The sequence below is a fragment of the Pristiophorus japonicus genome, chromosome 17 (genome assembly GCF_044704955.1).
Source record: "Pristiophorus japonicus isolate sPriJap1 chromosome 17, sPriJap1.hap1, whole genome shotgun sequence".
Lineage (NCBI taxonomy): Eukaryota > Metazoa > Chordata > Chondrichthyes > Pristiophoridae > Pristiophorus > Pristiophorus japonicus.
This window is the reverse complement of record NC_091993.1, coordinates 140,751-284,929: the sequence shown is the minus strand read 5'-3', so window position 1 is coordinate 284,929 and position 144,179 is coordinate 140,751. Positions and strand designations below refer to the sequence as shown.

The following is a 144,179-nucleotide window of genomic DNA, read 5'->3' as shown; positions in this document are numbered from 1 at the left end:
CCTTGACTCCGAGGGACTGCCTATGATGGTGAGCTCTGTACAGTGTACCTGATGACTGGGAATCGTTAGTGACTTCAGTCACTGAGAGTGGAAGAATGTAGCCATGCTGGCTCCGTGCAAACCGTTGTCTACAAAGTACAGCAACAATGTCGCCAGTTTCATGTTACTACCTGTATGGTACAAAGAACAGTATGGTGCAATTTACACCCGTATCAAAGGCTTGCAGATCATAACGTTTCAGTACAGTGCACTACTGTGTTGTATTTTCCGATGAGTAAGTTCCATACAAGTAATTAAAGGTGATTCTTGCAATCCAGAACATCATCAAGCTCCTATTGTAATGCTCTATGAAAATGAGTTACTTTGAGCTGCTCTGTTCTTGTTGAATCAACTTGAACCCAGTACTTTATATTTACCAAAGCATGTTGAAACTGATCCAGACAGACAGGCTGAGGCACAATAATCCTTCTCAGCTATTAAAGCATTGACTGATTCAGCCTTTATTGTAATTCAGGCTGTGACACCTAACACCGTAATCATCATAAGGTGCGATTTTGCCCAACTCCCTCAGACACATTTGTAAATGTTTATGTTATCTGCGGTATTACCAGTGATAATATGCTCATCTATGTCTGCAAACTGCTCCAGAGAGACACCAAAATTGGCTGCGTTATTTCTTCTAGTCACTATCCAACAGCTCTCCACTGCATGCATGTGTGTGTGTGTGTACGCACGTGTGTGCGGTCAGCGGGCAAGCACAGGATTAGGATTGAATGTGCAGGCCACTGTAGTTACACAGCTTATTGACACTCACTGCCAAGGATCGTGCTTGAATAATGGATCACCAGTGCCCAGGGTACCACAGCAAGGCATGAACACGTTCAGAATAGGATGCTCCACAGAACAATTCATGAACACGTTCAGAATAGGATGCTCCACAGAACAATTCATGAACACGTTCAGAATAGGATGCTCCACAGAGCAATTCACGAGAAGAATTAAAAAATGGATTCCCTGCTCCTTCTGTCGAAGTTTCAATGTGTTGTTTAGTGGAAAAATGAAGTATTTTATTTCAGAATGTTAACATCAGGGCAATCATTAAAATATACAATATTTAAGATCCTATGCATCATTAATTTTTTAAACCTAATATAATGCAGCTACCCAAGGTGAGTCAAGCTCGACAGGTTGAGAGGCAGCAGTGCTGGTATGGAAGCAAAGAACCACTGACACCAAGAGGCAGGAAGGAAAGCAGACAAATGGCTAACATCAATGCAAATTCTAATTGCAAATCGAGCTGCCAGTTTATATTGCTTGCATTGGAATGAGCACTAAATCAAGGGTGAAGGTAACGCACTGTGGCACTGATCACAAACCCGAGTTCAGAGGTCACATTTCAGGGTAATTCCAACCTGTTTATGCCACTACATCTAACAACAACTTAGATTTATATAGTACCTTTAACATAATAAAACGTTCCAAGGAGCATCACAGGAGTGTTATCAAAAAAATAAATCTACGTCATTAAATGGGGAGTGGGGTATGACAATGCAAACATACAAAAGCAGACAGAAAAAGAGCAGCTGGTCCATTTGGCCTGTCCCATACAGTTGTGATAGAATCATAGAAATTTACAGCACGGAAGGAGGCCATTGCGGCCCATCGTGTCCGTGCCGGCCGACCAAGAGCTATCCAGCCTCATCGCACTTTCCAGCTCTTGGTCCGTAGCCCTGTAGGTTACGGCACTTTAAGTGCACATCCAAGTACTTTTTATGCATCACATCAAAAGAGGCCCCTTAACCGCTAGATAACTTGTTCTACCCTGGGAGAGGCAACAAACCATGTCAAAATCACAAGGTCAGTTACACAGAATTACATTGTATTTACAGCACAGAAACAGGCCATTCGGCCCAACTGGTCTGTGCTGGTGTTTATGCTCCACACGAGCATAAACTTTAAACCTTATTTCATCCAACTCCACTAACATATCCTTCTATTCCTTTCTTCCCATGCACCCATCCAGCCCCCCTCCCCAAATGCATCCATGTCACTCACCCACACCACTCCACTCCAAGCGCCAAACCCCAATCACTCCCCGAGCAATGAAGCCTCTCCCGAACTCCCCACAAGACACAACAGCGGCCTTCCCACATTCATGGCCCCCAGTGCTGAACTCCCCACAGCGGAAACCTCCCATCTATGTCCAGCACACCGAACCCCATCACAATTCCAAGGGCCCCCACGAGGCCATCCCCCAGTCTTCTCTGCTCCAGAGAAAAGAAAGAAAGACTTGCATTTATATAGCGCCTTTCACGACCGATAGTTTATGGCAATGGCCTTTATATCATTCTAAGCTATAATTTCAATAAACAGTAAATTGTTAAATTACATTTAGGCAAATGATACCACCCAATACTACATTATTAATTGAATATGCTCACACTTTCCCAACATACAAAATTGACGGGCAGGAAAAGACCAGCTGGCCCATCAAGCCTTCCCCACACCAAGATGGCCAGACCATCAGGACTAAACACGCCTTTCCCCCCAACACCCCACCTCCATCACCCACTCTCCTATAGCACCACACCCCACCTCCCCCCCCGCCCCAGAGCCATCTAACCTCCTGGAAGAGACAAAAAAAAAGAACATACCCAGGGCTTAATAAGGGACAAAACGCTCTGAAAAAGTCCTCTCCGACCCCCCGCCTCAGGCAATCCAACCCAGTCCAGGAGATCACATGGCTCTGGTTGTGGTGGAGTGTAGAATGTTTCAGTGTAAGGGGTGTTGCAGTTGTGTGGGGCGGACTGGTTGGGCCGGATGCTCTTTACCTTTCCGCCATTATTCATTGTTCATAGGTTTATATGTAACCTTCAGGGCTGCTTACCGAGGGCCGTGCGGCTCTTTGTCAGCCGGTGCGGACACGATGGGCTGAAATGGCCTCCTTCTGCGTTGTAAATTTCTATGCTTCTATCACACCGACCAATGTGTCTGTAGCACAAAAAGTGTCAAATTGGCTCAAATGTTCCGGGAACCAAAGAAAAAATATCTAATTTCATACCTGGAATGCTCCTTCCCCTTCCCCCACACCCATTCTCCCTGAAAACTTATAATCAGAGTTTCCATTACCGTTCACTGACTGTGTGCAATGACAAAAAACATAAATTTGGTTCATTCAGCAGTAGGAGTCAGTGACTGGTCACACTGGATTGCCTGGGCAAAGTGAATATTGGAGAATTGGGCTGAGTGGAACACATGTCTTTAAGGGAATGTGCTTGAATTTTCCATCCATTTGCTTGAATGACAAGAACACATGGGCATGTCCCTGAAAAGGGGTATGCTCCAGTCCAGAAAATCTCCCGCAATATTTCACAGTAGGTTCATAGTACACAGGTTATTTCAGCTTCTTTTCATTCACTAAATTCTTCAGGACTGTTGTCCGAGGAAAATGTTGACAGTAGGCAACCTCCAAGATCCCATGGCATTATTTGAAGAAGAGCAGGGAGTTCTCTGGCTGTTCTGACTAACACTCTTCGATCAAACAACACCACCAAAATAGCTGCCATGTTTGCTCAACCATAACAGCACCTGAAGAATAATTCATTGTATGCGAAGTGCTTCTAGAGGCTTAAGAGACATGATCAGACGCCATGTAAACGCTATATATATTAACAATATACTTAAGTGTGTGTGGTGAGAATTATATGCCAATAACTGCAGTATCATTAGTATTGCCCCCAGCTTTCAACAACAACAGACTCCTGTAAGTTGCAGCCTGTGTCCTCAGTAGCTCAGACACATTTGTGAGAAAATCTGTCTCTAGATTTAGGCCTGCTGTGAAGTTTATGGTGTGGTGGAGTGGTGAAAATCCAGATTGCAATGCTGCTGCACAATTCCTGCTCGCATTACCACCGTTTATTTTGGCAGACAGTGAGACCACAAAGGAGCCGTGTTAATACCTGCTGCAGGCTGCATTGGAAACCATGCAAATTAGGCCAAGGCACACAATTCCGGTTAGACAGGATGGAGGGGGGTGGGGGGGGGAAAGAGAGAAATGGAGGCTTAAACATAGAGGTACAAAAATAATTGCATTCATATAGTGTCTTTTAAGTCCTTAAAGTGCTTTACAGCCAATAAATTACTTTTGAAATGTAATAATTGTTCTAATCTAGGTAAACAGGAGGCCGACTGGCGCACAGCAAGATCCAATAACAATAATCAAATAAGTGACCAGTTAATCTGTTGAGGGATAAATGTTGGACAGGAGTTCGGCGAGAATCCCCTGCTCTTCTTTAAATAGTGCCACGTGATATTTAATGTTTGCCTGAGGGGGCAGATGGGGCCTCGGTTTAACATCTCATCCAAAAGCCAGAACCTCTCTGATCCGGCACTCCCTTAGTACGCCCCCCGGCCTGCGAGCACCATCAGAGCAGGCCGGGGAGTGGAAGGAGCAGCGTGGCGGCCTACAACTCCAGGGAGCAGCACGTGCTGGAGCAGGAGAGCAACAGCAGTGAAAAGAGACATCACCAAGGTCCAGGTCGGTGATTGGAGCGTGGGCAGGAGCGGCGAGGCCGGGTGAAGGAGCGGTGAGAGATTGTAGAGGGACGTGATCGGGGCCCAGGAGAGGCGTGAGTTCGAGGCCCAGAAGAGGCGAGGGCCCAGGGACAGCATGGGCCAGCCCACAGTGCGATATATGTGCGCACTAGGTCTGTGCAGCAGAGCTGGTTTCCAATCGTCTTGGTTAATCCTTGCTACTGGGCCAAGACCTAAAGCTCTGTCAAGCCCGTGTGGTGGCTGGTGTGCATCGGCCACCACACGTTAAAAAAATCCGATCGCAGGCATCTTCCACCCTTCAAGATTTAGTTCGGACCTGGAATTTTAGGTCCTTCATTGAAACACCTGTGAACTTCTTGACATGGAAGTAAGTCATCCTCGATTCGAGGGACTGCCTATGATGATGAGTACGGCACTGAATTGGAGTAGGAAAGAGTGCAGAAAATGACACATGGATACACAAATAAAATGGCAAGAGATGGGTCGAGTGCAAGAGTCACAGAGTGTGCTAGCAAAGGCCAGACAGGCAGAGGAGAAAAAAGTGGTTGTGCAAATAAATATAAGAAAGGTAAATAAATGAAGGTATAAAGAATACTTCTGTAATGTTTGCACCTATGAGTATGTTTGCATTGTGAGTGGCTTAGCCAGTCATGTGATGTTCACAAGACTCAATAAAACCCCAGCCAGTTGGGTCTAGGTCATCCACGATGAGGTATGCAGTTGTGAGCCTAGTGGATGAACTGATAATGTGCAGTATGATTGTTAAACCTTTGTTAATAAACTAACTAGTTCTTAATAGCAATGTGTTGCTGTGAATTCTTAAGCAAAGATCTCATGAAGCAAATACATTACAATGACCACCTGCCCTATGCTAATTGCTACTAGAGATCACACAACAAAAAGTTTTGTACATCCATACTTGTGCATGTGATTACTACTTTGTTTTAAACTGATGGACACCATTTTAGGCAAAATGACACAAATGCTAAAATTCAGGTAGGTTCACACAGGGTTGGGAATGAGTGCTATTGATGTTAATAGAAGAGACTATTTTCCACAATTATCACACTTTTCTGCAGGTGGAAGCCAACATATAACTAATTGGAATGTTTTAATTTTAGGAAGCAGATAGCAGTCCAATATTATTTTTAAAAAGGACGCGTTTATTTATAACACCTACAGCTCTGATAGGGTCCCTTTGATGATGACCTGATTTCTGATTGGTCCCCTTGGAGGATAAGACACTGCTAGCAGTTTCTCTGAAATGTGTAACTGAAACCGCCCTGCCTAAATAATCAATGACTTTGCAAAGTGAAATTCGAGCCATTCTGACTGCCGACTCCAGACAGAACAGAGCTCACCTGGAACAGACAGGGTTCACCCTCGCAGGTTAAAACCTTCTCCTACCCCACCCCCCAAACAAATTCCAGCCCCCCCCAAGTAACTGATGGTCCACTCCAGCCCAAGTTTCTGACGTTCTCCCCACCCTCCAAGTTTCTGACATTCTTCCCAGCCCAAGTTTCTGACCTTCTCCCCCTGCCCAAGTCCCCCCGACAGATTCATGACCTTCTCTCCCCAACAAGTTCCTGAACTTTTGTCAAGGATTGTTAACATGTTTATTGGGTATGAAGTGAATAGTGACAGTGTCGTGACTTCTGGATTTTGTCCAGTCCAATTATGTCACTCGCCACACACGTGCCGAGCTTTCTGAGAAATCAACCAGGTCTAGGGGGAGGAGAGGGGGAAGGTGATGCGGGTATAAAGAGGGGGTTGGAAGAACGTAATCTGTCTTACCATCTGGATCACGCTCTCGCTCTCAACCCCCCCCCTCTTTTAGACCTGGATCACGCTCTTCCCCCATCCCACCCTGCTCTCCATGCTCATTACTCTCCCCCACCATGTTACTGATCTCTTCTCCCTGAGTGCCCTCTCTTTCTTTGCCTCCCCTTTCTCTGCTTCCTCCCAGTCTCTCTCTCCACCAGTCTCTCTCGCTCCCACTTTCTGCCTCCTCTCTCTCTCCACCCCCTCTCTCTCTGTCCTCTCGCTCTCTCTCTGTCCCCTCGCTCTCTCTCTGCCCCCTCGCTCCACCACTCACTCTCTCTGCCCCAGTCTCTCTCTCTCTCGCCCCCACTCTCTCTCTCTCTCCAGTCTCTCTCGCTCTCTCTGCCCCAGTCTCTCTCTTCCTAGTCCCTCTCTCTCTCCCCCACTCTCTCTCTCTCTCTGCCCCAGTCTTTCTCTCTCTGTCTCCCCGTCTCTCTCTCCCTCCAGTCTCTCTCTCCCCCCAGTCGCTCTCTCTTTCCCCCAGACTCTCTCCCAGTCTCTCTCTCCCCAGTCTCTCTCTCTCCCCAGTCTCTCTCTCTCTCTGCCCCAGTCTCTCTTTCTCTGTCTCCCCATCTCTCTCTCTCTCCACCAGTCTCTCTCTCTCTCCACCAGTTTCTCTCTCTCTCCCCCAGTCTATCTCTCTCTTCCCATCTCCCTTTTTGCCCCAGTCTCACTCTCTCCCCGGCACTGTGTACCAGCAGATGGCGCTTTCATCCAGCAGGGGGCACTGTCCGTCAGCACTGCATATCAAGTCAAACAAGGATTGTCCACGATTTTTGGAAAGTTGGATAATTAGCCCTCAACTCTCACCAGTTTGAAGTATCTATACAGTGATCACATCTGCTTTCCATGAATGAATTGGAGGAGTCTGGCCTGGATTAGCAAAGCCACTTGAATTCATTAAAACAGCAAACAAACATATGTGGTAAGCACTCTGCTATAAAAATAAAGTATTGACATATAGCATTAACATATTAATACAAAACATCACAACCCAAGATCCCCTCCAAATACTGACTTGGAAATATATCACCATTCCTTCATCGTTGCTGGATCAAAATCCTGGAACTCCCTCCCTAACAGCACTGTGGAACACCTTCACCACACGGACTGCAGCGGTTCAACAATGCGGCTCACCACCACCTTCTCAAGGACAACTAAGGATGGGCAATAAATGCCGGCCTTGCCAGCAATGATCAAATCCCACAAATTAATTTTTTTTATAAATGCTGCTTATAAAATAGAAAATAAATAAATTAGTAAGAAATAACTCATATTTATATAGCACCTTTCATGTTCTCAGAATGACCCATAGCTCTTCGCAACCAATGAAGTGTTTTCAAAGTGAAGTCACTGTTGTTCTGTAGGCAAATGTGGCAGCCATTTTGTGCATAGCAAAGATTCACAAACAGCAAATGAATGACCTGATATAAATCAAGTAAATGAAACATTTATAGTTAAGCTGTACAGATAAATAACAATTAAAACACAGCTGGCTCCCTATCTCCTCGTGGCTTGGGATATAAATGCACCAGAAAGTTCCCAAATTTATTCCCTGATACCAGTCAGGGCGGGGGTATCATCGCTCCGATCGGCCTCAATAGTGTTGGGGCAGAAACAAAGTCAGCCAGGGTTGCTGCTCCTGAATGCTGTTTGGTATTATATATGTAGGCACCTTGGTAATGACTCCACGAGGCAGAGGTATGGTGCTTAAACTGTGTAGACTGTAATCCTTTATTTGCAGCTCCTTGAGTGAGGATACCAAGCTGTGAGCTCCCTTTTATACTGGGTTACATGCAGTGTGCAGGTAACCTTTAGGTCTCCAGCAGCAGCACTCTCTGGTGTACAGGTAAGGTGTGTACAGTGTAAAGGTACATTCAGTGTCACAGACATCATATAACAATACAAGCATGCATACATAACATAAGGTGATCCCCAGTGGAAGTAGTTCTGTGTGAAAGTTATTATAACAAACAATCATAATACATAACTTGCATGGTTATACATAACAAAAGATATGGACTTATTTTGCCATATTTACAAATCAAGTTTAACCACTTGTTTTCTGTTTCGAAGAGGATACCTTCGCTCTTGAACAGAACCTTCCAAACAAAGTCAGTTGTGAAATGTCCCCCTGTCTCCCTCCCAGCCCGGCCCCCTCAAGATCAAATAGTCTTCCAACATTTACTCTCTTGGGTGATACATGAACATGGACACTGGGCAAGGTGCCAGAGGGCTCCTGCTTCGTACAGATCCGATATGTTTGCACTTTCAGGAACATAAAAACATAAGAAATCGGAGCAGGATTCGGCCATTTGGCCCCTCGAGCCTGCTCCGTCATTCAATAAGATCATGGCTGATCTGATCATGGACTCAGCTCCACTTCCCTGCCCGCTCCCCATAACCCTTGACTCCATTATCGCTCAAAAATCTGTCTAGAGAGGGCCATGAAATTGAAATGAGGAGCTCAATGCAAAAATTTGTTGAATTGCTCTAAATAATTTGGAAAAACTATCAATGTAGTGAATGAAAAGTCACAGAGACTTAAATCAGTGTTCATTGTGTGTCTCGTTTTGTTGTTGTGTTAAGGGCAAAGGTCTGGCTGCTGAAGAAAGGAATAATCACAGTCACATTCTCTGCCTGTTTGCACGTTCCTATTTTTAGAGCCAGGGTCAAGCCATACTGGGCTTGGAAATGTCACTGTTCCGTCATCTCAAGGGCTTCAACATTGGCAGCACTCCAGGTGGTCATTTCTCTTTCCAATTCAGGTCAATGATTCACCAGCAACTCGTAATACAAAACATGGGCATGGTACAATTCATATATAAAAAAATTTATATCACTCGGGCCCCAAAATTCCAGGGTCTCATCTTTGCCGCTGGACTCGGGCAGAGGAGGGCTGACTTGCACCAACAGGCAAAGCCACAGACTGTGGGCCAAATGGCTTGGCATGGGGTCTTTTCCATTGTCTGGGTGGGTGGCCCATGTCTATTCAGTTGCATTAGGTCTCTCCTCTTCTTCCTCTTGTGCAGTCCCCCGGAGTCGAGGATGACTTGCTTCCACACTAACATGAGTTCTCAAGTGACTGATGAGACCAATGTGGGACCTACAGACTCTGTCACAGGTGGGGCAGGTGGTGGTTGGAGGGACGGGTGGGTGGGGTGCTTGGGTTGCTGTACGCTCCTTCCGCTGTTTGTATTTGGCTTCTGCGTGCTCCCGGCGAAGAGACTCGGGGTGTTCAGCGCCTTCTCGAACGCTTCTCCTCCACTTTGAGTGGTCTTGGGCCAGAGATTCCCAAGAGTCGGTGGGGATGTAAAATTTTTTCAATGAGGCTTTGTTGTTGTCTTTGAAGCATTTTCTCTGCCCTCCTGGGACTGGCCTGCCACGTCGGAGCTCGGAGTAGAACGCTTGTTTCAAAAGTCTAGTGTCGGGCGTGCGGACAATGTGACCCTGCACTGTTGTGTTGGGTATCGGAGTGGCACCCAGCCACAGGGGACCCCTGGGATCCTGAGGCCCAGGAAGGACCAGTGATAACAGACAAAAAAAAATGCTTCAAAGGGAGCAAAGTGCCATAATTTTAAAAGGCAATTGATCCTCTCGGAGATATTACCATTGTTTTGGGGAGTCTGATAGCTTCCTGAAGCCCTGCTAATGGGACCTACATTAGGTAATGCAGATTGGGCTGGCCCTATGAGGGCGTGCTAGCCAGAATTCCCAGGATAGCCCAGGCCCCCACCACGCCCCCGTAGAAGGGGAGGGTGTGAAAGAATCGCTCACCCCTCCCCCCGCCACCCCCCCATCAACTGGCTGCAATATGGGACAGAACGGAAACCTGGCAGATTAAAGTTCCGCCCCAAATTTCTGCCCCTCTTCTGCGAGGAACTCACTTCATCGGCCCCCCCCCCCCCCCCAACGCAGGACTTGCAGCCTTAACAGTATCTGAACTAAACATCCTGGGTCCTTGCGAGGTTAATTTTAAAACAATGTTGGTGCAATATTTAAATTAACAGAATGCTAAAACAGGAGAGTATTCTAAGCTGAAGTGTTTGTATAAATGCAAATCTTTCTTCAACTATCCAAATATCGCCGGAGCATCTCCAGCAATAATTTCTATTCCTTCCCACATGCAACCATGATCTCTGGAGTTGCCTGCAACCCCAGGACCTATACTTGACCCCTCCTCTTCCTCATTTACATGAAGGCCCTCAGGAGAGTTGTGGTAAACTCCAGCATGTATGCTGACGACACCAAGCTCTACCTCACAACGCCTCTTCTGACCTCTCCACCACCTTTGTGTTGCCAGCCTGGTTGACATCCAGTCTTGGATCAGCTGTAATGTCCTCCAATTAAACATGGGGAAGACTGAAGTCATTATCTTCGGCCATATCCTAATTATTGATTCCATCCCCCTTCCCAGCCAATGTCCCAGCCTGAATTTGCTGCCAATCTGATATCCTCTTCATCACAAAGACTTCCATCGCTGTAACATCAATCATCTCTGCCCCTGCCTCAGCCCATTTATTACTGCAACAATTCCAACACGCTTCTGGCATAACCTCTGGCCATCTTTGGCTCCCTTTTACCCCCTTTCCCCATCTTATGTTTTTTTCTTCTCTTTTTTTCCCTCTTTGTCGCTAATGGCAGCTGGTCATTACTCTGCCATTCACACCCTATCCAACTTAACTTTTTTCTAACTTCTGTCATTACCATTTCAATTCGGTCCATCATCCCTTTTGTCTCTCTAATCTCTCCTGCCTTCCACAGACCTTCCTTTTTGTTCTTCCCCTCCCCCTTTTAGTGCTTAATAATGTGCTCTTTTCGAACATTCGGCAGTTTTGACGAAGGGTCGTCGATCTGAAACATTAACTCTGTTTCTCTCCACAGACGCTGCCTGACCTGCTGAGATTTCCAGCATTCTCTGTTTTTATTTCAGATTCCAGTATCCGCCATATTTTGCTTTTATATTGCTATTAAGAACCAGTTGGTTTATTAACAAAGGTTTAACAATCACACTGCACATTACAAGTTCACCCACCAGGCTCACAACCATCTACCTAACCATAGATCCCCCGAACCCAACTGGTTGGGGTTTTATTGAGTCTTGTGAACATCACTGGCTAAGCCACTCCCCTCCCCCACCCCTGCAACTCAACAGCTCCACTAACTTGCGAGCATACTTATAGTGGGGTGAAGGGAGGGGAGTGGATGCACAAAAGACAATAGTTAGAGCAATAGAGAATTTTGGATGGGTGGGTGATGGAGTTGTCAGGCTGGAGCAGGTTACAGAAAAATGGAGGAACGAGCATGTGAAGGATTTAAAGACAGGGATGAAATTTCAAAAGATGCAGGATTACATTCCTCCCCTTGGTCTCTCGCTGACATCACAGAGCACATCAGATACCCACACACATGGAAGACATCAGCGATCATGCCTTCCGGAACCTCAGAAGCCTGTTACTTGTGTCTGGAATTTTTTCAAATCTGCCTTCCTGTTTTCTGTTGGGTTACTCAGCAGAGCTTTGAACAACTCTTCTCACTGATGTAATTTTAACCTTCTGCAACTGTCAGACCGTGATACCACGGCCTTTCATTTCCTGGTCTGGGGGTAGGATTGCGTTCTAAACCCCTCCCAATTCCTCCTCGGTACAATTTGCATCCCTCCCACCCCACCCCCCTGCCCACCATATCAATCACCAGGTTCACTGCAAAATAAACAGAGATGAAATATTTCCACCAGGCTTAACTTTACACAAAGATTAAACAGTAATTAAAACCATTAGCCTTGGCTCTGGCTGTGTGCAATGACACTGAAGAAAACCTCACAAAATTAAATAATTAAAACAATTTGAGGCAGCTATAGGATTGGACCTCACGGAAGAACGTGAAGGTGGGTTTCCATCTACGGGGGCTAGCTGTTATAGGCTGGGAGCTTGTGATGATCCAGCACTGGGCTCTTTATATGGACACACCCACCCATTGGCTGCACCTTGTTGCCTACCTACTAGCTGCTGCTGCAGTGGCCCGTAAATCATATTGGAGGGTCCAGATATAAGTCTATGCACAAGGTTTCTCCAGGTGCCACTTTGCTGGAGCACCCTCGGTTAGGGTTGCTAACTCTGGTTGGATGTATATTCCCGAAGCTGTCATCACATGACCTTCTACCTCCAACTGCCCCGCCTCCACACTCCCGCCATTGGTCGCCCAACACATCCATCCTCGTGGAGTCCCGCCTTCCCACACCAATCAGAATGTGAACAGACTCTTTGTTACCCCATTGGATGATTCTTGACTGTCAGTCCAGCAGCGTTATTTCCCATATCTGATATTCTTATAACTATAGGTTCGACCTCTCTGGTCCGCCACCCTCGGGACCTGACTGGTGCCGGAACAGAAAATTTTCCGAACCATGGGAGGTCATGCTTACTGGTACCTGTCGACAGCACGCGGGCTCCTGTGTGTGTGTGCGCGTGCTGGCAGCCTGTGGGCAGCGCCCTTAGCAGCCACACACAGGCGCACTGACTGACAGCCGCTCCAACCAATCGGCGAACACACTCACTGACTGACAGCTGCTCCAACCAATCACCGAACACACACACTGACAGCCGCTCCAACCAATCACTGAACACACTCACTGACTGACAGCCGGTCTAGCCAATCGCCGAACACACTCACTGACTGACAGCCGCTCCAACCAATCGCCGAACACACTCACTGATTGACAGCTGCTCCAACCAATCGCCGAACACACTCACTGACTGACAGCAGCTCCAACCAATAGCCAAACACACTCACTGATTGACAGCTGCTCCAACCAATCGCCAAACACACTCACTTGACTGACAGCCGCTCCAACCAATCACCGAACGCACTCACTGACTGACAGCCATTCCAACCAATTGCCGAACACACTCACTGATTGACAGCTGCTCCAACCAATTGCCAAACACACTCACTGACTGACAGCCGCTCCAACCAATCGCCGAACACATTCACTGATTGACAGCCGCTCCAACCAATCGCCGAACACACTCACTGACTGACAGCCGCTCTAGCCAATCGCCAAACACACTCACTGACTGACAGCCGCTCTAGCCAATCGCCGAACACACTCACTGACTGACAGCCGCTCTAGCCAATCGCCGAACACAATCACTGACTGACAGCTCCAGCGGTGGTTAAAGCGCTGATTTGGTGCTCTTTTTTTACGTAGTGTTTTCAGACAACGACTAAATGCTCTGCAGTGGCTTTCTGCGCAGCGCATGCATGGAACACTTACGGGTTGTTGTCCACAACTGCGTATAAACCCTCCTCTCCCTCAGGCCCAACTAATGCCAAACCACGGATGTTTCCGGACCAGAGAGTCCTGGACCAGAGAGGTCCAATCTATAGTAAACAGAAGTGTTCAAATAATTTTTTTTTATTAGCACAACTTTTTAAGGGCCCCTATGATTTTTCTCCTGGGTTGATTACGGCAGTACCCTGGAAATTAATGTTTAATCCTTGTGGAGGACTGGAGAGTTGCAACCATTCATGGGTTGGGAGAATGGATACGGGAGGCCTGGCATAAAGGCTCTCGGCCTAGTTTTTCCCTTCACTGTGGAATATCGATCTCACAGCTGCAAGGAGGAAAATTCACCCCTTCGCGTTTAATGTATCAAACTCAAACCACCTGATCAATGTTTTCTGGTTTTCTTTCAAGGGAATGCACACGATAAAAGGCGTGTGCTAATTCTGCAAAAAAATTGCAGCAGAGCAGGTGTGAGCAATGTGATCAAAAGATGTGAATACTGCAGAACAGCACCAAGGAAGGAAGCTGCAAATGATTGCAGAACAGTCACTGCACTGCCTCACACACTGTTAGCTGCCCAAATACCGAGATACCGATCTTAGTCGTGGGAGGCTCCCAGCAGACACTGAGCACTTTACTCTTTTACACCGCTAGCTGGTTACAGACATAAAAAGAAAATGGGCAAAGGAAGCAACACGCTCCTTGTTGAGAACTAAACAGGCAACAGTGAACGGAACAGGTTTTCAAAATGCGAAGCCACTGTCAACCGTGGCTCAGTGGGTAGCACTCTCGCCTCTGAGTAAGAAGTTCATGGCTTCAAGTCACAGTCTGGAGACTTGATCACAGAAATCTAGGCTGACACTCCAATGCAGTGCTGAGGGAGTGCTGCGCTGTCGGAGGTGCCGTCTTTTGGATGAGACATTAAACTGAGGCCCTGTCTGCTCTCTCAGGTGGACATAAAAGATCCCATGGCACTATTGAAAAAAAACTGGGGAGTGCTGCCTGCTGTTCTGACCAATATTTATCCTCAACCAACAACATTAAAACAGATGATTTGGTCATTTATCTCATTGCTGTGCGCAAATTGGCTGCTGTGTTTCCTACATTACAACAGTGACTACACTCAAAAGTATTTCATTGGCTGTAAAGCACTTTGAGATGTCCTGAGATCGTGGAAGGCACTTTTTAAAGGCAAGTCTCCTTTTTACATGGGTAATCACGTAAAGAAATAAAGACATAATTTCCTGTATAAGATTCCGGGGGGTGGGGGTAATTGTCATTGCCCTGTTTTTCAGTGTGAATGGGGTTGTAGACAGATCAAAATTTTACCACGTGCCGCTCACTGGCCAATTGACTCAATTTTTGAGCAGGTCTCAAAATAGATAGCCAGCTGCATTCTGCTGTATGGGCCTGAGCGGTACAATTGTGAATCAACTCCACATGCTCCTAGACCATTCCACATCTGTGACTACCTCTTATGATGGGTTTTCTTGATTTTAACATCATGGACCCGGATTTTGAGGTGGGTAATGATGGTGAAACTGTCAGCGTTCACTGTTATTACCCCTCTGAAGGTGGCTGTAACTTCAGGATTTAGCACATGTGCAGCTAAACGCAGAAATTATGAAGTTGCGGTCAGTCATTCACTGCTCTGACACAGGCTGCGTTGTGGATTTTGCCCCCCCGCCATTCCCTTCCCCATATCTGGCAATCAGCACAATCAGTGAAATCAGCGAAATCAGTGAAACTGATGAAAACTCAAGCTTTAAATACTCCATTAAATGTTAAGCCTTGTTGGAATAGGCGTAACTTGGGTTTTAACAATGTATTGACTGCTAAACAACCATTTTAGCCCTGAAAAACTAATTTTATATTTGTGGAATATCAAACTTCTCCATTATTATAAAAATTACAAGATTTTAAAATATATATATATATTTTTAAGTATGTTCATAATATTTCAGCTTCTAATTTAACCCCATGTGTATGTCCCAATCTTTATTTCGCTCTCTGTATCATTTTTAAAAAGTGCAGATAATCAGTGCTTTTTATTTCCTGGTATGCTGCCTGTAAGAATTCTTCAATGTGATTGGCTACTTAGACAGCTTGATGATGTCACTGCTGCTCTTCGCTGGCATTCCGCTTTTGACAGCACTGCAATCAATTTCAGGTTGGGGAAGCTAAAGTCCTCGCGAGATCTCTTTGGGCAGCTTTCTTTGAGGTCAGCAGCAAACGCGATCGCTACGCTTCTGACCGCAAATTATGGGCCATTAAATTTGAAGAGTTTTACTTTAACAACTGGGAGTTATACCATTACCAGATTTGAATCCTAGAAGATATTATAAACTGGATAAGAGGGACTACCAGGAAGCGAGCTCCTCCAGCTGGAATATTGCTAGCATTCCAGCTCTTTCAAGATTGCAAAATCAGCGACTAATGCCCTTATTAATTGCCACCCTTACTTGAGTAGGATTGCAAATCAGGGACTGGCCAGTTAGGTGGGGGAAGGGATACAGCTTGAGCTCAGCACATATCGTGTATCTTTCACTTGATCTGTGTTGCAACTGATTTAAAAAGAGCTGATTGTCCTGCCAACTTTTTACGATCAGAACGAAGTTGAGTTGGAGTTTTGGAAGCAACATAAGTTTTAGAATCAAATAAACAAACTCAGAGGCATTGCCCTAGCTGCTATAGTGTGGGCCACGCAAACAAGATGATCCAAAGCAACCCCATGGAGATGATTTCATATATACCGCTGCGGCCAATATTGGGATGGTACCAGGGCACTATAGTCCACATTTAAGGCTAGCTGTATATAGCATTTCACAGTACCAGCCCCAATTGTGGAAATATACAGTAGTCACTAGCTATGACCAAAATTTCAGCCAGCAACTCGTTCTTTCCCCATATCACCTGCAATTGTTTGTGGGAGCCTGATTTAAATATGTTAATGAAGTGTCGCACCTCTTGATTGCAGGACACTCGCACTCAAAATCTGCCGCCGTAAAAATAGTAATGAATGCGTACACGGCGAGTTGGGGACATGTTTCCCGTTTAAAAATTTGTTTTACTATTCCCCAGCCCTCTCCCATCTGGAGGGGATTAATATCAGGGCTATTGTGTCCAGTGTAAGTGTTGTCTATCGCTGGTTCAGGGCTATTGTGTCCAGTGTAAGTGTTGTCCATCGCTGGTTCAGGTATTGTGTCCAGTGTAAGTGTTGTCCATCGCTGGTTCAGGTATTGTGTCCAGTGTAAGTGTTGTCCATCGCTGGTTCAGGTATTGTGTCCAGTGTAAGTGTTGTCCATCGCTGGTTCAGGTATTGTGTCCAGTGTAAGTGTTGTCCATCGCTGGTTCAGGTATTGTGTCCAGTGTAAGTGTTGTCCATCGCTGGTTCAGGTATTGTGTCCAGTGTAAGTGTTGTCCATCGCTGGTTCAGGTATTGTGTGCAGTGTAAGTGATGTCCATCGCTGGTTCAGGTATTGTGTCCAGTGTAAGTGTTGTCCATCGCTGGTTCAGGTATTGTGTCCAGTGTAAGTGTTGTCCATCGCTGGTTCAGGTATTGTGTCCAGTGTAAGTGTTGTCAATCGCTGGTTCAGGTATTGTGTCCAGTGTAAGTGTTGTCCATCGCTGGTTCAGGTATTGTGTCCAGTGTAAGTGTTGTCCATCGCTGGTTCAGGTATCATCATGTGTCTAAAATGAAAGACTTGCATTTATAAAGCGCCTTTCATGAACTCAGGATGTCCCAAAGCACTTTACAGCCAATGAAGTACTTTTGAAGTGTAGTCACTGATGTAATGTAGGAAACATGGTGCCAATTGCACACAGCAAGCTCCCACGAACAGCAATGTGATAATGACCAGATAATCTGTTTTAGTTATATCGATTGAGGGATAAATATTGGCCAGGACACCAGGGAGAACTTCCCTGCCCTTCTTTGAAATAGTGCCATGGGATCTTTTACATCCACCTGAGAGAGCAAATGGGGCTTCAGTTTAACATCTCATCCAAAAGACAGCACCTCAGACAGTGCAGAAGTCCCTCAGTACTGTATTGGAATATCAGCCTGGATTTTTGTGTTTAAGTCTCTGGAGTGGGTCTTGAACTCATAACCTTCTGAATCAAAGGCAAGAGTGCTACCCACTGAGCCACAGCTGACACACAAGGCAAGTATTTGTGTCCCACTTGATTGCTGTTTTTTAATTTTGAGGTAATCACAACTGAGCAGGCAGTAACAGCTGGTACATACATTTTCAAGGTTGACTAAACAACCAACCCAATTGGGTTGCCCCAGTGTCACCAAACGTGATTCAGTACAACAAGGGCCCCTTTTAGAGCATCTCTAATATAAGAAAGGAAGATATGGTCTGATCAAACAATCAACATAAACAAAGGGAACCATCACAACTAAATCATAATGTTGTTATCAGTGCCCAAACGTAGAATTTTCTCAGTACACAGCGAGATGCTTAAACACAATCGAGCAGTTTATTAGCTGCTTCAGAAGTTTTATGCGAGGATCGCTTCAGCTGCGCTCCCAGAGGCTGATTTTCCAGAGCGCGCCTAATGATTTTACATACCTACGAACATGCGACCAATGACGGACAGGTAAAGACCATCTGGTCCATCGAGCCTGTCCCACACAATCGCGATATCTTGTGTATCACAACATATACACTCCACCCCACCCCAAACCATGTGATCTCCTGGGAGAGGCCAAAAAAACAGATTAAAACCCAGGCCAATTTGGGAAAGAAAATCTGGGAGATTCTCTCCGACCCATCTAGGCAATCGAAACAAGTCCAGGAGATGACTGGCCATTAAATTCCCTGCAGTACCGGCCTTTTGCACCACACCTCACCACGCAGTATCAGCAAACCCAGCCACATCAACCACTTCCATTTCAATCCATTAGAAATCACTCCTGGCTGGCCTCACACGTTCTACCCTCCATAAACTTGAGCTCATCCAAAACTCTGCTGCCTGTGTCCTAACCGTTCACTCATCACCCCTGTGATCACTGTTCTACATTGGCTCCCGGTCCAGCAATGCCCCGATTTTAAAATTCTCATTCTTGTTTTCAGATCCCTCCATGGCCTCGCCCCTCCCTATCTCTGTAACCTCTTCCAGTCCTACAACCCCCCCGAGATATCTGCGCTCCTCTAATTCTGCCCTCTTGAGCATCCCTGATTTTAATTGCTCCACCATTGGTGGCCGTGCCTTCAGCTGCCTGGGCCCTAAGCTCTGGAATTCCCTCTCTAAACCTCTCTGCTTCCCTATGTCTCTTTCCTCCTTTCAGACACTCCTTAAAACCTACATCTTTGATCAAGCTTTTTGGTCATCTGCCCTAATATATACTTATGTGGCTTTCTGACAAATTTTGTTTGATAACGCTCCTGTGAAGCGCCTTGGGATGTTTTACTATGTTAAAGGCGCTACATAAATACAAGTTGTTGTTGATGTTTCAATACTACTGAGCTGCTGCAATAAATGGATAAACGATGCATTGCATTCTCAATGCTAAGATATTTAGACCTGCATTTCTGTATTGTTTTAGTAAAAACTCTGACCTTGGTGAAAGTGATTGATGCAGGAACAGTAAATCCTTAAACCCCGCAATTGGTCAAACAATATACAATTAATCTTTAACCCCTTCAACCCCACATCAGAGAATTTAATTGAAGATTTACTTTCACATCTTAAGGTTTATCGGGTGCTTAAAGTTCAGCTCATTAGAACTGTCTTACAGTCCAAAGTATATTAAGCGTTACGCAAACCAAACTAATCACAGTAGGAACACTGCAGACCATTGGGCTAACTAGTTAACATCCTCGTGTCGGTCATCAAGCTGAAGCCAGGCACAATGATATACGAAGTAATGTCACTGTATAAACAAACACATCAATATCACAATAAATACCATCATAAAATTAAGCCTAAAAGAGTACCTGAAGTATTTGAATAACAGAAAGAAAGACTTGCATTTTCTATAGCGCCTTTCACAACCTCAGGATATCCCAAAGCGCCTCACAATCAATTAAATAGTTTTGAAGTGAAGTCACTGTTGTAATGTAGGAAACGCGACAGTCAATTTGCGCACAGCAAGCTCCCATAAACAGCAATGAGATAATGACACATTTGTTATTAGTGACGTTGGTTGAAGGATTAATATTGGCTAGAACACTGGAGAGAACTCCCCTGATCTTTTTCGAAATAGTGTGTAGGATCTTTTACATCCACCTGAGAGAGCAGACGGAGCCTCGGTACCTGGTTTAAAGTCTCATCCGCAAGTTGACACCTTTGACAGAGCAGTGTTCCCTCAGTACTGAACTGAAGTGTCTGCCTGGATTACATGCTCAAGGCTCTGGAGTGGGACTTTAACCCGTGACCTTCTGACTCATAGCGTTACCACTGAGCCACAGCTGACACCTGAGACGGCTGAGTAGATTATGGCCCAGAAATCCCTGTTTCTCCTTCCCGCGGGCGTTCGACTGGATTGTACAAAAGAGATACGTACTTACCTGAAGCTGCTGGGCCCACGCGAGATTCCGGTCCTGAGGCCTCCACTGACTGCACGTCGCAGCGTGTGCACATCGAGTCATGCGCAGGGCTGGAGCTGCAGTCATATGGCTCTGGGCAGCCAATCAAGGTAAAGTTGGAGTTTCCATTAACCGTCCCCCCCCCCCCCCCCCCACAAACACACAAAACATTGGCCTGGAAATCTTGGCCTCCCTGGGTCCGTACGAAGTTCCTATGGACGCAGGAAGACATCGGAAAAGTCAGTTATCAGCATACAATGCGCATTTGCTGAAAACGGGCTTTTCCAATCTGTCAAGCTGGAGCTTGACAGATGATCCACAGATCGGGAGCGAGGACATTTGCTTGGGCAAGATTGCGGGATTTACGCATATCTTGCCCAGCAAATGTCCTCAAAATTCTTGCGCCTGGAAAAGCAGGCGCATAACCTACTATTACAGGCGCAAGTGTTTAAAAACACACATAAACATAATAAAATTAAATTAAATAAACACATTTTATTGTTAAAAACTCTGCCCACTAAAGTACATTTATTTTTAACCCGAATGACAAAACTTAAAAAAAAATCGGAAAAATATTGTTTTTTTTCTAAGGCATTTATTAACTTTAATTTCAATTAATTTTAATTATGTGAGATGTGTTTTTTATTTTTTATTAGTGTGTGTTTGTTTTTTTCCCCATTAATAGCAATGAGAACTGGTAGATACGGAGTTCCCATTGCTATTAATGGGAACGCTGTGGAATACTTTACCTGATTGGCTGAGCAGTCACGTGTGACTGCATCTTCTGCGTGGGAAGAGAAGGCCTCCCCAACGGAATCCAGGGCACCTCCGAGACCACCAGATAGATCCGTAAAAATTCTCCGGTCGAAGACTCCGACCGGAATTTCAGGGCCATTAATAAAAAAATTGAAAAGAAACACTACAAATTAAAGTTATTTATGTATTATTAAAAAAAAAATTGAATGTAGTGGGCAGGGTTTTTAAAAATAAAATGTGTTTTTAAAATTTTATTTTATTATGTTTTTGTGTATTTTATAACTCTTACACCTGTAAAAGTAGGCTATGCGCCTGTTTTTATCAGGCGCAAGAGTTTTCAGGACATCTGCTGGGCAAGATATGGGTAAATGCCGCAATCTTGCCCATGCAAATGTCCTCGCTCCCGAGATACAGAAGTTGACAGATCGGAAAAGTCGGTTTTCAGCACATGGGCATTGTGTGCTGAAAACCGACTTTTGCGATGCCTTCCCGGGTCAGTACGCACTCTGTACGGACCCGGGAGGCTGGAATTTCTGAGCCATTGTTAACTGATAGAATTTCAATTGTTACAGACTCTGATAAGGCTCAAGCATATTACAATAGCTCAGCTCCACTGGGCTCTGTGTAATACACAATAAGGTTACAATTCGTTGTCCAAGATTAGATCAGTCAGCAAGGCCGTTTTATGGTTAGATTTTCTGTAGCTGACAGATTAACAGTTTATAATAATGAGTATATCCAGGCACGTTTAAAGTCTATTCCAGCATACTGCTGACAAGCTGCCAGTTTTGATAGTATTATTTCTGGATTTGTACAGTCTCGTGCTTCAGTTATAGAGTTGGGCAGAGCTGCCTCCTTCCAGACTCTCGTGTTCTTCCCTGGTTTGTCTGCGGGGTTAATCTCCATCGATAGCTGTGGTATTCCTGCCTTCTTAGATTGTCTGCTTCTCTCCCTGGTGAATCCAATCTTGTCTTTGAGGTTTTAGCTGAATTCTAATCCATGTCTCTCCGTTCTTAGAGATTTAGGAGGAGAAATTTGTGTGGTTTGCACTGCCCGTTAGCACCACGAGATAGCGCTAAAACGCCGTTGAGAGCTTTAACGCCACTTGATGCCGGTTCCAGCGCCGCACGCCATGTTGGTGTTGTCGGTAGCATTGCAGTTGAACACGATCACCAGAGACTTCGCCACCACGGAGATCGTGATGTCAATGAGTGCACAACACTCACTTGACGCTCAATCTCCCAACTTCGTTACAGCCATTGAACTTACCGACTGGAGAAAGCAACGACAGCTTCAGGTGGCACGCAGCAGCAGGAAGCCGGCTCCAGCAATGCCATTTAAAGGGATCCTCACCAATCACTCGGACCTGACAGGACTTTTGAGGTTTGAGTGGCAGTGTGATACTTCCTGCTACTGGAAGAGTTTTTATTATTTTCAAGATTCTTTAGTATCAGGGAGTGTTGTGGCAAGTACAAAATTCCATAATTATTTTGGAAAAACTCCAACAAACAACACTTGCTAAAAGTCATGGTGGCTATACTGGGAGTGGACCTCACCCTCCAAGATCTACGGCGGAGGGAGCGGAGGCAGCGGGACAATGGGCTGTCCGTGACCGGCTCAGACTCCGATTCTCACGAATGAATCCCCAGATCCCCATAACTCACCACATCCCCATCATACAATGCCCGTATCACGCCATATCACAGCGTCCTCCTGGGTGAAAAGGTGAAATGAAAGAGGCCACAAACTATTCCAAACACAATTAATAACTTTATCTATAAACATATCATACATATCACATGAATTCTAATAACTGATGTCCCTTGTGCCTGCCATAGTTTAATGTGCAAAGCGTGAGATGTGGGTGTGAGTGTTGATCGGCAGAGATTATTGATGGCTGAGTGCTGGTGGTACAGATGGTGGCACGTAGCATTTGCTGAAGCCTTCACTCACCAAAATCATCTGTGTGAGCTCATTAAACGCCTTCCTGCCCTGTGGGTGGGCCCTGGGGAGCACAGTGCTGCCTGTGACGTGGTGTGCCACCTCCCTCCACATAGTCTGGCAAGCTTATGGCGAGGGCCTGCTGTCAGTTGATGGGTGCAGGACAGCCCGCCTTCTCTCCACCGCTAAATCCAACGCCTGCAAAGCTCCACCGGAAAACCTCCGGGCTCTCTCCCTAGGACGGCGATCTGCCATCAGGACTTGTTAGAAACTGATCCTTCTTGTCCTTCTTGTTGGATTGTTGGGGCAGCTGCCCACCCAACAATGCTGAGAATGAGGTGCTGCAGCATCAATGAACCTCCCCTTTTAAGCATCGAAAAAAGCCTTTTGCAATCATTACTTGCGTTTAGACTGCTCCCGATATTGGCCCATCTTTTCAGTGTAACGCTAATGAGCTTGGGTTTTTGATGAGAATCATGATGGCAATCATTTTAATGAGGAGTGAGGACGAATTTTGCGCGCAGCCGAGATTTTCAACTGGGGCTACTTACCTATTTTTAGTCTAAACACTGCGACAATTAATTTTGCAGATCTGCCTGGTGCTGAATTACACCCCCTTAACTCTTAACACCCTCTCAGTTTTGAAGACCCAGGGGGAAAATTCGGTACCTTAGCGCCTCCAGTTAGCGCCTGGCGGGGTGCTGAGGCAGTCGCACCGTGGCGAGGAAAATCCAGTGACGCGCATCAAATCCGTGCTCCCCTCCCCTCTCCCCTCTCCCCTCTCCCCACTGTAGCACCGCCGCTATGAGTTAGCCCCCTGCCGTATCGCCTCGCCCCAGCAGCGACAGGGAGAAGAGGCATCAAGCAGCTGGATGCCGGCTCGAGGGGCGCTACTTAAAGGGATCATGCGTAATGAGTCGCAGTTGTCAGGTTAGTGCTGTGTCACCGATCGCTTTGACATTGTGCAACAGTTGAATTCAGTCATTTAAAGGTTGTTTAGTCTCTGGAGTGTTGTTGCTGCTAAAAATTAGTGACATTTTTGTTCTCACACCATATCAAAGTGCTATACTAGAATGAGGTTCTGTAGCATTAGTGAACCTCCCCTTTAAGAACTGGAAAGAGCCTGGGGCCGAAATTCAGGGTCTCAGAAAGACCCACAGAATCCTGTGGCCACCATTTTGTGGTCAACTGGCCGGCCTGACCCAAATTCGGGTCGGGGATTTTTTGGCCCGATGCTGATGACCGCCGCAAGTGTATCATCAGAATGCGCCCCGTCGCTTTCCCTCACCTCAAAAATGTACCGACCGAAATTCAGGTCGAAAAATTGTTCCCCTGCCGCATGGTGCCCCTGGCAGCTTTCTGTGTCAGTGCACCTTCTGCTGACTGTGTGCGATTCGGCCGCACAGCAGTCCTTCAGGGGAGGGCCCATTGCCGCGGCCACCATGTATTTATTTTTGGTAGCTGACATCCCGATCGGCCGGCAAAATAGTGCCTGTGGATTCGGCCGGGGCGCCAGTGGGCAGCCTCGCATCCCCTCTTGGGTGCCAGGCCGCTGGCTACCCTCCCTGGTGGCCTAGTGGCCGAAGATTTAAAATGCCTGATTCTCTCCCCTTTAATGGAGGGGAGAGAGCGTGGTGATGCACACGCGCTGTGACATCACCACTACTCCACTGCTGATTGACAGCGGCGGAGTCCCGGTCCGACCCATTTTCAGTCCCTCAGCCCGCCTTTCAGTCTATGTCCCGCCCCCACTATGACCGATATCCGTTGGGACTTTAATGTCAAAGTCCTGAAAATCGATCTTCCGACCACATCACGGATCCCTGTGGTGAAAACACACCAAAAGTCAGAGGTGCGCTAGCTTTCTTGCGCTACTGAATTTCGCCCCCCCCGTGGCAATGATGACTTGCGATAAGACTGAACCTAATATTGCTTAGTGCTTTGAGTGTAACGTCACTGAGCTAGGCCATTAGCACTTGATTTTGTGCTCCAATCCTTCATTTCAGCAATGAGACTTAATTTTACATGCACCGTGATTCATTAGTGCCTGGTGCTAAATCTCAAACTTTTCTAAAGTTACCGCCCACTCCTGGGCCATAATAAACTTCTCTCCCTGACTTATTAAACTCTGTAACCTTCCTCCTGACGTCTTCTCCAGGTTTATTCCTTCCTTCGTGCTCGGGTGTCAAAAGCAGTTTTTTTATAAAGACTCCTTTTTCCACTCATTTTGATGTCTGACCATTCAAGATGACTCTGCAAGGATTCACTCTTAAGTGTCAACCTTAAACATACATGTCAAGGACTTATAATGAACAAATTTTAATTATTCAATGAAAACTAGACTGATAACTCTCACAAAGTTCTTTTACTGGGGATGTGACTTCTTTCCCACTGCTACATCCAGCAGTCTCTTTCACCCTGAAATCCCGGTTCCTTCTTCCCGCGGGCGTTCGATTCAATTCTAGAGAAAAGATGCGCACTTACCTGTTCCTGCACCGCCCACCATCAATCCCGGTCCTGAGGCCTCCTCTCCCTGCGCATCGGAGCGCATGCACATCTGGACGGACGTAGAGCTGGAGCTGGAGTCACATGGCATTAGGCAGCCAATCCAGGTAAAGTATTTTCTCATTCATAATAAGGGAACTCCATAAGTAGGAGTTCTCATTATTATGAATGAGAAACACCCCCCAACACCAATAATAAATAGAAAAAAAATCACATATTTAACATTAATTTAAATTAAAGTTAATAAATGTCTTAGAAAAAAATCTATTTTTCCAATTTTTAAAAAAGTTTTTTAATTAGTGGGCAGGGTTTTTAGCATTAAAATGTGTTTTTAAAATTTTATTTTTATATGTGCTTTTATCAGACGCAAGAGTTTTAAGAACATTCGCTGGGCAAGAGATGGGTAAATACCGCAATCTTACCCATGCAAATGTTCTGGCTGCCGAGATGTGTGCAATCTGTCAAGCCAGAACTTGACAGACCGGAAAAGCTGGTTTTTGGCGCATGTGCGTTGTGCCCTGAAAACCGGCTTTTTCGATGCCTCCCCGGGTCCGTACACACTCAGGGCCATAATCTCTAACTCACCCTGAGCAATGGTCAGTGGGTCACAGAATTCTCTGCAGCACGTATAACACCTGTAGGTGGCGTAATGATAGGGTTTAACGATGTGAAATGAACATACTGTATAACGTCACCTGCTAAAATAATAGTTGCTACTTAATACTGCTTCTTGTATTAGAATCCATGGGCCCGAGCTTGGTCAACTCACCGTCGGCTGCCGCAGAGTTTTCTCAGCGGTCTCGATGGTTTTTTGGCGCTCTCTCCTCCGTGAAAGTTTTGCAAAAGCTGATTTTTGGCGCCCACAAGAGTCCTCCCAACCGCTGCGTTGCCAGTTTTTGCAGGGAGAAAGACCGCGTGGAGGCAGGTCTGACCTGAATGGTAAGTATGAAGTCCTGCAAAAAATAGGTTAGTGCACTTAATTTCTTTATTTCTTTTGCAGGGATTTAGGTGGATGGGGTCCCCTGAAGGATTTCTGGTGTTTTTTTAATTGGTTTGAAAACTTTTTATTTTATCAGTTCCTTACCCTCCCTGGGCCCGACTCTATCCTCGGTGGTACTTTGCCGAGGATTGCATTTACCGCCCAGAATGGTAGTTACCGCCCGCTGCCGCCCAGAATGCCCATTTTTGCCGCCGGGCGGTCTTTCCCACATTTTTTCATGAAACTTCTGCTCAAAGTACCGTCAGGATCTCAACGGTCCTTTGAATGGTACTTGGGCGGAACTTGTGTTTCACCAAACTTGGGCCCCTAGAATCTTCGAGCACATATGGATGCCATTTGGCCCATCGTGCCTGTGCTGGCTCTTTGGAAGAGCGATCCAAATAGTCCCACTCCCCTGCTATTTCCTCCTGCAAGTCTGTGAGTTTACATTTCATTCCATCGTTTGGTAGCATTCTATCTCCTTCCAGTTGACTCATTACATGTAAGTTTTCTGGAATTTAATCCTTGTCATAAATTTAATATTTATATACTGTACTTTTTCCCAGCCATGAAACATTTGCCAAGTATTTATTAGTATTATTCTATCTACGCACAGTTTTTTAAAAAACTCCCACATTTCCCAGGCCTGCTTCCAGGCCCATGGGTTCACTGCACTGATTTGCCTTTTCGTTTGACTTTTGTTCCATCTTTTGGATGAGACGTTAAACCGAGGTCCTATCTGCTCTCTCAGGTGGATGTAAAAGATCCCACGACATTATTTCGAAGAAGAGCAGTGGAGTTATCCCCGATATCCTGGCCAATATTTATCCCTCAATCAACGTCACTAAAACATATTATTTGGTCATTATCACATTGCTGTTTGTGGGAGCTTGCTGTGCGCAAATTGGCTGCCGCGTTTCCTGCAATAGAACAGTGTCTACACTCCAAAAGTACTTCATTGGCTGTAAAACACTTTGGGACATCTTGAGGCCGTGAAAGACGCTATATATTAACAGGGTTAAAATTCAGCACCTGGTGGAGAGAAGCCTACCTCTCGCCCCCATTCATCATCATCATACGCAGTCCCTTGGAATCGAGGAAGACTTGCTTCCACTCTAAAAGTGAGTTCTCAGGTGACTGAACAGTCCAATGTGGGAATTACAGTCTCTGTAACAGGTGGGACAGACAGTGGTTGGAGGAAAGGGTGGGTGGGGAGCCTGGTTTGCCGCACGCTCCTTCCGCTGCCTGCGCTTGCTTTCTGCATGTTGTCGGCGACGAGACTCGAGGTGCTCAGCGCCCTCCCGGATTCTCTTCCTCCACTTAGGGTGGTCTTGGTCCAGGGAGTCCCAGGTGCCGGTGTGGATGTTGCACTTGATCAAGGAGGCTTTGAGGGTGTCCTTGAAACGTTTTCTCTGCGCACCTGGGGCTCGCTTGCCGTGTAGGAGTTCCAAATAGAGCGCTTGCTTAGGGAGTCCCGAGTCGGGCATGCGGACGATGTGGCCCGCCCAACGGAGCTGGTCGAGTGTGGTCAGTGCTTCGATGCTGGGGATGTTGGTCTGAGCGAGAACACTGACGTTGGTACGTCTATCCTCCCAGTGGATGTGCAGGATCTTGCGGAGGCAGCGCTGGTGGTATTTCTCCAGTGCTTTGAGGTGTCTGCTGTATATAGTCCACGATGCTCCATTCGATTACCCACACTGAGTGGACGTTGCCTGGGGAGATGAAAGTTATTCTTTCCCCTCCTCACAATTTTGTGTTTGTAGCGAAGTACCTGAATGGAAAGTCTGAGGCTTCTTCAAGGCACCGAGCTCACTAAAGACGCTTCAGTTGAGGTAATTTGGCAAAGGATGACCTAGCATTTTGGCCCTGAGGGAAGGTGACCTGTAAATGATATGATCTATTCCTGTGGAAGGAGTTGGCCTCGGCAGTGAATGTCGCTTCACCCCATTGTGAGGTGGCCTTCTGAGCCCTGGATGGATTCCATCTGCTGGTACATTCAGTGCCTTCATGCTAACTACTTTCTTCTTGGCTCAGTTGGTAGCACAAGTTCACCCGAATCAGAAGGTTGTGGGGTCAAGTCCCACTCCAGAAACTTGTGCTCATAATCCAGGCTATCCTTTAGTGCAGTGCTGCGGGAGTGCTGCATTGTTGGAGGTGTCATCTTTCAGATGAGACATTAAACAAAGAGCCCATCTACCCTCTCAGGTGGATGTGAAAGATCCTGTGGCACTATTTCGAAGAAGAGCAGGGAAGTTCTCTCCGATGTCTTGGCCAATATTTATCCCTCAACCAACATCACTAAAAACACCTTATCTGGTCTTTATCCCATAATTGTTTGTGGGACCTTGCTGTGTGCTATTTGGCTGCTACATTTCCTATTTTACAACAATGACTGCATTTCAAAAGTATTTCATTGCCTATAATGCGCTTTGGAACATCCTCAGGTCATGAAAGGCGCTATATAAATGTAAGTCTTTCTTTCTTAAAGGAGAAACAGCCCATAACCAATATCCCCGAAGAGTTCTGCTGTGAATCATCACTCGGCTGAGAATGACGTGAGTAGCACGTGCAGCGAGTTGGTCTTACCACAGGTGAAGGGTCCACAGCCAGCTAGGGAATGGAAGACCAGCAGGAAGAGCAGTGCAAGGAAGGTAGTGCAGGGGTCACCTGCGGTTATCACCCTGCAAAACAGATACACCGTTTTGAGTACTGTTGAGGGGGATGACTCATCAGGGGAGGGCAGCAGCAGCCAAGTTCATGGCACCGTGGCTGGCTCTGCTGCACAGGAGGACAGGAAAAAGAGTGGGAGAGCAATAGTGATAGAGGATTCGATTGTAAGGGGAATAGATAAGCGTTTCTGCGGCCGCAACCGAGACTCCAGGATGGTATGATGCCTCCCTGGTGCAAGGGTCAAGGATGTCTCAGAGCGGGTGCAGGACATTCTGAAAAGGGAGGGTGAACAGCCAGTTGTCGTGGTGCACATTGGTACCAACGATATAGGTAAAAAAGGGATGAGGTCCTAAGAGATGAATTTAAGGAGCTAGGAGCTAAATTAAAACGTAGGACCTCAAAAGTAGTAATCTCGGGATTGCTACCAGTGCCACATGCTAGTCAGAGTAGGAATCGCAGGATAGCTCAGATGAATACGTGGCTTGAGCAGTGGTGCAGCAGGGAGGGATTCAAATTCCTGGGGCATTGGAACCGGTTCTGGGGGAGGTGGGACCAGTACAAACCGGATGGTCTGCACCGAGGCAGGACTGGAACCAATGTCCTTGGGGGAGTGTTTTCTAGTGCTGTTGGGGAGGAGTTAAACTAATATGGCAGGGGGATGGGAACCAATGCAGGGAGACAGAGGGAAACAAAAAGGAGACAAAAGCAAAAGACAGAAAGGAGATGAGTCAATGTGGAGGGAAGAGAAACCCAAGGCAAAAAACAAAAAGGGCCACTGAATATAAAGGGGCTGCAGGAGGGGTCAAAACTAAAAATCATGGTTTAAAAACTAGTATTAAAACACTCTACCTAAATGCACGCAGCATTCGAAATAAAGTAAATGAGTTGACGGCACAAATCATTACAAATGGGTATGATTTGGTGGCCATTACAGAAACATGGTTGCAGGGTGGCCAAGACTGGGAATTAAACATACAGGGGTATCGGACGATTCGGAAAGATAGACAAGAAGGGAAAGGAGGTGGGGTAGCTCTGTTAATAAAGGATGATATCAGGGCAGTTGTGAGAGACGATATTGGCTCGAATGAACAAAATGTTGAATCATTGTGGGTTGAGATTAGAGATAGTAAGGGGAAAAAGTCACTGGTGGGCGTAGTTTATAGGCCCCCAAATAATAACTTCATGGTGGGGCGGGCAATAATCAAGGGAATAATGGAGGCATGTGAAAAAGGAACGGCAGTAATCATTGGGGATTTTAACCTACATATCGATTGGTCAAATCAAATCGCACGGGGTAGCCTGGAGGAGGAATTAATAGAATGCATACGGGATTGTTTCTTAGAACAGTATGTTACATAACCTACAAGGGAGCAAGCTATCTTAGATCTGGTCCTGTGTAATGAGACAGGAATAATAAACGATCTCCGAGTAAAAGATCCTCTCGGAATGAGTGATACAGTATGGTTGAATTTGTAATACAGATTGAGGGTGAGGAAGTAGTGTCTCAAACAAGCGTACTATGCTGAAACAAAGGGGACTACAGTGGGATGAGGGCAGAGTTGGCTAAAGTAGACTGGGAACACAGACTAAACGGTGGCACAATTGAGGAACAGTGGAGGACTTTTAAGGAGCTCTTTCATAGTGCTCAACAAAAATATATTCCAGTGAAAAAGAAGAGCGGTAAGAGAAGGGATAACCAGCCGTGGATAACCAAGGAAATAAAGGAGAGTATCAAATTAAAAACCAATGCATATAAGGTGGCCAAGGTTAGTGGGAAAATAGAAGATTGGGAAAATTTTAAATGACAGCAAAGAATGACTAAGAAAGCAATAAAGAAAGGAAAGATAGATTACGAAGGTAAACTTGCGCAAAACATAAAAACGGATAGTAAAAGCATTTACAGATATATAAAACGGAAAAGAGTGACAAAAGTAAATGTTGGTCCCTTAGAAGATGAGAAGGGGGATTTAATAATGGGAAATGTGGAAATGGCTGAGACCTTAAACAATTATTTTGCTTCGGTCTTCACAGTGGAAGACACAAAAACCATGCCAGAAATTGCTGGTCACAGGAATGTGGGAAGGGAGGACCTTGAGACAATCATTATCACTAGGGGGGTAGTGCTGGACAGGCTAATGGGACTCAAGGTAGACAAGTCCCCTGGTCCTGATGAAATGCATCCCAGGGTATTAAAAGAGATGGCGGAAGTTATAGCAGATGCATTCGTTATAATCTACCAAAATTCTCTGGACTCTGGGGAGGTACCAACGGATTGGAAAGCAGCTAATGTAACGCCTCTGTTTAAAAAAGGGGGCAGACAAAAGGCAGGTAACTATAGGCCGGTTAGTTTAACATCTGTAGTGGGGAAAATGCTTGAAGCTATCATTAAGGAAGAAATAGCGGGACATCTAGATAGGAATAGTGCAATCAAGCAGACGCAACATGGATTCATGAAGGGGAAATCATGTTTAACTAATTTACTGGAATTCTTTGAGGATATAACGAGCATGGTGGATAGAGGTGTACCGATGGATGTGGTGTATTTAGATTTCCAAACGGCATTCGATAAGGTGCCACACAAAAGGTTACTGCAGAAGATAAAGGTTCGCGGAGTCAGAGGAAATGTATTAGCATGGATCGAGAATTGGCTGGCTAACAGAAAGCAGAGAGTCGGGATAAATGGGTCCTTTTCGGGTTGGAAATCGGTGGTTAGTGGTGTGCCACAGGGATCGGTGCTGGGACCACAACTGTTTACAATATACATTGATGACCTGGAAGAGGGGACAGAGTGTAGTGTAAAAAAATTTGCAGATGACACAAAGATGAGTGGGAAAGCGGGTTGTGTAGAGGACACAGAGAGGCTGCAAAGAGATTTAGATAGGTTAAGCGAATGGGCTAAGGTTTGGCAGATGGAATACAATGTCGGAAAGTGTGAGGTCATCCACCTTGGGAAAAAAAACAGTAAAAGGGAATATTATTTGAATGGGGAGAAATTACAAAATGCTACGGTGCAGAGGGACTTGGGGGTCCTTGTGCATGAATCCCAAAAAGTTAGTTTGCAGGTGCAGCAGGTAATCAGGAAGGCGAATGGAATGTTGGCCTTCATTGCGAGAGGGATGGAGTACAAAAGCAGAGAGGTCCTGCTGCAACTGTACAGGGTATTGGTGAGGCCGCACCTGGAGTACTGCGTGCAGTTTTGGTCACCTTACTTGAGGAAGGATATACTAGCTTTGAAGGGGGTACAGAGACGATTCACTAGGCTGATTCCGGAGATGAGGGGGTTACCTTCTGATAATAGGTTGAGTAGACTGGGTCTTTACTCGTTGGAGTTCAGAAGGATGAGGGGTGATCTTACAGAAACATTTAAAATAATGAAAGGGATAGACAAGATAGAGGCAGAGAGGTTGTTTCCACTGGTCGGGGAGACTAGAACTAGGGGGCACAGCCTCAAAATACAGGGGAGCCAATTTAAAACCGAGTTGAGAAGGAATTTCTTCTCCCAGAGGGTTGTGAATCTGTGGAATTCTCTGCCCAAGGAAGCAGCTGAGGCTAGCTCATTGCATGTATTCAAGTCACAGATAGATAGATTTTTAACCAATAAGGGAATTAAGGGTTATGGGGAGCGGGCGGGTAAGTGGAGCTGAGTCCACGGCCAGATCAGCCATGATCTTGTTGAATGGCGGAGCACGCTCGAGGGGCTAGATGGCCTACTCCTGTTCCTAATTCTTATGTTCTTATGTTTCAACCGTTTGCCGCTGGACAAGTAGAAAGCTAAGATTGAAAGGGCACAAAAGGGTAGGCACCAGGGGGAGGCAGGGTGATTTTAGATAGTAGGGTAGGTTGTCAGATTTGTTGTCAGTGAGATGTTCTTGTTTCCCATGAGCAGAATGATTTGGTGCAAGGGTGAGGGAATGTCTGCGTGAATGAGTAGCAGAATGATCTCCAAATGGAAGCTTTAAGAGCTGTGGAAGAGTTGTCAGTAAGCGAGTTAAATCTGTTGCCGAGGGGAAGCAGCGGTGGCAGGACTTATTTGGCAATTTTATCTTCGACAAGAAAAAAGTAGTGTGGTAGAGCAGTTACCAGTTGTACTTAGTAGTGCATTCTATTCAGTCGTTAACACGTTTGGGGTTAGCCAGAGTTAAATTGATCCCTTTAATTGAGTTGACCAAATTAAACATTACAGAATACAATCCTAGATACGAACCTAAATCCCAATCTGTTATTTCTCCGGTGTTACTTAGCCACTCAATGCATAACTCAGCTGAGCCAATGTTTGAAAATTTGTGATAAATTATGCAGCTCTACGTTTTTGAAAGGCCAGAGGTTATCCTTATTTAAAAACACTAAAGCACAGTTCGTAGTTGCTCTTATACTGGACACATTGAACTACAAGCAGCACAATAAAGAAGCAATTCACAGAATCACAGAACCTTTGTTACACTATACGAGTAACCTGAGAAAGGAAATGAGAACATCTCTTGCCTGAAATAACTGTAATACGCAGTCCCAAGAAGCAAAAGCAGAGTATTTAAGGTTAAATAAAAGTAGTCCACAAGATGGCACTCTATTCATATCTCAGCCTGGTGTCAGGGGAAAGGTGGCATGAAGTATATAGATTTATAAAATACAATCACGCTCACATTTACAGTCAATTTTCCAAAATATTGACAGATATTGGAAAACCTGATAGGTCAGCTTTCTATTTAACTGTTTCATCTCACAAATATAGAAAATAGGTGCAGGAGTAGGCCATTCAGCTCCTTGAGCCTGTTCCGTCATTCAATTAGATGATGGCTGATCTGTGACCTAACTCCATATACCCGCCTTAGCTTTATGGGACCGATTTTCAGCACAAGTGCCGCCCAAAGTGCCGCCGATGGCCGCCGAGGTACTGGACAGTACTTTGGGCGGGATATTCATGGCCGAGGTCCCTCGAAGGTCAACGGGCTGCGGGAAGTTGCATTCTCGGCGGCAAAAATAAAAAAATCTGTCCGAAGACCTTGAGGGGACCCCATCCAGGTAAGTCACTGTTGAAAATTAAAAAAAAATGTTTGCTTACCTTTTTTTTAGCTTCTTCAGATTTACTGTCGTGGACAGACCGGCCTCCAGCCAGCGGTCCAGCCCTGTTCTGCTGCTGACTCCCGCCACAGGAATCTGGGAGCTCGGCGGGCGGGAGCTCAGTTGCGCCACTCGGCTGTCCGCTGACGTCAGCGGGCGGTTCCCAGCGGCTCTCCCCTCCCGCCCGCTCCAGGCCACCTCGAAAGTGGCACTGGGTGGATCAGCAGGAGGAATGACGGTGGCACTGGGCTGCAGTCGGCAGCAGCGTTCAGTGAGCTGATGAATTTCGGCTCCTATATCCCTTAATACCCTTACCCAACAAAAATCTGTCAATTTCAATCCTGAGAGCTCCAATTGTCCGCAGACTTACGGGGAAGGGAATTCCTGATTTCTACTACCATTTGTGTGAATAAGTTCATCCTGATATCCCTCCTAAATAGCCTAGCTCTAAGTTAAGATTGTGTCCCCTTGTTCTGGATTCCGCATCAGAGGAAATAGCTTCTCTGTATTTATCCTATCAAATCCTTTTAACATTTGAAACACCTCAATCAGATCACCTCTCAAAGAAAGAAAAACTTGCATTTATATAGCGCCTTTCACAACCACTAGATGTCTCAAAGCGCTTTAGAGATAATGAAGTACTTTTGGAATGTAGTCACTGTTGTAATGTGGGAAACGCGCAGCCAAATTACAAACTCCCACAAACAGCAATGTGATCATGACCATTACAGAAACGTAGTTGCAGGGTGGCCAAGAATGGGAATTAAACATACAGAGGTATCTGACGATTCGGAAAGATAGACAAGAAGGGAAAGGAGGTGAGGTAGCTCTGTTAATAAAGGATGATATCAGGGCAGTTGTGAGAGACGATATTGGCTCTAATGAACAAAATGTTGAATCATTGTGGGTTGAGATTAGAGACAGTAAGGGGAAAAAGTCACTGGTGGGCGTAGTTTATAGGCCCCCAAATAATAACTTCACGGTGGGGCGGACAATAATCAAGGGAATAATGGAGGCATGTGAAAAAGGAACGGCAGTAATCATTGGGGATTTTAACCTACATATCGATTGGTCAAATCAAATCGCACGGGGTAGCCTTGAGGAGGAATTCATAGAATGCATACGGGATTGTTTCTTAGACCAGTATGTTACATAACCTACAAGGGAGCAAGCTATCTTAGATCTGGTCCTGTGTAATGAGACAGGAATAATAAACGATCTCCGAGTAAAAGATCCTCTCGGAATGAGTAATCACAGTATGGTTGAATTTGTAATACAGATTGAGGGTGAGGAAGTAGTGTCTCAAACGAGCATACTATACTTAAACAAAGGGGACTACAGTGGGATGAGGGCAGAGTTGGCTAAAGTAGACTGGAAACACAGACTAAACGGTGGCACAATTGAGGAACAGTGAAGGACTTTTAAGAAGCTCTTTCATAGTGCTCAACTAAAATATATTCCAATGAAAAAGAAGGGCGGTAAGAGAAGGCATAACCAGCCGTGGATAACCAAGGAAATAAAGGAGAGTATCAAATTAAAAACCAATGCATATAAGGTGGCCAAGGTTAGTGGGAAACTAGAAGATTGGGAAAATTTTAAACAACAGCAAAGAATGACTAAGAAACCAATAAAGAAAGGAAAGATTGATTACGAAGGTAAACTTGCGCAAAACATAAAAACAGATAGTAAAAGTTTTTACCGATATATAAAACGGAAAAGAGTGACTAAAGTAAATGTTGGTCCCTTAGAAGATGAGAAGGGGGATTTAATAATGGGAAATGTTGAAATGGCTGAGACCGTAAACAATTATTTTGCTTCGGTCCTCACAGTGGAAGACACAAAAACCATGCCAAAAATTGCTGGTCACGGGAATGTGGGAAAGGAGGACCTTGAGACAATCATTATCACTAGGGGGGTAGTGCTGGACAGGCTAATGGGACTCAAGGTAGACAAGTCCCCTGGTCCTGATGAAATGCATCCCAGGGTATTAAAAGAGATGGCGGAAGTTATAACAGATGCATTCGTTATAAGCTACCAAAATTCTCTGGACTCTGGGGAGGTACCAGCGGATTGGAAAGCAGCTAATGTAACGCCTCTGTTTAAAAAAGGGGACAGACAAAAGGCAGGTAACTATAGGCCGGTTAGTTTAACATCTGTAGAAGCTATCATTAAGGAAGAAATAGCAGGACATCTAGATAGGAATAGTGAAATCAAGCAGACGCAACATGGATTCATGAAGGGGAAATCGTGTTTAACTAATTTACTGGAATTCTTTGAGGATATAACGAGCATGGTGGATAGAGGTGTACCGATGGATGTGGTGTATTTAGATTTCCAAAAGGCATTCGATAAGGTGCCACACAAAAGGTTACTGCAGAAGATAAAGGTTCGCGGAGTCAGAGGAAATGTATTAGCATGGATCGAGAATTGGCTGACTAACAGAAAGCAGAGAGTCGGGATAAATGGGTCCTTTTCGGGTTGGAAATCGGTGGTTAGTGGTGTGCCACAGGGATCGGTGCTGGGACCACAACTGTTTACAATATACATTGATGACCTGGAAGAGGGGACAGAGTGTAGTGTAACAAAATTTGCAGATGACACAAAGATTAGTGGGAAAGCGGGTTGTGTAGAGGACACAGAGAGGCTGCAAAGAGATTTAGATAGGTTAAGCGAATGGGCTAAGGTTTGGCAGATGGAATACAATGTCGGAAAGTGTGAGGTCATCCACCTTGGGAAAAAAAACAGAAAAAGGGAATATTATTTGAATGGGGAGAAATTACAACATGCTGCGGTGCAGAGGGACCTGGGGTCCTTGTGCATGAATCCCAAAAAGTTAGTTTGCAGGTGCAGCAGGTAATCAGGAAGGCGAATGGAATGTTGGCCTTCATTGCGAGAGGGATGGAGTACAAAAGCAGGGAGGTCCAGCTGCAACTGTACAGGGTATTGGTGAGGCCGCACCTGGAGTACTGCGTGCAGTTTTGGTCACCTTACTTGAGGAAGGATATACTAGCTTTGGAGGGGGTACAGAGACGATTCACTAGGCTGATTCCAGAGATGAGGGGGTTACCTTCTGATGATAGATTGAGTAGACTGGGTCTTTACTCGTTGGAGTTCAGAAGGATGAGGGGTGATCTTACAGAAACATTTAAAATAATGAAAGGGATAGACAAGATAGAGGCAGAGAGGTTGTTTCCACTGGTCGGGGAGACTAGAACTAGGGGGCACAGCCTCAAAATACAGGGGAGCCAATTTAAAACCGAGTTGAGAAGGAATTTCTTCTCCCAGAGGGTTGTGAATCTGTGGAATTCTCTGCCCAAGGAAGCAGCTGAGGCTAGCTCATTGCATGTATTCAAGTCACAGATAGATAGATTTTTAACCAATAAGGGACTTAAGGGTTATGGGGAGCGGGCGGGTAAGTGGAGCTGAGTCCACAGCCAGATCAGCCATGATCTTGTTGAATGGCGGACAGGCTCGAGGGGCTAGATGGCCTACTTCTGATCTTAATTCTTATGTTCTTATGTTCTAGATAATCTGTTTTTGTTATGTTGATTGAGGGATAAATATTGGCCAGGACACCAGGGATAACTCCCCTGCTCTTCCTCAAAGTAGTGCAATGGTATCTTTTCCGTCCACCTGAAAGAGCAGGTGGGGCCTCGGTTTAACATCTCATCTGGAAAACGGCACCTCTGACAGTATAGCACTCCCTCTGTACTGCAGTGGAGTGTCAGCTTAGATTTATGTGCTCAAGTCCCTGGAGTGGGACTTGAATTCATGACCTTTTGACTCAGAGGTGAGAGTGCGACCCACTGAGCCACAGCTGATAGATACTTCACAGGTTGTTGCAGTGCATTTTCACAATCAACTATCAACATAAGGCAGTAAAAAGAATGCCCTTAAATGTGCATGAAAGGTTACATTTTGAAAACATTTGAAATTACCAAATTAAATAAGAAATGGTTTCGACATCGATTGTAAAATTAGAAAATACTGGTAATTTATCAAGGATTTGTTGCATTTAAATGGTATAATCATTAACCACATAGCTCTTGTCAATATTTAAATACTCAGCTGAAGGTTTCAAAACCTATCCGAGTGTTCTAAGAGAGACATTGGGATGAAATTTGTGAGTGTTGATGGTCATTAATCATCAATTATATAGCACCTTCAACATAGAAAAAGAGCCAAGACAGCTGGGCAGAGGCAGGGCTGGAGGTGGACAATATTAGTGAGGTGGAAGTTGGCAGTCTTTGTGATGGAGAAGATATGGGGTCAGAAATTCATCTTGGGGCCAAAGAGGACACTGAGGTTGTGTCAGTCTGGTTCAGCTGCAGACAGTGACTGGGGAGGGAGATGGAATCAGTGGCGAGGATACGGAGTTGTGGAAATACACTTCAATATCCTGTCTTTCTGGGTTCAACCCTGGATGCCTCTCTGGCACAGCAACACCCTGTGTATGGGCTTGCGGCAGCGTTAATGGTCGGCGAATTTGGGACCTTCTGGCTGCTGTTCAAAAACAAGTCAATTATTTTAACTTCAGACCCTGTTGATCATCCTAGTGAGCCCTGAAGTTAAAAACTCGAGCTGCCTTGAGATGGAAAGAGGTTGTTGGCAGCTCTTCCAATGTGAGGAGGCTGAAAACAGCCTGGGCTTACAGTAAGGACCCATCGGCATGAAGGCTTGGAGTGTGCAGCACAGATTGAAAGCCCTATTCTGGTCTGATCAAAATAAGCTGCATGTGTGTGAGGTGTAGTCAAAGGATAGAATATTTAGCTCGCACCTTTCACAACCTCAGGACATCCTAAAACACTTTACAGCCAATGAAGCAATTTTGAAGTGTCGTCCCTGTTGTAATGTAGGAAATTCGACAGCCAATTTGAGCATAGCAAGATCCCTCAGATATCAATGAGATAAATGACCAGATAGTAATCTTTTGAACAAATATTATCCAGGACACTAGGGAGAACTCCCCTGCGCTTCCTCAACAAGGGCCATGGGATCTTTTATGTCCACCTAAGATGGCAACTGGGGCCTCAGTTTAATGTCTCATCCAATAGACGACACCTTCAACTGTGCAGCACTTCTTCAGCACTGCACTGGAGTGTCAGCCTAGATTTAGTGTTCAATTTTATGGAGTGGGATTTGAACCCACAATCTTCTGAGTCAGAGACAAGGGTGCGACCCACTGAGCCACAGATGACACCACGGGGAAGGAATGCATTATCGCCCTGTTTGGGGACGATAACTTTTGAAAGTCAGGAATACAGGCACTAATGTTTCCCTGTAGAGTCAAGTAAACAATCAGATTGCAGTTATAGATGAGTGATACTTCAACCAATGATGTGATTACCATAGGTCCAGCAACACATGACTGACATTTTAAACTAGTGCGTCTGCTGATTGTCTGTGGGTAGTGCCTCGGAAAATCTATCAGTAATTGTGAAACGCAAAACGTCTAATCTGATCTTTCATCAAGATTTGTTGTGTGATGGGGAGGATGGACAGGCAATCATGTCCCAGGCATCTGACATGTTTCTTTCAACTAATTGCTGGGGTGAATCTTTTCTTTTCAATTCAATCTCGGGATATGGGCATCGCTAGCAAGGCTGGCATTTATTGCCCATCCCGAGTTGCTGGAGATGGTGTTGGTAGTAAGCCTTCTTGCACCATTGCTAGAAGATTTGATACACTGTAGAGAGCAGTTAAGAGTCAACAACATTGGGGTCATATATGGGCCCCCACTGGGTAAGGACAGCAGGTTTCCTTCCCTAAAGGACATTAGTGAACCAGATGGGTTTTTAATGACAATCCAACTGATTAACGGTCACTTTTACTGATACCAGTTTTTCATTTCCAGATTTTTTAAACACTAAATCCAGTTTCTCAAACTGCCATGTGGGATTTAAACTCACATTTTCTGAATCACTAGTCCAGTAACATAAACACGACACTACAATTTAAAAATCATAGAATATTACAGCACAGAATGAGGTCATTTCACCCATCAAGTCTGTGCCGGCTCTTTCAAAGAGCGATCTAGTCAGTCCCGCTCTCCCGCTCTTTCCCCATATCCCTGCAATTTTTTCTCCTTCAAGTATTTATCCAAATCCATTTAGAAGGTCACTATTGAATCTGTGTCTACCAGTCTATCAGGCAGTGCATTCCAAATCCTAACCACTCGTTGCATAATAAAGTTTTTCCTTATTTTGTCTCAGGTTCTTTTGCCAATCACCTTAAATCTGTGCCCTCTGGTTATCGACCCTTCAGCCATTGGAAACAATCTCTTTATTTACTATATCTAAACCCTTTATGATTTTAAACACATTTCTCAATTCTCCTCTTAGCCTTCTCTGCTCTAAGGAGAACCTCAGATGTTAAACCGAGGCCCTGTCTATCTTCTCGGGTGGACATAAAAGATCCCATGGCACTATTTCGAAGAAGAGCAGGGGCGTTGTCCCCAGTGTCCTGGCCAATATTCATCCCTCAATCAACATAACAGAAACGGGTTGGGCCTGCAATCCCGGACTCCCCGGGTCAGTACGGAGTGTGTACGGACCCGGGAAGGCATCGCAAAAGCTGGTTTTCAGCGCACAAGGTGCATGTGCTGAAAACCGGCTTTTCTGATCTGTCGAGTTCTGGCTTGACAGATCCAACGTATCCCCACAGCCAGGACATTCGCATGGGCAAGATTGCGGTATTTGCCCATGTCTTGCCCAGCGAATGTCCTTAAAACTCGTGCCTGATTAAAAACAGGTGCATTGCCTACTTTTACCAGTGTAAGAGTTTTAAATCATATAAAAAATATATCAAAATAAAATGTAAAAACACATTTTTATGTTATAGGCCCTGCCCACTACGGTAAGTTTATTTTAAACCCTAATTATAAAACTTTTTTTAAAAATCGGAAAAATATATATTTTTTGAACACATTTATTAACTTTAATTTCAATTAATTTGAATTATGTGAGGTGTGTTTTTTATTTTTTATGTTGTGTTCAATGTGTTTTTTTTCTCATTGATAGTAATAATAACTCGGAGATACGGAGTTCTCATTGCTTTAATGAGAATACTGTACCTGATTGGTTGAGCAGTCACATGTGACTGGAACTTTTGCGTTGGAACCTGGAGGACAGGAGCGTGCTTTGAAGCGTGGGAAGAGAAGGCCTCCCCACCGGAATCGCAGGCGCCTCCGGAACCACCAGGTAAATTCGTAAAAATTCTCCGGTCAGAGGCATTTGACCCAAAAGAAGCCTCTGACCGCAATTTCAGGCCCATTATCTGGTCATTAGCACATTGCTGTTTGTGGGAGTTTGCTGTGCGCAATCCAAGCCTTCCACAATGCTATCTGCTAGGTCTGTCCCTGTCCAACCTCACCCGCAACAAATGCGCCTTCGCGCAGAAAACAGAAAAAAACTTGGGGTCGGGGAGAGGAAGCCGAAGTCTGTGACAACGGGCACGGGTAGGGGTAGAGGCAACAACAGGGGCAAGAGGGGCGCTGTTGTGTACGCGTAAATAACCGACAAACTGAGCCAGGAGAAAAGTAACTTAAATTGTGTGCTTTTATACAACCCAAAATGGTGTCCCCAAACTGGCATGAACCAGAATGAATACAGCAACTGTGAATAGCTCCCGGAGGGTCTTAACGCTCATCCAGTGAACTGTAACAAATAAATAGAGAATGAACACAACAGGCACACAGCGATAAGGTCTTTGAATAAGAGGGAGGAGAGATGGCTGCAGCTAGAGTTTGTTTGTTGCTGCTTTTTATTGTTTTCTTTATTGAAAAGTTTAAAGTTTGATACAAAATGTTTTATTAAATTTAAGTACAACTGTACAAATGTTAAAAAACCTAATTATTTCTTAAATTTAACCAGAAACCTGTACAGTATTTTTGAATTAAAACAACATAAACCAACAGAACATTACGTACATTATTATGTACATTATTTTTTCACACTAGCAGGTGCAAAGAGTCAACACTGTCGGGCCGTTTAGCCTTCAGGCAGCAAAGCGATCACAGATTAGCCGCTGACGCAAGTCTCTGGCTATGGCTATAGGTGGGCGAGGCTGCCACCTCCGCTGTCGTCCTGCGGGTTGAGGTGGTGGCATGAGTGCGTCGTCCTCCTTCTCCTGCTGCTGGTCCTCTTCCTCCTCCCCCTCCCCATCCCCCCACCCTCTTCTCCCCTCAGGAGGATCTTCAATGTCCAGTACCTGTCCCCTCATGATGGCCAAGTTGTGCAGCATGCAGCAATCGACAGTGAACTGACCGACATAGTGAGGGGCGTATTGCAGGTAGCGTCCAGAGTGGTCCAGGCATCGGAAACGCTACGTCAGTATGCTAATTGTCTGCTCTATGATGCTCCGTGTCGTTATGTGCGATATGTTGTACCGACGCTCTGGCTCAGTGCGGGGATTGCCGGGGGGCCATAAAGCAGGTGGCATTCCCGTACCCTTTGGGAAGGTGGCTCAACCGTGGCTATCTAGGGAAATCAGGGATAGTATTAAAGCCAAGGAAGTGGCATACAAATAGGCCAGAAATAGCAGCGAACCTGGGGACTGGGAGAAATTTAGAACTCAGCAGAGGAGGACAAAGGGTTTGATTAGGGTAGGGAAAATGGAGTACGAGAAGAAGCTTGCAGGGAACATTAAGGCGGATTGCAAAAGTTTCTATAGGTATGTAAAGAGAAAGAGGTTAGTAAAGACAAACGTAGGTCCCCTGCAGTCAGAATCAGGGGAAGTCATAACGGGGAACAAAGAAATGGCAGACCAATTGAACAAGTACTTTGGTTCAGTATTCACTAAGGAGGACACAAACAACCTTCCGGATATAAAAGTGGTCAGAGGGTCTATTAAGGAGGAGGAACTGAGGGAAATCTTTATTAGTCGGGAAATTGTGTTGGGGAAATTGATGGGATTGAAGGCCGATAAATCCCCAGGGCCTGATGGACTGCATCCCAGAGTACTTAAGGAGGTGGCCTTGGAAATAGCGGATGCATTGACAGTCATTTTCCAACATTCCATTGACTCTGGATCAGTTCCTATCGAGTGGAGGGTAGCCAATGTAACCACACTTTTTAAAAAAGGAGGGAGAGAGAAAGCAGGGAATTATAGACCGTTCAGCCTGACTTCAATATTGGGTAAAATGATGGAATCAATTATTAAGGATGTCATAGCAGCGCATTTGGAAAATGGTGACATGATAGGTCCAAGTCAGCATGGATTTGTGAAAGGGAGATCATGCTTGACAAATCTTCTGGAATTTTTTGAGGATGTTTCCAATAAAGTGGACAAAGGAGTACCAGTTGATGTGGTATATTTGGACTTTCAGAAGGCTTTCGACAAGGTCCCACACAGGAGATTAATGTGCAAAGTTAAAGCACATGGGATTGGGGGTAGTGTGCTGACGTGGATTGAGGACTGGTTGTCAGACAGGAAGCAAAGAGTAGGAGTAAATGGGTACTTTTCGGAATGGCAGGCAGTGACTAGTGGGGTACCGCAGGGTTCTGTGCTGGGGCCCCAGCTGTTTACATTGTACATTAATGATTTAGACGAGGGGATTAAATGTAGTATCTCCAAATTTGCGGATGACACTAAGTTGGGTGGCAGTGTTAGCTGCGAGGAGGATGCTATGAGGCTACAGAGTGACTTGGATAGGTTAGGTGAGTGGGCAAATGCGTGGCAGATGAAGTATAATGTGGATAAATGTGAGGTTATCCACTTTGGTGGTAAAAACAGAGAGACAGACTATTATCTGAATGGTGACAGATTAGGAAAAGGGAAGGTGCAACGAGACCTGGGTGTCATGGTACATCAGTCATTGAAGGTTGGCATGCAGGTACAGCAGGCGGTTAAGAAAGCAAATGGCATGTTGGCCTTCATAGCGAGGGGATTTGAGTACAGGGGCAGGGAGGTGTTGCTACAGTTGTACAGGGCCTTGGTGAGGCCACACCTGGAGTATTGTGTACAGTTTTGGTCTCCTAACTTGAGGAAGGACATACTTGCTATTGAGGGAGTGCAGCGAAGATTCACCAGACTGATTCCCGGGATGGCGGGACTGACCTATCAAGAAAGACTGGATCAACTGGGCTTGTATTCACTGGAGTTCAGAAGAATGAGAGGGGACCTCATAGAAACGTTTAAAATTCTGACGGGTTTGGACAGGTTGGATGCAGGAAGAATGTTCCCAATGTTGGGGAAGTCCAGAACCAGGGGTCACAGTCTAAGGATAAGGGGTAAGCCATTTAGGACCGAGATAAGGAGAAACTTCTTCACCCAGAGAGTGGTGAACCTGTGGAATTCTCTACCACAGGAAGTAGTTGAGGCCAATTCACTAAATATATTCAAAAGGGAGTTAGATGAAGTCCTTACTACTCGGGGGATCAAGGGGTATGGCGTGAAAGCAGGAAGTGGGTACTGAAGTTTCATGTTCAGCCATGAACTCGTTGAATGGCGGTGCAGGCTAGAAGGGCTGAATGGCCTGCTCCTGCACCTATTTTCTATGTTTCTATGTTTCTATGTTTGTCCCCGAGCAACCAGCTGTGCCCTTCTGGCAGCTCCTGAAACATTGCAGATATAACTCTCTCACATAGGATGAAGGCATCATTTGGTATCCACTGCCATGATCTGATGCATATTGTCGCAGACGAGCTGAGCGTTTAAGGAATGGAACCCTTTCCTGTTGCGATAAACCTCGGAGTCGTCTAAAGGTGGTCTCAAGGCGATGTATGTACAGTCGATCGCACTCTGTACCTTGGGGAAGCCAGCAATTCTGGAGAACCCCACAGCCCTGTCTTGCATTGCCTGCGTGATCATAGGGAAATTGATGAACTGGTCCCTTTTGGCATACAGTGCAACAGTCACCTGTCGAATGCAGCAATGTGTGGCGTGCTGCAAGATGCAATATATGTCCCCAGTTGATGCTTGAAATGAGCCAGAAGCATAGAAGGCAAGTGCTCAGTGACCTTCACTTCCACAGGTAGGGCAGTCCTCCTGCCACTTCTTGGCTGTATGTCTGCCCTGATTAGCTGGCAGATCTCTGTGATGACCTGCTTTGTAAATCGCAGCCCAAAAATACAGTCTGCCTCACTCAGGTATAGGCATGAGCGCCTGTCCCTCTAGATTCGATCAGCGTATGTCATCCTCTCCATCAATCCCCGAGCTATCTGGTTTCTCCAATGTTGGCGTCGTATTATCCTTCGCCTCTGCATGGCATGCATGCAAAACGACCTTATGACAGGAGGCATAGTCAGAGTTGCAGCCATAATTATTATTGTTATTGTGAGATAGTACTTACTGAATCACTCACACCGTTGCTGGGTGACACCCAAGTAGAATGGACCACACCCTGTTCTGCGCATTCGCAACACTAGGCTCTGTCTCTATGGAGACGCGACGCACAGTGATTTATGGCACTTTAATGATAACTTTGGGTGAAATGTGTATGTTTACCGCTGTGCACAAAACTGTCGTGCCGTCTCTGATGCGCACCAGGCTCGAGGCGCAGGTCGGAGTGCCGGCCGGCAGGATCACTCCCTCGGCCAGCTAGAAACACAGGAGATTGGCGCTCAGCTTGGAAAGAAACCCCGGGAGGTTGGAATCCAAGCGCCGAGCTCCTGTGCTTGTGTCCGGCCGAGGGAGCGATCCTGCCGCCAGCCGGCTGGCACTCCTCCGACCGGTGCCTGGAACCCTGTGAGCAGAGATTCTGTGGTGGGGTAAAGTCACAATTTGCCTTTTCACATAAAATTCTCACATTCTAAACATTATGTGGAAACAATTTAATTTCTAACCTTCTGTGGGAAAAATTAACTTTCCGAGTTATTTTCCGAGTTCGCTCTGCAAAAATCATCATGAATGTGTGTTTTAAATTGTCCTCTTCCCTCGCTTCAAAAACTCAGAAATATACTCAGCGGCAATTTTCTTCAGTTAACATTGGGTTTTTCTGATCGGTACTTAAGGCCACTCTGCGGCGTCCTTAAAAAAATCGGTGTTGGTGAAAATCGCTTAAATGGCCAAAAACGGCACGGAATCCAGTTTTCACTCAGACCTGCGGCAAAAAATCTGCCGTACAAAAAAATCCGCCACTAACAGTCGCCACCGGCGTACAAATTTTGAGGAAAGTTGCAAATTCACGATTGCTTCAAAAAAAAATCAGCGGACGCCAATAAAACGGCGCCCAATGGTGGCGAATTTTGAGCTCTGTGCTTCTATTTATAAAGCCCAGGATCCCATCAGCTTTATTAGCTGCTCTGTTAACCTGTCCTGCCACCTTCAAAGATTTGTGCACAAATACCCTCAGGTCTTCTTGCACCCCCTTTAAAATTGTACCATTGAGCATGCATTGTCACTCTTCATTCTTCCTTCTAAAATATATCACCTCACACTTTTCTATGTTGAATTTCATCTGCCATGTGTGCGCCCATTCCACTAGCCTGCTTATATCCGATTAAAGTCTATTACTAGCTTTCTCAGTATTTACTACACTTCCAAGTTTTGTGTCATCTGTAGATTTTGAAATTGTGCCCTGTACCCCCAAATCCAAGTCATTAATGTATATCAAAAACAAAAACAACAACTTGCATTTATATAGCGCCAATAATGTAGTAAAATGTCCCAAGGTCCCAAATGTCACAGGAGTATTATGAAACAAAGTGTTTTGACACCAAGCCACATAAGGAGAAATTAGGGCTGGTGACCAAAAGCTTGGTCAAAGAGATAGGTTTTAAGGAGCTTCTTAAAGGAGGAAAGAAATGTGGAGAGGTAGAGAAGTGTAGGTTATTCCAGAGCTTAGGGCCCACGCAGCTGAAAGTATGGCCACCGATGCTTGAGCGATTATAATCAGGAGGCGCAAGAGTGCAGAATTAGAGGAGCGCAGATATTTCGGGGGATTGCGGGCTGGAGGAGATTACAGAGATAGGGAAGGGTGAGGACATGGAGGATTTGAAAACAAGGATGAGAATTTTGAAATCGAGTCGTGATGGGTGAACGGGACTTGGTGTGAGTTAGGACACGGGCAGCCGAGTTTTGGATCACCTCTAGTTTATGTAGGGTAGAATGTGGGAGGCCAACCAGGAGTGTGTTGCAATAGTCAACATAGAGAGGTAACAAAAGCAAGGATGAGGGTTTCAGCCGCAGATGAGCTGAGGCAACGTCGGAAACGGGCGATGTTCCGGAGGTGGAAATAGGCGGTCTTAGTTATGTTGCGGATTTGTGGTCGAAAGCTAATTTCAGGGTCAAATATGATACCAAGGTTGCGAACAGTCTGGTTCAGCCTCAGACAGAAGTTGGGAAGAGGGATGGAGTCAATGGCGAGAGAACAGAGTTTGCGGCGGGGACCGAAAACAATGGCTTTGGTCTTCCCAATATTTAATTGGAGAAATATTCTGCTCATCTAGAACTGGATGTCAGGCTAGCAGTCTGACAATTTAGAGATCGTGGAGGGGTCGAGAGAAGTGGTGGTGAGGTAGAGCTGGGTGTCATCAGCGTACATATGGAAACTGATGCTGTGTTTTCGGATGATGTCGCCAAGGGGCAACTTGTAGACAAGAAATAGAAGGGGGACAAGGATAGATCCTTGGGGGACATCAGAGTTAATGATGTGGGAGTGGGAAGAGAAGCCGTTGCAGGTGAATCTCTGGCTACAATTAGATAGATAAGAATGGAACCAGGCAAGTGCAGTCCCACGCAGTTGGACGACGGTGGAGAGGTGTTGGAGATGATTAGAGTGGTCAACCGTGTCAAAGGCTGCAGACAAGTCAAGAAGGACAAGGAGGAATAGTTTGCCTTTCGCACAGTCACCAAGGATGTCATTTGTGACTTTAATGAGAGCGTTTCGGTGCAGGGGCAGAGGCGGAAATGTAATTGGAGGAATTCAAACAGAGAGTTGTGGGGAAAATGGGCACGGATTTGGGAGGCGACAACACGTTCAAGGACTTTAGAGAGGAAAGGGAGGTTGGAGATGGAACTGTAGTTTACAAGGACGGAGGGGTCAAGGGTTGTTTTTTGAGGAGAGGGGTGATGAAGGCAGATTTGAGGGAATGGTAGCTGAAAGCATAACCAACAATGGTGGAGCGATTACAATCAGGGATGCTCAAGAGGCCAGAATTGGCAGAGCGCAGAGATCTTTGGGGGTTGTGGGGCTGGTGGAGATTACAGAGATAGAGAGTGGTGAGATTATGCAGTGATTTGAAAACATGGATGAGAATTTTAAAATCAAGGCATTGCTTAACCGGGAGCCAATGTAGATCAGTGAGCACAGGAGAAATAGGTGAGCGGGACTGGTATGAGTTAGACAAGGGTAGCAGAGTTTTGGATAGCCTCAAGTTTACGGAGGGTAGAACTAGGGAGGCTGACCAGGAGTGCATTGGAATAGTCACGTCTAGAGGTAACAAAGGCATGGATGAGGGTTTCAGCAGCAGATGAGCTGAGGCAGGGGCGAAGTTGCGCGATGTTACAGAGGTGAAAATAGGCAACCTTAGTGATGGCGCGGATATGTGGTAGGAGGCTCATCTCGGGGTCAAATATGACACCTAGGTATAAAAAAACAGTAGTGGTCCTCATACTGTACCTTGGGGAATGCCACTGTATACCTCCCTCCAAACCACAAAACAGCCATTCACCACAACTATGTTTTCTATCCCAGGTTGGCCCAAATCTGGGGCCCAGAAGAGGCGAGGGCCCAGGGGCAGCATGGGTCAGCCCACACTGTGATATGTGGGCACGCTCAGTCCGTGCAGCAGAGCTGGTCTCCAGTTTGTCTTGGGTAATCCTTGCCACTGGACCAAAGCCTTGCTCTGTCAAGCCCGTGTGGTGGCTGCTGTGCAACGGTCACCCCACGTTAAAAAAATCCACACACAGGCATCTTCCACCCTTCAACATGTAGTTCGGGACCTGGAATATTAGGTCCTTCATTGAAACATCTGTGAACTCATCTCTTTTTGGCGTGGAAGCAAGTCATCCTCACTTCGAGGGACTGCCGATGATGATGAGTTTTCTATCCCTTAGCCAATCTTGTATCCATGTTGCTACTGGCCCTTTTATCCCATGGGTTTCAGTTTTGCTAACAAGCCTAATATGTGGTGATTAAATGAGTGGTTAATGTCAGGGGTTGCTAGTTATAAGACATCAATTGTTAACCGGTCCAGGCAGCGGGCGGTCGAGGGAGTCGTTCGGCCTGACTGCCTGCCTCTATTCCGCGGCTACATTCGCACACGGGTGTCCCTGGAGATGGAGCACGCGGTGTCCACCAGCACGCTCGAGGCCTTCCGTGAGAGATGGGAACCGGAGGGACTGGAATGCATTATCACCCCCGGAATTCATATTTTGATTTGATTTGTTAGGTTTTCTTAAACGTTTTTCGTTAGTTTGCAGGTTCTAGTGGTTGAATTGTATTATTTAAAAGAGTTGTGAGCTAGAAGCTGATTAAGCAGTTGTAACTTGTTTGACACTCAAAAGGTAAGACATCAATTGTTTCACCGATTGTGCCTAATTCTACACCGAATTCCCGGTTTATAATAATGATAAATATATAGCGTCTTCAACAATCCCAAAGCGCTTCACAGGAGTGTAATCAGACAATCAATGACACCAAGCCAATTAGTAGGTAAAGCATTCTGATACCATAATTATAACAAACTTTCATTTTAAACAATATTGAATCTTAGAGATATTGAATGATTGAAATCTATGGCCTTTGTTTAACCTATTGATTTTAAATGGAGTAACGCCTCTTTTAAGATAGCAGCCAGAGACATTTCAGGTGAATGCCAATATCCAATGATGGAATTTCAGGGTCAAGGTTTAGTGTCTAACAGGCATCTTTAGCGTTGCACATCTTAAAGGCATCACCTGCTGTAATGCGAAAAATGGTGATTGACTTAAGATGGACTTGCATTTATATAGCTCTTTTCATGTCCCCAGGATGCCCCAAAATACTTCACAGCCAATGAATTACATTTGAAGTGCAGCCACTGTTGCAATGCAACCACTATCTATTAAGTTAGCCATATGGTTTGACTTGCTCCAGATCCATTCACTATTTGGGTAGGCTAAATGACCAGTTACCACAAATCAAATCGTGAATTTTGTTTTCAAGCTTACAAACCTGCAAACCTGCAAATACCATTGAATCAATCAATTAAATTGCACAACAAATTTTCTTCAAGGACTACATAAGAACATAAGAATTAGGAACAGGAGTAGGCCATCTAGCCCCTTGAGCCTGCTCCGCCATTCAATAAGATCATGGCTGATCTGGCCGTGGACTCAGCTCCACTTACCCACCCGCTCCCCGTAACCCTTAATTCCCTTTAATGGCGATATTATTTCTCGGTGTTAGCAGTGGCTCAGTGGGTTGCACTCCCATCTCTGAGTCAGATTGCTGTGGGTTCAGGTCTCACTCCAGAGCCGTGAGCACATAATCCAGGCTTGTATTCCAGTGCAGTACCAAGGGAGTGCTACTTTTTCAGAGGTGCCATCTTTCGGATGAGACATTAAACCAAAGCCCTATCTGCTCTCTAAGGTGGACTTAAACGATGCCACGGCATTTCAGAGAAGAGCAGGGGAGTTCTCCCAGGTGTCTTGGCCACTATTTCATCATCATCATCATCATCATCGGCAGTCCCTTGGAATCGAGGAAGACTTGCTTCCACTCTTAAAATGAGTCCTTAGATGACTGAACAGTCCAATACGAGAACCACAGTCCCTGTCACAGGTGGGACAGATTGTCATTGAGGGAAAGGGTGGGTACGATAGGTTTTCTGCACGCTCTTTCCGCTGTCTGCGCTTGATATCTGCATGCTCTCGGCGATGAGACTCGAGGTGCTCAGCCCCCTCCCGAATACACTTCCTCCATTTGGGGTGGTCTTTGGCCAGGGACTCCCAGGTGTCAATGGGGATGTTGCACTTCACCAGCGAGGCTTTGAGGGTGTCCTTGTAATTATTCCTCTGCCCACCTTTGGCTCGCTTGCCGTGAAGGAATTCTGAGTAGAGTGCTTGCTTTGGGAGTCTCGTGTCTGGCATGCGAACAACGTGGCCTGCCCAGCGGAGCTGATCAAGTGTGGTCAGTGCTTCAATGCTGGGGCTGTTGGCCTAGTCGAGGACGCTAATGTTGGTGCGTCTATCCTCCCAGGGGATTTGTAGGATCTTGCGGAGACATCGTTGGTGGTATTTCTCCAGTGACTTGAGGTGTCTACTGTACATGGTCCATGTTTCTGAGCCATACAGGAGGGCGGGTATTACTACAGCCCTGTAGACCATGAGCTTGGTGGCAGTTTTGAGGGAGCCTTCAATCTTTTCTTCAGGCGGCCGAAGGCTGCATTGGCGCACTGGAGGCAGTGTTGAATGTTCCTCAACCAACATCACTAAAACAGCTGATATGGTAATTTATTTCATTGATGTTTGTGAGAGCTTCCTGTGCACAAATTGGCTGCCGCATTTCCTACATTATAGCAGTGACTCCACTTCATTGGCGGTAAAGCACTTTGGGATCTCCTGAGGTGTTGAAAGGCGCTATATCAATGCAAGTTCTTTGTTTTCTCTTACTTGTCAAACTGCTTCTGTCAAACTACAATACCCAAAGTGCACCATGGCAACCCCATCACATGGTGCTGGGCAGAATGTAACAACAATGAGGCATGAGCAATTGAAAATATATATTTTTAAAGATTACTTTTTTTTTCAATGTTTTATAGCTTAAAGTGTTAAATAGAATGTTGAGGCCAAAATGTTGTTTGGGACAAGATTATCTGTGCCTTTGAGAGAGACTGATGTTTGTGCCAGACCTGGACAGGAAGATTTATGTTTGATTTGATGCTGAATGTTAACATTCGGGCTTCCTCCCAAGATTCTGAACTTCTATTCACCAGCAAAAAGACAATTTCCACAAGCAGACCAAGGCTCCCACCAATCAAATTCTGCACTCTGATCATAGAGGCATTAAGGAGGCTGTTTGGCCCATCTTGTTCTGCCAGCTCTTTGAACGAGCTATCCAATTAATATCACTTCTCTGCTCTCACCCCATAGCCCTGCAAGTTTTGCCATTATGCATGCCCTGATTGAGATAGCATGTCTAAGGGCTGATAATTACCCTTCACCAAAGACAAAATACACCAGGGAACCACCTGGGATATCTACCAGCATCTCCTGATGACTCTAAAACATGGTAAATACCATACTGTTAGACTGTTAAATTCAGGTTAAAACTAATGGATTTGCCCACAACTAGGTTAATTACATAGAAGCAAGAACATCATAAGTTAATAATGGTACAAATACTAAGAAAACAATGAATCAGGCCTCAAAGGTTTGAAAAATGCAGGGTGAGATTGGATGGCACTGGCTTGCCAGCACGAACCGGGCACAGGAAATGATTCCTGCACTGAAACAGATAGTCCCAGGCACACTCAATATTGGACTGACGGACTGCGGACACCTACCCGTGCCTCAGGCAGCTTGGCAGCAAAGCAGGTGTGAATTTGGGGCCACTGCTTTGCCGGCAGCAGCCGTGAGGTAGATCGTGGGGGTGGTGATCGAGGGGGAGGGGGCGATCGAGAGGGAGGTGATTGGAGGTGGGAGGTGATCGATGGGGGAACAGGACGGGGGCAATCGGGGGGCTGGCAGCGGTCATCTGACCACCTATCCACAGCATTACTAAGACCGCCTATTACCACCTCTGTAACATAGCTCATGTCCGCCCCTGCCTCAGTTCATCTGCTGCTGAAACCCTCATCCATGTCTTTGTTACCTCTAGACTCGACTATTCCAATGCAATCCTGGCTGGCCTCCCACACTCTACCCTACATTAACATGAGATGATCCAAAACTCGGCTGCCCATGCCCTAACCAAGTCCTATTCATCCATCACCCCTGTGCTCGGTGACCTACATTGACTCCCGGTTAAGCAACTCTCGATTTTAAAATTCTCATCCTTGTTTTCAAATCCCGCCATGGCCTCACCCCTCCCTATCTCTGTAATCTCCTCCAGCCCCACAACCTTTTGAGAAATCTCTGCTCCTCTAATTCTGCCCACTTGAGCATCCCTGACTATAATTGCTCAACCATTGGTGGTCGTGCCTTCAGCTGCCTGGGCCTTAAGTTCTGGAATTCCCTCCCACTACCTCTCTTTCCTCCTTTAAGACATTCCTCAAAAGCTACCTCTTTGACCAAGCTTTTGGTCATCTGCCCTAATATATCCTTATGAGGCTTGGTGTCAAATTGTGTTTCTTATAACCCACCTGTGAAGTGCCTTGGGATGTTTTACTACGTTAAAGATGCTATATAAGTACAAGTTGTTGTTGTCTTTGGGACTGCTGTAGAGCAGGGAGAGCACTCCTGCTCTATAAATTAATGGTTTCTGTCTGCAACCATATAGTTGTGTATGGAATCAGCACGCTAAATCTCTGTCAGCCCTGCTCAGCTCACCCTACAGCTGTATCCTGAGTAACTCTATGTGGGTGACTCAGTACTGCTCTAAGCACATCTGTCCTGACCATGGGCAACTTGCTGAGCTCCTGCATAATGTTACCACAGTTAGCTCCACTGGACCAGCATTGGCTTTGTTCTTTTTTTCAGCCTGTTCGCTGTACAGGTTACAGATACATTTGGCACAGACCTCGCTGGAGCGGGACATTGCGTGACAAGTCCCATTAGTTAAACCTTTTCCTGCACACTTCAGCTCAAAATCTTTTTGTGCTGTAACTTGCTGCAAGTGTGAGCTGATAACAGCGCGGTGAGAGCAACAGGGCTTCTGGGACCTTGCTGAAGGGTAGAACCGTCAGTCTATCTCCCGAACCAATGAGATTGAAACAATGAGAAAGAACCAGAGGAACGACGGAGAAGAAGGGTTAATAAGAGTCAAAAGCAAAATACTGCGGATGCTGGAATCTGAAATAAAAACAGAAAATGCTGGAAATCTCAGCAGGTCGGGCAGCATCTGTGGAGTGAAACAGAGTTAACACTTCAGGTGAACGACCCTTCGTCAGAACTGGCAAATGTTTGAAATGAACAGATTCTTAAGGAGCACTGAAAGGGGGAGGGGAGGGAAGTACAAAAGGGAAGGTCTGTGATAGGGTGGAAGACAGGAGAGATTAGAGAGACAAAAGGGATGATGGGCCAACTTGAGATGGTAATGGCAGAAGTCAGAAAAAGATGAGTCAAGATAGGGTGTGAATGGCAGAATAATTACCATCTGGCATGGCAGAATAATTACCATCTGGCATGGGAAACAGAGAGAGAGAAAAATACATAAAATCAGGTGGGTGGGGTGGAGGGGGGAGTCGGGTTTAAAAGAAGGAAAGGGAGCAAAGTTTGAGTCAAATCAGGTACTGAAAGAGAGGGAAAGAAAGATTGGATTAAGGGAGAGAAAGAAAAAAAGATTGAAAGGAAAAGTAAGAAAAAAATTAAAGCATTTAAATTTGATATTTTTAAATCTCTAACAACAATTTACGACATGCAAGACAGAGGCTCAACAATTTAAACTGTTTCCTTTCTGGGCCGGAGAGATTGATTGAGGTTGCATTAACAATTATTGTCATTATAAAGGTACTTGCACTATTAGTTATGAGCCCTAACTTTCTGTGGCGAGTTTAATGGGAAATGAATGTAATAGGGAGGCTGAGGACGAGATGCCGTTTGTGCAAAGCAAACATCAGAGTGGTGTAAATTGACCAGCAAGTTCTGGAGTTTCACAACTCACATCTCCTAACCTGAATTTGCTGGCCGACTTGCACGTTAATAACGGCATACGTTAACCCTAACCCTAACCCTAACATTTCCAGGAAGATTTGCTCCATTAACATTGAAACCATTCTTATCCAGTGCATCATAAGGCAACAGTATTACAAATCCTGCTTCTTTTTCATCCACCTAAGTCAGACTCTAGCTAGACTGTGGCCAAAAGCACATCAGTCACCCCCAGAATACAATGAATTGAGGCATACATGTCCCTTAGAAACACCAGATGTGTGCGGTGGCATTAGGCTGTAACCGATATTTGCTTTTTATTCTCTCTCAGGATGTGGGGATGGATAGCAAGGCCAACATTTATTGCCCATCCCAAGATGCCCTTGAGATGGTGGTGATCAGCCTTCTTCATGAATTGTTGCTGTCTGTGTGGTGAAGGTTCCCCCACAGTGCTGTTAGGTAGGGAGTTTCAGGATTTTGACCCAGTGGCGATATATGTCCAAGTCTCTTTGTTCTGGACATCCCCACCAGAAGAAAGTTTCTCTCTATCTATTCTATCGTATCCTTTATCATCATAAACATCTCAACTAGATCGCCCCTTAACCTTCTATAATTAAAGGGAATATAAGTCTAGTTCTGGCATCATTCTAGTGAAATTGCGCTGCACGCCCTCCAAGGCCAATATATCCTTCCTAAATTTATCCTTAGAATTAGAGCTTGGCCATTCGGGGATGATGTCAGGAAGCCGTTGTTCACTCAAAGGGTCGTGGAAATCTGGAACTCTCTCCCTCAAAAAGCTGTTGAGGCTGGGGGTCAATTGAAAATTTCAAAACTGAGATTGATAAAATTTTGTTAGGTGAGGGTAATAAGCAATAGGGAACCAATGCAGGTAAATAAAGTTAAGATACAGATCACACATTATGTAATTAAAAAGCAGAACAAGCTCCAGGGGCTGAATGGCCTACTCCTGTTTTTATGTTGAGGAAATGATAAGGCACTACGTAAATTCAAATTCTATCCTTCTAACTGGAGCTATTCCACTAAGAATTTTACTATTAGAGCATATTTCCATTCTGTTTTGCCCAAAATGTACTATTTCAAATTTGAACTGCATATGTCACATATATCCAGCCAGGCTCCTTCTCTCTCACTGTGTCTTGTTCTCTAATTTGGTCTCATCAGCAAACATTGACATATATAAAATGGAAACATGACTTTGAAGGGGTGGGGGGAGACAATTAGAAACGGGTGCCTAAATATGAGGGCACCTTGCTTGACATACAAGAAGTTCCTGCGACCCTGGTCACAGAGGGAGGAAAGCGTGGAGAGAGAAAGGGCCACGTTTTAACTTTAAGACGGCTGCAATCTGCACAGATGTAGGGAAGTGGACAAGTCGGAGGGCCTCCTTGTAGGATTGATCCTGGGTCTGGCCAAGGTGGCCACTAAATGGTCCAGGCAACGAGCGGTTGAGCGAGTCATTCAGCCTGACTGTCTTCTCCTCTTTCGCGGCTACGTTTGCGTTTGGGTGTCCATGGAGATGGAGCACGTGGTGTCCTCCGGCACGCTTGAAGTCTTCCGCGATCAGTGGGCACTGGAGTGCATCATCACCCCCCGGGACCATATTTTAATTTGACTTGTCGAGTTTCATTTAAAACATGGTATAATTCACAGTTTATTGGTTGTGCCCCTTTAAGAAGGGGTGTGGGGGGGGGGGCTGTTACCTTTTAATAATGATGACGAGTCATTCATTGATTTTAACACAAAGGAGGTTGCAAGCTGCATAGATGAAGGTCGTGCAAAAATAATACATGCAAAATCTCAATATCAAATGCACGATGCTTTGTCATTGTCCTAAATACACTCTGCAAGAAAACACACAGCGGAACCAAAAGGTCTCTGGTGTGTGGTTTGCCCGGGCTGTGAGTGACAGCAGGGCGGTGTACTGACGTTCAGGGACCTGGAGCTCTTCCAGCCTTCAGCGGGAATGTGATTGTGATTGGGGGAATCAGAAGCAGCAGCTTTTGTGTGTTGAGTGCAGAACCTTCATCCCACAGCGAACCGGGTCCCCAGGACAACCACTGGGCTCGCATTATTATTTTTTTACTAATATTATTTGGCTGCTTTGCCCTTTGAAGCCTGGGTGAGAGAGGAGAGAGAGAGAGGAAGTTGCAGTTGCAGTTCTGGTTGGAAGGAGTAATACATTCTCTGGCTCCCTTTGTGATAACCTTGACAGGAGCCAGGGAGAGAGCACACATACTGGAGTCCCATATAACGGAATTGCAGCTGAATAGTTTTTTGAAAATAACAAAGCAATTGCAATTACGACTAATAATAGTTCATATCTATGCAAAAGAAATGACTGCTTCCTCTGCCACTAGGGTCTTTGTGTTATCTCTCCTGTCAATTCCGGTGACCTATCTGTTTAATGTCTTATCTACAAACAGCAGGTAAGTCGGTGCTGGTATGTAGGCTCGCCCTTGTGTCTGTTGTCGTTGTGCTGTGTTGAAGTGCAGCAAAATTGAGGAAGTCATGTTATTGTTGAAAAGTCCATTAAAGTAGCGGATGCAGGAAGGGTTGTGTGTGGCAAACATGTAGCAAGCTGTTCAGCATTGTTTAACAAGCACAGGAACTTGATACAGTGAACACCGAGCGTTCAGACTTGTGCCCAATACCATTTTAGCTGGCATTTGTCATCTGTGTATCATACCGGGCCAAAATAAGCTTTGTTGTTTTTGTATTAAGCAGCTTAAAAAAAATCTGATTAGTCTTCTGTCGAATCTTCCTTCCTACTTATTCTGTCTGCTAGAATTGCTGGCAGATAGAACTTATGGGTCTGCATTATGTGCAGCAATATATACTTATATCTGGAATATTACATCATTAGTATGTGGCTTTTTTTTTACTTGAGGAAAGACTGTAATCAGTCCTCTAAGACCTGAAGTGCTTGTGGATAAACTCCTGCAATGTATTGTCACTGCTGAAATATTAATTGTATCAAACACTTATTTTGTAAGTAAATTTATCACCAGCCTAATTTTGGTCAAGTGTGGAATTTGAACTTTACCTACATTTTTAGTCCTGTACCGCTTACTTTTTTCTTCAGTTTCTGGAGCATTTTCTCTCCCTTTCTTACCCCCATCCTTCTCAGGTGGTCGTAAAAGATCCCACGGTGCTATTTGAAGAGGAGCAGCGGAGTTCTCCCCGGTGTCTTGGCCAATATTTATCCCTCAACCAACATCTAAAACAGATCAGCTGGTCATTATCTCATTGGATTTTGTGGGAGCTTGCTATATGCAAATTGGCTGCCACGTTTCCTACATTACAACAGTGACTACAGTTCAAAAATACTTAATTGACTGTAAAATGCTTTGGGACATCTTGAGATTGTGGAAGGCGCTATATAAATGCAAGTTCTCTCTAGGTGTTAGTTGTCCTCCGATACCTACCCCAGTGGACTTTGAGTGTTGGCAGGTTTGCAGAGGCATCAAAGCACAGGTTGCCCCAGTTCACATCTGCGCTTCCAGCAGTTTGCTGGATAAAGATCTGCAGCAGGATCCCTGGCGCATTTTCACATCGCTAGTTTAGGGGCTCTGAATCGAATTGTGATGTTCCACATCGCTATCCTGGCTGAAATTACCTTATAATAGCCAGGGATTGAACTTGGGAACCTCATGATCCATAGAGTTCAGCTGCCCGTTACCTTAAGGAGCTGAGCGTGTTGCTGGTTCCTTTACATATGTAACTTCAATTGTACAAGCGCAAACTTCAATTTGGCAATGGTTCTCTGACATTCGCTCCCTAAACCCCTCTACCTCTGTCTCCTGGTTTAACTCGCTCTCTAAAACCTACATCTTTGACCAAACTTTTGGTCACCTGCCCTAGTATCGTTATGTGGCTCGGTGCCGAATTTTGTTCGATAATTCTCCTACAAAGCGCTTTGTGATATTTTACTATGTTAAAGACGCTATATAAATACAAGTTTTTTTTTGTCTTACAAAGTGCTGGGGCTGAATTTCTTTACGATCCTCTTGCTCCGTCACTCTAATTTTGGCAGAAATGTCATTTTAAGGATGTAGACAGGGTTTGCGCCGAAGTTACGTTGGCGGAGTGGGAGAAATCTCGAGGAAATTCCTGGCATTAATCCTGGATGTTTCAACAAAAGCCCAACTAGTGTATGATATGTAGAATTGTGGAAACTGGACTTTTAAGTTGATTCTGTATTTTGTTTAGGAGAATCTTATTTTAACACAAACAAATACAGGGTACTCGCATTATTTGTGTGTAATATTTAAACGCACAATTTTTTAAGTGGATTTTGAAGATGAAAGAAAGAACTTGCATTTATATAGCACCTTTCACAATCTCATGATGTCTTAAAGCACTTTACAGCCAATGAGTACTTTGTGAAGTGTAGTAACTGTTGCAATATAGGAAACACAGCAGCCAATTTACGCACAGCAAGGTCCCACAAACAGCAATGTGATAACGACCAGATAATTGGTTTTAGTAATGTTGGTTGAGGGATAAATGTTGTCCAGGACAGCGGGGATAACGTCCCTGTTCTTCTTTGAAATAGTGCCATGGGATCTTTTACATCCACCTGAGAGAGCAGATGGGGCTTCGATTTAATGTCTCATCCTAAAGATGGCACCTCCTATAGTGCAGCACTCCCTCAGTACTGCACTGAAGTTTGTGAACTGAATTATACCTGCTTTTAAGAAGAAGGTATTGTGTAATCAGGTGATGAAACTTGTTCCCAATTACCTATACTACTGGACACTACTTGACGATTGAGTTTTTAAGAATCCAACTCTTCATACGTTAACGTCTAAATTCTTCGATAGCTGAATTTATATATTCTATTTCCCCCTTCAACTGTCCATGCCAGTCTTCTGAAGGTGGGACCTCGTCGGTTATAGTCCCAGAGGAAACAATGATCCTTCAGTCCCATGTCACTTTTGGCCATTCTTCATGTGTGACTCTTGAGTGATGAGTGTTGGGCAGTTTAACCATGGGAACGAGCTGAGCGTGTTTTAATCGTGGGAGTGACCAGATAGTGACTCGGAGAGTTAGTCCAAGCGGCTGTTCTTTCCCCTTCCCTCTTCATCTAACCCAATCAGTATAACTTTCTAATCTTTTAATTCTATGCTATTAATTCTATGCAATTCCCCAATTTTAATTACTCCACCATTGGTGGCTGTGCTTTCAGCTCCTGAGCCCCAAACTCTGGAATTCCCTCCACAAACCTCTCTTTCCTTCTTTAAGACGCTCTTTTTAACCTACCTCTTTGACCAAGCCTTGCCCTAATGTGTGAGTCGGTGTCAAATTTTGTTTGATAGCTCTCCTGGGAAGCACCTCGGGTCGTTTTACTACATTAAAGGCACTATAGAAATGCAAGTTGTTGCTGTTGAATGACATGGTTACATTTTTTCTATAATTAAAAATCAGACTCTTTAACAAAATACCGAATGAAATGAAACTTTTTTTGAACCAGTTGACTTTTATTTTTCCTTTGGTAGCTCCTGGACAATCCTTATTGTTGCATTGTTGGTCTTGATTTCGATTGCAATAATGGCATTTTTTCTGGTAAAAAAGAAACCTCCGAAGGACCCTTTATTCTTTGGTGAGTATTACTGAAAGAAAGAAAGAAACATTGAATTATGGTGAAAATAATCATATACCAATCCAATCGATTGTGCACAATTTATACTTTGGAAAAATAGACCGCATGATAATTGTGTACTTTTCTTTCACGGTAGTTTATGCAGTGTTTGCATTTACCGGTGTAGTGGACCTCATTGTAGGACTTGAGCAGGATGGAATCATTGATGGATTCATGACCCATTTCTTGAAAGAGGTAAGCAAAAACAGCTATGGATTTAAGGGATAGTTTTGACTTTGAACGGTAGTGTGAAACGGGCGATATCGGATCTGTCACCCCATTCTACATCTCTCCTGGGTTTCATTTCCATTGAAATCAATATCGGCCAAAATCAAAATATCCCTTAGGCTATAACGAGCATGGTGGATAGAGATGTACCGATGGATGTGGTGTATTTAGATTTCCAAAAGGCATTCGATAAGGTGCCACACAAAAGGTTACTGCAGAAGATAAAGGTACGCGGAGTCAGAGGAAATGTATTAGCATGGATAGAGAATTGGCTGGCTAACAGAAAGCAGAGAGTTGGGATAAATGGGTTGGAAATCGGTGGTTAGTGGTGGTGTGCCACAGGGATCGGTGCTGGGACCACAACTGTTTACAATATACATTGATGACCTGGAAGAGGGGACAGAATGTAGTGTAAAAAAATTTGCAAATGACACAAAGATTAGTGGGAAAGCGGGTTGTGTAGAGGACACAGAGAGGCTGCAAAGAGATTTGGATAGGTTAAGTGAATGGGCTAAGGTTTGGCAGATGGAATACAATGTCGGAAAGTATGAGGTCATCCACCTTGGGGGGGGAAAAAAACAGAAAAAGGGAATATTATTTGAATGGGGAGAAATTACAACATGCTGCGGTGCAGAGGGACCTGGGGGTCCTTGTGCATGAATCCCAAAAAGTTAGTTTGCAGGTGCAGCAAGTAATCAGGAAGGCGAATGGAATGTTGGCCTTCATTGCGAGAGGGATGGAGTACAAAAGCAGGGAGGTCCTGCTGCAACTGTATAGGGTATTGGTAAGGCTGCACCTGGAGTACAGCGTGCAGTTTTGGTCACCTTACTTAAGGAAGGATATGCTGGCTTTGGAAGGGGTACAGAGACGATTCATTAGGCTGATTCCGGAGATGAGGGGGTTACCTTATGATGATAGATTGAGTAGACTGGGTCTTTACTCGTTGGAGTTCAGAAGGATGAGGGGTGATCTTATAGAAACATTTAAAATCATGAAAGGGATAGACAAGATAGAGGCAGAGAGGTTGTTTCCACTGGTAGGGGAGACTAGAACTAGGGGGCACAGCCTCAAAATACAGGGGAGCCAATTTAAAACCGAGTTGAGAAGGAATTTCTTCTCCCAGAGGGTTGTGAATCTGTGGAATTCTCTGCCCACGGAAGCAGTTGAGGCTAGCTCATTGAATGTATTCAAGTCACAGATAGATAGATTTTTAACCAATAAGGGAATTAAGGGTTACGGGGAGAGGGCGGGTAAGTGGAGCTGAGTCCACGGCCAGATCAGCCATGATCTTATTGAATGGCGGAGCAGGCTTGAGGGGCTAGATGGCCTACTCCTGTTCCAAATTCTTATGTTCTTATGTATGTTCTTAGACTTTGAGAATCAGTCTTGTCTGCAGCACAATCTTTACCTGCTAGATTGAGTCAGAAAGGAGCCCTATCCTGTAGGGGTACTACGTTGAGTGGTGACCTATGATAATATGGTTGAGACTAAGATTCTCAAAAACAAAATGATTTACTAATGATGCAATATTTTTGAGAAGTCAATTCTCATATATCGGCCCCCAATTCTCCCTAATTATACTGTATTCAGTGTGTGTCAGTTGAGTTGAATCAAATTAAGTTGTAGACACAAGCATTTTTCCAATGGTGAGGGATTTAATGACAGACTTCCAGGAAATAATGTCTCTCTTTGCTCACTGAATGTAGGAATGACTATGCTTGGCAGAGAAAACTTGTATTTCCTTTATCCTTTTAATAACCTTGGGTGAAGATTTCCTTTCCACTATTTTTAGTGAAATCATAAACCCATGTATAAAGATCACATTTATTATTTTGCTACAAATAATGAATGGAGAGAACTTTCCCTTATTTTTCAAGCTTGTTCAAAGAGGTGGGATTTAAGGAGGATCTTAAAGGAGGTGGAGGGGATTAGGAATTCCAGAGACAGGCGCCTTGGTATTAAAGATGACAGGGTTACACAATAGGCCAATCAGAGGAAAGGAGAATTCTTGTGGGGGGTGCGGGAGTAGGACTGGGGGAGTTACAGAGAGAAGGAGGGACTAGGCCATGAAGTGATTTAAATATGAGAATAAGAATTTGTAAACTTGAGACATTCACCCCTCTTCTCCCCACTCTCCTCTTCCCCTCCCTCTCTCGTATCTATATTTGATAAACATTTGAAGCAGAGAAAGATACAGAGCTGTGGCGAAAGAGCTGGGCAGTGTGATTTGTTTAGGATTGCTTCAGCAAAGATGCAGTACAGGCCCGGGCGGACGAATGGCCTCCTTCCGTGCTGTAAAACTTTTACGATTCCGTAGAATGGAAGCACATTACAGGGTTGCCAATTACAGAGATTTTTCATCATGAATTAAACTGTGGAAAGCAATACTTCACCATATCAAAATAGAGCCTTGATACTGAGCCACATAAGGAGATTGTAGGTTTTAAACAGTATCTTAAAGAAGAGGGAGGTAGAGAGGCTGAGAGCTATAGGGGGGAATTCCAGAGCTTAAGGCCCAGACAGCTGAAGGCAAGGCCACCAATAGAGGGGCGAAAAAAATCGAGGATGCACAAGAGGCGAGAATTGGAGGAACACATAGTCCTCGTAGGGTTGTAGAGATAGGGAGGGGTAAGGCCATGGAATAACTTGAACACAAGGATAAAAATGTTCAATTTATTGCATTGCTGGACTGGGAGCTGTCATGTATTCAACCAGCATTGTAACCCATGTATAAACTGACCTAAGTTGTACACTGAGAACAATGACCACTAGATGGTGAACTTGTGGGAGACACTCCTAACCTAGACCTTCAGATATAAAAGGGGAAGCTCCACCCACTTCCTGCACTTGAGTGCTATGAAATAAAGAACAGGTCACAGACTGACCTTCTCTCAAGCATGGGCCTTGTGTGCATTTATACTGTATAGTAAGCAAGTATCAATGGCGACAAGAAACTGGGATTTAAACCACGCGAGCATGGCCACGAGCAATAACAGAGGCAGTCAGGGACGATCGACTGGCAAGGGACCTTTTGTTTCAAACCGCAGCTCATGCTGGAGGTGTGGAGGCATACACTCAGCCGGAGTTTGTAGAGGTGAGCAAAATACCTGCAGAAATTGCAGAAATGAACGCTGGGGAAAATCGCTGGAAGCTGAAGTTCAGCGAGTTCATGTGGAGCACGTATACAGTTCATACACCAGGACGCCACCGATAATGATGAAAGTGCTCCTCAATGGCATCCCAGTATCAATGGAGCTAGACACGGGGGCCAGCCAGTCCCTGATGGGTATCAAACAGTTCGAAAAGTTGTGGGCGTCCAAGGCCAGGAGGCCAAAATTATCGCCGATTGACGCACAGCTACGGATTTACACAAAGCAGATCATTCCGGTGCTAGGCAGCGCCACGGTAGTCGTGACCCACAAAGATTCGGAGAACAGAGTGCCACTCTGGATTGTCCCAGGGGACGGTCCCGCACTACCGGGGAGGAGCTGGAAATGGAGCGATGTCAATGCAATTTCCTCTGTGGAGCAAGTATCATGCTCACAGATCCTGGACAAATTTGACTCATTATTTCAACCCAGCATTGGCACTTTCATGGGGGCCAAGGTAGTGATTCATATAAACCCGGACGCCAGGCCAGTACACCACAAGGCCAGAGCGGTGCCGTACGTGATGCGGGAAAAGATAGAAGGCGAATTGGACCGCCTGCTGAGGGAAGGCATCATCTCGCCAGTTGAATTCAGTGACTGGGCGAGCCCGATTTTGCTGGTGCTCAAGGCGGATGGGTCGGTCAGGATATGTAGCGATTACAAGGCCACCATCAATTGGTCCAAGACCAGTACCCGCTACCGAGAGCGGAGGACCTCTTTGCGACGCTATCCGGTGGCAAACTTTTTTCAAAATTGGACTTGACCTCAGCTTACATGACCCAGGAGCTGGCGAGTGAGTCGAAGAAGCTGACCACCATCACAACACACAAGGGGATGTTTGAGTATAACAGATGTCCGTTCGGGATTCGCTTGGCCGCCGCGATCTTCCAATGAAATATGGAAAGCTTCCTCAAATCGATTCCAGGGACGGTGGTTTTTCAGGACGCCATCCTCATCACGGGTTACGATACTGAAGAACACCTCCACAACCTGGAGGAGGGGCTACGCAGACTGGACCGGGTAGGGCTGCGACTGAAAAAGGCGAAGTGCATCTTCCTAGCTCCAGAGGAAGCGATCCCGAGAGCACCCAGACCCCATAACATGACGGAGCTGCGTTCATTCCTGGGACTCCTGAACTATTTTGGTAACTTCCCAAATTGAGCATGCTGCTAGAGCCGCCACACGTGCTCCTATGCAAAGGTCGCAAATGGGTCTGGGGGGACAGCCAGGAAAAGGCTTTTAATAGAGCACGCAAATTGTTATGTTCCAACAATCTGTTAACGCTATATGACCCATGTAAGAAACTTGTGTTAACGGGCGATGCATCGTCCTATGGTGTCGGGTGTTTGTTGCAGCATGTCAATGCCAAGGGTCAGTTACAGCCAGTAGCTTCTGCCTCCAGAAGTCTGTCCCAGGCAGAAAGGGGCTATGGGATGGTAGAAAAGGAGGCGCTCGCATGTGTATATGCGGTAAAGAAAATGCACCAGTACCTGTTTGGCAGGAAATTTGAGCTGGAGACAGATCACAAACCCCTAACGTCCCTTTTGGCCGACAACAAGGCCATAAATGCAAACGCATCGGCCCGCATACAGAGGTGGGCACTCACGTTAGCCACCTATGACTACACAATTCGGCACAGACCAGGCACCGAAAACTGCGCCGATGCACTCAGCAGGCTCCCACTAGCCACCACTGAGGGGGCTACCGCGCATGCTGCTGAGATGGTCATGGCTGTTGAAGCTTTCGGAAGCGAAGGCTCACCCGTGACAGCCCGTCAGATTAAAGTCTGGACAAATAGAGACCCACTATTGTCTCTAGTCAAGAAATGTGTCCTGAATGGGGACTGGGCAGCCACGTACAGGGCATGCCCTGAGGAATTTAAACCATTTCACAGGCGCAGGGATGAACTCTCGATTCAGGCCGATTGCCAACTATGGGGAAACCGCGTAGTCATGCCCCAGATGGGCAGAGAGGTGTTCATCAGAGAACTCCACAATGGGCACCCGGGCATTGTCACGATGAAGGCAATTGCCAGGTCACACGTTTGGTGGCCAGGGATAGACGCAGATCTGGAACTTTGTTCGCAGGTGCAACACGTGTGCTCAGCTGGGCAATGCGCCCAGGGAAGCCCCCCTTAGCCCCTGGCCATGGCCCGCCAAGCCTTGGTCACGCATCCATGTGGACTACGCAGGTCCTTTCATGGGGAAAATGTTTTTGGTTGTAGTCGACGCCCACTCCAAATGGATCGAGTGTGACACTTTAAATTCAAGCACATTTTCTGCCACAGTAGAAAGCCTATGGGCAATGTTTGCCACCCACGGTCTACCGGACATCTTGGTCAGCGACAATGGCCCGTGCTTCACAAGCACTGAATTCCAGGACTTCATGGCAGGCAATGGAATTAACCATGTTAGAAGGGCACCGTTCAAGCCGGCCTCAAACGGCCAGGCAGAATGAGCAGTGCAGATAATCAAACAGGGGATGCTCAGAATCCAAGGGGGTTCCCTACAATGCTGCTTATCACGCCTCCTGTTGGCCTACAGATCCCGACCACACTCCCTCACAGGGGTTCCACCCGCAGAGCTGCTAATGAAAAGGACGCTCAAAACCCGGTTATCCCTTATACACCCCACCATGAAAGAAATTATCGAGAGCAGGCACCAGTCACAATATGACTACCATGACAGGAATGCGAGGGCGCAATGTATTGATGTAAATGACCCTGTTTACATCACGATTGCCTGCCAATTGCCTTCATCGTGATGTAAAGTGTATCGAAGGGTTAAGTCATGGCAGGACAGCTCGGTCGGGTGTTATGCTCCTCCTGTACCATGTGGGAACTCAGGGACACTTCCGGTGTCCCTGACGACTACGTGTGCGGGAAGTGTATCCGCCTCGAGCTCCTGACGGTCCGCGTTGCGGAATTGGAGCTGAGGGTGGATTCACTCTGGAGCATCCACGATGCTGAGAATGACGTGAGTATCATGTGTAGTGAGTTGGTCTTACCGCAGGAGAAGGGTCCACAGCCAGATAGGGAATGGAAGACCAGCAGGAAGAGTAGTGCAAGGAAGGTAGTGCAGGGGTCCCCTGTGGTCATCCCCCTGCAAAACAGATACACCGCTTTGAGTACTGTTGGGGGGGAATGACTCATCAGGGGAGGGCAGCAGCAGTCAAGTTCATGGCACCGTGGCTGGCTCTGCTGCACAGGAGGGCAGGAAAAAGAGTGGGAGCACGATAGTGATAGGGGATTCAATGGTGAGGGGAATAGATAGGCGTTTCTGCGGCCGCAACCGAGACTCCAGGGTGGTATGTTGCCTCCCTGGTGCAAGGGTCAAGGATGTCTCGGAGCGGGTGCAGGACATTCTGAAATGGGAGGGAGAACAGCCTGTTGTCGTGGTGCACATTGGTACCAACGACATAGGTAAAAAAAGGGATGAGGTCCTACGAAATGAATTTAAGGAGCTAAATTTAAAAAGTAGGACCTCAAAAGTAGTAATCTCGGGATTGTTACCAGTACCACGTGCTAGTCAGAGTAGGAATTGCAGGATAGCGCAGATGAATACGTGGCTTGAGCAGTGGTGCAGCAGGGAGGGATTCAAATTCCTGGGGCATTGGAACCGGTTCTGGGGGAGGTGAGACCAGTACAAACCGGACGGTCTGCACCTGGGCAGGACCGGAACCAATGTCCTAGGGGGAGTGTTTGCTAGTGCTGTTGGGGAGGAATTAAACTAATATGGCAGGGGGATGGGAACCAATGCAGGGAGACAGAGGGAGACAAAAAGGAGGCAAAAGCAAAAGACAGAAAGGAGATGAGGAAAAGTGGAGGGCAGAGAAACCCAAGGCAAAGAACAAAAAGGGCCACTGTACAGCAAAATTCTAAAAGGACAAAGGGTGTTAAAAAAACAAGCCTGAAGGCTTTGTGTCTTAATGCAAGGAGTATCCGCAATCATGTGGATGAATTAACTGTGCAAATAGATGTTAACAAATATGATGTGATTGGGATTACGGAGACGTGGCTCCGGGATGTTCAGGGTTGGGAACTCAACATCCAGGGGTATTCAACATTCAGGAAGGATAGAATAAAAGGAAAAGGAGGTGGGGTAGCATTGCTGGTTAAAGAGGAGATTAATGCAATAGTTAGGAAAGACATTAGCTTGGATGATGTGGAATCTATATGGGTAGAGCTGCAGAACACCAAAGGGCAAAAAACGTTAGTGGGAGTTGTGTACCGACCTCAAAACAGTAGTAGTGATGTTGGGGAGTGCATCAAACAGGAAATTAGGGGTGCATGCAATAAAGGTGCAGCAGTTATAATGGGTGATTTTAATATGCACATAGATTGGGCTAGCCAAACTGGAAGCAATACGGTGGAGGAGGATTTCCTGGAGTGCATAAGGGATGGTTTTCTAGACCAATATGTCGAGGAACCAACGAGGGGGGAGGCCATCTTAGACTGGGTGTTGTGTAATGAGAGAGGATTAATTAGCAATCTCATTGTGCGAGGCCCCTTGGGGAAGAGTGACCATAATATGGTGGAATTCTGCATTAGGATGGAGAATGAAACAGTTAATTCAGAGACCATGGTCCAGAACTTAAAGAAGGGTAACTTTGAAGGTATGAGGCGTGAATTGGCTAGGATAGATTGGCGAATGATACTCAAGGGGTTGACTGTGGATGGGCAATGGCAGACATTTAGAGACCGCATGGATGAATTACAACAACTGTACATTTCTGTCTGGCGTAAAAATAAAAAAGGGAAGGTGGCTCAACCGTGGCTATCGAGGGAAATCAGGGATAGTATTAAAGCCAAGGAAGTGGCATACAAATTGGCCAGAAATAGCAGCGAACCCGGGGACTGGGAGAAATTTAGAACTCAGCAGAGCAGGACAAAGGGTTTGATTAGGGCAGGGAAAATGGATTACGAGAAGAAGCTTGCAGGGAACATTAAGGCGGATTGCAAAAGTTTCTATAGATATGTAAAGAGAAAAAGGTTAATAAAGACAAACGTAGGTCCCCTGCAGTCAGAATCAGGGGAAGTCATAACGGGGAACAAAGAAATGGCAGACCAATTGAACAAGTGCTTTGGTTCGGTATTCACTAAGGAGGACACAAACAACCTTCCGGATATAAAAGGGGTCAGAGGGTCTAGTAAGAAGGAGGAACTGAGGGAAATCTTTATTAGTCGGGAAATTGATGGGATTGAAGGCCGATAAATCCCCAGGGCCTGATGGACTGCATCCCAGAGTACTTAAGGAAGTGGCCTTGGAAATAGCGGATGCATTGACAGTCATTTTCCAACATTCCATTGACTCTGGATCAGTTCCTATGGAGTGGAGGGTAGCCAATGTAACCCCACTTTTTAAAAAAGGAGGGAGAGAGAAAGCAGGGAATTATAGACCGGTCAGCCTGACCTCAGTAGTGGGTAAAATGATGGAATCAATTATTAAGGATGTCATAGCAGCGCATTTGGAAAATGGTGACATGATAGGTCCAAGTCAGCATGGATTTGTGAAAGGGAAATCATGCTTGACAAATCTTCTGGAATTTTTTGAGGATGTTTCCAGTAAAGTGGACAAAGGAGAACCAGTTGATGTGGTATATTTGGACTTTCAGAAGGCTTTCGACAAGGTCCCACACAAAAGATTAATGTGCAAAGTTAAAGCACATGGGATTGGGGGTAGTGTGCTGACGTGGATTGAGAACTGGTTGTCAGACAGGAAGCAAAGAGTAGGAGTAAATGGGTACTTTTCAGAATGGCAGGCAGTGACTAGTGGGGTACCGCAAGGTTCTGTGCTGGGGCCCCAGCTGTTTACATTGTACATTAATGATTTAGACGAGGGGATTAAATGTAGTATCTCCAAATTTGCGGATGACACTAAGTTTAAGTTGGGTGGCAGTGTGAGCTGCGAGGAGGATGCTATGATGCTGCAGAGTGACTTGGATATGTTAGGTGAGTGGGCAAATGAATGGCAGATGAAGTATAATGTGGATAAATGTGAGGTTATCCACTTTGGTGGTAAAAGCAGAGAGACAGACTATTATCTGAATGGTGACAGATTAGGAAAAGGGAAGGTGCAACGAGACCTGGGTGTCATGGTGCATCAGTCATTGAAGGTTGGCATGCAGGTACAGCAGGCGGTTAAGAAAGCAAATGGCATGTTGGCCTTCATAGCGAGGGGATTTGAGTACAGGGGCAGGGAGATGTTGCTACAGTTGTACTGGGCCTTGGTGAGGCCACACCTGGAGTATTGTGTACAGTTTTGGTCTCCTAACTTGAGGAAGGACATTCTTGCTATTGAGGGAGTGCAGCGAAGATTCACCAGACTGATTCCCGGGAGGGTGGGACTGACCTATCAAGAAAGACTGGATCGACTAGGCTTGTATTCACTGGAGTTCAGAAGAATGAGAGGGGACCTCATAGAAACGTTTAAAATTCTGACGGGTTTAGACAGGTTAGATGCAGGAAGAATGTTCCCAATGTTGGGGAAGTCCAGAACCAGGGGTCACAGTCTAAGGATAAGGGGTAAGCCATTTAGGACCGAGATGAGGAGAAACTTCTTCACCCAGAGAGTGGTGAACCTGTGGAATTCTCTACCACAGAAAGTAGTTGAGGCCAATTCACTAAATATATTCAAAAGGGAGTTAGATGAAGTCCTTACTACTCGGGGGATCAAGGGGTATGGCGAGAAAGCAGGAATGGGGTACTGAAGTTTCATGTTCAGCCATGAACTCATTGAATGGCGGTGCAGGCTAGAAGGGCTGAATGGCCTGCTCCTGCACCTATTTTCTATGTTTCTATGTTTCTATGTTTCTATGTTTTAGTCCTCAACTACGCTGCAGGGCCCAAATGGCTCGCAGGCACTGTGTTTGCCATAGAGGGAAATAGGATTCTGGTAGTTAAACTTACCAATGGACAAATCTGCCGCAAACATGTGGATCAAACAAAAAGGAGGTACAGCAACCCCATAGCAGAAGCAGAGGAAGAACACGATGTAGAGTTCACTCCACCACAGGTGACCGAACACAGGAACCAAAGGGAGGAGAGCCCAGTCACTGTGGGCAGTCCGGACAGGCCTGAGGCACCACAAACAGCAGACACTCAGGCCAGCGCCCAACAACCGGAGCCCCAACTCAGGCGCTCTACAAGAGAGCGTAAACCACCAGAGAGACTCAACCTGTGATCCCAATAAGACTTTGGGGGGGAGGTGATGTCATGTATTCAACCAGCATTGTAACCCATGTATAAACTGACCTAAGTTGTACACTGAGAACAATGACCACTAGGTGGTGAACTTGTGCGAGACACTCCTAACCTTGACCTTCAGATATAAAAGGGGAAGCTCCACCCACTTCCTGCACTTGAGTGCTATGAAATAAAGGACAGGTCATAGACTGACCTTCTCTCAAGCATGGGACTCATGTGCATTTATACTGTATAGTAAGGATGTATCAGGAGCCAATGTCGATCATTCTGGTCATGCTATGGAAAACTAATTTCCGTTTTTCGGATGAGATTGACCTCTCCGGTGGACATAAAAGATCCCATTGCCCTATTTTGAAGAAGAGTAGAACAATTCTTTCCAGTGTCCTGGAAAATATTTATCCCTCAACCAACATCAATAAAACAGATTACCTAGTCATTGTCACATCTATGGGAGCTCGCTGCCTGCAAATTGGCTCATGTCCACATAACGACAGACACTTTAAAAGAACTTAATTTGCTGGAAAACGCTTTGGGATGTCCTGAGGCTGTGAAAGGTGCTATATAAATGCAAGTCTTTCTTTCTGAACACAGTTTTTTTTGAAGAATGTAGGAGAGTTTGCTAAATGTAGAATTGCAGCTCACACAGCCCTTACGATTTGTGACACATTGTACATGATGTTCCTGCGAAGATATTCCACTGTAGATAATTTCCAGATTTTAATTGATGTCCAAGAATCTCAGGAGCTGATGGTAATCTGTTCAGATGTTACAGGCTTCAAATTTTCCTCAGCAACACTTGAACCCGACGACCTGTCTAGTTTTCACCTTTGTGCTATGGTAGGAAACGCCTGGTTCAGTGCAATATTAACCAATGGCTTCCATACATCAGTGAACATTGTGATAAAATTAGCAGTGACCTCAGTGATGGCGGTGTAGACCAATATTGAACTTGTCCGATTCCCTATAATCAGATTTCTTTACACCTTGGGGAGGGACTGGGAATCTTCATATAATGTGAGTTCTCAATGATGGCTTTCAAACACAATGGAGTGGAAATTCAGTCACGCCTCTGTTGCGGCCTTAATCCGGCGGGGCGGCAAATTTTGTGGCCGCAAATGGATTGCGTCCGCTGCCGCAAAATTCATCAGCTGGGCCTGGAGTTTGGAGTGGAGCGCTAAGGGAGGCATTGCACACCATTTTTATGGTGCGAGGCCGGCTGAACAAATGAAAGTCCCGAGCTAAACAGCTGGCTTCTGAGCGTCCTACGAGAGGCTTGGAGGGGGAAAAAACCTGAAAAAACCCGACCAAAAACATCTCAATAAATAACTCATGCCACCACAACATAGATCTTAAAAAAAAAACAATCGCTTACCTGAGGTCGACATTACTTACCTGACTGCAGCTGCTACAGCTCGGAATGGCAGCTTTCACAGGCAGTCACAGCACGGCGCTCTACAGAGCGCTAAGGGTCAGGCAGTACCAAAAATTGAGACCGTCTCGCCACTTCCAGGCGGTAATGCTCCGCGCCCCGTCGAAACCGGCACCGAATATCCCAGCGGGCCGCTGGAAGAGGGTCACCCGCCCAGAAGTGCTTACCGCCGGGGCAGTAAGAGGGGCAGCAGAAGACCGAAAATCCAGCCCATATTTTATAACTACTAGGTTAATTTATTTACATTTTTACAGAAGAGAAAAACTTACTTAATGGCCCATCATTTGTGGTCAGCAGCAAAGCAAAGACTCGCTGCTCGCCTACGAAGAAAGCTGCCTACAAAGCTCTCACGCTCTCTATGGTGAGATGTTTGCTTTTTTTCAACATTCAATTGCTGCAGCGCTGTCAAGAGGGGATTCCTATGGTGATGCTGCTGTGATTTCAACAAGCTGTCTAAGCAGCCAATCATATTGCCAAATTTTCAGAGACAGGAAACCAAGTAATGAGAAGCTGCTTTTACTCAGACTTTAAAAAATATTAGAGAGCGAAATAAAGATTGGGACTTTTACATGAGGATAAGATAGAAGCTGAAATATGAACTAACTTTAAAAAAAACATTTTAAACATTTTTTTAACTTGTAATTTTTATCATACTGGAGAAATGTGCCATACCACAAATATAAAAATTAGTTTTTCAGAGCCAGAACATTTGTTTACCAGTTCATCATGGGCAGTCCCTCGAAATTGAGGAAGACTTGTTTCCACTCTAAAAGTGAGTTCTCAGGTGACTGAACAGTCCAATGCGGGAATTTCAGTCTCTGTCACAGGTGGGACAGACAGTGGTTGAAGGAAAGGGTGGGCGGGGAGTCTGGTTTGCCGCACACTCCTTCCGTTGCCTGCGCTTGTTTTCTGCATGCTCTCGGTGATGAGACTCGAGGTGCTCAGTGCTCTCCCGGATGCACTTCCTCCACTTTGGGCGGTCTTTGGCCAGGGATTCCCAGGTGCCGGTGGGGATGTTGCATTTTATCAAGGAAGCTTTGAGGGTGTCCTTGAAGCGTTTCCTCTGCCCACCTGGGGCTCACTTGCCGTGTAGGAGTTCCGATTAGAGCACTTGCTTTTGGAGTCTCGTGTCAGGCATACGGATGATGTGGCCCGCCCAATGGAGCTGGTCGAGTGTGGTCAGCGCTTTGATTTTGTGGATGTTGGCCTGAGCGAGAACACTGACGTTGGTGTGTCTATCCTCCCAGTGGATTTGCAGGATCTTGCAGATCCGTTACCAGTTACATGCTGTTAAAACCCCAGTTACACCTGTTGCAACAAGGCCTGACATTTAATGGAGTCTTTAACAGCAATATTAGCATGGAAAAGCTGAAGTTCTCATCAGTGTCACTGATTTCACTGTCGGAGCAGTGAATGACTGACCTCAACGTCAGGATTTCCGCATTTAGGTGCGCATGCGCTACATCCTGAATAACAGCCAACTGTTGCCGGAAATTCTGGGCCATGATCTTGCCTTGAATTTATTGCAGTACTGAGTATTAAGAAATGTTTTAATCAGCCAAGTAATAAAATCAGGTGCTCTGATGCTAAATGTTGTTTGACTCTTGTAAATATAACGTTTGCTCTTTTATTTATATTGTGCAGGGAGGACCTTACCTGAGTACAGGCCATGGTCATATGATTTGCTACTGGGATGGCTCAGCTCATTACTTGATGTATCTCCTGATGGTAGCAGCTATCGCATGGGAGTAAGTTGCATAAGTAGTGTCTGCTTTAAAGAGAACATGACTGCCATTGTCCATCTGCATAACATTGCGTGTGATGTAACAGTCACAACTACTGTTGAGTATTTGGCATGATTTCAAAACTAGGACATTGAATGCACGGAACAACTTAGGCTGCACCTCCATCTCCATTGGGGGGGTACCTACACATTTTCAAAAACTGTACATGTCATGCCTGTCCCAAGATTTACAAGGGATGGGCAATAAATGCCAGCCTTACCAGAGACCCCTACATCCCGAGAATAACTTAAATAGAATCCCCAGGGATGGTTAATGTCAGTATATGACTATTTTCCTTTCCCAGCTCACTAAACATCTATTTTCTTTAGTTAGTTTATTTAGGCATATTATCCTATCTTTTTGTTAATTCCTTGAGTAGGGACATGGAAAGGAGGAAAATATAAAGGCTGTGTTGATTTGGCTTAAGTTATCTTTCCATATTCTTTTAACGTAACATTTGTTAAGGCTTATCTTTTTGAAATTCTCATTGTCTTTCTTGTTCCTAAATCCATACTTTTGTGCAGTCTGGTGATAATATGGCAGACTGTGAGGTAATGGGAATTAACCTTCAAAGGAGATAATTAGCAGGTTTCTATTAATTAATGTGTTGTATATGCAGACTATGGATGTAGTCACTGTATGGTTGCATAAGATGGAGACTTGTTTACCTGATGTACTATCAATAAGGTTTACACCGTGTACATACATGCTGGCACCACTAGAGGGTGCAACTGGTGGAGATTGGTGGTTTCCTGCCCTGGTGGCAGGGCCCAGTATAAAAGGCTGCACACCATGCTAGTGCCTCACTCTGGAGTTTGGAATAAAGGACCAAGGTCACTACAGTTTGAGTACAACACATTGCCTCGTGGAGTCATTCATAAGTACATCACAGACATAATATAATGCACATCTTTTGTTTTTCTAGATCAGTATGTTGAGGAACCAACTGGGGAACAGGCTATTTTAGATCTAGTATTGTGCAATGAGAAAGGGTTCATTAATAATCTTGTAGTAAAGGGGTCTTTAGGGAAGAGTGACCATAATATGATAGAATGTTACATTGAGTTTGAAAGTGATTTAGTTACATCCGAAACTAGGGTCTTAAATCTAAACAAAGCATAGGTATGAAGGGCGGGTTGGCTAAGGTAGATTGGGAAACTACATTAAAAGTATGACGGGTGGACAAGCAATGGATAGCATTTAAAGAATTAATACATAATTAACAACTAATATACATTAGAAACATAGAAATTTACAGCGCAGAAGGAGGCCATTTTGGCCCATCGTGCCCACGCCGGTCGAAGAAGAGCCGCACGGCCCTTGGTCAGCAGCCCTAAAGGTTACATATAAACCTATGAACAATGACGGAAAAGCAAAGAGCACCCAGCCCAACCAGTTCACCTCGCACAACTGCGACACCCCTTATACTGAAACATTCTACATTCCACCCCAACCGGAGCCATGTGATCTCCTGGGAGAGACAAAAACCAGATAAAAACCCAGGCCAATTTAGGGAGAAAAAGGCACAAAAATCCCACAGGAAAAGTGGTCCAACCGTGGCTAACAAGAGAAGTTAAAGATGGTATTAAATCAAAGGAAGAGGCTTATAATGTTGCGAAAAAGAGTAGTAAGGCAGAGGATTGGAAGGTTTTTAGAATTCAGCAAGGGAGGACCAAGAAATTGATAAGGAAAGAGATAAAAAAAGAATATAAGAGTAAATTAGCAAGAGACATAAAAACAGATTGTAAATGTTTCTATAGGTATGTAAATAGGAAGAGATTAGTGAAAGTAAATGTGGGCCCATTAGAGGCAGAGACAGGAGAAATTATAATGGGCAATAAGTAAATGGCAGAGACATTAAACAAATACTTTGTTTCTGTCTTCACGGTAGAAGACACAAAAAACATTCCAGAAATAATGGGGAACCAAGGGTCTGGAGAGAATGAGGAACTGAAAGAAATCAGTATAAGTAAAGACATGGAACTGGAAAAAGTAATGGGACTAAGTGGCGACAAATTCCCTGGGCCTGACAACCTGCATTCTAGGGTTTTAAAAGAGGGAGCTGCAGAGATAGTGAATGCACTAGAATTCTAGATGATCTGGATGATCTAGAATCCTCTAGATTCTAGAACAGTCCCCAAGGATTGGAAGGTAGCAAACATAATTCCACTATTTTTAAGAAAGGAGGAAGAGAAAAATGGGGAACTATAGGTCAGTTAGCCTGACATCAGTAGTAGGCAAAATGCTAGAATCTATTATTAGGGACATGGGCCCTATTTTCCACTTGCTGGATTTTTGGTGCCCGCATATGTTAACGTACAATTTTTTTTGTGTATGTTTGTGCCAGAAAAAAAAAATCAGAACTTTCAACAAATAAATATTTGAATTTGGAACAGCACTCTCCGAAGTTAATCTGGAGGGGTGGAGCTTTAAGTCCGCGCTAAAAACTCACTGGGCATGCACGAAAAGCTGAAATTTCCAGGGCAACCAAAGATGCTGAAGCCTGCTCCCCTGAAAGGACTGCTACCCCATTGCTGTCGAAAGGGCCACAAAGGACCTCTCCTCCCCGCTGGACCCACTGCCACCACTACCCCCCCCACCCCCCTACCTCAGCTGCACCCGTGGCCACCCCCTCCCCCATCCCCCCCCCGCTGGACTCGCTGCAATCTTGGGCCGGATGGTCTTCCCGCTCCCGAACTTCAACTCGGGTTGCAGCGGGTTCAGTGGCGGGGAGCAGTCCTTTCGGCCAGGAAATCTTCTTCCCTTGCTCAAAAAAGAAAGTAAGTATTTTATTTTGTGTTCTTACTGCCTCGCTCATGTCCTCTTGTGTGCTGCGCCGATTCCTTAACTTAACAGATGGGGTTTCTTTGCGGTGCTTTTGGCCAGTGTGTGTTGCGCTGAAAAAAATCGTGGACAGCTAAAATCGGTTAAAGGGCCAAAAACGGCACGGAAATCAGTTTCCAACCAGACCTGTGCCAAAAAATCTTGCATTAACAGTCGCCGCTAGCGTATAAACTTTGAGCAAAATTATAAAATCATGATTGCTCAAAAAAAAATCAGCAGAGCAAAATCGTACTATAATTAGTCAGAGTCAACATGGTTTTATGAAAAGGAAATCATATTTGACAAATCTGTTTGAGTTTTTGGAAGATGTGACTAGTAGGATGGATCTGGGGAACCAATGGATGTAGTATATTTAGATTTCCAAAAAGCATTCGATAAGGTGCCACACAAGAGGTTATTACACAAAATTAGGACTCATGGGATTGGGGGTAATAAATTAGCATGGATTGAGTATTGGTTAATGGACAGAAAACAGAGAGTAGGGATAAAGGGGATTTTTTCGGATTGGCAGGCTGTAACTAGTGGGGTACCGCAAGGATCAGTGTTGGGGCCTCAGCTATTTACAATCTATATTAATGACTTAGATGAAGGGACTGAATATAATGTATCTAAGTTTGCTGATGATATGATGTTAGGTGGAAAAATAAGCTGAGAGGAAGATGCAAGAGGCTGCAGAGACAGGTTGACTGAGTGGGCAAGAAAATGGCAAATGGAATACATTGTGGGGAAGTGTGAAGTTATCCACTTTGGTGGGAAAACCAAAAAAGCAGAATATTTTTTGAATGGTGAGAGACTGGGAAATGTTTGCATTTAGAGGGACGTGGATGTCCTTGAAAATGAATCACAGAAAGTTAACAAAGTTTACAGCGAGCAATTAGGAAAGCAAATGGTATGTTAGCTTTTGTTACAAAGGGATTAGAGTATAAGAGTAAAGAAGTCTTACTACAATTATATAGGGCATTGGTGTGTCCACACCTGGAGTACTGTGTACAGTTCTGGTCTCCTTACCTAAGGTAAGACATACTTGCCTTTGCAGTGCAATGAAGGTTCACCAGACTGGTTCCTGGGATATGGGGATTGCCCTGTGAGGAGAGATTGAGTAGACTAGGCCTATATTCTCTAGAGTTTAGAAGAATGACAAGTGATCTAATTGAAACATATAAAATTCTTAAGGGACTTGACAGGGTTAATGCTGAGAAATGTTTCCTCTGGCTGGGGAATCTAGAACACAGAGTCACAGTCTCCGAATAAGGGGTTGGCCATTTAGGACTGAGATGAGGAGAAATTTCTTCACTCAAAGGGTTGTGAATCTTTGGAATTCTACCTCAGAGAGCTGTGGATGCTCAGTCGTTGAGTATATTCAAGACAGAGGTCGATATATTTTTGGGAGCTAAGGGAATTAAGGAATATGGGGATAGTGCGGGAAGGTGGAGTTGAGGTAGAAGATCAGCCATGATCTTGTTGATTGGCGGAGCAGGCTTGAAGAGCCAAATGGCCTACTCCAACTCCTATTTCTTATGTTCTTATGTTGTTATGTTCAAACCCTCTGCATATTCACGACTTAGGCAGCACGGAATAAAAAGCAGACTTTGTTTACAGTTTGACCTAATTTGACATTACATTCAACTTTGTATTTGTCAAGAAGTAAATCTATTAACTAACTGCAAGTTATGCAGTATAACTAAAAATGTATTGAGCGACAGTTCCAAGAAAAGTATTTGATTGAAGGTTCTTGCTCTGTAAATCAACCCTTGTAAAATAGCAAATAGTTTTAATTGTGATTAAGCGGGTTTTAAAAAAGGTCCCTGTCTTTATGAATCTGTTTGGCAAGATTTGCTTTGCAAAAGAAGAACTGAGCACCATTTTGCTCAATGTTGTGCACAGACAGTGTACCGATTCATTCAGATGGAATTTATGTCATTACATAGTCTCTTTGTAAAGAAAGGTTTGCTCACATTCTCCTTCCAGTTTTCTACCCCTTACACCTATACATCCATGTGGCACTGATTCACTCGGCGATACAGTTCACAGCGCTTGCAGCTTTTTGATATAATCACTTGAGGGGCCAAGTGTGAGCCTGGATGTTGAGTTGAGTGATTTGGTCTTCGGTGAAACACTTCCATGTCTGATTTTGTTCTCAAATAGCCTCCTCTATCTAGCCCACTCAGTAGTGGTAAATATATTCCTTGGTCTGTTACTGAGCAATGCAGACTTGGAAGGTCCAGGTTTGATTTTAGTCTGGACTAACTTAACTAGGATGGTGGTAGGGGAGATACAGTTGGTCTCTTGGGTAATTTTCTTCTTAGACAGTCCCCTGGAGTCGAGGATGACTTGCTTCCACTCTAATAAGAGTTTAAAGGTTACTAATGAGTCTTATGCGGGATTACAGACTCTCATAGGTGGGGCAAGTGCTGGTTGGAGGGACGGGTGGGTGAGGTGCTTGATTTATTGTACGCTCCTTCTCGCTGTTTCTACTTGGCTTCCGTGTGCTCCCAATGTGTTCGGTACATTCTCGGATGCTTCTCCTCCACTTTGAGCATTCTTGGGCCAGGGATTCCCAAGAGTCAGTGGGGATGTTAGTTTTTCAAGGAGACTTTGAGGGCGCCCTTGAAACATTTCCTCTGCGCATCTGGGACTCGCTTGCCATGACAGAGCTTGGAATAGAACTCTTGTTTCGGGAATCTTGTATCAGGCACGCAGACAATGTGGCATGTCCATTGGATGCAGCATTAGTGGTATTTCTCCAGTGCTTTGAGGTGCCGACTGTATGTTGTCCATGTCTCTGAAGTATATAGGAGGGCTGGTATCACTACTGCTCTGTAGACTATGAGCTTGGTGCCGGGTTTGAGATCTTGATCTTTGATTGGGAAATAAAGGACAATGATCAAACTGGTGCTGGTTGCTCTCAAGCTACCTCTGGAAAGTCTGCGAGTGCGTTTGTCACGTGAAGCTGACTGGGTTAAGATCAGTTGTGACAACTTCTATGTTTGAATAGTACCCTGACACTCGGTGTCGAAACGCACGCATAAAGAATGGGCACTTGAGTGAGGTACCAGGGGAACTACACCCCAGCATAAGTTAGCACCTTCATGAGAGCAGAAGTTGGGTGGGGCGTTAAAGGAAAATTGAAGAGAAACATGTTCTGTTATAAAGGCCTTCATTAGAATGGTTTCCCAAAGGAGCACTGTAAACAAGTATGACTATTTAAAAAAAAAGTGAATTGCTTTAATTGGAAATGTATTATATATTCCATGTTTATAGATATTTGCTGAAGAGGTCTTCAGTTCAGTAAAATGGTTTAACCAGAGCAAGGAATAGCTTTCAAATGTTATAATTTGTGATGTGTTGGACTGGTATTGGTACTGCGTGTGAGAACCATACTTTATATTTTCCAGGCAGAGTTACAGGACCATTGGCCTATACTGGGTTGGATCGATTCTGATGAGTACTATTGTCTTCTTATCTGGAAACCTTGTTGGTAGGAGCAAATGTATTCTGTCTCTGTGTCTCTTGTCTCTCTTTGCATCTCACATGGGCTCTCTATGTGTCTTGCAAGCATGCTATCTGGAGTTGTTATGCATCTACACAATCCAGATGTGTCTGTGACTCTCTTACCCTCTTACTCTCTTTTTTGGGCTCAATTTTCCACAAAGCATTTTTTTGGCGCACTTGAAGAGTTACGCCCGATTATTTTTTTGGGGGCCTAAGTATGCCAAAAAAAATATTCTAAGTTTCCCAGTAGGACTTCTTCATTTGGGCATGGCGTAACCCGATCTTTAGTTTTGGGGGTGGAGCCTTGATCTGCGCCAAAAAGATCAGGCTGCCATGGTAACCAGGGACACAATGCGAGCTGAGGCTGCAAAGTGAAGCATACAGCCAGCTCGCTCGCTCGCTCTCTCTCTCTCACTGACTGTGTGAACCGGGGACTGAGAATGGGACCAGACCGCCTTCTTGCGGGATTGGAGGTAAGTTGCCGCTATGTGTTTTTCAATTCTTTCAGTGTGTCCGGGCATCTGCTGCGCCGATTTCCTTAACTCTCAGGAAGGTTTTTCTGGAGAGGCCACATACGTCGGCCTAATCAGAACTGGAGTAACTCTCAGCTGGCCAAACTTCCCTAAATGGCCAGAATTGGCGTAGGTGGCAGGTTACACCTCCTTTGGCTGAAAAAAAAACTAACCTAAAAAAATTGATTGGGGAAACTGTGGTTTTTCAACTTAGGCCAAAAAGAGCAGCCTGCTCCAAAAAAACGGCGCAAGTCACCGGGGAAATTTGAGCCCTTTATCTTTCTCTCTCTATTTCTGTCTTACTCTTCAATCATTTGAACACTGGTTCTTGGATAATAGAGAGACATTTTTATGAAAAAGGTTAATTTAAAGTTAAGTAATCTGGAAGGATCTAAGGCTAAATTGAGGAAGGGAGTGAGCAGAGAGAACTTTAAGCAATGGATGCCCTCTTCTCCTACTGATTGTCTTTTACTTGCAATTTGTAGGCTACAAGACTTAGATCTGAATCTTCTTTGCTTTCATACATTCACTAGGGAAATATGGCACCAAACTCGGCCCTCCCAGTCTCCTGATTATTCCTTACCTCCTCCTTCCCATGTGGGCTGTTCTCCAAATTTATAACCAGCCTTCAGAGAACGAAGCTGCACCTAAGGTTAGTATCTCATATTAATTGTCAAGTGTCTGCATTAAGAATTGGCCTTGGTGCAGGGGATAAATGCACCATGTGGTTGGGAAGTAAGTCATACTGACCAGGAAGATCCCAGTTATGATCACCGGTTAGTGCTGATTTAGCAGACTTCAGCTGGAGTAGCAGTAGAGTTTTTTTTATGTTCAATCTTCAGGATGAGGGCGCCGCTGGCAAGGCCGGCAGTTATTGCCCGTCCCTAGTTGCCCTTGAGAAGATGGTGGTGAGTCTTCTCTGGAACGGCTGCAGTCCGTGAGGTGAAGGTACTTGCACAGTGCTGTTGGGTAGGGAGTTCCAGGATTTTGCTCCAGTGACAATGAAGGAATATGCTTCTAAGTCGGGATGGTGTGTGACTTGGAGGGGAACTTGGAGGTGGTGGTGTTCCCATGCGCCTGCTGCCCTTGTCCTTTTAAGTGGTAGAGTTTACAGGTTTGGGAGGTGCTGTCTAAAAAGCCTTGGCAAGTTGCTGCAGTGCATCTTGTAGATGGCACACACTGTAGCCACGGTGCGTTGGTGGTGATGGGAGTGAATATTTAAGGTGGTGGATGGGGTACCAATCAGGCGGGCTGCTTCGTCCTGGATGGTGTCGAGCTTCTTGAGTGCTGTTGGAGCAGCGCTCATCCAGGCAAGTGAAGAATATTCCATCACACATGCTCGAATTGGTCTCAGCAACCTGGGATAGGAAGGGTTCTGGCGATTTTTATCCATCCAGTGACTCATTCTGGAAAGTGCGAGTCTGGTGAGGCTTGGTTATGATGTCGAACTTGGCCAATAGCCTCTCAGTGCATAACATCTAACTCACATGAGCAAGGTAGTAGAGGCCACCACATCTATGGAATAGCATTCCAGCATGAGTCAGCGTTTTGAGCGGAGAAGGGGAAAATGGGCTGGGTAGATTAATAATTATTATTTTAAACTTTTATTGCATGATTAGTTTTTTAAATATTTTGGAAACCTTGATGAAGAAAAATTGAGCTTCCAGAAATATTTCAAATGGGATAATCACCTCGAACAAACGGCCTTTGCCTATTAGTCCTTAATTATGTGTGGAGTTGCCCTTGGTGCTACGTAGGTTTAAAGGTACAACACATATAGATCCCAAACATCACAAGCTCAATATGACTGCTCAGTGACCTATCAGCTCCTTGCCGATTCTCTCCACACCTCCAATTGGCCAAGGGGACATTATACGTTTGGGAGACTCGGCAGAATTATTACCATTATTGGTAAGTGCTCTTGTAGTATTTTGGCATCCAGCCTAGAATATTTATTTTCATGCACTCTTCATTATTTAATAGAAGTACATACTCATTCCAATGTGAAAATGGACATAATTTTCAATAAGCAAAATGAACAAGATAAAAATGATTTACTACACTTAAATTTCCTTTTAGCATACACATATTCTAGTACGGACAGTTCTGGGAACTATTTGTTGCCGCCAGTCATTGAATAAGGAGCTGGCTGGTATTTGCATAATCTATTTTTAACAGAGATAGTGTAAGGTCTGGCAAGAAATCCAAAGTTGTTTAGTGTTGATAGAGTAGAGCTATTTTTAGATGAACTGTCCTGTGTAATTTGACCTAATTACATTGTGTGGGTAGATATAAGGGGTCGGCCATTTAGGACTGAGGTGAGGAGAAATTTTCTTCATGCAGAGGGTTGTGAATCTTTGGCATTCTCTACCCCCAGAAAGCTGTGGATGCTCAGTCATTGTGTATATTCAAAGCTGAGATTGATTTTTGGGGCTCTAAGGGAATCGAGGGATATGAGGATTGGGTGGAAAAGTGGAGTTGAAGTCGAAGATCAGCCATGATAATGAATGATGCAGCAGACTTGAAGGGCCGTATGGCCTACTCTTGCTCCTGTCTTTTGTGCACTTATAACAGTGACATGTCACACCATTGGCATGTCCACACTTGGAAAGCCCCAGTCCAGAATGGAAATGCTACAACAGCCATTACGGGGCAGAAACCTGGCGGGAATGGATCCCACCCCCCAAAAAAGTGCTGCTAGGCTCTACTTGTACCCCAAATGCACCGTAAAATGAGAGTAAGTTTGGGACCAATAACAAAATGTAAAACACCTCTGGCCCAAAATTCATCGATGTCCCTCCCGCTGCCGCTGAAATTCTGCTTCCGCCTGCTGACTGACGTCCGTTGCCGTTCCCGCTACCGTTCCCCCAACAGCGACCAAAGCGGCTCCTGGTGGCAGCGGGCGCCAAAAAAGGACCTCCTGCCCGGTGGCCGCCGAGAAGTGGGTGGCCATGAATTTCGGGCCCCTTGATAATCTTCAATTTCCTGATGGAGGTTTTCTATAAACATAGCATGCCACAAGGCACTAATTTAGGATCCAGCACAACAACTGAATTAGCAGCATGTGTGTGTGTGTAGGGTTGTCATTGTGTGGTGTCCTGCTATGAAATGGAGCTGAGACAAAAGTGGGTAGGAGAGAAGAATGTGCACTCATTATAGCTTCAGACGGTGGACTTGGGGCAGGGAATCAGCATTATTTTTCCAATACTTTAGATTCTTGCCAGAAGTAATTGCATTCTGTTACCAGTGGAATTGTTTTAGTAACTTAGTTTGGCAGGTTAGCTTCTCAGTAAATGAGAACTACTGATCAAGATGTTCCATCTTTGATGATCTTCAGCCTCCTGTTCAAGAGATTTGTGCTCATTAGAATGCCACATGTTTTTTTGTAAACCTCGATTTCCTGTATGCTAGAAACAAATATACAATTAAAACCCAATTGGGCATTACTTCACATTCTGCTTCGAGAACCGCAGAAAAGCCAACAGTGGGAGGGCCTGACAGGAAATGTACTGGGTTACCAACTCCAGGATTCCATGATGATAAATTTGTACCAGATACAGAATCAATCTGGCACTGATTTACATGACAACTTGAGTTTGCTTTCCAAACACTCTTTACGTAAGCCTTAATAGGATATGGTGCAGCTTCACCAATTCATTTTGAAAAAGGTTGTTTAGAATCTTGTCAGGACTAGTTTCAAATGTTTTATTCAGTAGTTTTATGCAAAACTCTTGCCAATAAACATGTGTCTGATCTCTGTGACTGCAGCTTTGAGGTATTATAAATAAGGGCTGCACTACTTCTGCAAGTGCTTAAAATGGTGCTATAAATATCCCTTGATACCCTTAACCAACAATAATCTATCGTTCTCAATCTTGAAAGCTCCAATTCTCCCAGCAACCACAGCCTTTTGGGTGAGAGAGTTCCAGATTTCACATAAGAACATACACTTTGTGTGAAAAAGTGCTTCCTGGTTTCCTTCTTAAATGGCCTGGCTCTAATTTTAAGATCATGTTCCCTTGTTCTTGATTCCCCACCAGAGGAAATACTTTCTCCGTATCTACCCTATCCAATCCATTTAACATTTTGGATGTAATTGCAGGGTAACCAGTAAAGGGGAACCAGTGGATGTAGTATATTTGGATTTCCAAACGGCATTTGATAAGTTGCCACATAAAAGGTTATTACACAAGATAAGAGATCATGGGATTGGAGGTGATGTATTAGCATGGATAGAGGATTGGTTAATGGATAGAAAACAGAGAGTAGAGATAAATGAGTCTTTTTCAGGTTGGCAGGCTGTAACTAGTGGGGTGCCGCAAGGTTCGGTGCTGGGGCCTCAGCTATTTACAATTTATATTAATGACTTGGATGAAGGGAATGAGTGTAATGTATCCCGGTTTGCTGATGATACAAAGCTAGGTGGGATAGTAAGCTGTGAGGAGAACAAAGGAGTCTGCAAAGGGTTATAGATAGACTAAGGGAGTGGACAGTAAGGTGGCAGATGGAGTATAATGTAAGCAAATTATTCACTTTGGTAGGAAGATTAGAAAAACTGAATATTTTTTAAATGGTGAAAATTTTAAATGTTGGTGCTCAGAGAGATTTGGGTGTCCTTGTGCAATACACACAGAAAGCTAGCATAGAAACATAGAAAATAGGTGTAGGAGTAGGCCATTCAGCCCTTCGAGCCTGCACCACCATTCAATGAGTTCATGGCTGAACATGCAACTTCAGTACCCCATTCCTGCTCTCTCGCCATACCCCTTGATCCCCCTAGTAGTAATGAATACATCTAACTCCTTTTTGAATATATTTAGTGAATTAGCCTCAACAACTTCCTGTGGTAGAGAATTCCACAGGTTCACCACTCTCTGGGTGAAGAAGTTTCTCCTCATCTCGGTCCTAAATGGCTTACCCCTTATCCTTAGACTGTGAACCCTGGTTCAGGGCTTCCCCAACATTGGGAACATTCTTCCTGCATCTAACCTGTCTATACCCGTCAGAATTTTAAACATTTCTATGAGATCCCCTCTCATTCATCTGAACTCTAGTGAATACAAGCCCAGTTGATCCAGTCTTTCTTGATATGTCAGTCCCGCCATCCCGGGAATCAGTCTGGTGAACCTTCGCTGCACTCCCTCAATAGCAAGAATGTCCTTCCTCAAGTTAGGAGACCAAAACTGTACACAAGACTCCAGGTGTGGCCTCACCAAGGCCCTGTCCAACTGTAGTAACACCTCCCCGCCCCTGTACTCAAATCACCTCGCTATGAAGGCCAACATGCCATTTGCTTTCTTAACCGCCTGCTGTACCTGCATGCCAATCTTCAATGACTGATGTACCATGACACCCAGGTCTCGTTGCACCTCCCCTTTTCCTAATCTGTCACCATTCAGATAATAGTCTGTCTCTCTGTTTTTACCACCAAAGTGGATAACCTCACATTTATCCACATTATACTTCATCTGCCACGCATTTGCCCACTCATCTAACCTATCCAAGTCACTCTGCAGCCTCATAGCATCCTCCTCGCAGCTCACATTGCCACCCAACTTAGTGTCATCTGCAAATTTGGAGATACTACATTTAATCCCCTCGTCTAAATCATTAATGTACAATGTAAACAGCTGGGGCCCCAGCACAAAACCTTGCGGTACCCCACTAGTCACTGCCTGCCATTCTGAAAAGTACCCATTTACTCCTATTCTTTGCTTCCTGTCTGCCAACTAGTTCTCAACCCATAACAGCATAAATTGTGATTGAATCTCAGTTTAATAAAGTAATCAAGATGCTCACGTTTTTTTTGACATATGAACATATGAACAATGATGGACAGGAATGAACCAACTGGTCCATCCAGCTTGACCCATGCAGTTGTGATGCCCCACCCCGCCATGTAATCTCTTGGGAAAGGTGAAAAATCTGACAAAAACTCAGCTCAATTGGGGAAAAGATTTGGAAAATTCCTCTGCACCTCCCACTTAGCTGATCAAAACTAATCCAGAACACCACCCTGCCCGATTAAGCTTATAAGCTACCAACCTTTTGTAAGAGGTGATCTCCGCCCCAGCCAGAAACAGGTCCAGCTCTCGCTTGAAGGAATTCAACAAATCAGCAACCAATGCACGAGCTGGCAGCCTGTTCCAGTGGTCCACTATTCTCCGGGAAAAGAGAACTCTCCTCCTGACATCTAATCTTGTCCTGCCCTTGCATAACTTGTAAGAGTGAAATTGGTCCTTCCTAACCTATTCAGTTGTCTACACAAACACAATTTAGTCACTTCATCATCTTATAAACCTTGATCAAATCACTCCATGTCTGTGTTTCTCTAGAGATCCAGCTCTTTGAGCCTATCTGGATAACTAAAATGCTTTAAACTGGGAATTAAACTAGTGGCCCTCCTCTGCACCCTTTCCGAAGCCTCAATATTACCCACCATGTGAGGACTCCAAAAGTGAACACAGTATTCTAACTGAAGCCTGACCAAGGTCTAGCACAGAGACAAAATTTGTGCTTTGTGTAATAGTCAATATACCTTAGCATGTGATTTGCTGTAGCTATAACTTCAAGGCATTGGTCATTAATCTTTAGAAATTGATGCACTATTAATGTCCAGATTTCTCTCTTTCTCCACCAGCTTTAGTTCTTTTCCCTAAAGGGTGTACGTATGTTCAGCATTCACCCTGCCCACATGCATAACATTGCACTTTTCTAAGTTAAATATTATTTGCCAATCACAAATCCAGTGCCCCAGCGCATCTCGAGCTGTACGTAGTAGTGGAGCATTGTCTAAAGTCCTGGCTCTCACCCATATCTTGATATCTTCTGGAAACATGCAGATCATTCCTCTCGACACCTACACTTAAATCATGAATGTAAATAGCAAAGGTCCTAACGCTGAGTGAAACACGACTGGTGACCAGTCCTCGAGCAGATCTTTAAACAAAGTGAGAGCAAGGGTGGGGGCTGGAGTGGAGAATGTTGCTGATCAGAGATAATTGGAGGTTTGGGGCTGAAAATGAAAGCATAGTGGTGGGGGAGGAGGGCGGCGGGAGTGAAGGTGGGCTATATAGGGAGGGAGAATGACAAATGTGCAAGGGCTTGACACTTGCAATGACGTCTGGGTGTTGTAGTCTGGTTGCTTGGTTGTCTCATCAATCTCATTGTACAGTTATAGTGATGGAGGTTAAAGGGAGCTTTGGTGCCATTGTTTTTCCTCAGTTGAGCTGTGATGTACTGGGGTAAGGATGTGCTTAAAATTCAGGATGTTCACAGGGCCCGGTGGAGTGTGATTGAGGTATTAGTTAAAATATGTGGGTGGAATGTGATTGGGGAGAAAATTGAAGAGGTTTTGTACGAGACGAGGGTTTGCATGAATTGCAAGCTTCCCCATGGTGCACGGTGCCATTGACTGCACACACATTGCCTTGCATGGGGCTCATGTGAACTCGGTCATTTTCATCAATTGAAAGAGATTTCACTCCCTCAGTGTGCAGCGGATGTGTGACTACAAGCACTGCATCATGTGGGTGAATGCCCGTTATCCTGGCAATCACGATTCCTTCATTCTGCGGCAGTCCTCAGTGCTACCTCCTATTTGACCTACCCTGGCAAGTCAAAAAGTGCCTACTGAGTGGCAATGGTTATTTATTCATGACATTCATGAATTGATTTTTGAATAACATTTCCATCACTTCTTGCAGCCTCAATGCACCTCCCCTTTAAGAGGTGCAGACTGCCTTTAAGTAGCGCCAGCTGCTCGTGGTATCAGGCCCCCTGCTGACACGTGCAATCAATGACCAGTGTGGGGAGCGCCGGCTGCACATAGCAATCATTGAAAACAGCAGGCAGCACGAATTTAAATTGCTGCCTGCAACGCAATGAACGGGCGCAGGTTATCATGTACAGCAAATCCCCATGCCAGTTTTCGGGGGGTTATCCAATTTAAACCCCATTATCTTTCACCAATCAATGTAATTTTTGAGTGTAAAAATATTTCTTCAGAGCTTGGATTAATAAATATTAAATACTACAGCCAAGGATCTGCTGTTCTGATACTGCTGCATAAATACTTAACCTGTTGAATGACACTGCTCTGTATGCTAATTAATTGGGACATTTAAGAAAGAAATACTTCTATTTATGTAGTGTCTTTCACAACCTCAGGATGTCCCAAAGCTCTGTACAAAAAATGAAGTACTTTTTAAGTAGCCGTTGTTGTAATATAGGAAACGTGGCAGCCAATTTGTGCACAGCAAGGTCACACAAACAGCAAAGTGATAACGAACAGATAATCTGTCTTATTGATGTATGTTGAGGGATAAATATTGGCAAGGTCACTATTCTTCAAAATAGTGCCATGGCCTCTTTTACATCCACTTGAGAGGCCAGACTTGGTTTAATGTCTTATCCAAAAGACGGCCCCTCCGACAGTGTGGCACTCCCTCAGTACTGCACTGGAATATCAGCATAGATTTTTGTGCTCAAGTCTCTGGAGTGGGGCTTGATACCCTCAACCTTGTGACACAGGCGAGAGTGCTACCCACTGAGCCACGGCTAACAGTTTGCCCACTTCAAATAAACAGGTTAATTCTGACAAAACAGCAGAGGAATATCAAATGAACACATTAAATATTCATTCGCAGGTATCACTAGTTATTTCTGGGTTTAATTTTGAACTGATCTATTTGAAACAAAAGCTTTGTTTTAATCATTTCAGACTATTGAAATTGTTCAAAGGAAGAGTCTAGCACAGAGACCGCTCGACCTGCTGTTGGCCATCTCTCTCATCTTTGCCATTGCATTCAGCCTCTTCAGAGGATTGGTAAGAAAAGCACAAATGGTACTTTGTTTCCGAATCGCCGTGGCATTGCAATGTAATGGCGAGTTAAAGGTTAACGGGCTAGAAATCCGTCACGGGTATTAGATCGGGTGCCCCATTATACACAGCGCCTGAACTGAATATTTCTAGCCCAAGCAGTTTTCAATTTTGTGATCCCTGAATCAACTCCTTTTTTAAAAGTCTGTCTTTACTCTTTTTTTCTTTAATACACTGCCCTAAAACCTGTTTCAGTAATGCACTAAGTTAATTACTCTTGCTGCATTGAAACTGGCCCAGCAGCAAACGCAAGTAATGGCTTTATAGTCAAATGTACAGTAAAGGAGTGTCTGTTCCTCGAAGTTTCTAGAATTTAGGGCTAGAAATTGGCCAGCCTTGCGCCCATATTTTCGGCGATATTTCGCCTTTTTTGATGGAAAAAGGTGCTCACCTAAATTGGCCAAAGTTATGTGCTGGTGGTTTTGAAATATCGCTGAAAAGCAGACCGCCGTCGTGCAAGACAAAAAAAAACCATATTGCTTTAAATTGGCCTTTCAGTGCACCTGTATTCTGGGCGGAAAAACACACCTGAGAGAAGCCTGCTTTGCAGCCCCAGAAACAGCAGTAGGTATGAAGACCTGCAAAAAAGGTAAGTTAAAGTTTTCATTTAAAATTTTTTTTTGCAGCGATTACTGAGTTAAGGGTCTTGTAAATGTTTTGTGCTTTTTTTGTTTATTGCAATTTTTTTCCCTCTCCCAGGGCCTGTCTTGTTAGTGGTAATCGGCCTTGGACTAAAGTTGGTGACGATCGCGGCTTCCACCGTGAATCCTTGTGCAATGCCAATTTTTACTGTCAGGTGCATTTTTTTGCAAATTTTATACCTTTAAAAAATAGCGGTATTTTTAATGGTATTTTTGCCGAAAAAATACTGCTATCAGCAAAAGACCAATTTCTAGCCCTATCTAGTGTGCAGAACATAGAGGTCACCTCAGAAATGCCATGCAGTGTTTCTCGGTTATCGCAGCATACTGTACTGATTACTTACTGTTGGCCATAGGTGGCTTTGGATTGTCCTGCCAAGCTGTGCCGACAATACCTGCAGCTACAAGAGCCATACCTGAGAGATCCTGCAGCCTATCCAAAGATACAGGTAAGAGTAGCCTCAGACTTTGGTTGGCCAGTCGCTTTTATTTTCTTATTCAGAAAAGGGCCGAAATTGCCCCTTTTTTAATGAGCCGTTACCGCCTCAAAGAGGCCGAGATGGTGCGGAAAGCACTCACCGCTCGTCGGTGCGAAGTCGCCAACAATCGCGACATTGCCCTCATTTCTTGGGGGGGGACGGGACGGTGGGACGGTAGATGTTCGACGTTCTGCCCTGCCGATGTTCCCACCCCACTGATCCCTTCCCGACCAGCGGCCCCTTTCTACCCCACGTGGGAAATTGCCCTGTGGGAGCGGATCGACCATCGCTCGGTGCCCCCGACAGTTTTCCCCGGCGGGAAGCTGCCTGTGGCTGGGCGGTGTGTCCTTAAAGGGGAGGGCGCACTGCCGCATCCGCCATTTTATTTTAATTTTCGTCCGACTCCGAGTTTGGCCCGACAATGGCGACCACGGGTTCGGCCAGGCCGCTAGCAGGCAGCCCGGCACCCCCTCTTGGGTACCGGGCCACTGGCCCAGCCAAACCCCTCCCTGGTGGCCCAGTGGGTGCCACTAATGAATGTGGCTGCAGAGTTTGCAGCGGCCCGCCCCTTTAACTGAAGGGGAGGGACGTTGCTACGTGTCAGCGCAGCGCTGATGACACATACCAACGTCTGCTCTGCTCCCCATGCCTTGCCGCAACCTGACTTCACCACCCAGAACAAAAAAAGTGCAAAGAGCCGAATTTTGCTCCACTCTTCGCCCCATGGATTGAGGCAGAGAAAAATCTTCAAGATCGGTGAGTGCGCTCCCTTGCGGTCAGAAGGCAATTTCGGCCCCATAATGTCTAACAAATGACATGGGCAATTTTTCCTTAATGCTGTTTAATTACGAGTCTAGGTTATACGCACTGGTTATACATATTCACTGATGATGCTAAATAGGGGTTGGAGGGAGAGGCGCTATTAGTGCCATGGAGCAAGATCACCTTTACTCACTGGGGGAGAAATTGAACATCATTGTACCCATTTTTAGGAGTGTTGGGGCGGGGGGGGGGGGTTGACTAATTTTGGGTGGCGATTGCCTGCGAACCCATCTCCTTCAGAAGAACGGCAGTTGCTAAATTGGAAGCTTGCTACTTGTGTAGGGCACCCACCCAAAACAGGTGTTGGGTGCTTTGTATATGCAAATCAAGGTTTCACCGCTGGTTGTAGGACCCCAATGCAAAATGAGTCATGTAATGGACGGAGCTTGTGCTGCGTGTGCTCTGCCCAGTTGTTCCAGGTCTTCAGTAGCCTAACAAGTGGTCCTTTAAAGGAACGACTGGAGTCCACCCACAGAAAGGTAAGGAAACATTTCATAGTTTCATTTCTTTGGAGCCAGGAGGAGCAGGAGTGATTCTTTTGGCTCCACAAATATACTGTAGGATGCTGTCAGCCCAGGCTTGCCTGCCCTCTGCTTCCCCCACCCCCCCTCGACCCTCCCTCCCAGCTTTACCGGTTTAATTCAGATGATGATAGATTTGTCTTGGGTCTCTTACCGAGGCCTTCTGGCGCGTACTCGAATCACCGAATTGTTGGAAACCGGCATGAGTTGAATTTGTCTCCCACTCGCTCTACTCACTTTCCAATCTGAACTACATCAGCCAGGAGGCACTGACCTCTCCCAGCAATGGCAAGTGAAGATTCAGAGGTACGGACATGCTTGTGTTTCCTACATTACAACAGTGATTACATTTCAAATGTACTTGATTGCCTGTAAAGCAGTTTGGGACGTCCTGAGGTCGTGAAAGGCGCTATGTCAATGCAAGTCGTTCTTTCCTGGTCTGCTGCACCTCCTACTGGCTGACGGCAGGAGGTATTGGTGGCAGATTGGGAAAGATCATACTAAAAACATAAGAAATAGGAACAGGAGTAAGTCCTATGGCCCCTCCAGCCTGCTCCGCCATTCAATAAGATCATGGCTGATCATCGACCTCAACTCCACTTTCCCGCCCGATCTCCATATCCCTTGATTTCCCCTAGACTCCAAAAATCTATCGATCTTAGCCTTGAATATACTCAGAGACTCAGCATCCACAGTCCTCTGGGGCAGAGAATTCCAAAGATTCACAACCATCTGAGTGAAGAAATTCCTCCTCATCACAGTCTTAAATACTCTTCGGGTGACGGAGCAGGTGAACAACGAAAATGGAATAAAAAGAGAAAAGGGAACTTGCCCAAAATACATCCCCAAATTTAGATTCATCAGAATGATATCAGAGCTTAAAGAGTTAAATTATGAAGCCATGTTGCATAAACTTGGCTTGTATTGCCTTGAGTTTAGAAGGTTGAGGGGTGATCAGATCGGGGTGTTAAAATAAGAAAGGGATTCGATTGAGTAAATACAGAGAAACTATTTCCTCTGGTGGGGGAATACAGAACAAGAGGGCTCAATCTTAAAATGTAGAGCTAGGCCTTTCAGGAGGGAAAGCAGGAAGCATTTTCCATACAATGGGGTCAAGTTTCGGCCTGAGTTACTCCTATTTTTTTGGAGCAACTAGTTTAGAATGGAGTATCTTAGAAATTGCAATTTTCGGCCTTTAGTTTGCTTCATTTCTAGTCAGTTAGAACAGTTTCATTTTAGAACAGATTTCTTTTTCAAAAGGGGCAGTGTCCGGCCACTTACGCCTGTTTTGCAAGTTTAGGCAGTAAAAACTTACTCCAAACTAACTTAGAATGGAGTAAGTGTAGATTTTTGCACGCTCAGAAAAACCTTGCCTACACTTAGAAATCAGGCGTAGGGATAGAAAGATGGAGGGGGTTTTACAAACAATAAACACTTCACTTTTACAAATAAAGAGCCATCATCAATAATAAATGCTAAATCAATAAGTAAACCAATAAATCAATGCAAAAAAATTAAAAATCAATCAATAAATAAAAAATTATTTCTACTCGCCTACTGCAGCACCGGGGAGAAGAGCAGGGGGGGCGGAGGTGAAGAAGATGGGGGATTTGAGGGGGGGGGAAGAGAGAAGATGGGGGATTGGTGGGGGGGGGGGGGAGAGAGAAGATGGGGAATTGGGGGGGGGGAGAGAGAAGATGGGGGATTGGGGGGAGGAGAGCGAGAAGATGGGGGATTGGGGGGGGGGGAAGAGAGAAGATGGGGGATTGGGGGGGGGGAAGAGAGAAGATGGGGGATTGGGGGGGGAAGAGAGAAGATGGGGGATTGGGGGGGGGGGAAAGAGAGAAGATGGGGGATTGGGGGAGGAGAGCGAGAAGATGGGGGATTGGGGGGGGGAAAAGAGAAGATGGGGGATTGGGGAGGGGGGAAGAGAGAAGATGGGGGATTGGGGGGGGGAAAGAGAGAAGATAGGGGATTGGGGGGGGGAAAGAGAGAAGATAGGGGATTGGGGGGGGAAGAGAGAAGATGGGGGATTGGGGGGAAAGAGAGAAGATGGGGGATTGGGGGGGAAAGAGAGAAGATGGGGGATTGGGGGGGGAGAGAGAGAAGATGGGGGATTGGGTGGGGGGGAAGAGAGAAGATGGGGGATTGGGGGGGGGGGAGGAGAGAAGATGACGACAATGCCAGGCCACCGCCGACTCTTCGGGCGGGGCCCGCCCCCAGCGAGAGACCGCGGGCCCTGCCGAAACCGACGGCGGCTCCAACGAGGACTTCGGGCAGGGCCCGCCTATGCTGGGCTCCCAGGAGGACTTCGGGCGGGGCTGTCCCCAGCAAGAGGCCGGGTGGGCGGGCCCCGCCGCCGAGGTAAGACGCGTCAGGCTACTCGGCCCGGGATAGGGGCGACATCCCTTTGGCCTGGGATAGGGTCGTCGCCCCGGAGACAGGACGCGCTGGGAGGGCCGGGAGCTACTACGCACGCGCACAGCCTCCACTGTGCATGCACGCAGCTGCCGACACTGTTTTTGGCGCAGGGCTGTAGGTCCGCCCCCAGCAGCTCCTGCTGCGCCGTGCCCAGGTGGAAATGGGACTACAGCTATCGGAGAATTGCGAGGTAAGTATTCGGCGCCATTTTTGTTCTATAAATTAGGCGGGCCTCACCAATGTGCGCCATTCTAGCGGGCGTCCGAAACTTGAGCCCAAAGGGTGGTGGAAATCTTGAACTCTGTCCCCCCACCTTCTCCAAAAGGCTTTGAATGTTAGGACAATTGGAGCTTTTGAAAACTGAAATCCTCTGTAATGGACAGAGGGATCCAGAGTGCTGACAGTCTGTCGCTCCAAACTGACACTGGCTTGGTATCTGCTGGAACAGAATTGAGAAGTTTAAGGACAAGGTAGTGTGTTGCTCCAAACTGTGACATCGTGAGTTAGAGTTTTCAAAATTGCCAATGTTTTAATCCCACAGATATTTGCATTGTCACACAAACATTCAATGCCTTTGATTCAATGTGACAACTTTCTGGTGGTGCAGACTTGGACAGTGCTGATGTATTATTTTAATGGACCAGTTAATGAATGAGTCTGCACCCATTTCTGCCAGTGATCTATTGGTGGATGTAACGCACACAGTGACCGTGCCCGACACTCTGAGCACTGGTTTGTAATCTTCTGCAGGCGAGATTTGGAAATCAAACACCCTTGTGACTGAAATACTTCAAAGTGTTTTTGGCATGGGATTTGAACTCGCGATCTTCTGACTCAGAGTGTTACCACTGAGCCACAGCTGATACTTTCATCCAAACCATGTTCCTTTATGATCAGGGATCACATCTGAACTGTGCTGGAATACATGTGTGGGGAAGATGCTGAGGGTGAGACTGCCAAGAGCTGAGTCAGACTTGTCACATCAGCAACAGGAAGCTGATCTGTGCCTAGATTAGTGGCAGAAATGGATACAGACTCCTTAGTTATCTGGCCAATTTAGAATAGTACATCTGTTCCTCTTTGGCAAGCTGTGGGAGAAGTGTGTCTGTGTCTTGCTCCTAAACACAGTGCATAGCAGAGCCGGTTTGGCCAGTTAACTGGAAGATGATAACCTCTATCCATGGAGACCATTGTTCGTAAAGGATCGTGAGTGACTGGAGCATCGCTGCAAGGCTTGCTGGTGCTGCACCTCAGATTGATCCAAAATATGAATGAAGTTTGATACACACTTCCTGTTTGTGGATCCTACTCACAGACATTCTTGGAACTGGCCTGTGTGCTCAAAAGCAGAGTTAACAATAACCTGGTAAACTAGGCTTGTCGGAGCAAGCATTACAATGTGGGAAAGCACTGGAGATGCACATTGGGGAATGAGAAAGCGCTGGATTTACACGTTGGAGCCAAGCGCCGATTCTCCTGGCCTCCTCACTATTTTCCGATCTGTGTACGTTAGTCTGGGTTACATTTAATGTAAAATTAATTCCTGAGACGATGAAAATAATGCTGCTTTTCACTGAGGCCTGTCCATTTCAAACATGCTGAGATTGTTGGTGAGTTTTTCTCTTCACACATTTTGTCTTTCTGTTAGATGCTGGTGTACATGTTTTACTCTGTCCCGTTCTGCATCGTAACCCTGTACGGCCTCTCGGTTCCCGGATGTTCCTGGCTTCCAGACTTGGCGCTACTTCATGCAGGAGGTCTTGCACAGGTAAACAACCGAGATGGATTATGCCTAGACCTATTGATAGGAACTTTGCTTGATGTTGTCTAGCTTACACATTTTAAAGCACCCCCTGCAAATTTTTCCCTTAAGGCAGAAATTCATGAAGGGGCCTAGTTGTGCAGTGGCCAGCCATTGAAATGATCAATCTTCATGTGTGAGCCTGGACAGTGAGTGCTGGTAGGCTACCTAACCACTCACAATCACTAAGATCAGAAGTGAGAGCCTGGGGTGGGGTTACGTGCTTCTCCCTGGAGTGGTACGCTGCCACGCTGCTCCTTCCGCTCCCCGGCCTGCTCCGATGGTGCAGGAGAACAACGGCAGAGAAGAGGGCGACTGGATTGGACATCACCAAGATCCAGGTCGCTGATTGGAGCATGGGCAGGTATTGCAGGAATGGCGAGGTCGGGGCGAAGGAGCGGTGAGAGATTGTAGAGGGACGTGATCGGGGCCCAGGAGAGTGAGAGTTCAAGGCCCAGAAGAGGCACGGGCCAGCCCACACTGCAATATGTGCGCGCATTAGGTCCGTGCAGCAGAGCAGGTCTCCAGTCATCTTGGATAACTCTGGCCACTGGACCAAGACCTAGCTCTGTCAAGCTCGGTGTGCAACGGCCACCACACGTTTAAAAAAAAATCCACGCACAAGCATTTTCCAGATTTAGTTCGGGTTCTGAAATATTCGGTCCTTCATTGAAACACCTGTGAACTTTTCGGCGTGGAAGCAAATCACCCTCGGTTCGAGGGACTGCCTATGATGGGGTGGGGGCAATCTTTTGTAAGGACCTCCAGCCTCATGCGGGGATTCTGTGGCTAACCATTACATAGGATTTACAGCACAGAAAAAGGCAGAGGCTACCAACCTCCTGTGGCAAAGACTTGGAGCTGAACTGCCTTTCAAAGCCCTTTTCATCGGAACAGTTTGAAGGAAAAGTGACTTGACAGTTGTTTAAGGGGCACGCTAAGGGATTTGTGAAGTCAGTTGCAACGTCATTTTCTGAAGGCGTGTGTGATGACTTGTGCTTTATACATTTGCTAATGTCAAAGTAAAGTATAATTACTGACAAAATAGTTTTCCACTTTGCTTATAAGCACAATTTTCCTTTCAATTCTAATACTTTACAAAATTTCGATCCTAAAACTTATATAAGTTATAATTCAGCTTCATTCGCGATACTGCGTAGTTTTATTTAAGACGATACTTCTGATAACACCGAAGATAAATCAGTGGAGCTGGGACGGCATGCTTCCGTCTGGCTAGCTTGCCAAATTTGAGTGGAGTATATTTGAAAGTTTAAAAAAATATAATCCAGGCAGTTTGTCACACTTGTCCCATAGTCCTGTCTGCCGTAATTCAATCTTTTGTAAAGTTGTATTTGCTCCTGTTACTATGACTATAATTACTAATTGCTAATCGTTTTTGCTGAATCATTTAGTCATGGGTCCAAACCAGCACGGATTTAAGGGAGCCCCTTTCTTATTGGTTTACACTAACACATGCTGTGCAAATAAACTTAATCCGAACATATAGGGGCAATTGCCTCCGACCTGAAACATTTGAATGAATTTACCTGGTGGTCGGAGGAGCGTGGGATTCCGGTGGGGAGGCCTTCTCTTCCCGCGCTGCGAAGCATGCTCCCGTCTTCGAGGTTCCCACACAGAAGGTGCAGTCACGTGTGACTGCTCAGCCAATCAGGTACAGTATTCTCAATTAATAGCAATGGGAACTCCATATCTACGAGGTCCTATTGCTTTTAATTGAGAAAAAAAACAAACACAATAACACCAAATAAATAATAAAAAACACACCTCACGTAATTAAAATTAATTGAAATTAAAGTTAATAAATATCTTAGAGAACATTTTCTTCCAAGTTAAAATTTAAAAAAAAATTATGATTTAAAATAAATATAACGTAGTGGGCAGGGTTTTTAAAAATAAAATGTGTATTAATTTTATTTTTTATGTTTTAGGTGTGTTTTAAGACTTATGCCTGTAAAAGTAGGCTATGCGCCTGCTTCTTTCAAGTGCAAGAGTTTTGAGGACATTTGCTGGGAAAGATGTGGGTAAATCCCGCAATCTTGCCCTTGCAAATGTCCTCGCGTCTGACATGCGGAGGATCCGTCAAGCTGGAGCTTGACAGATCGGAAAAGCCGGTTTTCAGCATATACGCATTGTGCACTGAAAACCGGCTTTTGCAATGTCTCCCCGGGTCCGTACACACTCCGTACAGGCCCGGGGAGGCCGGGATTTCTGGGCCAATTAAATTGACGGGCAGGAAAAGACCAGCTGGTCCATCAAGCCTGTCCCACATGATGGGCAGATCAGCATGACTAAATACTTCCTTCATCCATCCTCTTCCTTCTGTAATGGTCAATTAAACTTTGGTGTGAAGCTGCTGTCTGGTGTAATTTTATGTTGTATCCAACCTCATAGGCTGCAAATGGGTGGAAATTTAGTGCCATTTGTGCTATGTGGATGGGTAGGCTTCTGACCCTGAGATTTGGTCCAAAATTTGGTTTGATGTCAATTTGTCCTTTTTTTTAAAGCATCTATTATTTGATGCATACCATGGTCATCCAATCTTGCAGAAACCTTTGAATGCTCCTTGACTTAATTATGGACAATCTACCCTACTTTTGAGAAGCTTTCCTCACAATTGGCACTTGGTCTACCGTGGCCAAATCTGGAGAATGGATGTGCTTCTGGTCGATTCTTTCTCGGAGAGAAATGTGTAAATAGGTAAGAGTCCCAAGTACTCCTAACTGCCCTGTGTATCTTAATTAGTAAATTACTTACCTGTGCGGTTAACGCGTTTCTGGATTTCTTGAATTTTAAGGAGCTTGTTTTCACAAAAATAATAAGCCATTGCATGTGTTGATTGTGCAGTGTTTGCAGGAGGAGAACGTTGACGTTTTGTGGTCTGGTTATCCCTGCACCATCTTTGGATGGGCTATTGTTATTGTCTGCGTTCTACTTCTGGGAGATGGTTTGGGTGTTCTGACCCATCAAGAGTCGGGCAACGACAACAATCCCAACAGGACTCCTGGTCGACAGAACCACCCCATCCCCACTGCCTAATCCAACTGAACCCCACAGGCCAAGAACAGATTGCCTCAACCTTTCAACCCGCATTACGCGCTAACCACGCCAATGAACCTTAGTGCTCTCTTCCTGCAAACACTGCGCAAACAAAACATGGGGCCCAAGTTTGGTCAACTTACCACCGAGCTTTCTCGGCGGTCTCCATATTTTCTGGGCGATCTCCCCTCCGAGCGAGTTTGGTGAAGTCCTCCCGCTGGCGGGGAGAGAAGACCGCTGGAGACCGTCCACTGGCATGCGCTGGCGTGCAACATCCACAAGAGTCCTCCCGCCCGCTGTGTCCCCAGTTTGGTCCGGGCGGTCCTCCGCTCCAGCAGGGGAAAAGACCGGCGCGTGGAGGCAGGTCTTACCTGAACGGGAAGTGTGAAGACCTGCAAAAAAAGGTTGGTGCACTTCTTTTCTTTCTTTCTTTTGCAGGGATTCAGGTGGATGGGGGTCCCCTGAAGCATTTCTGATAGTTTTGAAAAATTGTTTTGAAACATTTTTATTTTCACCGTTCCTCCTCTTGGGTTTGCTGAGGATCGCATTTGCCGGCCAGAATGGGAGCTACCGCCCGCTGCCACCCAGAATCGGCGTGCAAGGCCCATTTTTGCCGCTGGACAGGTTTTCCCACATTTTTTCTCAAAACTTCCGCCCAAAGTACCGTCAGGATCTTAGCGGTCCTTTGGACGGTACTTGGGCGGAACTTAAGTTTCACCAAACTCGGACCCTCGGAATGGTTTCTTCAAATACTTGAAAACAAGCTCTTTAAAATTCAAGGGAGGCTAAATTGGATAGGGATGTGCGATTAACCTGCGCCTGTTCAGTGTAATGCAGGCAGCTCGCCAGCTTCGTGCTATCTGCTCATTTTAACGATTGCTGCATGCAGGCAGCACTGAACGCACTGTTCATTGGCTGCACGCATCAGCAGGTGGCCCAATATCATTACTTGCTAGCACTCCTTAAAGCTAGCCTGCACCTCTTAAAGGGTGCATTGTGGCTGCTGGCGGTGCTGCAATCATTGGGAGTAGTGTGCTGTGCAACAATCAACAATGGCTGACCATGGGAGAGAGCGTGCACCCCAAGGTTTTCCAACGCTGCACTGGAGGTCTTGATAGAGGATGTGGAAAGGAGGAGAGATGTTCTGTACTCTCGGGGGCAGGAGGCCCTCCAGACACACGATGATGGCAGTGGGAACAGATTGCCACGGAGGTCAATGCCAGGAGTTTAGCCCCGAGGACCTGGATGCAATGCCGCAAGAAGTTTAATGACCTCATACGAGTGGTCAAGGTCAGTGAATGCATCTTCAAATGTCATATCCTACCATAATTCTCCGTCACTGCTCAATCCACCACACCTCCATCACTCACTTACGAACAATCTTTATCAATCAGGACTCATTGCTAACATTTATCTGCTTCACCTCACTTAGCGCTGTTGCAAGCCTCACACCCACATATCACAGTTTGCACACATTGCCAGCTATTCAACCATGACAGCCACATCACCCAAACATATTGCACGACACTCACTGACACACTTCCCTCTCTCTTGCAGGAGAAGGTGGCGTACAACCGGAGTCAGCGGGAACTAACCGGAGGCAGTTCAGAGAAGGTTCACTCGGTTGATTCCAGAGATGAGGGGGTTGACTTATGAAGATAGGTTGAGTAAGTTGGGCCGATACACATTGGAGTTCAGAAGAATGAGAGGTGATCTTATCGAAACATATAAGATAATGAGGGGGCTCGACAAGGTGGATGCAGAGAGGATATTTCCATTCATAGGGGAAACTAAAACTAGGGGACATAGTCTCAGAATAAGGGGCCACCCATCTAAAACTGAGATGAGAAGGAATTTCTTCTCTGAGGGTTGTAAATCTATGGAATTCTATCCCCCAGAGAGCTGTGGAGGCTGGGTCATTGAATATATTTAAGGTGGAGATAGACAGATTTTTTCAGCGATAAGGGAATAAAGGGTTATGTGGAGCTGAGTCCATCATCAGATCAGCCGATCTTATTAAATGGCGGAGCATACTCGAGGGACCAGGTGACTCCTGCTCCTATTTCTTATGTTCTTATGTAACCAGAGACACGCCTGCATGGTCTAACCCTATGGAGGAGAAGGCGCTGACCATTATAGGAAGGGCCATTGCTGAGGCCGTGGCCAGTGGCGGGGCTGAATCCATTGAAGATGACGGTATCCTCATACTTAATCCTCCTTCTCAAATCCCATTTCCCCCTCATCCCACAATCTCTTCCGACTGAGAAGCTGCAGCTGGTGTAAGCACGCACTTCTTGGTTTCCCCTCACCACAACCTTACCACGTGCCCATTTTTCCTTTCAGATACCCAAGAACTGCAACATGGTGGGCAGTGGAGGAAGACCAAGAAGACAGTGATGATGAAAACACACTCACTTGATTTCACACTTGCAGCCACCGGCTCAGATACTGACACTGTGTGTAATTTAGAGGATCTGCATGTAGTGAGACACCGGGCACAAGTGCACTGCAGACAGGGCGGGAGCAATGATGCCAGTTCGCCAGAGGGCGAGGTCGCACACGAGTTCTGCTGTAAAACTTGGGTGAGGACTTTGATGGGCCAGGCTACAGAAGAAGGCTGATGGATGTACACAACAAATTGCTTGGTGCATTGGGAAGCCTGCCAGAAAGCCTGTGTTCAGTGTGAAGGACCATGGAGGAGGTGGGCACCTACTTGGCACAGGGCTTTGTGCAGAGCTTGGAGCCCATCCTTTCCAGCATGGTGACCAACTCCATCAACACACTTGTGGACCTAACCATGATGCAGCGTCTGATGGCCGATGTCTCTGGTTCCTACGCAGCACAAGCAGCTTCCACCAAAGGTCGGAGTGCTGCAATGGAAGCTCAGACCTCGGTTATGCAAGCTCAGCTTCCTGCAATGCAAGCTCAGACTGCTGCCATCATGGCTGCAGATACCAGTGTTTCAAGGGGCCTGCAGGGTGTCACAGCAGTCCAGAAATCGGTCCTTCATCAGATTACCAGGATTGCTGAGGTCCCACCCCGCGGAGTGGCAGTGTCTCTGTGGAGCACGGACCTGCCGTCCTCTCTTACGATGATACCATTTGTGATCCCACCTCTGCCATTCCGCCAGTGCCCTGGCTGTTGCCTGTCAGCCAGCCAGCCTAGACTGCTGCCGCCCATGCCGAGATGGTGCAGTCTGTAGCCGGGCATTCTAGACCCAGAACTGCTCAAGATCATCCTCCAAGGCCATTTACAGTCTCTTCCACTGAAAGTCAGCAGCCTTCCACCTGCCATGCGGCAGCCACTGGGGTGGCACTTTGTAGGAGCACCAAGCCAGGCAAAGGCACATGGAAGACAGGCGCTAAGGGGATGCACAAGGACGATTAGTTTAAGCGTGTGTGCAATATGGCATGATTTCTTTCATAAATTTGGTTTGGAATGTGTATTTTGTGTTGGCTTTCGTTTTTGCTTTATGGCCAAGAGAATGATGTGATGGTCAATGACAGAGGGAAGGTAAGGGGTGTGGAACTGTTGGTGAATGGGGAATTGGTGATGAGGTTACTGGTATCACACTTGAATTAGTTCTTCACGTACAGTCTGGGCAGAAAGGGGCTGTCTAGATTGCGGCCTCCCTTGCTCTTCCTCCTCTTCCGCCTCCTCCTCCTCGTGCTCCTGCTCCTCAGCTTCTTGCCTGATTGGTGGTGACAAGCACTTCCCTCCTGATGGCCAGGTTGTGCAGCAGGCAGCATACCACCATAAATCGAGACTCGCTCAGCCGAGTACTGCAGGGCTCCTGCAGAGTGGTCCAGGCAGTGGAATCGTTGCTTCAACGGGGCAATGGTTTGCTCTATCGCATTTCTTGTGCAACACGGCTCTCATTGTATGCATGTGGCGCACGAGTGCATGGGTTGTGAACCGGAATCATCAGCGGATAGCCCTGGTCTGTCAGTAGCCACCCTTTGGTTTGCCGTGGAGGCAGAAATGCAGCTGACATAGAGGACTACCGCAGAATGAATGCATCGTGACTGCTGCGAGGATATCGGTCTTTAACCTGCACGTTGCACTGCCAATGTCACATACCAGCTGCACATTGAGGAAGTGGAATCCCTTTTGGTTCCGGTGCATCATCATCATCATAGGCAGTCCCTCAGAGTCGAGGAAGACTTGCTTCCACACTAAAAGTGAATTCTCAAGTTACTGAAGAGTCCAATACGGGAATTACAGTCTCTGTCACAGGTGGGGCAGACGGTGGTTGAAGGAACGGGTGGGTGGGGGGTGTGCTGGGTTGCCGCACGCTCCTTCCGCTGTTGACGCTTGGCTTCAGCTTGCTCTCGGTGAAGCGACTCGAGGTGCTCAGCACCTTCCCGGATGCTTTTCCTCCACTTTGGGTGGACTTGGGCCAGGGATTCCCAGGAGTCGGTGGGGATGTTACATTTTTTCAAGGAGGCTTTGAGGGTGTCCTTGAAGCATTTCCCCTGCCCACCTGGGGCTCGCTTGCCGTGTCGGAGTTCCAAGTAGAGCGCTTGTTTTGGGAGTCTCGTGTCAGGCATGTGGACGATATGGCCCGCCCAATGGAGCTGATTGAGTGTGGTCAGTGCTTTGATGCTGGGGATGTTGGCCTGAGCGAGAACGCTGACGTTGGTGCGTCTGTCCTGCCAATGGATTTGCAGGATCTTGTGGAGGCTGCGTTGGTGGTACTTCTCCAGTGTTTTGAGGTGTCTTACTATATATAGTCCATGTCTCTGAGCCAGATAGGAGGGTGGGTATCACCACTGCTCTGTAGACCATGAGCTTGATGCCGGGTTTGAGGTCCTGGTCTTCAAACACTGTCTTCCTAAGGTGACCGAAGGCTGTACTGGCACATTGGAGGTGGTGTTGGACCTCGTCGTTGATGTCTGCCCTTGTTGACAGTAGGTTCCCGAGTTTTGGAAACTGGTCCACGTTGTCCAAGGCCTTGTCGTGGATTTTGATAACCGGGGGCAGTGCCGTGTGGCGGGGGCTAGTTGGTAGAGGACCTTTGTCTTACGGATGTTTAGTGTAAGGCCTATGCTCTTGTACGCCTCAGTGAAGGTGTTGACGATGGTTTGGAGTTTGGCCTCTGTGTGCGCAGACGCAAGCACCGTCCGCTTACTGTAGTTCAATGCCAGAGGATGGGACGACCTTGGATCTGGCTTGGAGGAGGCGGAGGTTGAACAGAGTCCCGTTGGCCCTGTAATTTAGCTCTACTCCAGTGGGGAGCTTGCTGAAGGTGAGATGGAGCATTGCAGCAAGGAAGATTGAGAAGAGCGTTGGTGCGATGACACAGCCTTGCTTGACCCCAGTCCGAATGTGGAATGGGTCTGTGATGGATCTGTTGGTCAGAATCACGGCTTGCATGTCATCGCAGAGCAGGCGGAGGACGGTGACAAACTTTTGAGGGCAGCCGAATCTGAGGAGGATGCTCCATAATCCCTCATGGTTGACAGCGTCGAAAGCTTTTGTGAGGTCAAAGAAGGCCATGTTCAAGGATTAGTGCTGTTCCCTGGATTTCTCTTGTATCTGCCGTGCGGTGAAGATCATGTCCATTGTACCCCTTAGTGGGCAGAATCCACATTGCGACTCTGGGAGGAGCTCTTCAGCCACCGTGAGAAGGCGATTGAGGAGGCTTCTTGCGATGACTTTCCCTGTGGTCGACAGCAGGGAGATTCCTCTGTAGTTATCGCAGTCGGACTTGTCACCTTTCTTGAAGGTGGTCACGATTACAGCGTCTCTGAGATCTGCTGGCATGATCTCCTCCTTCCAGATAAGAGAGATGAAGTCATGGATCCGCGGCAGTAGTGCTTCACCACCATGTTTTAGTGCTTCGGTGGGGATTCCATCTGCTCCTGAGGCCTTGTTGTTCTTCAGTTGTCGGATGGCCTTTTCAATCTCGTGCTGGGGTTGTGCTGAGATGGTGGTGGGTGGCATGCTGCGGGATGGAGTCGAGGACACTCACATCGAAGACAGAGTCTCGGTTAAGGAGATCCTCGAAGTGCTCCTTCCAGTGGGCACTGATTGCCTCTCTATCCTTGATGAGTACCTCTCCGTTCTTGGCCAGCTGTGGGGTAGGGCCTTGGGTGCTTGGTCCGTAGGTCGTCTTGACTGCGCAGAAGAATCCTCGCATGTCGTGGTTGTCGGCTAGCTGTTGGATTTCTTGAGCTTTCTCCACCCACCATCTGTTCTTTAGGTCGCGGGTTTTCTGTTGGACCTCGGCCTTCAGCCTCTGGTACATGGCGGTGCAGGTAAAGCAATGTGCATGCAGTCAATGGCACCCTGCACCACTGGGCAACCTGCAATCCTTGCAAACCCTCGTGCTCGCTCTGCCTGCTTATCTCTGGCGAGAGGGAATGAAACAAAGGTATCTCTCTTTGAATAGAGAGCCTCAGTGACCTCCCTTATGCAACAGTGGATCACAAACTGCGAGATGTTGCTAATATCTCCAGCACCAGTCTGGAACGAGCCCGACGTATAAAGGTTCATAGCCACAGTCACCTTCACAGCCACTGGCAATGCAAATGCGGTCCTTGCCCTGCTCTGAGGTTGGAGTTGTGGCTGTGGCCGTTGGCAGATTTCGGTGAGGACCTCCTTAGCGAAGCGCAGACCTCTCAAACATTGGTCGTCACTGAGGTTCAGATAGGAGAATTGGTCCCTGAATACCCTGGGCAGATATGGCCTCCTGCTGAGAACCCTCCTCCTCCCTCTTCCCACAGCTTGTCCTGCTCTGCATGGCCTCTGCTCATTCTCTCACACATTCTCGATTTTAAGAGTAAGGCCTACTGGTGCACCCATGTCTGGGAGCAACTAGTTTGTGCAGAAGCCTTAAAGTCAGCAACACATACTCCAGCACTTATCACACCACTCCCTGTACGCGCAGGACCTTCCCGCTCTGCATACTCCCGGCGGACATTAAGTATGAGCGCTCTAACACCTTTATCAAGATGGCTTCCGGCACGCTTCGCATCAGAAGTGGGCATGCATGCCGCGGTCGCCATTTTGGAACCCGAAGGGGACTCGTAGCACCCAAAAAACGGCTGCTCCTGAGCCCAATTTCACTCTCACGGGGTCCAGAAATGGTTAACTGCACGGACAAGTTTTTAAATTCTCTACTTGAAATTCTGCCTGGGGTTTGCTGTCTAACTCTCTTTCCAAAGTGTGCATGCTGATGAGTAAACAATCTCTCCCTTTCCATGCCTTTGGTACATTTGGCTGATCCTCATCTTGCTCACTGCCATGGGATTTTTTACTTGGGCTCCGAAAGAATTCTTATTAACCCAATAATGACGAGGCCTGTTTGTGGGGTTGTTAGTCTGCTGAAAAGTTGGGTGAAACTGCAGCATGTTTTAGGAGAAGTGAGGATATACAGATGCTTTCTCCCATGTATCATTTAGCTGCCCCATGCATTGTTTGCCCTCATTCTTTTTTTGGGTACACAGCCCATTCAAAATTTCGTGCATGTGCAAAATCTCCCGTTCAAAAGCCAGTAAACTGCCTGTGTAGGATAGCGGGAATGTTGGTCCCATGCCCATCCCCTGGATCTACTGCTGACAGGCCATCTCAGTTCCTTTATAACAAGTCTAATGCCTTATCAATGGTCATTGCCTTCAGTCCCTTATCCAGGTGTTTAGTGCTGTGAAGGGCATTGCATAATAATATTCCACTGCAGTAATTCTCCTTTGTTCAGTGTTACAAACACACAGATTTGCAAGCCAATTATTGTCCATTTGAAACACTAGGGGGCCAAAATTATCCCTTTTTTTTAAGGCCGTGCCCGCCTCTAAGAGGCGTTAACGGGGTGGTAAGACCTTACCGACCGGGGGCAGGCGGACGGTGTGACCCAACCACAATTGTCACCCGGCCTGGGTGTGGCGGACCGTGTCCCAACTTTCCGCCCCGCCCGGTACTCCAACCGCTTGTCGGTCGTGCGCCGAACCCTTACCGCCTGGCGGTGACCCTAGTCGGCTGACTATGGCGGCCATGGGTTTGGCCGGGCCGCCTGTCGGGTGCCGGGCCACTGGCCTGGCCGAACCATTCGCTGCCGGCCCACTAGGCGCCATAGAGGCCTCAATAGGCTCACAGCATCCTCCCCTTTAACTGAAGGAGAGGGACGTTGCTACGTGTCAGCGTGACGCGACATGTCCATGTTGCGGTGATAGACACAGCTCCGCTCCTGACCCGATTCCACCTCAAAGCGCTGTCACAGTTAAAGAGCCGAATTTTCCGCCTCTTCCCTCCGACTCCCGTCGTGCGGTAATTCGAATTATCTACCCGAAACTGGGAAGAGGACCATTTTTCCCCCCTAGAACTTCCTGATTCGAATCTAGAGTTCTAGACAGTTAATGGTTCTAGGAACACCTCGAGTGAACTCTGCAATTTGTTTAAAAAAGACGCATTACACCTCCATACATTGACTTTCAACTTGCTTATCCTGGCCACTGCTCAGAGACTTGATGAAACAATTGGGAATCAGAATATGGAAATTTGCATGTTCTTTTTTAAAAAAAAATATATACAGTCAAGTTTTCTAAGCAGTCCTGTGCAGCTGACGACATCGGATTAATTTGATCTTGACTGGCCAATCCAGTATTGAAATGATTATCAATATTCAGAATTTATTTAACCTTTCAGTGAATGAGGCTGATCCATAATTTGCAAATGATATGGAGGAGAACAACTTTAATGTGACATTTTCTGAGGACACCAAAATATGTGGACATTGACTAAGTGAGAGATTATTAACGTTCCAAAGGGTCAGGATGAATTAAGTGGATTAATCTAAGCCTATTATGATCTGAGGAATAGGGATATTTAATATAAAGTTAGAGATACAGGAAAGGTGAAAAGTGTACACAAGTAGCGGGCATAAGGTGGGAAAAAAAAATTGCTGCTCATTTATTGAGGCCTAATAATTTGTGTCGGGTGGTATCGGATTGGCCGCCTGTTATACACAGTGTCTGATAATCGGCTCCGTTGTAGTCAATGGAACTGAATATTAGGCGCTACATATAACGGACAGCCAATCCGATACCGGCCATTTGTGCCACCGACAGAGGAATTTCTAGCATTATGTGTCCAGTCAGTGTGAAGCTATTATAAAATACTGGGAAGCATTCGAATGGTTCTATAATTAGAACTTAAAAGAAAGAAGAAAGACTGACTTGCATTTAAATAGCGCCTTTCACAACCACCGGACGTCTCAAAGCGCTTTACAGCCAATGAAGTACTTTTGAAGTGTAGTCACTGTTGTAACGTAGGAAACACGGCAGCCAATTTGCACATAGCAGGCTCCCACAAACAGCAATGTGATAATGACCAGATAATCTGTTTTCTTGTTATATTGATTGAGGGATAAATATTGTCCAGGACACCGGGGATAACTCCCCTGCTCTTCTTCGAATTCGTGCCGCGGGATTTTTTACGTCCAGACTGGGCCTCGGTTTAACGTTTCATCTGAAAGAGAAGTAGAATGCCGCATGAAATTTTACACCTCTTAACTTCAAAAGGATAGTGACCTGTTGGAGGGTGTTCAGCCAGAAGTGACGAGGATGGGTCTGAGACACAGAACTCTGAGGTCACAAAACAGAACTTGCCTTCATAGAAACATAGAAACATAGAAAATAAGTGCAGGAGTAGGCCATTCAGCCCTTCTAGCCTGCACCGCCATTCAATGAGTTCATGGCTGAACATGCAACTTCAGTACCCCCTTCCTGCTTTCTCGCCATACCCCTTGATCCCCCGAGTAGTAAGGACTTCATCTAACTCCCTTTTGAATATATTTAGTGAATTGGCCTCAACTACGTTCTGTGGTAGAGAATTCCACAGGTTCACCACTCTCTGGGTGAAGAAGTTTCTCCTTATCTCGGTCCTAAATGGCTTACCCCTTATCCTTAGACTGTGACCCCTGGTTCTGGACTTCCCCAACATTGGGAACATTCTTCCTGCATCTAACCTGTCTAAACCCGTCAGAATTTTAAACGTTTCTATGAGGTCCCCTCTCATTCTTCTGAACTCCAGTGAATACAAGCCCAGTTGATCCAGTCTTTCTTGATAGGTCAGTCCCACCATCCCGGGAATCAGTCTGGTGAATCTTCGCTGCACTCCCTCAATAGCAAGAATGTCCTTCCTCAAGTTAGGAGACCAAAACTGTACACAATACTCTAGGTGTGGCCTCACCAAGGCCTTGTACAACTGTAGCAACACCTCCCTGCCCCTGTACTCAAATCCCCTCGCTATGAAGGCCATCATGCCATTTGCTTTCTTAACCGCCTGCTGTACCTGCATGCCAACCTTCAATGACTGATGTACCATGACACCCAGGTCTCGTTGCACCTCCCCTTTTCCTAATCTGTCACCATTCAGATAATAGTCTGTCTCTCTGTTTTTACCACCAAAGTGGATAACCTCACATTTATCCACATTATACTTCATCTACCATGCATTTGCCCACTCACCTAACCTATCCAAGTCACTCTGCAGCCTCATAGCATCCTCCTCGCAGCTCACACTGCCACCCAACTTAGTGTCATCCGCAAATTTGGAGATACTACATTTAATCCCCTCGTCTAAATCATTAATGTACAATGTAAACAGCTGGGGCCCCAGCACAGAACCTTGCGGTACCCCACTAGTCACTGCCTGCCATTCTGAAAAGTACCCATTTACTCCTACTCTTTGCTTCCTGTCTGACGACCAGTTCTCAATCCACGTCAGCACACTACCCCCATTGGGAAAGAAGATTGAGGGCAAGTGACACAGGTCTTTCAACTGCTGAGAGACGTCTATAATGTAAATATAAGTAGGTTACACGGTCGTTTAGGAACAAGTGTAGGCCATTCAGCACCTCAAGCCTGTTCCACCATTTGATTGGAGCACGTTGTAATGTAGGCAGCCAATTTGTGTGCAACAAGGTCCCACCTCTGATCGCAGATTTACAAGGGCAAAATATCTCTCAGATGAGAATCAGAGTGCGTGTATTGTAATTTTTTTCTGTTGCAGATGTCTAAACGAATCTGATTCATGCATTACAGTCAGGGCTATTTCAGAAGACTATGACATGAGTCAGTTTGTGTCGACTTCTGCTTTTATAATGCAATACTGGTCTCACAAAAAAAATTATCTCACTACCTCATAATTTTTGTAGATCCGCCCCACGGAACATTTGCAGCTCGCATAATGATCAAATAGGGTTTCCAAACTGTTCCCAGTCTTTTCGTAAATCTGCGACTAGCTCTGCGCCCAGAAATAACTGTAGTGCTTCACAGAAACACTTCTGCAAAGTAGCAGCGACAGTTCTCTGCGCTAGTTTCAGCTGCTGTCATTTTCCAGGTATGTTATTTTATACTAAGCAGTGTCCTCGCTGCGGGGGAATAAATGTCGAGCTAGATGTTTGACATTCAATAACTATGCCCTTAATAAACCCCAGCCTTTATAAGGAAATAACTGCCGATACTTTGGTTAACTGCTGCAACCCAAAAAATAATGCACTGTTTAAAATGTTTCCAGACCACTAAATATAGCGAGGCTAACTATGGCCAACACTTGGCTACTGTCCAATCACAGCGCAAACTCTTGAGTTTTTTTGTTTCAGTTTCCACTGACAGTAAAGACAACTCGGTGTCTTTTTGAAAATATTAATTTGCAGGATGTGGGTGCCACTGGGAAGGCCAGCATTTATTGCCCATCTCCAGATGCCTTGAGAAGGTCATACAAAAATTGGCCATGTGGTTGATAAAGAGGAAGAAAGCTGTAACCAGCAGGAAGATATCGATTGACTGGTCACGTGGGCAGAAAAGTGGCAAATGGAGTTCAATCCAGAGAAGTGTGAGGTAATGCATTTGGAGAGGGCTAACAAGACAAGGAAATACATAATACTGAGAAGTGTAGAGGAACAGGGAAACCTTGGAGTGCATGTCCTGCTACCTTCAGGGATCTGTGGACAGGTAGATAAAGTGGCGAAGAAGGCATGCGGAATACTTTCCTTTATTAGCCGAGACATAGAATATAAGAGCAGGGGGGTTATGCTTGAACTGTATAAAACTCTAGTTAAGTTACAGCTAGCGTACTGCTTACAGTTCTGGTCACCACATTACAGGAAAGATGTGATTGCACTAGAGAGGGTACAGAGGAGATTGACGAGGTGTTGTCAGGACTGGAGAATTTTAGCTATGTGGAAAAATTGGATAGGCTGGGGTTGTTTTCCCCAGAACAGAGGAGGCTGAGGGGGGAGACTTGATTGAGGTGTATAAAATTATGAGGGGCTGAGGTAGAGTGGATAGGAAGGACCTTTTTCCCTTAGCAGAGGGGTTAACAACCAGGGGGCATAGATTTAAAGTAATTAGTAGAAGAATTAGAGGGAAGTTGAGGAAAACTTTTTTTTCACCCAGAGGGCGGTGGGGGTCTGGAACTTACTGCCTGAAAGGGTGGTAGAGGCAGGAACGCTCATCACATTTAAAAAGTACTTGGATATGCACGAAGTGCTGTAACCTTCAAGGCTACGGACCAAGAGCTGGAAAGTGGGATTAGGCTGGATAGCTATTTTTCGGCCGGCACAGACACGATGGACCAAATGGCCTCTTTCTGTGCTGTAAATTTCTATGATTTCTAAGGTGCTGATGGGCCACCTTCTCAAACTTCTAGTCGCAGTTTGATACAACTGAGTGGCTTGCTAGAAAGAAGAACTTGCATTGCTATAGCGCCTTTCACAACCTCAGAAAATCCCGAAGCTGCTTTACAGCTAATGGAGTACCCTTTGAAGTGTAGTCACTGTTGTAATGTAGGAAATGTGGGACCAAATTTGCGCACATTAAGCTCCCACAAACAGCAGTGTGATAATGATGAGCTAATTTTTTTTAAATGATGTTGATTGAGGGATTGATATTGGCCAGAACTTCCCTGCTCTTCTTCTTCCCATCCAAAACTACGCCCCTCCGCCTATGTAACCCGCCCCTGTCAATATCGGGGCCTTACTTCCTGATTTTAACTCCAGGCTGATTTTGGGCAGGTGGATAGCGTTGAGAGTTAGAAACTCACCCGTGACCTCCCAACACCTAAAAGGACAATGGCAGCCGGCGCATGGGAGCACCACCACCTCCACATTCCCCTCCAAGTCACACACCATCCTGACTTGGAAATATATCGCAGTTCTTTCAGCATTGCTGGGTCAAAATCCTGGAACTCCCTCCATAACAGCACTGTGGGTGTACCTTCACCACATGGACTGCAGAGGTTCAAGAAGGCAGCTCACCACCATCTCAAAGGCAATTAGGGATGGGCAATAAATGCTGGCCTTGCCAGCGACGCCCACATCTCGAGAACAAATAAAAAACATAGACCTTGGGCTATAATAACACCCGAGTCTTACTTAAATTCCGCCGGCCTAACTTCCCATCTGTTGCAGATGGAGAGCGGCAAAAAATTCCATAGCCCGGAGGCTGACACCTGATAGAAGGTGGGATCGACGGCCAGGGCAGTCTCATGGAGGGGATGGCTCGTGTTTGGGAAGTGGGTGTAAATCCGCGGTGAGGTGGGGTGAAGCATAGAAACATAGAAAATAGGTGCAGGAGTAGACCATTCGGCCCTTTAAGCCTGCACCACCATTCAATAAGACCATGGCTGATCATTCACCTCAGAACCCCTTTCCTGCTTTCTCTCCATACCCTTCGATCCCTTTAGCCGTAAGGGCCATATCTAACTCCCTCTTGAATATATCCAATGAATTGGCATCAACAACTCTCTGCGGTAGGGAATTCCACAGGTTAACAACTCTCTGAATGAAGAAGTTTCTCCTCATCTCTCCTAAATGGCTTACCCCTTATCCTAAGACTATGTCCCCTGGTTCTAGACTTCCCCAACATCGGGAATATTCTTCCTGCATCTAACCTGTCCATTCCCGTCAGAATTTTATGTTTCTATGAGATCCTCTCTCATCCTTCTAAACTCCAGTGAATACAGGCCCAGTCGATCCAGTCTCTCCTCATATGTCAGTCCTGCCATCCCGGGAATCAGTCTGGTGAACCTTCGCTGCACTCCTCAATAGCAAAAACATTCTTCCTCAGATTAGGAGACCAAAACAGAACACAATATTCCAGGTGAGGCCTCACCAAGGCCCTGCACAAATGCAATAAGACCTCCCTGCTCCTATACTCAAAACCCTTAGCTATGAAGGCCAACATATCATTTGCCGCCTTCACCGCCTGCTGTACCTGCATGCCAACTTTCAATGACTGATGTACCATGATACCCAGGCCTCGTTACACCTCTCCTTCTCCTAATCTGACGCCATTCAGATAATATTCTGCCTTCGTATTTTTGCCTCCAAAGTGGATAACCTCACATTTATCCACATTATACTGCATCTGCCTTGCATTTGCCCACACATCTAACCTGTCCAAGTCACCCTGCAGCCTCTTAGCGTCCTCCTCACAGCTCACACCGTCACCCTGTTTAGTGCCATCTGCAAACTTGGAGATATTACACTCAATTCCTTCATCCAAATCATTAGTGTATATTGTAAAAAGCTGGGGTCCCAGCACTGAACCCTTCGGTACCCCACTAGTCACTGCCTGCCATTCTGAAAAGGACCAGTTTATCCCGACTCTCTGTTTCCTGTCTGCCAACCAGTTCTCTATCCACATCAGTACATTACCTCCAATACCATGTGCTTTCATTTTTCACACCAATCTCGTGTGTGGGACCTTGTCAAAAGCCTTTTGAAAGTCCAAATACACCACATCCACTGGTTCTCCCTTGTCCAATCTACTAGTTATATCCTCAAAAAATTCCAGAAGATTTGTCAAGCATGATTTCCCTTTCATAAATCCATGCTGACTTGGACTGATGCTGTCAGAGAGTTCTTTCCAAATGCGCTGCTATTTCACCTTTAATAATTGATTCCAACATTTTCCCCACTACTGATGTCAGGCTAACCAGTCTATAATTACCTGTTTTCTCTTTCCCTCCTTTTTTTAAAAAGTGGTGTTACATTAGCTACCATCCAGCCCATAGGAACTGATTCAGAGTCGATAGACTGTTGGAAAATGATCACCAATGCATCCACTATTTCTAGGGCCACTTCTTTAAGTACTCTGGGATGCAGACTACCAGGCCCCGGGAATATATCGGCCTTCAATCCCATCAATTTCCCTAACACAAATACCCGCCTAATAAGGATATCCTTCAGTTCATCCTTCTCACTTGACCCTCGGTCTCCTAGTACTTCCGGAAGGTTATTTGTGTCTTCCTTCGTGAAGACAGAACCAAAGTATTTGTTCAACTGGTCTGCCATTTCTTTGTTCCCCATTATAAATTCACCTGAATCTGACTGCAAGGGTCTTACGTTTGTCTTCACTAATTTTTTTCTCTTCACATATTTATGGAAGCTTTTGCAGTCAGTTTTTCTGTTCCCGGCAAGCTTCCTCCCATACTCTATTTCCCCCCTCCTAATTAAACCCTTTGTCCTCCTCTGCTGAATTCTAAATTTCTGCCAGCCTCAGGTTTGCTGCTTTTTCTGGCCAATTTATATGTCTCTTCCTTGGATTTAACATTATCCTTAATTTCCTTTGTTAGCCACGGTTGAGCCACCTTTCCCGTTTTATTTTTACTCCAGACAGGGATGTACAATTGTTGAAGTTCATCCATGTGATCTTTAAATGTTTGCCATTGCCTATCCACCGTCAACCCTTTATTGCCAGTCTATTCTAGCCAATTCACGTCTCATGCCATCGAAGTTACCTTTCCTTAAGTTCAGGATCCTAGCCTCTGAATTAACTGTATTACTCTCCATCTTAATAAAGAATTCTACCATATTATGGTCACTCTTCCCCAAGGGGCCACGCACAAAAAAATTGCTAATTAGTCCTTTCTCATTACACATCACCCAATCTAGGATGGCCAGCCCTCTAGTTGGTTCCTTGACATATTGGTCCAGAAAACCATCCCTAATACACTCCAGGAAATCCTCCTCCGCCATATTGCTACCAGTTTGGTTCGCCCAATCTATATGTAGATTAAAGTCGCCCATGATAACTGCTGTACCTTTATTGCATGCATCCCTAATTTCTTGTTTGATGCTGTCCCCAACCTCACTACTACTGTTTGGTGGTCTGTACACAACTTCCACCAACGTTTTCTGCCCTTTGGTATTCCGCAGCTCCACCCATACAAATTCCACATCATCCAGGCTAATGACCTTCCTTACAATTGCATTAATTTCCTCTTTAACGAGCAATGCAACCCCACTTCCTTTTCCTTTCTGTCTATCCTTCCTGAATGTTGAATACCCCTGAATGTTGAATTCCCAGCCATGGTCATCCTGGAGCCATGTCTCCGTGATGCCAATTATATCATATTCATTAATTGCTGCCTGTGCAATTAATTCGTCCACCTTATTACGAATACTCCTCGCGTTGAGGCACAGAGCCTTCAGGCTTGTCTTTTTAACACACTTTGCCCTTTTAGAATTTTTCTGTAATGTGGCCCTTTTGAATTTTTGCCTTGGGTTTCTCTGCCCTCCACTTTTACTTTTCTTCTTTCTCTCTTTTGCTTCTTCCCCCATTCTACTTCCCACTGTCTCCCTGCATAGGTTCCCATCCCCTGCCATATTAGTTTAACCCCTCCCTTGTCTGGTCTGGAGCACCACTCCTGCTCCTCCTGATCCTAAGAGGAAAGTAAAAAGACTCACCTGCTCGGGCCTCTTCTGACCTGATCCACTTCCCCGCTTTCTTCACCTGGCGGGAATGCCACTGCGACCTCCTGCTCAGGCGGTTGGATCCTGATCACATCACCAGGACTCGACAGGCATGTGTTAAAAAGGACCCCGCCGACTTTGGATGGCTGCTCAATGGAGGAGGTTAAACTGGGAAATGGCCATCTCACGGAGTCTTTCGGGCGGGTAAGTAACTGGGATGATTTTAATTGCCCACCTGCCTGATTTCTATTGGGTGGCTAGGGTTAAAATCACCCCTAGGGCACATAATCTAGGCTGACTCTTCAGTGCAGTACTGAGGGAGTGCTGCACTGTCGGAGGTGCAGACTTTTAGATGAGACATTAAACCGAGGCCCCGTCTGTCCCCTCAAGTGAATATAAAAGGTCCCATGGCACTATTTGAAGAAGAGCAGGGATTCTCTCCAGTGTCCTAGTCAAGATTTAACCCCTCAACCAACCTCACTAAAACAGTTTATCTGGTCATTAGCACATTGCTGTTTGTGGGAGCTTGCTGTGCAAAGGTTGGCTGCCGCGTTTCCTACATTGCAATAGTGACTGCACTTCAGAAGTGCTTCATTGGCTAAAAGAGCTTTGGGATGTCCTGAGGTGGTGAAATGAGCTATATAAATGGAACCTTCTTCTAAGTCAGGTTATACGATTATTTAAAAAAATGTTTAATCCTACGTCGTCTTAGTTTTGTTGTAAAATTTTGAATTGGTCAAGGCTATGAAGCACATTCATGGCCGGGAATTTCCTTGAGATTGCACCCTCTCCACTGATGTAACTTGATCGGAAGAGAGGCGGAGAGCCCCTTTACGGGTGGTAAGGGGACTTCTGGCAAACTTGTGCCAGAGTTACTGGCGGGAGCGGCAGCAGCTCTGTGAATATTCTCTGCCCATGTTTCTGCCCTAACTGGAAGGTCCCCTTGCTTTACACCACACTGTTGCTTATCAGTCAATCAGAAATAGAGTAGCTATGAAATCAAAATCGAATTCAATGGATTTTTTTAGACTCTGGTAATGCTCTTTTAACTTGTGGATTTTCATAGAATCATAGAATAGTACGGCACAGAAGGAGGCCATTCGGCCCATCGTATTTGCGCCGGATCTTTCGAAGAACAATCCAGTTAGTCCCACTCCCCCGCTCCTTCCCCATATCCCTGCAATTTTTTTTCTCCTTCCAGTACTTATCCAATTCCCTTTTGAAGGCCACTATTGAATCTGTATCCACCCCCTATCGGGCAGTGCATTCCAAATCCTAACCACTCGTTGCATAAAAGAGGTTTTTTCTCATATTGCTTGGCTGTTGGCAGAACAAGTGAAAAAGGAGGGCCCACTGTAATCAAGAGACTCACGTTTAAACTGTCAGCACGCTGTGACCAAAGTGATTCAAGTGGTCTCCCTGCACATCCTATCCATCACGATTTTGGTGCATTGACCCCAGACAGAATTTAAGATTGTAAATAAACTTCCACTTTTACATCGCTACAAAGTGGCTACTGTGTCTCAGCAATGCGACAATGACAGTGAAACTCCAAAGTCAGTTTGGGGATGTGACTCTAAGACTACAAATTGTATTTAAGAAAGAAAGACTTGGATTTATATAGTGCCTTCCATGATCACCGGATGTCTCAAAGCGCTTTATAGCCGGTGTTTATGCTCCACATAACCTCCTTCCACCCTACTTCATCTCACTATCATCATATCAGACTGAACGTCTCAAAGCACTTTACAGCCAATGAAATACTTTTGGAGTGCAGTCACTGTTGTAATGTGGGAAACACAGCAGCCAATTTGCGCACAGCAAGCTCCCACACACAGCAATGTGATAATGACCAGATAATCTGTTTTTGTTATGTTGATTGAGGGATAAATAATTGGTCAGGACACCGGGGATAACTCCCCTGCTCTTCTTCAAAATAGTGCCATGGGATCTTTTATGTCCACCTGAGAGAGCAGAGAGGGTCTCGGTTTAACGTCTCAGCCAAAAGCTGGCACCTCTGACAGTGCAGCACTCCCTCAGCACGACATTGTAGTGTCAGCCTGGATTTTTGAGCTCAAGTCCCTGCACTGAACGAATGCTGCAAACCTAGCTTGTCTTACAGCAGGTCTCCCAATGTCAGATGAGACTTTTGACTGTTTTTTACCACCACGGTAGATTACAGCAGTGAAAATAAATGGAATTGGTTGTCATCAGCGCAGGCCAGGAAACTCCTCTTGGACTGGAACTAGTGGTGACAGGACACTGAAAACTGGAGAAAAAACTATCATAAGAACATAAGAACATAAGAATTAGGAACAGGAGTAGGCCATCTAGCCCCTCGAGCCTGCTCCGCCATTCAATAAGATCATGGCTGATCTGGTCGTGGACTCAGCTCCACTTACCCGCCCTCTCCCCGTAACCCTTAATTCCCTTATTGCTTAAAAATCTATCTATCTTTGACTTGAAAACATTCAATGAGCAAGCCTCAACTGTTTCCTTGGGCAGAGAATTCCACAGATTCACAACCCTCTGGGAGAAGAAATTCTTTCTCAACTCGGTTTTAAATTGGCTCCTCTGTATTTTGAGGCTGTGCCCCCTAGTTCTAGTCTCCCCCACCAATGGAAACAACCTCTCTGCCTCTATCTTGTCTATCCCTTTCATGATTTTAAATGTTTCTATAAGATCACCCCTCATCCTTCTGAACTCCAAGGAGTAAAGACCCAGTCTACTCAATCTATCATCATAAGGTAACCCCCTCATTTCTCGAATCAGCCTAGTGAATCGTCTCTGTACCCCTTCCAAAGCTAGTATATCCTTCCTTAAGTAAGGTGACCAAAACTGCACGCAGTACTCCAGGTGCGGCCTTACCAATACCTTAGTAAGGTGACCAAAACTGCACGCAGTACTCCAGGTGCGGCCTTACCAATACCTTATACAGTTGCAGCAACACCTCCCTGCTTTTGTACTCCATCCCTCTCGCAATGAAGGCCAACATTCCATTTGCCTTCCTGATTACCTGCTGCACCTGCAAACTAACCTTTTGGGATTCATGCACAAGGGCCCCCAGGTCCCTCTGCACCACAGCATGTTGTAATTTCTCCCCATTCAAATAATATTCCCTTTTCCTGTTTTTTTTCCCAAGGTGGATGACCTCACACTTTCCGACATTGTATTCCATCTGCCAAACCTTAGCCCATTCGCTTAACCTATCCAAATCTCCTTGCAGCCTCTCTGAGTCCTCTACACAACCCGCTTTCCCACTAATCTTTGTGTCATCTGCAAATTTTGTTGCACTACACTCTGTCTCCTCCTCTAGGTCATCTATGTATATTGTAAACAGTTGTGGTCCCAGCACTGATCCCTGTGGCACACCACTAACCACTGATTTCCAACCGGAAAAGGACCCATTTATCCCGACTCTGCTTTCTGTTCGCCAGCCAATTCTCTATCCATGCTAATACATTTCTCTGACTCCGCGTACCTTTATCTTCTGCAGTAACCTTTTGTGTGGTACCTTATCGAATGCCTTTTGGAAATCTAAATACACCACATCCATCGGTACACCTCTATCCACCATGCTCGTTATATCCTCAAAGAATTCCAGTAAGTTAGTTAAACATGATTTCCCTTTCATGAATCCATGCTGCGTCTGTTTGATTGCACTATTCCTATCCAGATGTCCCGCTATTTCTTCCTTAATGATAGTTTCAAGCATTTTCCCCACTACAGATGTTAAACTAACCGGCCTATAGTTACCTGCCTTTTGCCTGCCCCCTTTTTTAAACAGAGGCGTTACATTAGAATGGAGTGTCCCAACACACACACACACACGCAGGATTTTAATGTTTTAATGTTCGTTATCGCAGTGCAATTGACACATTTACATTGTGTGCAAAGATAAATATCACAGCTGTTGTCTAGCCAGAGGTGATAATTATGAAGATTAATCTTAAATATCGAAAGCCCAATTGCAAAAGATCTACAGATATAGATTATTAAAGTGGTAAATGTATTGAATATCCTGTCGCACGTTCGGTATCACAGTTACGACAAGTTTAGCCTGATTGCCTTAAGTTTCATATTCCTAAAAGACTAACAAATATGAATTATGTAACTGTCTATCAACCTTTGCTTTTCTAAAACAAAATTTTAAATTTCATCCTCTGACTTGTTTTAAAATCATTTGAAAAAACAAATACTTTTATAGTCTGAGGGAAAGCAGAATTCCAGTTCCAGTCAGTGTCAGCTGTGCCTCACCCTTGTCTCTGAGTCACAAGGTTGTGGGTTCAAGTCCCACTCCAGGAACTTGAACACAAAAAAGTCCAGGCTGACACTCCAGTGCAGTGCTGAGGGAGTGCTGCACTGTCAGAGGTGCCGTCTTTCGGATGAGACATTAAACTGAGGCCCCGTCTGCTCTCTCAGGCGGACGTAAAAGATCCCATGGCACTATTTCGAAGAAGAGCAGGGGAGTTATCCCCGGTGTCCCGGCCAATATTTACCTCTCAATCAACATAACAAAAAAACTGATTATCTGGTCATCATCACATTGCTATTTGTGGGAGCTTGCTGTGTGCAAATTGGCTGCTGCGTTTCCTACATTACAACAATGGCCTCCCTCTGTGCTGTATCGATGATCAGCTACATTTTTTTTTAATTCTGTTGAATTTTGAGAAAAATAGTCAGGATTCATATAAATGGGATCAAATTCTGGAAATGCCATTACTCAAGTTTAGAGGGAGATTCTGAATAAAACTTCTGATTTTAGCATTTTGGTAACACTATAGTACTTTTGGAGAGTTATTTATATTTGTTCTTGTGATGTGGGCATCACTGATAAGGCCGTGATTATTGTCCATCTCTAGTCGCCCTCATGGCGTTAAGGGTTGCCCAATATGGGCCTGGAGCCACATATTGGCCAGACTGGTCAGGGGCTCCCTTCCCTGTCGGACATTAATGACCTATTTGGGTTTTTACAACAATCCAGCAGCTTTCATGATCATTTTTCTGGTGCCAGCCCATAATTGACCAGATTTATTGAATTATCTTTCACAACTTGTCATGGTGGTTTTGGACTCCCTGGCTCTGGGTTGCTGTGCTACCAGACCCAATATTTGAATTAAAGAAAGGAAAGATGTAAATTTGTTTAATCTTTTCTCACTGTTTATATCTTTTTTTTAGCATTCACTAAAAACACCCACAATCTGAACAAATGGCCAGCAAAGGCACTGAGTGGATTCTCCCTATTACATTGATCAAATGATTTTCAGTGTTCTGCCCCCTCCTCCCCCCGCCCCCCCCAGCACCCCAGAGGGGTGGCAATTTCTTCTGGGCAGACGGTGGTAAGCAATTCCAGCGCCCCGCTGGGACATTCGATGCCGGTTTCGGCGAGGCGCGGAACATTACCGCCCGGAAGTGGCGAGCCGGTGTGCAATGCCTCTGGTTGCGACACCGGCTCGATATTTGGATCGTGCCCAACACGTAGCACACTGTAGCGCCCCCTGGTGGGACCACCTGTGGAAGCGGGCGTTCCAAGCTGTAGCGGCTGCAGTGAGGTAAGTAATGTCGACCTCGTGTAAGTCTGATTGATTTGTTTTCTGTTTTTGTGATTTATGTTGTGGTGGCGTAAGTTATTTATTGGGAATATTTTTGGTGTTTTTTTCAGATTTTTTTCACCCCCTGAGGCCTCTCTCAGGTTGTTCTGTGGCTGGCTGTTTAGCTCGGTATTTTCCCGTGCTCAGCCGGCCTAGCGCCCTAAAAGAGATGCAACACCTCCCTTAGCGCCCCGCTCCACACTGGGCCCAGATGATGAATTTTGCAGTGGCAGGCACCAATCATTTGCAAAATTTACCGCTCCGCTCAGGACACCGCCCCAACTGAGGCGCAACCGAATTTTTCCCCCTTTTTTTTATCCTCATGCAGTAAGAAAAAGACTTAATCTTCCAGCAAATCAATCAAAAAACAGCTACTTCATTATTACTAAGAAAAGTTCTTGCAAATTTCATTCAAAATGCTTTTCTTGGCAATATGCACGCATTCCCCCCACTCCCACTCCTACACTAAAAAAGAACGATAATATAATGCCTTTCATGTCTCAAAGCGCTTTTACGGCCAATGAAGTACTTTGGAAGTGTAGTCACTGTTGTAATGTGAGAAACACAGCAGCCAATTTACGCACAGCAAGGTCCCACAAACAGCAATATGATAATGACTAAATAATTTGTTTTTAGTGATGTTAATTGAGGGATAAATATTGGCCAGGACACTGGGGATAAGTCCCCTGCTCCTCTTCAAAATAGTGCCATGGGATCTTTTACGTCCACCTGAGAGCAGATGGGGCCTCGGTTTAGCATCTCATCCGAAAGATGGCACCTCGGGCAGTGCAGCACTCCCTCAGCACTGCACTGGGAGTGTCAGCCTGGATTATATGTGCAAGTCCCTGGAGTGAGACTTCAACCCACGACCTTCTGACTCCGAGGCAAGAGTGCCACCAACCGAGCGACGGCTGACATCATTTCGTAACCTCTGAATCACAATGATGGTGGGATAGCTGCTGATACCATATTAAAAATATAAATGGCTCAAGGTTTAACGTACCTCCAGTCATCAGTTAGCTTTTCGCTAACGCTGATCACTAGTGAACATCTCTGCCCATTTTCATGTGGAGCTGGAATGTATACAAACTTATTGCATAGATGGTTATCGTTTGACTCCATTGGGAGGCACATTACTTATTCCTTGTTATACAGTCTATTTATAAGAGCTGGTGATCATATCTGTTGTAAACAGGGATGGAATGTAGATGGTATATTCAGCTTTGAAGCTCAAACTAGCATTGATGAGGAAAGGAAAGGGATGTGGGAGGAGGAATGAAGTGAAGATCGCTGTTCAATAGAAAGTTGGAATGTGAAAATGGATCGAGGAAAAGATAGACTGCCGAAACCAAAACTTAATAGCTACATTGAGAGTCCCAGTGCACTACAGAATGAATAGAGGCGCATGGCCCTGTTGCACTCCTAATTTAAGCTAATATTTGATCCCATCTGTGACCTCTGATGATGATGCAGAGAAAAGTCATGGCCAAACCCAATTCCAGCTACAATGCTGCTATTTTAAATGTCAGCTGCCTGCACTAAAAATATCCACAGAATGGTGTAGACCTTATTCTTTGAAGGGTGATGTTTCTATGGAGGCCAGATTGTTTACTCACCTTCTCTGTATCTTGAATAGCAAATATTAATCTACAGATGATTAAGGAAAACAAAGTACTTCCCAATATTCAGCATTTAGCAAAAGATTTTCCACAGCTGTCTTTATTGAAGGGCTGTGGTAGTTTCCTGCGAGAGAAAGGTTACTTTGTGTTTTTGGGGCGGGGGCAGGGTGAGCGGTGTTGTGTGATTTCCTCACCTCCCACTAGCTTCATTATAAAGACCACTGACTGTATGGCTCCTTTTGTGTCTTTAATGGTTTAAATCGACTCTTGTTGAGCTGCAGGCGTTGCACTGCATGTCTTTGCACCAACACTAAACCTTGAGGGTGTAACATGTCCTTGGAGGGTCCTCTGGTGGTTGCTTGGCAGAACCCGCGGAGAAACGGCACCAACGGCTGAACACGCCAAATCTCCAGGGTTCCCACCAAACCTCCGGCAACATTATGGTGGCAGAATGCTGCGGAAGTTTGGAATTAAGGTCCGTTTTGGAGCCAAGCGGAGACTCTGCTTTTCTCCGGAGTCAGGCAGGACCTGGACTCCGATTCGACTATATTTACGCTACAGCCGTTGTATTGGTGCAACGCCAAGTTGTAGCGCAAGTTGAAGCTACATTCTGGTTAATGTCTACGACTTAGTGGCCTGGATGTTCCTCCCATGGCGGAAGTACTTCCCTCCGTACCCATCCCAGCCCCAACCCAATTTTCCCAGTTATGGGTTCCTTGCATGATTCCCACTACCGAGAGGGAATCTGCAAGCGGCTTCGAGGAAACTCTGGCAGGGACTTAAAGGGACAGAAGCCCCCCCACCCCCCCCCCCAGGAACGAGGCTTTGTACTGAAGGCCTCAGATGAGGCGGAAGCCTTGAGTAGGTAAGTCTCTGGAGCATCTGGAGGGAGGGGAGGACACGGCAAGGCCCTCTCCCTCCATTTTGACACTCTCACCACTTCTTGCGACGTACCGCCAGCTGCCACTTGGCGGCCCCTGGGAAACCGAGGTAAGCACTGTGGAGAGCTGGAGACATTGACAGGGATCTCAGGCCCCGCCACTTCCCACCGTTTACACGTGGGCAATGGTGGTCCCAGGAGGGGGAGGGAATTTATCACCTCACCACCCAAACTTACCACCATTCTTTGCCGTGATTTCACAGGAGAATTCCTTCAATTTGTATGCAAGAAAATCATCATCATAGGCAGTCCCTCGGAATCGAGGAAGACTTGCTTTCACTCTTAGAATGAGTCCTTCGGTGGCTGAACAGTCCAATATGAGAACCACAGGGTGGGACAGATAGTCGTTGAGGGAAAGGGTGGGTGGGACAGGTTTGCCGCACGCTCTTTCCGCTGCCTGCGCTTGGTTTCTGCATGCTCTTGGCGACGAGACTTGAGGTGCTCAGTGCCCTCCCGGATGCACTTCCTCCACTTAGGGCAGTCTTTGGCCAGGGACTCTCGGGTGTCAGTGGGGATGTTGTACTTTACCAGGGAGTCTTTGAGGGTATCCTTGTAACGTTTCCTCTGCCCACCTTTGGCTCATTCGCCGTGAAGGAGTTCCGAGTAGAGCGCTTGCTTTGGGAGTCTCGTGTCTGGCATGCACAGCACATCACATACCCGTTGTGGGAGCAGCTGTCAGCTGCAAATACGTAAGATTCTCATTTTTATATTAAATGCTGCACTGATTGGTATTTATATAACTCGTGCTTTAACCCTCCTTTACTTTCTCTCTCCTGCCCAATTAACAGGCACAGTTTTCACATATTGGAGCATCCCTTCATTCCAGGACTCCTTATGCATACAGAGTACCAGAGGAAGCCCAACTGGTCTTTCTAATAATAAACGGACTCTTTGGCGTTCTGCCACAGTTACTTGCCTACAGATGTATCAATAACCCAGAGTTTTTCTTGAAGAGGAAAGAAGACCCAAAGACAAAGTGAAACCTCAGAGTACTAAATGTTTTATTTTTCTGTCCAAATTTGCATCATTTGTTAATTAATTAGGTACGCAGATTTAATATTCGAGCACATTTCTTATTAAGCAAATGGTATTGGTGCCTTGTAAATGAAGTTTGCTTTTCTATTTTGGTATCGATACGGTTTTAATCTTCCAAGTTTACTGTCGTGTAAAGTTATAGAGCTGCGTGTTTAAGAGCAATTGTAAAATAATTATCAAGCACAAGTGTGTTTGTTATGCTTGAGGCAAGTGATTTCTGGCATGAAATCCACAAGTCCTGTCGATTTCAATGCTTACCGTGTGCGATGCAATTTGTTGCCAAGAATCAATGATGTGTAACGGGAACCACGGGGAGATGAAGAGGCTTTTTATTAAATGCAGCGAGTTATTATGATTGGGAATGTACTGCCTGAAAGGGTGGTGGAGGCAGATTTAATTGTAACTTTCAAAAGGGAGTTGGATATATACTTGAAAATAAAAACATTTGCAGGGCTGTGGGGAAAGAGTGGAGAAGCGGGACAAATTGGATAGCTCAAAGAGCTGGTACAGGCACGATAGGCTTATTGGCTTTCTGTGTTGTAAGGTCCTATGAAGTCCCAGAAACAGTGAAAATGTCGATTAAGTTATTAATTGCAACAAATCATCTGCTGTAATTGTGTGCTACCTGCACTAATTTTATGGGTCTGTTTCTGTGAAAATCCACACAGACAATGTTAAATGACTATCTGTTTACAAAAGCTGAATTGTGTGGACAGGAGTACAGTATTAAACCAGAATCTACGTGATACTTTGTCTTAATATTTTTCTTCATTCTGAATGTTCCTCGTGAGATACGGAAAACAGATTTTGAGGACCCTCAGTTGGGTGTATTTGGCCTTACAGGTGTTTTATATTGTTGCTGCCTTTGGCTACAATCGAATGATACTTCAAGTTTCCCCATTGCACTCGTCATAGAACCATAGGCAACTTTTTTGGTCTGGTTACTTTCCTGTGAAGCACTTAGTCACACTTTACTACGTTATCTCCCTATCTCTCTAACCTCTTCCAGCCCTACAACCCTCCGAGATCTCTGTGCTCCTCCAAATCTGACCTCTTGCACTTCCGTGATTTTCCTCGGTCCACCATTGGGGCCGTGCCTCCACCCCTCGCGGCCAGTGGTTCTCAACGACCAATAGATCTCTGAGAAATTGCAGACTGTAAAAATGAACCAGTGAGAATCGGGGAAGAGGCGGGACCAGAGTGTTCCTGTTCGGGTTCCTTCCAATGACCTCATTGGTGTCTGTGGGGGTGGGGGGAGAGCAGAGGTTGGCCGGCTGGTAATGCGGCAAAGGGTGACTGAAAACTAGAAATGTTTTGTCGGGAGTCGGTAAGTTTTAAAATTCAACCGAGGGCGAGTCACCATCGTTCACCACGAGTCTCCTGCTGGCTTTGTGCAATCTCCTGGAAGGTTTTTATTCGCTGTGTGAACTTATCCTGAACCAGTTACGTGGGATAATTTTGGATCATTAATGTTGGCAAGTTGGGCCAAATCGAGCTGAAATCCCGTTACCACGGCAGCACTGATTTATGTGCCGGAAAGTTCTGGAACAGTTGCGCGGTGGAGGGAGTGGAGTAACCCGTCAGCCTGTTGGCTGCTGTTTTTCTGGGGTAAGGGGAGAGGGGAGTCCAGGTTCGTGTGACACTGGCTGGAGACGGCAGGGGGCAGACTGGCTGAGAGCTGGAAATGCAAGGCCTTGTTCCTGAGCCCCTGGGAACGCCCTGACTGCAGAAAGAACACGTTTGTTTGCTGTGGATGCCAGCGGATGGGTGTGAAGCAGACCATCCCAATCACTCAAGCAGCTGCATGTTTTAGGAGGATTTTATTTCTTGAGTTTGTTATAATTTCACTTCTTTAGCATTATATTAAAATAGAGGCTTTTGCTAATGTCAAATTCTTTACCCAAAGAGTGGTGAGAATGTGGAACTCGCTACCACAGGGAGTGGTTGAAGCAAATCGTATAGATGCATTTAAGGGGAGGCTAGATAAACATATGAGGGAGAAGGGAATAGAGGGTTATGCTGATAGATTTAGATGAGGAAAGACGGAAGGAGGCTCGAGTGGACTGGTTGGGCTGAATGGCCTGTTTCTGTGCCATATATCCTATGTAAATTATAATTTAATAAAGAAGTTCGTAATTAAAATTAGAAGATGAGCAGTAGTTTTTAGGACGGTACTGAAAATGAATGTAACAAGTAGGAAAGTGAGCAGCAGGTGCGGCTTTAAATAAATTGTCAAACACACCAAGGATAGATGGACAGATGGATAGACATTGAGAAGCAGGCACCCGTTTTCCTAAATGCATTATTAAAACACTCTTTACACGCAGCACTTTCACCTTCTGAGTATTATATAGCATAATTTAGATGGGCGGTCTGTGATTAGTAATTGATTTGAAAAGGAGTCCTTCAATCAAAAAAGTTTGAGAACCACTGCTCTGTGCTCCAAGCTCTGGAATTCCCTCCCTAAACACCTCTGCCTCATTCTTTCTTGAAGGTGCTCCATAAAACCTACCTCTTTGACCAAGCTTTTGGTCACCTGTCACAATATTCCTTCATGTGGCTCGGTGTCAAATTTTGTCTGATAACATTAAAGGCGCTATTGGTCACGGAAGGCTAGAAGGGAAGTGACGAAATTAGAAGTTAGCGATTTTGTATTGGAGCAATTCTATCTGTTTCTTTTTTTTTAATACTAACCAGTAAAAAGAATTATAAATTACTTTCAGTATCTCTTTTGCTTCTTCTGTTGTAAAGTGTAAAGTTGAGGCACCTGACCCCAAGTAGAATTAAAGAGCTGAGTCACAGGACTCGATTAAAGTCAGAACAGCCTGAGTAGATATACATGTTGGGTTTCAGAGCAAAATAGCCCGAATGTTCACTAGATTCATGGCTGCAGCCCCAAACTAGCTGCTACAATTGCACATCATAAGATTTATCTGCCTCTGACCCCCCTCCCCGATAAAAGTGTTTTACAGGCACGGAGATTTGCTGTTGATGCAGCGGGATAAACCAGCAACACCACTTGATCTGGCTCTGCACATTTACACATCATCAAACATATCCTTCAGCTCCCTCGTGTGGTCCGATTCACTTTAACATCATGCCATCAACATTTACAGTTTGATGGATTAAATCAGGATTTTCTTTAAACTGGGTGTGTGTGTGTGTGTGTGCGGGGGGGTGATAGGGGGCTGGCGGGGTGATGGAGGGGTAGCAGGGTGATGGGGGGGAGGGTAGCAGAGTGATGGAGGGGGCCGGCGGGGTGATGGAGGGGAGGGTAGCAGGGTGATGGGGGCGGCAGGGTTATAGGGAGGGAATGGTAAGGTGGTGGGGTGATTGGGGGGTGGGGAGGTGGAGGGAATGTTTTCTTAATGATGAGAGACTATCCATGCCGTTGCTACCTTTAGACTCGACTATTCCAACGCACTGTTGATCAGCCTCCAACCTTGCACCCGCCGTAAACTTGAGCTCATCCAAAACCTAGCGGCGCTGCTCTCGCGGGGCATTTCTGCGAATGGGATATTTCCCGCGGGGCACTTTCGGGAAGCCGTCGCCGCCAGTCAGTAAGGAGTCAGCGCATGCACGTTGTGGCGGGAAAACGCATGGAACGGTCCCGGACACTGCTCCATCCCTGATGAAGGGCAATTTGCAAAATGGCGGCCCATCTGCGGAGAGTCGGTGGACGTTCCGCGCCACCACATGGCCGCCACTTTCAGGCGGCTAGAGGCCTTATTGGGAGCAGCAGTTTTGGCCACATAGTGTTGAAAATAAAGTTTTCAATGTTTGACACCACATCAACAGAAACTTTACATGAACTTTGCATAAAATATCCAAGTGCCTTCCCTTGAGTGTTAGTTGGTATGAGCACCTGAGCACAATGCTGCCCGGGATGCTGGGGATTGCCCCATCATGGCCAGATTTACTTCACTTGATGCTGTACACTCTGGCTGCCACATGATGCATCAATTCAGCCGCCCCACACCAGCACCATAAAGCATCCCTGCAATGCCCAAGCCATTCCTTTCACACTCATCATCACTGCTGGCGGTACCATTATGTCTCATCATTCACTGCAACTCACTAAGCTACTTCCAAAGGTGCACACGAATCTGTCCAAGCCCGGAAAGTTTTGAACATAAAGATTTTTTATGTTTGACAGCACATTAACAGAAACTTTACACAGACATTGGATAAAACACCCAAGTGCCTACCCTTGTGTGTTGTTAGTTGGTATGATTGCACTAGGATGAGGGTGAGTGTGAGGGGTTGCGAGTGAGATGGGGATGTGATAATATAGATAGAGAGAGATGGGTGGAGGTGCAAGGTAAGTTGGTGTGAGTAAGGATGTGCAGGAGTAGGTTAGGGAAGGCAGAGTGATGATGTGATGAGAGGCCCAGCAGGGTGAGGTTGAGTGTGGTCTGTACTAACGTTTTGTGATCTACTGAGATCTTTGAAAGGTTTGCGCCACTGCAGCCTGGTACTCCTGACCACATCCCTGCTTGTGTCCTCCTGTGCAATGTGTAACCAGGCTGCGTTGGTCTCCTGGGGAGGTCTCTTCTGCCCATTGGAAGGGTAGAGAACCTCTCTGTGCGCTGTGACTCCCACCATATACATATGAAAGAAGTCATGGGAGAGCTTGGGTGCAGCCCTGTGCCTCTGTGCAGTCATTGTCAGTGTTTGCAGCACCTCAATGCTGTAGAACACTGGCAGCACAACTGTCAAAATAAATTTGGACATGGTCCCTTTCAGGAAACCAGCTGATGACGCGTCCTCAAATGACGTCACCAGACCCGCTTCCTCTAATTGGCCAGGAAACGCGCTGGGCGGGCTTAACAAATCCTATTAACGGAAATTCATTTCACAGTGGGATGGAGTCAGCAGCGGGGCCGTGACACACCATGGACATCACCCGCTACGGACCCGCCAAGGTTAGTCAAATCCAGGCCTTCATGGCAGAGGTTGATAGATTGTAGTTAGGTAAGGGATATGGAACAAAAGTGGTAAAAGGAGCTGAGGTACAGATGAGCCATGATTCAAGGGGCCTTCAGGGCCTCCTCCTGTTTCTATGCTATTACTGTATGACTGCAGGAATTATCATCTTAACACTTGGTCTGCTGAGAATGAGTTATCGTGTGAAGATTCAATTGCAGTACTGGTGTTGCATATATGCTAACTTGTCTGACTCCATCCCCCTCCCTGGTCACTGTCTCAGGCTGAGCCAGACTGTTCACAACCTCGGCATCCTCTTTGACCCTAAGCTGAGCTTCTGACCCCGTATCTTCTCCATCACCGAGACGGCCTACTTCCACCTTTGTAACATCGCCCGTCACCACTGCGCCTCAGCTCATCTGCTGCTGAAACCCTCACCCATACCTTTGTTAACTCCAGACTCGACTATTCCAAAGCTCTCCAGGCCGACCTCTCACCTTCCATCCTCCATAAACTTGAGCTCATCCAAAACTCTGACATCCATATGCTAACTCGCAGCAAGTCCCGTTCACCCATCACCCTTGCACTTGCTGACCTACATTGGCTCCCGGTCCACCAACACCTCAATTAAAAAATTTGGAGTGATTATGTACACGAACATTTTGTGTCCTTCTGCGCATACGTGCCGTGGACACGCCTCATTTTGCGCATGCGCTTTCGATCTGCTCGCGCATGCGCAGTGTGATATATGAGGAAGCTGGAAGAGCAACCATACTACGTTGCCGAGCCTGGAGCTCAAGTCTCAGCCTGAGCCTATTACTGGGGATCTTGGGTTATCTATCGAAAATCAATGACTATACTAAAGGAGCCGCCAGGACTTTTGCCCAGAATATCGCTGTGATTATCTACACAAACAATTTTGTGGCCTTCTGAGAGAGGAAATAGGTGGGTGAGAGAGAGACTGGGGCAGAGAGAGAGAGAGAGAGAGAGAGGAAGCGTGAGACTGGGGTGGGAGAGAGAGCAAGAGAGGGAGAGAACATGATCCATTTGTTCTTCCCTTTACACCTGCACCATCTTCAGCTCTCCTCCCCCTACACCTGGTTGATTTCACAGAAAGCTCGGTGCGAGTGTGGCAAGTGACATCATTGGACTGGATGAAATCCGGAAGTCACAACACTGTCACTATTCACTTCATACCCAATAAACCTGTTAACAATCTAATATGCCCGTACTATACAGAACAGATGCACACGAGGCCCATACTAGAGAGAAGGTCACTCTGTGACCAGTGTCCCAGTGTCCTAGTGTCTCTGTGTCACAGTGTCCCAGTGTCCCAGTGTCCCTGTGTCACAGTGTCACAATGTCCCAGTGTCCTAGTGTCTCTGTGTCACAGTGTCACAGTGTGCCAGTGTCCTAGTGTCTCTGTGTCACAGTGTCACATTGTCCCAGTGTCCCAGTGTCCTAGTGTCTCTGTGTCACAGTGTCACAGTGTCCCAGTGTCCTAGTGTCTCTGTGTCACAGTGTCACAGTGTCCCAGTGTCTCTGTGTCACAGTGTCACAGTGTCACAGTGTCTCAGTGTCACAGTGTCACAGTGTCCCAATGTCCTAGTGTCTCTGTGTCACAGTGTCACAGTGTCCCAGTGTCCCAGTGTCCTAGTGCCTCTGTGTCACAGTGTCACAGTGTGCCAGTGTCCTAGTGTCACAGTGTCACAGTGTCTCAGTGTCACAGTGTCACAGTGTCCCAGTGTCCTAGTGTCACTGTGTCACAGTGTCACAGTGTCCCAGTGTCCCAGTGTCCGAGTGTCTCTGTGTCACAGTGTCACAGTGTCACAGTGTCCCAATGTCCTAGTGTCTCTGTGTCACAGTGTCCCAGTGTCCCAGTGTCCTAGTGTCTCTGTATCACAGTGTCACAGTGTGCCAGTGTCCTAGTGTCACAGTGTCACAGTGTCTCAGTGTCACAGTGTCACAGTGTCCCAGTGTCCTAGTGTCACTGTGTCACAGTGTCACAGTGTCCCAGTGTCCCAGTGTCCTAGTGTCTCTGTGTCACAGTGTCACAGTGTGCCAGTGTCCTAGTGTCCTAGTGTCACAGTGTCACAGTGTCTCAGTGTCACAGAGTCCCAGTGTCCTAGTGTCCTAGTGTCACAGTGTCACAGTGTGCCAGTGTCCTAGTGTCATAGTGTCTCAGTGTCACAGTGTCACAGTGTCCCAGTGTCCTAGTGTCTCTGTGTCACAGTGTCACAGTGTGCCAGTGTCCTAGTGTCACAGTGTCACAGTGTCTCAGTGTCACAGAGTCCCAGTGTCCTAGTGTCCTAGTGTCACAGTGTCACAGTGTCTCAGTGTCACAGTGTCACAGTGTCCCAGTGTCCTAGTGTCACTGTGTCACAGTGTCACAGTGTCACAGTGTCCCAGTGTCCTAGTGTCTCTGTGTCACAGTGTCACAGTGTGCCAGTGTCCTAGTGTCCTAGTGTCCTAGTGTCACAGTGTCACAGTGTCACAGTGTCTCAGTGTCACAGTGTCCCAGTGTCCCAGTGTCCTAGTGTCTCTGTGTCACAGTGTCACAGTGTGCCAGTGTCCTAGTGTCCTAGTGTCACAGTGTCTCAGTGTCACAGAGTCCCAGTGTCCTAGTGTCCTAGTGTCACAGTGTCACAGTGTGCCAGTGTCCTAGTGTCACAGTGTCTCAGTGTCACAGTGTCACAGTGTCCCAGTGTCCCAGTGTCCTAGTGTCTCTGTGTCACAGTGTCACAGTGTGCGAGTGTCCTAGTGTCACAGTGTCACAGTGTCTCAGTGTCACAGAGTCCCAGTGTCCTAGTGTCCTAGTGTCACAGTGTCTCAGTGTCACAGTGTCCTAGTGTCTCTGTGTCACAGTGTTACAGTTTCCCAGTGTCCTAGTGTCTCTGTGTCACAGTGTCACAGTGTCCTAGTGTCGCTGTGTCACAGTGTCACAGAGTCTCAGCGTCACAGTGTCCCAGTGTCCTAGTGGTCTCTGTGTCACAGTGTCACAGTGTCCCAGTGTCCTAGTGTTTCTGTGTCACAGTGTCACAGTGTCCTAGTGTCGCTGTGTCACAGTGTCACATTGTCTCAGCGTCACAGTGTCCCAGTGTCCTAGTGTCTCTGTGTCACAGTGTCACAGTGTCCCAGTGTCCCAGTGTCTCTGTGTCACAGTGTCACAGTGTCACAGTGTCTCAGTGTCACAGTGTCACAGTGTCACAGTGTCCTAGTGTCTCTGTGTCACAGTGTCACAGTGTCCCAGTGTCCCAGTGTCTCTGTGTCACAGTGTCACAGTGTCACAGTGTCTCAGTGTCACAGTCTCACAGTGTCACAGTGTCCGAGTGTCTCTGTGTCACAGTGTCCCAGTGTCCCAGTGTCTCTGTGTCACAGTGTCACAGTGTCACAGTGTCTCAGTGTCACAGTGTCACAGTGTCCTAGTGTCTCTGTGTCACAGTGTCACAGTGTCCCAGTGTCTCTGTGTCACAGTGTCACAGTGTCACAGTGTCTCAGTGTCACAGTGTCACAGTGTCACAGTGTCACAGTGTCCTAGTGTCTCTGTGTCACAGTGTCCTAGTGTCTCAGTGTCACAGTGTCACAGTGTCCTAGTGTCTCTGTGTCACAGTGTCACAGTGTCCCAGTGTCCCAGTGTCCCAGTGTCTCTGTGTCACAGTGTCACAGTGTCACAGTGTCTCAGTGTCACAGTGTCACAGTGTCCCAGTGTCCCAGTGTCTCTGTGTCACAGTGTCACAATGTCACAGTGTCCCAGTGTCCTAGTGTCTCTGTGTCACAGTGTCACAGTGTCCCAGTGTCCCAGTGTCCTAGTGTCTCTGTGTCACAGTGTCACAGTGTCCCAGTGTCCTAGTGTCTCTGTGTCACAGTGTCACAGTGTCTCAGTGTCACAGTGTCACAGTGTCACAGTGTCCTAGTGTCTCTGTGTCACAGTGTCACAGTGTCCCAGTGTCTCTGTGTCACAGTGTCACAGTGTCACAGTGTCACAGTGTCACAGTGTCACAGTGTCCTAGTGTCTCTGTGTCACAGTGTCCCAGTGTCCTAGTGTCCTAGTGTCTCTGTGTCACAGTGTCCCAGTGTCCTAGTGTCCTAGTGTCTCTGTGTCACAGTGTCACAGTGTCACAGTGTCCCAGTGTCCTAGTGTCTCTGTCTCACAGTGTCACAGTATCCCAGTGTCCTAGTGTCACAGTGTCACAGTGTCCTAGTGTCTCTGTGTCACAGTGTCACAGTGTCACAGTGTCCCAGTGTCTCTGTGTCGCAGTGTCACAGGTTCCCAGTGTCCTAGTGTCCTAGTGTCTCTGTGTCACAGTGTCACAGTGTCCCAGTGTCCTAGTGTCTCTGTGTCACAGTGTCACAGTATCCCAGTGTCCTAGTGTCACAGTGTCACAGTGTCCTAGTGTCTCTGTGTCACAGTGTCAGAGTGTCCCAGTGTCTCTGTGTCGCAGTGTCACAGTGTCCTAGTGTCCTAGTGTCACAGTGTCACAGTGTCCTAGTGTCACAGTGTCACAGTGTCACAGTGTCACAGTGTCACAGTATCTCAGTGTCACAGTGTCTCTGTGTCACAGTGTCCCAGTGTCCTAGTGTCTCTGTGTCACAGTGTCATGGTGTCCCAGTGTCCTAGTGTCCCAGTATCACAGTGTCACAGTGTCCCAGTGTCACAGTGTCACAGTGTCTCTGTGTCACAGTGTCCCAGTGTCCTAGTGTCTCTGTGTCACAGTGTCATGGTGTCCCAGTGTCCTAGTGTCCCAGTATCACAGTGTCACAGTGTCCCAGTGTCACAGTGTCACAGTGTCACAGTGTCACAGAGTCCCAGTGTCCTAGTGTCTCTGTGTCACAGTGTCCCAGTGTCCTAGTGTCTCTGTGTCACAGTGTCTCAGTGTCACAGTGTCACAGTGTCCTAGTGTCACAGTGTCACAGTGTCTCATTGTCACAGTGTCACAGTGTCCCAGTGTCCTAGTGTCCTAGTGTCCTAGTGTCCTAGTATCACAGTGTCACAGTGTCCCAGTGCCCAAGTGTCCTAGTGTCCTAGTGTCTCTGTGTCACAGTGTCACAGTGTCACAGTGTCTCAGTGTCACAGCGTCACAGTGTCACAGTGTCACAGTGTCCTAGTGTCTCTGTGTCACAGTGTCACAGTGTCCCTGTGTCCTACTGTCTCTGTGTCACAGTGTCACAGTGTCTCAGTGTCACAGTGTCACAGTGTCCTAGTGTCACAGTGTCACAGTGTCTCATTGTCACAGTGTCACAGTGTCCCAGTGTCCTAGTGTCCTAGTGTCCTAGTGTCACAGTGTCACAGTGTCCTAGTGTCCTAGTGTCACAGTGTCACAGTGTCCCAGTGTCCCAGTGTCCCAGTGTCTCTGTGTCACAGTGTCACAGTGTCCCTGTGTCCTAGTGTCCTAGTGTCTCTGTGTCACAGTGCCACAGTGTCACAGTGTCTCAGTGTCACAGTGTCCCAGTGTCCTAGTGTCACTGTGTCACAGTGTCACAGTGTCACAGTGTCCCAGTGCCCTAGTGTCTCTGTGTCACAGTGTCACAGTGTGCCAGTGTCCTAGTGTCCTAGTGTCCTAGTGTCACAGTGTCACAGTGTCACAGTGTCTCAGTGTCACAGTGTCCCAGTGTCCCAGTGTCCTAGTGTCTCTGTGTCACAGTGTCACAGTGTGCCAGTGTCCTAGTGTCCTAGTGTCACAGTGTCTCAGTGTCACAGAGTCCCAGTGTCCTAGTGTCCTAGTGTCACAGTGTCACAGTGTGCCAGTGTCCTAGTGTCACAGTGTCTCAGTGTCACAGTGTCACAGTGTCCCAGTGTCCCAGTGTCCTAGTGTCTCTGTGTCACAGTGTCACAGTGTGCGAGTGTCCTAGTGTCACAGTGTCACAGTGTCTCAGTGTCACAGAGTCCCAGTGTCCTAGTGTCCTAGTGTCACAGTGTCTCAGTGTCACAGTGTCCTAGTGTCTCTGTGTCACAGTGTTACAGTTTCCCAGTGTCCTAGTGTCTCTGTGTCACAGTGTCACAGTGTCCTAGTGTCGCTGTGTCACAGTGTCACAGAGTCTCAGCGTCACAGTGTCCCAGTGTCCTAGTGGTCTCTGTGTCACAGTGTCACAGTGTCCCAGTGTCCTAGTGTTTCTGTGTCACAGTGTCACAGTGTCCTAGTGTCGCTGTGTCACAGTGTCACATTGTCTCAGCGTCACAGTGTCCCAGTGTCCTAGTGTCTCTGTGTCACAGTGTCACAGTGTCCCAGTGTCCCAGTGTCTCTGTGTCACAGTGTCACAGTGTCACAGTGTCTCAGTGTCACAGTGTCACAGTGTCACAGTGTCCTAGTGTCTCTGTGTCACAGTGTCACAGTGTCCCAGTGTCCCAGTGTCTCTGTGTCACAGTGTCACAGTGTCACAGTGTCTCAGTGTCACAGTCTCACAGTGTCACAGTGTCCGAGTGTCTCTGTGTCACAGTGTCCCAGTGTCCCAGTGTCTCTGTGTCACAGTGTCACAGTGTCACAGTGTCTCAGTGTCACAGTGTCACAGTGTCCTAGTGTCTCTGTGTCACAGTGTCACAGTGTCCCAGTGTCCCAGTGTCTCTGTGTCACAGTGTCACAGTATCACAGTGTCACAGTGTCACAGTGTCTCAGTGTCACAGTCTCACAGTGTCACAGTGTCCTAGTGTCTCTGTGTCCCAGTGTCCCAGTGTCTCTGTGTCACAGTGTCACAGTGTCCCAGTGTCTCTGTGTCACAGTGTCACAGTGTCACAGTGTCTCAGTGTCACAGTGTCACAGTGTCACAGTGTCACAGTGTCCTAGTGTCTCTGTGTCACAGTGTCCTAGTGTCTCAGTGTCACAGTGTCACAGTGTCCTAGTGTCTCTGTGTCACAGTGTCACAGTGTCCCAGTGTCCCAGTGTCCCAGTGTCTCTGTGTCACAGTGTCACAGTGTCACAGTGTCTCAGTGTCACAGTGTCACAGTGTCCCAGTGTCCCAGTGTCTCTGTGTCATAGTGTCACAGTGTCACAGTGTCTCAGTGTCACAGTGTCACAGTGTCACAGTGTCCTAGTGTCTCTGTGTCACAGTGTCCTAGTGTCTCTGTGTCACAGTGTCACAGTGTCCCAGTGTCCCAGTGTCTCTGTGTCACAGTGTCACAATGTCACAGTGTCCCAGTGTCCTAGTGTCTCTGTGTCACAGTGTCACAGTGTCCCAGTGTCCCAGTGTCCTAGTGTCTCTGTGTCACAGTGTCACAGTGTCCCAGTGTCCTAGTGTCTCTGTGTCACAGTGTCACAGTGTCTCAGTGTCACAGTGTCACAGTGTCACAGTGTCCTAGTGTCTCTGTGTCACAGTGTCACAGTGTCCCAGTGTCTCTGTGTCACAGTGTCACAGTGTCACAGTGTCACAGTGTCACAGTGTCACAGTGTCCTAGTGTCTCTGTGTCACAGTGTCCCAGTGTCCTAGTGTCCTAGTGTCTCTGTGTCACAGTGTCCCAGTGTCCTAGTGTCCTAGTGTCTCTGTGTCACAGTGTCACAGTGTCACAGTGTCCCAGTGTCCTAGTGTCTCTGTCTCACAATGTCACAGTATCCCAGTGTCCTAGTGTCACAGTGTCACAGTGTCCTAGTGTCTCTGTGTCACAGTGTCACAGTGTCACAGTGTCCCAGTGTCTCTGTGTCGCAGTGTCACAGGTTCCCAGTGTCCTAGTGTCCTAGTGTCTCTGTGTCACAGTGTCACAGTGTCCCAGTGTCCTAGTGTCTCTGTGTCACAGTGTCACAGTATCCCAGTGTCCTAGTGTCACAGTGTCACAGTGTCCTAGTGTCTCTGTGTCACAGTGTCAGAGTGTCCCAGTGTCTCTGTGTCGCAGTGTCACAGTGTCCTAGTGTCCTAGTGTCACAGTGTCACAGTGTCCTAGTGTCACAGTGTCACAGTGTCACAGTGTCACAGTGTCACAGTATCTCAGTGTCACAGTGTCTCTGTGTCACAGTGTCCCAGTGTCCTAGTGTCTCTGTGTCACAGTGTCATGGTGTCCCAGTGTCCTAGTGTCCCAGTATCACAGTGTCACAGTGTCCCAGTGTCACAGTGTCACAGTGTCACAGTGTCACAGAGTCCCAGTGTCCTAGTGTCTCTGTGTCACAGTGTCCCAGTGTCCTAGTGTCTCTGTGTCACAGTGTCTCAGTGTCACAGTGTCACAGTGTCCTAGTGTCACAGTGTCACAGTGTCTCATTGTCACAGTGTCACAGTGTCCCAGTGTCCTAGTGTCCTAGTGTCCTAGTGTCCTAGTATCACAGTGTCACAGTGTCCCAGTGCCCAAGTGTCCTAGTGTCCTAGTGTCTCTGTGTCACAGTGTCACAGTGTCACAGTGTCTCAGTGTCACAGCGTCACAGTGTCACAGTGTCACAGTGTCCTAGTGTCTCTGTGTCACAGTGTCACAGTGTCCCTGTGTTCTACTGTCTCTGTGTCACAGTGTCACAGTGTCTCAGTGTCACAGTGTCACAGTGTCCTAGTGTCACAGTGTCACAGTGTCTCATTGTCACAGTGTCACAGTGTCCCAGTGTCCTAGTGTCCTAGTGTCCTAGTGTCACAGTGTCACAGTGTCCTAGTGTCCTAGTGTCACAGTGTCACAGTGTCCCAGTGTCCCAGTGTCCCAGTGTCTCTGTGTCACAGTGTCACAGTGTCCCTGTGTCCTAGTGTCCTAGTGTCTCTGTGTCACAGTGCCACAGTGTCACAGTGTCTCAGTGTCACAGTGTCACAGTGTCCCAGTGTCCTAGTGTCACTGTGTCACAGTGTCACAGTGTCACAGTGTCCCAGTGCCCTAGTGTCTCTGTGTCACAGTGTCACAGTGTGCCAGTGTCCTAGTGTCCTAGTGTCCTAGTGTCACAGTGTCACAGTGTCACAGTGTCTCAGTGTCACAGTGTCCCAGTGTCCCAGTGTCCTAGTGTCTCTGTGTCACAGTGTCACAGTGTGCCAGTGTCCTAGTGTCCTAGTGTCACAGTGTCTCAGTGTCACAGAGTCCCAGTGTCCTAGTGTCCTAGTGTCACAGTGTCACAGTGTGCCAGTGTCCTAGTGTCACAGTGTCTCAGTGTCACAGTGTCACAGTGTCCCAGTGTCCCAGTGTCCTAGTGTCTCTGTGTCACAGTGTCACAGTGTGCGAGTGTCCTAGTGTCACAGTGTCACAGTGTCTCAGTGTCACAGAGTCCCAGTGTCCTAGTGTCCTAGTGTCACAGTGTCTCAGTGTCACAGTGTCCTAGTGTCTCTGTGTCACAGTGTTACAGTTTCCCAGTGTCCTAGTGTCTCTGTGTCACAGTGTCACAGTGTCCTAGTGTCGCTGTGTCACAGTGTCACAGAGTCTCAGCGTCACAGTGTCCCAGTGTCCTAGTGGTCTCTGTGTCACAGTGTCACAGTGTCCCAGTGTCCTAGTGTTTCTGTGTCACAGTGTCACAGTGTCCTAGTGTCGCTGTGTCACAGTGTCACATTGTCTCAGCGTCACAGTGTCCCAGTGTCCTAGTGTCTCTGTGTCACAGTGTCACAGTGTCCCAGTGTCCCAGTGTCTCTGTGTCACAGTGTCACAGTGTCACAGTGTCTCAGTGTCACAGTGTCACAGTGTCACAGTGTCCTAGTGTCTCTGTGTCACAGTGTCACAGTGTCCCAGTGTCCCAGTGTCTCTGTGTCACAGTGTCACAGTGTCACAGTGTCTCAGTGTCACAGTCTCACAGTGTCACAGTGTCCGAGTGTCTCTGTGTCACAGTGTCCCAGTGTCCCAGTGTCTCTGTGTCACAGTGTCACAGTGTCACAGTGTCCCTGTGTCCTAGTGTCCTAGTGTCTCTGTGTCACAGTGCCACAGTGTCACAGTGTCCCAGTGTCCTAGTGTCTCTGTGTCACAGTGTCACAGTGTGCCAGTGTCCTAGTGTCTCTGTGTCACAGTGTCACATTGTCCCAGTGTCCCAGTGTCCTAGTGTCTCTGTGTCACAGTGTCACAGTGTCCCAGTGTCCTAGTGTCTCTGTGTCACAGTGTCACAGTGTCCCAGTGTCTCTGTGTCACAGTGTCACAGTGTCACAGTGTCTCAGTGTCACAGTGTCACAGTGTCCCAATGTCCTAGTGTCTCTGTGTCACAGTGTCACAGTGTCCCAGTGTCCTAGTGCCTCTGTGTCACAGTGTCACAGTGTGCCAGTGTCCTAGTGTCACAGTGTCACAGTGTCTCAGTGTCACAGTGTCACAGTGTCCCAGTGTCCTAGTGTCACTGTGTCACAGTGTCACAGTGTCCCAGTGTCCCAGTGTCCGAGTGTCTCTGTGTCACAGTGTCACAGTGTCACAGTGTCCCAATGTCCTAGTGTCTCTGTGTCACAGTGTCACAGTGTCCCAGTGTCCCAGTGTCCTAGTGTCTCTGTGTCACAGTGTCACAGTGTGCCAGTGTCCTAGTGTCACAGTGTCACAGTGTCTCAGTGTCACAGTGTCACAGTGTCCCAGTGTCCTAGTGTCACTGTGTCACAGTGTCACAGTGTCCCAGTGTCCCAGTGTCCTAGTGTCTCTGTGTCACAGTGTCACAGTGTGCCAGTGTCCTAGTGTCCTAGTGTCACAGTGTCACAGTGTCTCTGTGTCACAGTGTCCCAGTGTCCTAGTGTCTCTGTGTCACAGTGTCATGGTGTCCCAGTGTCCTAGTGTCCCAGTATCACAGTGTCACAGTGTCCCAGTGTCACAGTGTCACAGTGTCACAGTGTCACAGAGTCCCAGTGTCCTAGTGTCTCTGTGTCACAGTGTCCCAGTGTCCTAGTGTCTCTGTGTCACAGTGTCTCAGTGTCACAGTGTCACAGTGTCCTAGTGTCACAGTGTCACAGTGTCTCATTGTCACAGTGTCACAGTGTCCCAGTGTCCTAGTGTCCTAGTGTCCTAGTGTCCTAGTATCACAGTGTCACAGTGTCCCAGTGCCCAAGTGTCCTAGTGTCCTAGTGTCTCTGTGTCACAGTGTCACAGTGTCACAGTGTCTCAGTGTCACAGCGTCACAGTGTCACAGTGTCACAGTGTCCTAGTGTCTCTGTGTCACAGTGTCACAGTGTCCCTGTGTCCTACTGTCTCTGTGTCACAGTGTCACAGTGTCTCAGTGTCACAGTGTCACAGTGTCCTAGTGTCACAGTGTCACAGTGTCTCATTGTCACAGTGTCACAGTGTCCCAGTGTCCTAGTGTCCTAGTGTCCTAGTGTCACAGTGTCACAGTGTCCTAGTGTCCTAGTGTCACAGTGTCACAGTGTCCCAGTGTCCCAGTGTCCCAGTGTCTCTGTGTCACAGTGTCACAGTGTCCCTGTGTCCTAGTGTCCTAGTGTCTCTGTGTCACAGTGCCACAGTGTCACAGTGTCTCAGTGTCACAGTGTCACAGTGTCCCAGTGTCCTAGTGTCACTGTGTCACAGTGTCACAGTGTCACAGTGTCCCAGTGCCCTAGTGTCTCTGTGTCACAGTGTCACAGTGTGCCAGTGTCCTAGTGTCCTAGTGTCCTAGTGTCACAGTGTCACAGTGTCACAGTGTCTCAGTGTCACAGTGTCCCAGTGTCCCAGTGTCCTAGTGTCTCTGTGTCACAGTGTCACAGTGTGCCAGTGTCCTAGTGTCCTAGTGTCACAGTGTCTCAGTGTCACAGAGTCCCAGTGTCCTAGTGTCCTAGTGTCACAGTGTCACAGTGTGCCAGTGTCCTAGTGTCACAGTGTCTCAGTGTCACAGTGTCACAGTGTCCCAGTGTCCCAGTGTCCTAGTGTCTCTGTGTCACAGTGTCACAGTGTGCGAGTGTCCTAGTGTCACAGTGTCACAGTGTCTCAGTGTCACAGAGTCCCAGTGTCCTAGTGTCCTAGTGTCACAGTGTCTCAGTGTCACAGTGTCCTAGTGTCTCTGTGTCACAGTGTTACAGTTTCCCAGTGTCCTAGTGTCTCTGTGTCACAGTGTCACAGTGTCCTAGTGTCGCTGTGTCACAGTGTCACAGAGTCTCAGCGTCACAGTGTCCCAGTGTCCTAGTGGTCTCTGTGTCACAGTGTCACAGTGTCCCAGTGTCCTAGTGTTTCTGTGTCACAGTGTCACAGTGTCCTAGTGTCGCTGTGTCACAGTGTCACATTGTCTCAGCGTCACAGTGTCCCAGTGTCCTAGTGTCTCTGTGTCACAGTGTCACAGTGTCCCAGTGTCCCAGTGTCTCTGTGTCACAGTGTCACAGTGTCACAGTGTCTCAGTGTCACAGTGTCACAGTGTCACAGTGTCCTAGTGTCTCTGTGTCACAGTGTCACAGTGTCCCAGTGTCCCAGTGTCTCTGTGTCACAGTGTCACAGTGTCACAGTGTCTCAGTGTCACAGTCTCACAGTGTCACAGTGTCCGAGTGTCTCTGTGTCACAGTGTCCCAGTGTCCCAGTGTCTCTGTGTCACAGTGTCACAGTGTCACAGTGTCCCTGTGTCCTAGTGTCCTAGTGTCTCTGTGTCACAGTGCCACAGTGTCACAGTGTCCCAGTGTCCTAGTGTCTCTGTGTCACAGTGTCACAGTGTGCCAGTGTCCTAGTGTCTCTGTGTCACAGTGTCACATTGTCCCAGTGTCCCAGTGTCCTAGTGTCTCTGTGTCACAGTGTCACAGTGTCCCAGTGTCCTAGTGTCTCTGTGTCACAGTGTCACAGTGTCCCAGTGTCTCTGTGTCACAGTGTCACAGTGTCACAGTGTCTCAGTGTCACAGTGTCACAGTGTCCCAATGTCCTAGTGTCTCTGTGTCACAGTGTCACAGTGTCCCAGTGTCCTAGTGCCTCTGTGTCACAGTGTCACAGTGTGCCAGTGTCCTAGTGTCACAGTGTCACAGTGTCTCAGTGTCACAGTGTCACAGTGTCCCAGTGTCCTAGTGTCACTGTGTCACAGTGTCACAGTGTCCCAGTGTCCCAGTGTCCGAGTGTCTCTGTGTCACAGTGTCACAGTGTCACAGTGTCCCAATGTCCTAGTGTCTCTGTGTCACAGTGTCACAGTGTCCCAGTGTCCCAGTGTCCTAGTGTCTCTGTGTCACAGTGTCACAGTGTGCCAGTGTCCTAGTGTCACAGTGTCACAGTGTCTCAGTGTCACAGTGTCACAGTGTCCCAGTGTCCTAGTGTCACTGTGTCACAGTGTCACAGTGTCCCAGTGTCCCAGTGTCCTAGTGTCTCTGTGTCACAGTGTCACAGTGTGCCAGTGTCCTAGTGTCCTAGTGTCACAGTGTCACAGTGTCTCAGTGTCACAGAGTCCCAGTGTCCTAGTGTCCTAGTGTCACAGTGTCACAGTGTGCCAGTGTCCTAGTGTCACAGTGTCTCAGTGTCACAGTGTCACAGTGTCCCAGTGTCCCAGTGTCCTAGTGTCTCTGTGTCACAGTGTCACAGTGTGCCAGTGTCCTAGTGTCACAGTGTCACAGTGTCACAGTGTCTCAGTGTCACAGAGTCCCAGTGTCCTAGTGTCCTAGTGTCACAGTGTCACAGTGTCTCAGTGTCACAGTGTCACAGTGTCCCAGTGTCCTAGTGTCACTGTGTCACAGTGTCACAGTGTCACAGTGTCCCAGTGTCCTAGTGTCTCTGTGTCACAGTGTCACAGTGTGCCAGTGTCCTAGTGTCCTAGTGTCCTAGTGTCACAGTGTCACAGTGTCTCAGTGTCACAGAGTCCCAGTGTCCTAGTGTCCTAGTGTCACAGTGTCACAGTGTGCCAGTGTCCTAGTGTCACAGTGTCTCAGTGTCACAG

The 144,179-nt window shown here is 46.3% G+C and overlaps 1 protein-coding gene across 11 annotated transcripts; it reads left to right on the top strand.

Moving 5' to 3' along the window:
• The first annotated feature begins 25,920 nt into the window (after window positions 1–25,920).
• Window positions 25,921–126,332, top strand: LOC139227503 (transmembrane 6 superfamily member 1-like). Of its 11 annotated transcripts, none has more exons than XM_070858270.1 (11): window positions 25,921–25,997; window positions 41,128–41,307; window positions 60,301–60,404; window positions 60,541–60,638; window positions 74,098–74,201; window positions 80,477–80,559; window positions 81,619–81,737; window positions 89,808–89,912; window positions 90,964–91,056; window positions 96,499–96,618; window positions 125,346–126,332. In XM_070858270.1, the coding sequence occupies exons 3-11, from the start codon at window positions 60,353–60,355 to the stop codon at window positions 125,535–125,537; spliced, it is 966 nt and encodes a 321-aa protein (XP_070714371.1). In that variant the 5' UTR covers window positions 25,921–25,997; window positions 41,128–41,307; window positions 60,301–60,352; the 3' UTR covers window positions 125,538–126,332. The 11 variants fall into 11 exon arrangements, with proteins under 11 accessions (XP_070714371.1, XP_070714374.1, XP_070714370.1 ...); XM_070858269.1 differs by lacking the exon at window positions 25,921–25,997 and adding an exon at window positions 26,015–26,340; XM_070858271.1 differs by lacking the exon at window positions 25,921–25,997 and adding an exon at window positions 26,511–26,882.
• The last annotated feature ends 17,847 nt before the right edge of the window (window positions 126,333–144,179 follow it).

Coding starts and splice junctions, on each gene's coding strand:
- LOC139227503 (XM_070858267.1), top strand. CDS start 57,137: ATGACTGCTTCCTCTGCCACTAGGGTCTTTGTGTTATCTCTCCTGTCA. Junction 80,560..81,618: donor CTTATCTGGAAACCTTGTTG/GTAGGAGCAAAT, acceptor TACATTCACTAG/GGAAATATGGCACCAAACTC. Junction 91,057..96,498: donor CAGCCTATCCAAAGATACAG/GTAAGAGTAGCC, acceptor TCTTTCTGTTAG/ATGCTGGTGTACATGTTTTA.